The 144,179-nt window shown below is 40.3% G+C and overlaps 3 protein-coding genes, 5 long non-coding RNA genes and 1 pseudogene across 16 annotated transcripts in view; 2 read left to right on the forward strand and 7 right to left on the reverse strand.

The window, feature by feature from the left end:
- Positions 1-16,295: 16,295 nt before the first annotated feature.
- Positions 16,296-22,141, reverse strand: LOC134296051 (uncharacterized). The gene is made up of 4 exons (XR_010002619.1): positions 22,021-22,141; positions 21,236-21,313; positions 18,237-18,373; positions 16,296-16,797 (listed from the first exon to the last, which is right to left on the reverse strand). It is a non-coding gene; the product is annotated as an uncharacterized LOC134296051 (long non-coding RNA).
- A 12,503-nt stretch (positions 22,142-34,644) lies between these two features.
- Positions 34,645-41,132, reverse strand: LOC134296046 (uncharacterized). 2 transcript variants are annotated; one of them, XR_010002612.1, is made up of 3 exons: positions 41,028-41,132; positions 35,774-35,924; positions 34,645-34,833 (listed from the first exon to the last, which is right to left on the reverse strand). It is a non-coding gene; the product is annotated as an uncharacterized LOC134296046 (long non-coding RNA). The 2 variants fall into 2 exon arrangements; XR_010002613.1 differs by lacking the exon at positions 41,028-41,132 and adding an exon at positions 37,990-38,808.
- Positions 41,133-45,379: 4,247 nt separating this feature from the next.
- On the reverse strand, positions 45,380-51,802 carry LOC134296047 (gallinacin-8-like). Of its 3 annotated transcripts, none has more exons than XR_010002616.1 (4): positions 51,632-51,802; positions 50,496-50,574; positions 48,972-49,095; positions 45,380-45,783 (listed from the first exon to the last, which is right to left on the reverse strand). XR_010002616.1 is itself a non-coding variant. In XM_062969908.1 (4 exons), exons 1-4 carry the CDS (start codon positions 51,328-51,330, stop codon positions 45,768-45,770), a joined length of 237 nt encoding a protein of 78 aa, XP_062825978.1. In that variant the 5' UTR covers positions 51,331-51,411; the 3' UTR covers positions 45,380-45,767. The 3 variants fall into 3 exon arrangements, 2 of the variants coding, with proteins under 2 accessions (XP_062825978.1, XP_062825968.1); XM_062969908.1 differs by lacking the exon at positions 51,632-51,802 and adding an exon at positions 51,313-51,411; XM_062969898.1 differs by lacking the exon at positions 51,632-51,802 and adding an exon at positions 51,124-51,279.
- Positions 51,803-58,512: 6,710 nt separating this feature from the next.
- LOC134296050 (uncharacterized) lies at positions 58,513-61,617 on the forward strand. Its single transcript, XR_010002618.1, has 3 exons — positions 58,513-58,662; positions 59,569-59,668; positions 61,458-61,617. It is a non-coding gene; the product is annotated as an uncharacterized LOC134296050 (long non-coding RNA).
- Positions 61,618-65,305: 3,688 nt separating this feature from the next.
- On the forward strand, positions 65,306-69,301 carry LOC134296052 (uncharacterized). Its single transcript, XR_010002621.1, has 3 exons — positions 65,306-65,445; positions 66,807-66,933; positions 69,099-69,301. It is a non-coding gene; the product is annotated as an uncharacterized LOC134296052 (long non-coding RNA).
- A 5,211-nt stretch (positions 69,302-74,512) lies between these two features.
- On the reverse strand, positions 74,513-77,672 carry LOC134296054 (uncharacterized). Of its 3 annotated transcripts, none has more exons than XR_010002624.1 (3): positions 77,227-77,672; positions 75,697-75,844; positions 74,513-74,722 (listed from the first exon to the last, which is right to left on the reverse strand). It is a non-coding gene; the product is annotated as an uncharacterized LOC134296054 (long non-coding RNA). The 3 variants fall into 3 exon arrangements; XR_010002625.1 differs by having other exon boundaries at positions 75,697-75,933; XR_010002623.1 differs by having other exon boundaries at positions 75,697-77,672.
- A 20,032-nt stretch (positions 77,673-97,704) lies between these two features.
- Positions 97,705-99,105, reverse strand: LOC134295656 (beta-1,4 N-acetylgalactosaminyltransferase 2-like; annotated as a pseudogene).
- Positions 99,106-115,946: 16,841 nt separating this feature from the next.
- Positions 115,947-125,247, reverse strand: LOC134296056 (helofensin-1-like). 3 transcript variants are annotated; one of them, XM_062969956.1, is made up of 6 exons: positions 125,085-125,247; positions 122,521-122,609; positions 120,829-120,849; positions 119,233-119,359; positions 117,652-117,762; positions 115,947-116,590 (listed from the first exon to the last, which is right to left on the reverse strand). In XM_062969956.1, the coding sequence occupies exons 2-6, from the start codon at positions 122,576-122,578 to the stop codon at positions 116,404-116,406; spliced, it is 504 nt and encodes a 167-aa protein (XP_062826026.1). In that variant the 5' UTR covers positions 122,579-122,609; positions 125,085-125,247; the 3' UTR covers positions 115,947-116,403. The 3 variants fall into 3 exon arrangements, with proteins under 3 accessions (XP_062826026.1, XP_062826011.1, XP_062826019.1); XM_062969941.1 differs by having other exon boundaries at positions 120,829-120,888; positions 125,085-125,243; XM_062969949.1 differs by lacking the exon at positions 125,085-125,247 and adding an exon at positions 123,952-124,669 and having other exon boundaries at positions 120,829-120,888.
- Positions 125,248-143,044: 17,797 nt separating this feature from the next.
- Positions 143,045-144,179, reverse strand: part of LOC100562699 (helofensin-3) — a 10,409-nt gene continuing 9,274 nt past the window's right edge. For both annotated transcript variants that reach the window (XM_003225558.3, XM_008117927.3), the window contains exon 5: positions 143,045-143,528. In XM_003225558.3, the coding sequence (XP_003225606.2) occupies positions 143,467-143,528 (62 nt within the window). In that variant the 3' untranslated portion in view covers positions 143,045-143,466. The remainder of the gene's footprint in view (positions 143,529-144,179) is intronic.

Genomic DNA, 144,179 nt, shown 5'->3' on the forward strand with positions numbered 1-144,179 from the left:
CATATTCCATTGTCAGGATGTGTTCTTCCTAATGTTTAGGTGGCGTTTTATTTTATTTTTGAATTCATTGCTCCAAGTCACTCCACCCACAGCCGAAGGGCAAATCCATGAGGTATCACCCAGCCAATATCTGTGCATTTCATTTTGTTTCTGCCTTACATTTCACCCTGTTAAAATTCAGTTTGTTAGTTTCTGCCCATTGCTCTTATCTGTTAAGGAATCTGATCCTGTAACACCTGGGGTATTACTCCCAGTTTGGTGTAAATTTGAGAAGCAGGCCTTTTATTCCATTATCCAAGTCATTGATAAAGATTTTGAACAACACCAGGCCCAAGACACGCCCCATTGGTCACTTCTCTTTAGGATGAGGAGTAGCCATTGACAAGCACCAATTCTCAGTTCACCTACAGTAGCATTGTCATACCCAGATTTCATTGGCTTCTTTGTGAGCATGTCATGAGGAACTTCCAGAAGTCAAGAAATGTGTCATCCACAGCAATCCCTTCATCTATTAAGCGTTTAATGCTAACAAAAAGGGAAATTAGGTTCATCTGACATTACTTGTTTTTGAGAAAGTCACGTTGGCTTTTTTGTGAGTATGGCATTCCTTTCTAAATGCTTTCAGATTTTCTCTTTAATGGTCTTCTCCAGAATCTTTCCTGGTATTGGTGTCATGCCAACTGGGCAGTCATTGTTTGGGTCCTCTTTTTTAGCACTTGTCAATGATGGGAACATTTGCCTTCTTCCAGTTTGCTGGAACTTCTCCTGTTCTTTGTGAATTCTCAAAGATGATGTTGCACTCCAGCACTGGAACACCCTTTCACCCAAAACCACACCAGAGTCCAGTACTCCATTAAAAGAATGTTTATTAAAGAAAGTATATAAAGAGAAAAAAGGCAAAATACAAAAGAGTAAGTAAAATATATAAAATGCACTTTCAAAAAAAAAAGCCAGAGTTCAGTAACAGTAATCCAAAAATGCCTGGTTAGAACACAAAACCAAGAAATCCAAAAGCATAACATTAATCCAAAGGTATACCCAGGAACATGAAGACAAGAACTTCTTTAAGGTAATTTCTCCAAAGATACATAGGAATAAACAGGAACATGAAACAGGAACATGAAACAGGAGCCTTGACAATACATGAACCAAGGACTTGGAATCATTAACAGGAGACTGATCTCCTTAGCAACATTGTCTCCTCTGAAAGGTTTCAAGCAAACCACTTAATTTAAGCCCTCCAAGACACCCATGGCATCATGACTAACACATCTAGACTTAAAGGTCTTATCTCCAATCCTCTTAGAATATATAGTTTGCCGGCTTTTCACAGCCTGCATTCTCAGGTCTAATCTATTTTCCCTTGAAAACGTCTCATCTTCCCAAGGCCTTTTTTCAAGGGAACTGGTACTTTAATGTTCCCCTGTTGCCTGGGAATGAACTGAAGAATCCATAATGTTAGCCTCGTCTGCCTGCATTTCCCTCAAAACACTCAAAGACTCCTCATTTTTGAACCCCTCATCACCCTCATCCTGTGGATATTCAGAAAAATCCTCTGAAGCTACAACAGATTATTATAATGAGGCCAGAATGATAGTGAGTTTTGCACTGGGAACCAAACCTTGGCACTTGCAGAGTGCAGGGCTCTGAGGTTTAAGCCATAGTCTCCCTCATGACTTCTTTTCTAGCCTTTGATCCACCCTTTCACCCTTTCCTTATGAGTGTCATGCCTTCTTTATATTACAAGCTTAGGGATAGGGAACCTTGTTTGTGATGTGTGGGCTGCAAATACAACAAATCCATTGATATTGATGAATGAATGAATTTTATTGTGACAGTCACAGACCAGGAGTATAACGCATTAAAACATTAAAATCAGAGGGGTTAAAAAAAAAAAGAAATACATTAACATTAAGAACAATAATTCAAAACATTAAAAGCAAACAGTCCCCAACATTAACATTAAGATAAATGATTCAAAACATTAAAAGCAGAAAGTCTTCAACATGGAGTCGTCTGGATGAGCTCTTATAAAATCTGCTGGTATAGACACTAAAATGGATAGGTTAAAACATTATCCTTTAAAATCATCCACAAGCTGCCTCTGTATTTTTATAGGAGCAGCACAAAACTTAATCACCCTTAGCCATTAATAAGGATATTCTTCCCAATTTTCAAATATTGTATTTTTCAATAAATACCTCTAAACAATACTTGGTAGTCTCAGTTCCTTTGTGATTGATGCTTTAAATTCAGCTGGGGTGGGTAAGGCATTCAGAGCCATTATTGATATGCAAAGACCAATTATAATGCAAATACAATTATAATGTATCCAAGAATAAGTACTAAATGCACTGCAAGATTGAAAATGCCAAGAATTCTTGAGCTGACCTGATCAATTTATTCAAAGTATAAATGAATAATAAAATATGTTCGATAACAACATCCTTTGATTTATTTATTAGGCATGTGCGATCCATCAAAAAAATGGTTCAATGCTTCAAAAGTAGGGGCGCTGGCGCTTCGTTTCTAAAGTCATTTCCAAATTTTGAAGCAAAAAATTCAAAGCTTTCCGAAACTTCCAAATCTTCATATCTACCTCCTTAATGGCGGAGGCACATGCACATGAAGGAAAATATTATCGTCAATGGGGAAAATTAAAGGCCCTCTCTCTCACTCATTTTTGAGGTATCCTAATGAAATTTGCTACAGTGGTAGAACACTAAATCCACTGTTAGCTCACCAAATCTAAGAATGTTTGATTTATCCTCAGATTTTTGGTGAATTTTAAATTTTTTATAAAAAATATTTTTAATAATAACAAAAATCTGTTCCTGGTTTGAAAGTGTTATTTCCTGTTTCATTGGGTTGTCTTTACTTTGAAAGTCATTGTTCTAATTCTGAAACTTTGTTTTTGTGGCTGAAACTCTATGAAATTGGTGGACAGTGTCCCAGAAAACCATAATGTGCTAACATAGCACCATGTTCCTTGTGCAAAGACAAAGTTTTGCCAGCGTAAAGTTTTGCCATGTTTCTATGACAGAACCAATTAGGAAATGACATTTATCAACCAGGAACAGAAATCATAGTATACTATCAAAACACTCCTGACAGATGGTCATCAGCCTATGAATAAGGAAATCTGTTCCTGGTTTGAAAGTGTTATTTTCTGTTTCATTGGGTTTTCTGGGGCTGAGAGTTTGTGACTTGCCCAAGATCACCCAGTGGGTTTCCATAGCTGAGTGGGGAATCAAGCCACAATCATAGTCAAAATCTCAAACCACTGCACTACAACATGCTGTCCCAAAAAGGGGCCCATGGTTTATTCCTATGAGGCTTAGCCCTCTTCTACTCATGAGTGGCTTTCTTCCTATGAGGCTTAGCTCACTTCCGATGTTACACTATGTCTTATGAAAAAAAACCTCAGTCTTTTATTTTTATGAATGCTCCCATGAGAAAATGTATAAGGATGTGGGTGAACTACAATTCCCAAAAGTCTTGGGTCAACCTTCCCATAATTCATAGCTGCCCATGTTAGGTCTGTCTGCCAAGCCTGGTCCAGATCTGTCACTTTTCTTCTTATCCCAGATTATATGGCAGTGGGGACTCATATAATCCAGTTTAAATCAGATAGTCTGGGATAAGATCCTGGGATATAGGGCAGTGTAGTTCCAGCCTAAGGCCCTTTCCACACTGTCCCTATATCCCAGGATCTTATCCCAGATTATACGGCAATTTATTATTTATTTATTTACAGCATTTATATTCCGCCCTTCTCACCCCGAAGGGGACTCAGGGTGGATCACATTGCACACATAAAGGCAAACATTCAATGCCATGACATAGAACACAGACAGAGACAAGACGAGGCCTCGAACTCATGACCTCTTGGTCAGAGTGATTTGTTGATTTGTTGCAGCTGGCTTGCTTTCCAGCCTGCGCCACAGCCCAGTCCTGCAATGGGGATATATATTATCCTCCTCCTCCTCCTCCTCCTCCTCCTCCTCCTCCTCCTCTCCCCCTTCTTCTCCTGGAGGAGAAGGTTTGCAAAGCTTTGGAGAACTTTGTGAAAAAGAGGGAGAGAGAAAAGGAAGCCAAGGGAAACTTCATCTCCTTTTCCCCCTACTTCTTCCTTCCTTCCTTCCTTCCTTCCTTCCTTCATTCCTTCATTCCTTCATTTCTTCCTTCCCTCTTTCCTTCCTTCCCTCCTCGATCAGAGGCAGTGTGCTACAAGATCTGGAGCAAGCCGATGCTGCTGAAGCCTGGGCAGAGAGGCTGCAAAGGGAGCTGGACATTGGAGAGAGCCCTCTGAGAGCAGGTAGTTAGCCCGGTTAGTTGGAGCAGCAGCTAGCAGGGCACCCTTTCCTCCCCCTTTTCCTTCCACTCATTCCTCACTCCTCGCTCCAGCTCCCTCCATGTTTTGCACACAGGGAAGCACATTCTTGCAAAATGCGCCCCTTCTCTTCTACAGACGGCTTTCCCTGCTTCTCTTTGCCCCTTTTGCCTTCTTTCCCTCCTTCTCCTCCAGGAGTAAAAATGCTCCAGTGTCAGAACCCTGCTACTAGAGCCTGGATGTGGCTCTGAGTTTCAGGGTCACTGACATTGATAAGACACCTGCGACTCAGGACTCGGAGAAGAAACGGCTGCTGGACTTGGCGGGGAATTTGCGCGGGGTTTTGCTGAGCGGGAAGAGACTTTTCAAATGAGGGGGAGGGTATATAAAGGATGGTTGGCCGGAGCCTCCCATTCTTGGCTTTTTTGATGTTCATGTTTCCTACAGTAAAAGTTTCTGGTGATATCACAGAGAGTCTCGTGTGTTCATTCAGGAGCGGCTGTGGTGAGCTGACACTAAGCCAAGAATACGGACACCATCTCGCTGTAGCGGTGAGGTGTAACATGCAAGTGGAGGATGAAGGGCTCTTGGGCGCAGGAGGAGGAAGGTCGGAAAGGGCCACTCCCGAGCCGGACGCTGAGTTCCACCAGCTGGCGGCCCTGGCGTCATCCACCGCTTATGCCCAGCCAAATGAGGTAACCCAGAGGCGTGGAGTGGTGCGGGGAGACAGCACCGGAGGAGAGGAAGGTTCACCTTCCCCAGGCCCACAAAGGATGGTGTTTCTGGAGGAGAGGATGTCGGCGATGGAGACCACCCTGGCAGTGATGTCGAGGGCGATGGAGCGCCTGGCGTTTTTGGCGGAGCCAGAGAGAGGAAGGGAACTTCGGGCTGGCTCAATGTGGGACGTGAGCGCGGGAAGCAGCCAGGGCTTTGCAGACCTCCCAGCACCGAAGGGAAGGGAAATGCGAAAGGAGCCCGGCGCCCGGCCCAAGACCCAAACAAGCCTGACGCGGGTGGAGGAGAGTGACGACGAAGGGGAAAAACCTCCGAGAATCCCAGCTACGCTCCCAGCTGAGACCCTGGTGCCCCTGGCGAATGCCGGGCGTGGCACAGGGCCAAGAGAAGCAGCAGCGGGGCACACTGGTCCGCAAGGGGGCTTGCGACGGGCGGAGAATTGGGGATTGCCACCACAGGGACCCCTACCGAGACGAGAGGAACTAAGGATCGAGTTTGGGGGAGAGTCCTCTGAACTGGATTTTTTCCTGACCACGGTGAGGGGCTATATGGAGGACAATGCTCACACTTTTAGGACGGAATCCAGCCGGATACGGGCCATTGGTGCAGTGTTGAAGAGGGGAGCGGCCAGCTGGTACGTTCAGCTGCACGCGCGGCGCGACCCATGTCTGGGGTCACTCCGACGCTTTATGGGGGCCCTGGAGACCCGTTTCCGAGATCCACTGGAGCAGATCCGGGCGAGGGAGAAGTTGAAGACCGTCTCCCAGGGGCAGAGGTCGGTATCTGAGTATGCGGAGGAGTTCCAATGCCTCGCCGAAAAGGTGCCGGAATGGTCTGCAGTAACAAAGATAGAACTCTTCAAAGAGGGTCTCAGGCGGGAGATCCTCTCCTGGGCGGTGCATCGTGATGAGCCTGACACACTGCGCGGATGGATTCAGCTGGCGGGGCGCGTCGAGACATCGCTGGCCCAGGCGAGGAGGCACCGAGGAGGGCTACAGCAGCGGCCGCAGATGAAAGAGGGGAGCCGGAAGGAGGGATCAACCCCAGCCGGGAGGAGAACGGAGCCGACAGGGAACGTGAGCGCCAGCAGGAGTGGCTGCTTCGTGTGCGGCCGGTTGGGCCACAGGGCTGCCGAGTGCTGGCAGAGAAAAGGGGAAGGCGGAGGCCAGCCCAAACCAAGAGCCGTGGCAGGAAAACGCGCCGAGGAAGAACCACCGATGAGGCACCACTCGGGGGGGTTGGTAAGTCAGGACAAAGCTATGATAGTGGTCCCCATTCAGCTTGAAAATGGCAGCAAACAAGCAACCTGCAAAGCATTTGTGGATTGTGGATGTTCCAGGAACATCATCTCCCCTGAATTAGCCGAGGGATTGGGATGCGAAAGAACGAACCTAGAATCCCCAATAGCTTTTTCGCAGTTGGACGGATCCACAGCATCGGGATCGTTAGCTAAGTACAGTGCCGAAGATGTAAAGTGTAAGATAGGGAGTTGGGAAGGAAAGGTGTCATTTGTGATATCACAAATAGCCAGCTATAATGTTATACTAGGCATGCCGTGGCTGGGGCAGGCCAACCCGCAAATCAACTGGGAGGATAAGAGCATGATCTTCAGGATGAATTTGGAAGAAGGGAGCCAGGAAGTTGAGAGGGAGCCAGGGAAAAGGGGGGAGGAAGACTCTATCAGAATAGCAGAACTGGCAGATAAATTACCCCCAGAGTATCGGGATTTTGTGGACGTGTTTGATGAGAAGGAAGCAGACAATTTCCCACCGAAGCGGAGAGTTGAAGTGAAAATAGAGCTAGTCCCAGGAGCAGAGCTTCCCAAGGCAAAAATATACCCGATGTCAGCTAGGGAAAAGGAGGAACTGAGAAAATACATTGATAAAAACCTAGCAAGGGGTTTCATAGAGCCTTCAAATTCCCCTCTAGGGGCGCCTGTGTTGTTCAGGCGGAAAAAGGACCAAACGCTGAGGCTCTGCATTGACTACAGGGGCCTAAATGCAATCAGTACTGTAAATAAATACCCCCTACCCTTAGTGAAGGACTTGATCGCCCAGTTATCGGAAGGACAGATATTCACTAAATTGGACTTAATTGAGGCCTACCATAAATTGCAGATCAAACCAGAGGACAGGTGGAAGACGGCCTTCTCCTGCGCATTCGGATTATTCAATTATCGTGTGCTCCCCTTCGGTTTGTGCGGGGGAGGGGCCGCGTTCATGCAATTAATCAACGAAGTATTGCATCCATTGTTGTACAAGGGAGTCTTTATTTTTTTAGATGACATATTGATAATATCTCGAACTAAGGAGCAACACGTAGAACTAGTCAGGGAAGTCCTACAAAAGTTGAGGGAAGCGAAACTGTATGCGAAGCTTGCCAAGTGCGAGTTCAATAAAGACCAGATAGACTTTCTGGGGTATAGGATTTCCTCCCAGGGAGTGGCGATGGACCCTGCGAAGGTGGAAGACGTGAGGGGGTGGGAAGCCCCCAAAACACGGAAGCAGCTGCAATCCTTCCTAGGGTTCGCAAACTTCTATAGAACATTTATCAAGGACTTTGCGCGCCTCACTTTGCCATTAACGGATTTGTTAAAAACTAAAGGCAGGGGAGAAACAGCCAAAGTGAAGGCCCCAGGGGCCAAACTGACATGGACAATAGAATGCCAGGAAGCTTTCGAAGCCCTTAAAAAGCGTTTTACTGAGGAACCTGTCCTACAGCACCCTGATATGTCTAAGGCCTTTGTACTACATTGCGATGCGTCAGACCGGGCATATGGGGCAGTTCTGCTGCAGAAAGACGAGGGGGGGAACCTGAAGCCATGTGGCTATCTGTCAAAAAAGTTTAGCGATACAGAAAAAAACTGGCCGATTTGGGAGAGAGAAGCCTTAGCGATTCTAAAAGCACTAGAGTGCTGGAGACACTTTCTGGAAGGAAGTGGAACACCGTTTGAGGTGTGGACTGATCATAGAAATTTACAGTATCTAAGATCCCCTCGTAAACTATCAGCGAAGCAAATTAGATGGGCCCAATATTTCAGCCGTTTTGATTTCAGACTCAGATTCTTCCAGGGGAAACATAACATACTCGCTGACGCTCTCTCTCGGATGCCTCAGCACGGGGGAGGAATTCAGGAATCTGAAGGGAGCCTGTTCCTAGATAAGCAGTGGGGCCTGGCAGTACTAACTCGAGCACAAGCGGCCAAAGAAAACAAACGTACTGCCATTTCCACGGGGGGAGGAGAAATATGGGAGGAAGAGTTGAAGCGAGCGTATGGAATGGACAAATGGTTACAAACTAACAAAGAAAAGGGAGAATTGTGTGGGGATTTGGTGTTTGTAAATAAGAAATTGTATATTCCTGAATGTTTAAGACGAGAAATGTTAAGGAAGTGTGATGAACCATGGGCCTTGTAGTCCTGCTCAGGACATTGTAATCCCTGATGAAGATGAAAACTTGGGTTTTTTACCTTCCCAGTCTGAACTGGATTCCTCTCAGCCAGATCTTTCCCAGGCAGATCTGGAAACCTTGCACCTGCAAGAAAGTTGTGCCCCAGAAGTATGTCAAACAACCCCAGAGCCTACTTCTCCCGTGTTCTTGCGCCGGGAGTTTTGTAAACAACAGAGAAGTTTGGATTCAGCTTCGCGCAGGAGTGCGAGGATAGCAGCTAAGAATGTTACCAATTAACATTGGTTCTCGTGAGAATCTTTAAGGAGTTTAACATCTGGTCTCAGAGTTTAGCTTTCGTTTCTGATTCCCAGAGAACCGCTTTGGTGAGAAAGTTGGACTCTATATAGGTGTTTTGCCCGCGTAGCAACTTCGCGGAGTCAATTCGTCAGCCTGCGGAGCGAGTTGTGTTTGGACAGCGCGCTCCGATTCAAGCCTCGCTTCAGCTCAAGCCTTGCCTTGCTATCCAGCCTTCGCCTTGCTTCCCAGCCTTGTTTACCTACGGACTTTGCCTTGTTTCCCAGGACTAATCCTTGCCTTGTTTCACGGATTTTACCAAGTTATTCCACGGACCTTGTTCTTGTTCTTAGTTACCTTGTTCCACGTTCAAGCCTTGTTTCAAGTATCAAGTTATTTCCTAGCCACGCTCAAGTTTTATGGACTAAAGGACCTTGTCATCTCCCCTCACTTTGCTTGGCAAAGTGAGTGTTTCGGTTATTGGATTACAACTTTGGACCTTAATATTTCTTATTGGACATTGCTTTTTTGGACTAATTCTGACCTTTCCTGAAGGGTCTAATTCTGGACTATTTTCTACACTTGTTTTTATTAACTTTATATATTCCTTCAATAAAGATATTAGTTAGATTCTGGCCTCTGTGTATGGTTATTGGTGCCTCTGCCGCCTGGGTCGTGACAGTTTGACTCCGCCACCCATAAGCACCAACTAACCGAGGCCAGGATGTCTACCGGAGCCGCGCCGGCTGGACAGCCGCTCAGCTACACCATCAGCAAGGACGAAGTGGACCGCATCCGTGACAGACTCAACGCGCAGGATGGAGAAATAAAAGGGTTGAGGGAGCGCGGAGTTCGCCTCCCGGCCATGGCGTTGCCTACCAAGTTTTCTGGAGAAGCTGCTAAGGTTCATGTTTTCCGCCGCCAATGTCAAGCTTATCTAGAGGCCCGTGATGCCGAGTTTCCCCAAGAAGACATCAAGGTGGCGTGGGTCTACAGTCTTCTAGATGGACCAGCGGCTAGCTGGGCGACGGCCCTGTTTGATCAAGCCTCCCCCCACCTAAATTCAGCACAACGCTTCTTGGATCACCTTAAGGAGACCTGGGGAATCGAGGACAATTTGGAGGCAGCCGGTCACAAACTCCGGCGCCTCCTTCAAGGAGACAGACCCATGTCTCAGTACATAGCCGAGTTCCGCGTGCTGGCCCACAACACCGGCTGGAACGATGTAGCCCTCAGAGGACAATTTCGGGAGGGTCTCAACATTGAAATGCTGGAAGAAATCTCCAAGGTGGATCCTCCCCAGACCCTCGAGGCACTCATTGATCAATGTTTACGGGCTGAAGTCATGATTGCCAACAGGAAACAATGGGTTCGAGGCCAGGGCGGTAGAGCCGGGGCAAAACCCCCCGCTCCCGCCAGTGTTCAGCCACGTCCGGTGTGGAGACCCCCGCCGCCAACCCCATACCCCAGAGGAGGCGAGGAGGTGCCGATGCAGTTGGGCAATGTGCGTCCCAGACTAGATGCCGCCGAGAAGGCCCGTCGTCAACGCTTGAACCTCTGCTGGTACTGCGGGAACGGGGGCCACTTCGCCAGAGAGTGCCCAGCCAAAGGGAAGCCTGCCGCCCGTCTTGCGGCGGCGTCCTCCACGGAGTCGAAGGCGTCTGAGCCGACTGGCACACAGCCGGCGGGGGAAGCCAACGACCGGGTGTAGAGAGGCTCGCCAACCCGGTCAAAAAATCCATCCAAGAGCCGCCAACCGGGGTCCTGTTCCTTCTCGTGGTCACATTATGGTCAGCAAAAAGGGGACCCGTCATGATCCACGCCATGATAGACTCTGGAGCTACCAACAATTTCATCGATAGAGAGTATGCCGACTCTCTGGGATTACAATATCATGATTTCAAGAATGCCCGTGTGGTGCAAGCCATAGACGGCCGTCCCCTCAAGACGGGCCCCGTAAGCCAGTGGTCGGAACCCACCAGGATGTGGATAAGGGAACATATGGAAGAGATTTCCTTCTTTGTTACCGAGGTTCCCCATTTCCCTGTGATTTTGGGAATTCCATGGCTGACACTCCACGACCCTAACATTTCCTGGTCCAACAGAGAACTGCAGTTTGCTTCACCGTACTGCCAAAACCATTGCCTCGTAGCCAAGGTATGCCATGCCACAGACTCCGAGCCCATCATCACCTTGCCAAAGAAGTACTCCGAGTATTGGGATGTATTCAATGAGAAAGAAGCCGAAAAATTACCCCCACATAGACCTTATGACTGTGCCATTGACTTGGTGGAGGGGGCCCCGATCCCGCGAGGGCATCTCTACTCCCTGACTGAACCAGAGCAAGAAGCTCTCAGGGAATTCTTAGAGACAAACCTTCGCAAGGGGTTCATCAGACCCTCTCAATCCCCAGCCGCCTCCCCAGTGATGTTTGTGAAGAAGAAGTCAGGGGAATTACGCTTGGTGGTGGACTACAGAGCATTGAACAATATCACCAAGCGGAACAGCTATCCCCTGCCCTTAATCTCGGATCTACTGGACCGACTTCGAGGAGCCAAGGTCTACACCAAGCTGGATCTTCGGGGGGCTTACAATCTAGTTCGCATCAGAGAAGGGGACGAGTGGAAGACCGCCTTCCAGACTAAATTCGGATTATTCGAGTCCCGAGTTATGAATTTCGGTTTATGCGGAGCTCCCGCAACGTTCCAGCATTTTGTCAACGATATTTTTCAGGACTATCTAGACAGATTCTTGATAATCTACCTGGACGATTTTTTGGTGTTTTCCAGATCACAATCAGAACATGAGAACCACGTCAAAATGGTGTTGCAACGATTGCGGGATCATGGACTTTATGCCAAACTAGAAAAATGCGCTTTTGATCTACAAGAGGTAGATTTCCTTGGCTACCGCATCTCGCCTCTAGGGCTTTCCATGGATCCAGCCAAAGTTTCAGCAGTATTGGAATGGCGGGCGCCAACTAACAAGAAAGAGGTGCAGCGTTTCTTGGGGTTCGCGAACTACTACCGCAAGTTCATTCCAGATTTTGCCCGCTGGTCCGACCCCATCACTAGCTGCATCCGTGGAAAGCAGCCTTTCCGCTGGACTGATCAAGCAGAGAAAGGGTTCCAGCAACTGAAGAAACTATTCACCTCCCAGCCAATTCTACAGCACCCAAATCCTGGAACCCCTTTTGTGGTGCAAGCGGACGCCTCTGATGTGGCAATTGGGGCTGTACTCTTACAACCGGTGGGAGAACACCTCCATCCCTGTGCCTTTTATTCTCGTCAACTAACCACACCAGAGAGGAATTACACCATTTGGGAAAAAGAACTACTGGCCATAAAGGCAGCCTTTGAAACTTGGAGACATTGGCTAGAAGGGGCCAAATTCCCCATTGAAGTCCACACTGATCATCGTAATCTAGAACATCTAAGAACTGCCCGCAAACTAAATCAGAGGCAGCAACGTTGGGCTTTATTCTTTGAACGTTTCAACTTCCAGATCCATTATGTGACCCCAGCTCAAACCAAGCAAGCAGACGCCCTGTCACGTAAACCGGAATACGCTGCAGGACGCAAGGAGACCTTTGAATCCCAACTGCTACAACCTGAGAACTTTGCCACGCTCACAGTGGGGAACACCAAATCCAGTCCCATTGGTTCAACTTCCCCTACTCCAGGACCCATCTGTGCTCAAGAAATCAGGGCTAGTCAGCAAGCAGATGCCTGGGCGCAGGACCAACTTCGCCAAGGTCTGCATTTTCCCTTTTCGCTTAAAGATGGGCTGCTCTGCTATAGAAATCATGTTTATATCCCACCCGGACCGGGCAGGGAAAAAGCGCTTCGTCTGTGTCATGACTGCAAACCAGCAGGACACTTCGGACTATTTAAAACCATGCATTTGATCCTAAGAGATTTTTGGTGGCCCAAGATCCGCAAGGATGTGGAAAAATATGTCAACACCTGCCCAGTATGCCAGCGCTCCAAGATACGAAGGGAGAAGCCCTCAGGGCTTTTACACCCCCTTCCTACCCCATCTCGCCCATGGGAAATAATTTCCGCGGATTTCATCACTGACCTACCACCTTCCTGTGGATTCACCACGATCTTAGTGGTGGTGGACCTATTCACCAAGTTAGCCCATTTCATTCCCTGCGAAGGCCTCCCCACGGCTAAAGAAACTGCGGATCTATTTCTTCAGCATGTTTTCAGACTACATGGATTGCCCAAGAGTTTAGTCACAGACCGTGGATCTCAATTCACCTCTCGTTTTTGGAAGGCACTACAAAAACTACTGGGCATAGACTCTCGCTTATCTTCAGCTCATCATCCCCAAACAGATGGGCAAACGGAGCGCACCAATGCCACTTTGGAGCAGTATCTTCGCTGTTATGTAAACTACCAACAGGACAATTGGGCTTCTCTGTTACCACTGTCTGAGTTTGCCTACAATAATGGAGTTCAAGCTTCTACAAAAGAAACGCCGTTCTTTGCAAACTACGGTTTCCATCCACGTTTCTTTCCCCCTGTCATTGAAACTTCAGAAGTTCCCGCAGCAGAGGATTGGCTGCAGGAACTCACAGCGGTGCAACAACTTTTACTCCAGCAACTGGACCAAGCCAAGGAGGACTATAAACGCCACGCTGACAAACACCGCCAGCCGGGCCCCGAAATCAAGGTAGGAGATCGGGTTTTCCTGTCCACTCGCTTTCTGCCCTCCCACCGCCCATGCCGGAAGTTAGATGCCCGCTTCATTGGCCCCTATCCAGTGGTGGCGCAATTAAACCCCGTGACTTTCAAACTACAACTTCCGCGTTCAATGCGCATTCACCCAGTGTTTCACCGTTCCCTGCTCCTTCCGGCGGATGGTGTGCGTCCTGATACAGACCAACCGGCCCCCCCTCCTGTTTTGATGAATGGGGAGGAGGAGTTCGAGGTTGAGGACATTTTGGATTCTCGCTTTCATCGCCGCCGCCTACAATATCTCATTGACTGGGTGGGTTTTGGGCCTGAGGAACGCTCTTGGGAAGACGCCTCCACAGTCCATGCTCCTGATCTAACCCGTCGCTTCCATCTGACCTATCCCACCAAACCGCGACCTCGCGCCTCGGGGAGAGGACCCCAGTTTGGGAGGGGCCCTGAGGAGGGGGATAGTGTGATGAACCATGGGCCTTGTAGTCCTGCTCAGGACATTGTAATCCCTGATGAAGATGAAAACTTGGGTTTTTTACCTTCCCAGTCTGAACTGGATTCCTCTCAGCCAGATCTTTCCCAGGCAGATCTGGAAACCTTGCACCTGCAAGAAAGTTGTGCCCCAGAAGTATGTCAAACAACCCCAGAGCCTACTTCTCCCGTGTTCTTGCGCCGGGAGTTTTGTAAACAACAGAGAAGTTTGGATTCAGCTTCGCGCAGGAGTGCGAGGATAGCAGCTAAGAATGTTACCAATTAACATTGGTTCTCGTGAGAATCTTTAAGGAGTTTAACATCTGGTCTCAGAGTTTAGCTTTCGTTTCTGATTCCCAGAGAACCGCTTTGGTGAGAAAGTTGGACTCTATATAGGTGTTTTGCCCGCGTAGCAACTTCGCGGAGTCAATTCGTCAGCCTGCGGAGCGAGTTGTGTTTGGACAGCGCGCTCCGATTCAAGCCTCGCTTCAGCTCAAGCCTTGCCTTGCTATCCAGCCTTCGCCTTGCTTCCCAGCCTTGTTTACCTACGGACTTTGCCTTGTTTCCCAGGACTAATCCTTGCCTTGTTTCACGGATTTTACCAAGTTATTCCACGGACCTTGTTCTTGTTCTTAGTTACCTTGTTCCACGTTCAAGCCTTGTTTCAAGTATCAAGTTATTTCCTAGCCACGCTCAAGTTTTATGGACTAAAGGACCTTGTCATCTCCCCTCACTTTGCTTGGCAAAGTGAGTGTTTCGGTTATTGGATTACAACTTTGGACCTTAATATTTCTTATTGGACATTGCTTTTTTGGACTAATTCTGACCTTTCCTGAAGGGTCTAATTCTGGACTATTTTCTACACTTGTTTTTATTAACTTTATATATTCCTTCAATAAAGATATTAGTTAGATTCTGGCCTCTGTGTATGGTTATTGGTGCCTCTGCCGCCTGGGTCGTGACAAGGAAGTGCCACGATAACAAGGGTGCGGGTCATCTAGGCCCCACCAGGACTATTAAACTGTTGGCCAAACAATGCTGGTGGCCCGGAATGAGGAAAGACGCCAGGGGGTACGTCACGCAGTGTGAATTATGTGCAGAGGGAAAAACACCACCGGGGAAGCCCCAGGGGCTATTGCAGAAGGTGGTGGAGCCCATGAGGCCATGGGAATGCGTGGCCATGGATTTTGTAGGCGAACTACCCCCCAGCAGAGGCCACAGATACATTTGGACAATATTGGACCTATTCTCAAAACAGGCACACTTTGTGGCCCTGCCAAAACTCCCCTCAGCTGAAAAACTTGCTGATTTGTATGTGAAGCATGTATATCGCCTACATGGGTGTCCCGACAAAATAATTAGCGACCGGGGAGTCCAATTTACTGCAAAATTTTGGGGAAAATTCTTACAGATGTTAGGAGCAGAAAGGAACCTGAGCTCGGCTTTTCATCCCGCAACCAACGGGGGAGTCGAACGCACCCAACAAACACTGTGCCAATTCTTGAGGATGTACACCAATTATAGACAGGATGATTGGGCGGACCTTCTACCGTTTGCTGAGATGGCTTTTAACGGGGCCGTACATTCGGCCACAGGTCGTGCCCCATTCGAAATAGTATACGGACAGGAGGTGGCACCTTTCCCCAGGCTACCCGAGTGGAAGGAAGGAGAGGGCCAGACCGACAAGGAATGGCCGGCCAAAATTAAGCAAGGGTGGCAGACCGTGGTGGAGGCATTGCGGGAAACACAAAGGAAGTACAAGCTCTTTGCAGATCGTAGGCGCCGAGAGGGGGACAAATTGGGCGAAGGGGATCTGGTTTGGCTGAGCACAAAAAACCTGAAATTGGGGTTCCCATCTAAAAAATTGGCTCCACGCTATATAGGGCCGTTCAGGGTAGCAAAAAGAATAAACGAAGTGACCTATGAGCTGAGGCTACCCAAGGACCTAGGAAAGGTACACCCGGTATTCCATTGCAGCCTGTTAAAAAAGTATAAAGGAACTCTGGACAGCGGAGAACAATAGTTGTGTGTAATCTTTTCCTTCCAGGACGAAGGGGAGGAGGACGCCATGTCAGAACCCTGCTACTAGAGCCTGGATGTGGCTCTGAGTTTCAGGGTCACTGACATTGATAAGACACCTGCGACTCAGGACTCGGAGAAGAAACGGCTGCTGGACTTGGCGGGGAATTTGCGCGGGGTTTTGCTGAGCGGGAAGAGACTTTTCAAATGAGGGGGAGGGTATATAAAGGATGGTTGGCCGGAGCCTCCCATTCTTGGCTTTTTTGATGTTCATGTTTCCTACAGTAAAAGTTTCTGGTGATATCACAGAGAGTCTCGTGTGTTCATTCAGGAGCGGCTGTGGTGAGCTGACACTCCAGGCTTGCTTTCTATGGGGCTCTTAAGCCCGATGCAGGAGATTAGTTGAAAATGCTTTCTCATATATCCGAAGGTATTCTGAAAGGTATTCCAAGGATGGGCTCCAGTGCTTTGAATTGGTAGGTTAATTCCGAAGGGCCAAACCACTTCTGAACCCTGTTCAATTGTATTACAATTATCAATTTTATTACAATTAATGAGGTTTCTGATATTTTTGCTCAACCCTATTATTTATTTATTTCAAAAATGGAAGTGCTACCAAAAACATAACAATAATCATTGTTCCAGTGGGAGGGGGTAGCAAATAATTCTATGAACAATTATTTTATCTACTTCTATAGATATGAAAAAATAAGAAATCTTATTAGAAACAACATAATAAACCCCTTTCACAATTTCCCTGTGAGGGAAAAGATGAAGGGCACTCTGCTCCATGAACACATTCGCCTTTTTGTCTTCTACATTCGGTTTGTGTTGTTGGACGATCAAACATACAGGCATATCCTAGAGAGAGAGAAAGTGTTGGACTGTGGTATTTTGACATTCTGACACACTCAGCACTACAAATACTGGTTTTTCATTCTTTCATATCCCAGGCAATGATAACTGGAATGCTGCTGGCAGTCCCATGCTGTACTCACTTGCATCAATGATTCATTTACTAGGTCTAGTTTGGACAACTACCAGGATTCAAGTCATAATTTGGGAACAGAGGCCTTTTTTTGTAGTTGATAACCTATGAATTAGGTGCCCCGGTGGCGAAGTGTGTTAAAGCACTGAGCTAGAGACCGAAAGGTCCCAGGTTCAAACCCCGGGAGCGGCGGGAGCGGGCGCTGTTAACTCCAGCTTCTGCCAACCTAGCAGTTCGAAAACATGCCAATGTGAGTAGATCAATAGGTATCGCTCCGGCTGGAAGGTAACGATGGAGCATGCCTATGGCCACATGACCTTGGAGGTGTCTATGGACAACGCCGGCCCTTCGGCTTAGAAATGGAGATGAGCACCAACCCCCAGAGTCAGACATGACTGGACTTAATGTCAGGGGAAAACCTTTACCTTTACCTTTTATCCTATGAATTACAAAAAAAGGTATCTGTTCCAAATTATGACTTGAATCCTGGTAGCTGTCCAAACTAAAGTAGACCTACTAAATCAACCTTTTGTAGTTGATATCTTATGAATGAAGAGCCCCCAGAGGTGTAGAGGGTTAAACCACTGAGTTGCTGAACTTGCTGACCGAAAGGTTGGAAGTTCGAATCCTGTTTTTTTTTTTTAAAGGGTTTGGATGTTGCCTGCTTGGCAATTTCACACTTTGCAATGACTGTAAAATCACCTCTTAAATCACCTCATTCTTTATAAGATTTAGAGCTGGAAGGGGTGGGATCAGTGATATCATTCATCTAGGAGATAGACTATAAATTTACATTTACAGAGTTACGTGATTATTGTGTGTTAGAACACTACTTCTTAAACACCCCAAATTGAGTCATGAGAAATTTGGCAACAGTAAAATGTTTCTGAAGGCCACTTATTTACAGAAATCTGTTAATGACAACATGTAGTGTTTCCAATGGACTCTGCAGAAAAAGTTTCAGCTGACCTTCACTAAAGGAAAACCAATCTGCCTTTTTAAGCCTTGCAAAAACTGGTTTATTATAGTATGTGACAACATTTGGAAAAAATATGTCCCTGGTTTGAAAGTTTTTAATTGTGTGGTCTTTACTTTGAAAATAGTTATTATACTCCAGAAACTTCATTTTTGTGGCTGCCACAAACTGTTTCGAATTGGTTGAGACTCTAGCAAAATATGCTTCAGGATGTCCCACAAAAACAAAGGTTTTGCAGTTTAATACACTTTTTCCACGTTTTTATTATAGAACCCATTAGGAAATGACATTTAAAACCCAGGGAATATGTAAGATCTATAGATTATGATTTTTTACCTGGAGATGCCAAGAGGGTCCAGCAAAGGATAACAATGGAAAGGCTGGCAATTTTCATGACTGTATGGGATAAGATCAGAAGTATCAGCTCTACTCAATTTCCCAGGTGAGACACGAAACTCAAATGTGCCCTGAAACTGAAAGGCAAACAGACAACAAGAAATCACTTTGGCCAAAGTATCTACCAAGCCCTAGCACTGCTTTCAGTCCAACCAAAGTTTTTTTCAACTACAGTACCAGTATTTTATATAACTTCAGAGTTATATAGACAATAACAAATTTCTCATGAGAATATCTTTATCTAATATACACATGGCATCATCATCATCATCATCATCATCATCATCATCATCATCATCATACCCCACTTTTTTCTGGATTGAGAACAGAAGTAATCTGAGGTCTATGTGACCAGCACAGCATGTAACCAGAGCATGCTTTCTGTTTAAGAGGATGTTCACAGGGTCTTCCACTATATGTAGCAATAATAATAATAATAATAATAATAATAATAATAATAATAATAATAATTTTATTTCTTACCCACCTCTTCTTGTTTGAAACCCATGTGAGGCAGATTGCAACATAGCTAAAACAATGTGTTGTCGAAGGCTTTCATGGCCAGGATCACAGGGTTGTTGTATGTTTTCTAGGCTGTATGGCCATGTTCCAGAAGTATTCTCTCATGACGTTTCGCCCACATCTATGGCAAGCATCCTCAGAGGTTGTGAGGTATTTCCACAGATATATATATATAAAGCTTCCTTGCTTAGTTTCTCCATACCTCACAACCTCTGAGGGTGCCTGCCATAGATGTGAGCGAAACATCAGGAGAGAATACTTCTGGAACACGGCCATACAGCCCGGAAAACATACAACAACCTATAGCTAAAATAGATTCTCATTATAAACATATAAAAATACACATATTAAAATGTATTTCTATGAATACATGTATTAAAATACATAGAACAAAGCTTAAAATATAGTGAACACAAGAAGCAAGTTCAAAATTCATAATTAAAACTGACTGAGTGGGCCTTCCAGAAGAGATAGATCTTCAGAAATGTTTTAATTTCCAACAGCTCTTTAAGCTGTCAGATCTCTTCTGGCAGGTCATTACACAGTGGTGGGGCGGTTGATGAAGAGATCCTCTTGGTGATGGTTGCAAGTCGGTTCTGACACGCTGGAGTAGCAGCCCCCCAGATGACCAAAGTGTTTAGGATGGATTGTATAGGAGAAAGTGATCCTGTAGGTAACCTGGACCTAAACTATGTAGGACTTTAAAGGTCAAAACCAAACTTTGTACTTTGCCTAGAAACTAACAGGCAGCCAGTGGAGTGAATTTAGTATGGGTGTAATATGCTTATTACTAGATATTCCTGTAACTAATCTGGCTGCTGTATTTTGAACCAATTGGAGTTTATGAACTTGGTACAAAAGTAACCCACTGTAAAGTGCATTGCAGAAGTCCAACCTTGAGGTTACCAGTACATGCACACCATATTTGGATCCTCCAAATCTAGGAAGGGCTGCAGCTAGCAGATCAGCCAAAATTGGTAATAAGCACTCTTGACTGTCACATCTACCTGGACTGACATTTGGAGAGACAGATCCAGGAGCACTCTCAACCCAGTCTTTCAGGGGCCGGGCTGTGGCGCAGCTGGCTAGTAACCAGCTGCTATAAATCACTACTGACCGAGAGGTCATGAGTTCGAAGTCCGGGTCGGGTTAAGCCCCCAACCATTAATAGCCCCGGCTTGCTGTTGACCTATGCAGCCCCGAAAGACAGTTGCACCTGTCAATTAGGGAAATTTCGGGACGCTTTATGCGGGAGGCTAATTTACAACACCATAAAACTGCCAGCAAAACACGAGGAAAGGAATGCGGAAGTACAACCACTACTGGACGGTGAAGCAACAGCTCCCCCTGTGGCTGGAATCGTGAAGCTGGAAAAATGTTAAAAATGCCTCTGAGTCTGTCTAATGTATGTTGTTTGTCTGTTGGCATTGAATGTTTGCCGTATATGTGTTCATTGTAATCCGCCCTGAGTCCCCTTCGGGGTGAGAAGGGCGGAATATAAATACTGTAAATAAATAAATAAATAAATAAATAGGGGAGTGTTACCCTATCCAGAACTAGTTGACACACCTCTAGTCCCATATTAGGACCCTTGAAGACAAGCACCTCTGTTTTGTCTGGATTCAATTACAATTTGTTTTTCCTCATCCAGCACATTACCTCCTCTAGGCATTCATTCAGAGGAGACACACTATCCATGGCTGTAGCTGTTTTTGAAGACATGGAAAAATACATTTGGGTGTCATCATCATACTGATAACACCTTGCCCCATGGCTCCAGATGATTTCTCCTAGTGGTTTCATGTAAATATTAATAAGCATTGGGGACAGAATGGCACCTTGTGGGATGCGATTTAACAGTTCCTTTTTGAGGAGCAATTTTCCCCAAGCACCATCATCTGGAACCTGCCTGCAAGGTATGACTAGAACCACTGCAACACAGTGCCTCCAATTTCCAAATCTATCAGGTGTTCCAGAAGGATACCATGGTCAATGATATCAAATGTACCTGAGAGGTCTAGAAGCACCAACAGCGGCACACATCCTACTAAGGGGACCATAGCAGTCTCAACTCCCTATCCTGCTCTGAAGCCAGTTTGAAATGGGTCAAGGAAGTATGTGATCCAAGACCTCCTGGAGTTCCCAATTACCTTGCCCCCCCCAAAAAAAGAGAAGACTAGCCAGTAATTAGTAAAATCCAACAGATCCAGAGAGGCCTTTTTCAACAGTGGTCTAACTACTGCTTCTTTTAAACAGGATGGAAAATTCCCCTCTTTGAGAGATGTATGAATAATTTGCTGTGTTTGAAATCAAATTGCACCTCCTCCCTGGATAACCAACCAAGAAGGGCATGGATCAGGAAAGCAGGTTGTCCTCCTTACTTGCCCCAGCAGCTTGTCCACATCAACAGTACTCACCAACTGGCACTGATCAGTGTAATCCCACTTCCAGAGTTGCTGGACACCTTGTTTTTGGCTTCTGCTCCTTAGTCAGCTCTTATGCAAGAGAATTTGTGAAATTGTTGTTAAAGGTGTAATAGTGAGCTCGTGAAGGTCTTAATAATGGGGTCCAAGGGGATGGTACCTGAGTTAAACCTCTTACTATTCTGAACAGCTCAGTTGGACTTGAGTCCACAGAAACAATGTGTGCAGAAAGAAAGCAGGGGTAGTTTGTAGTCTTCATCCCTGCAAGGGTAGACTGTAGCTGTGATACTAGCCCTGACCAGAAAATCATTTGCCCATGACAACTCAGAGATATTGATAACTTCTGCTCAGAAATCCATATTTTCCGAGCTGAAAATCCCATCAAGGGTATGACTTGCTGAGTAGGTCGGTCCAGAAACCAGTTGGGATAGGCCCATGTTTGTCATGGATACCACGAACTCCTGAGCTGCACCTGACAATCTGGCCTTCAGTGGTATGCTGAAGTCACCACTGATTGTTGGCCCTGGACACATAATGCTGCAGAATTCTTGGGATAGCCCAAATGATTGATCCCAACAAACAAAACAGGCCATGGGTAGATGTCAGATACTGTCATGATAGAGTTGATCAGATTTACTAAAACAAATCACCATGCAGCTGAAACTTTAATTCTTACTTTATGTTAACAATTGAAACTTGACAGAAATCTCAAGTCAAATAGCAAGGAAGAGAAAAAGGCTGCTATCAAATTTCTTGAATGTGATAGAAGGCTCACTTACATATAACTCTCCAGGTAGAAGTTATTGGCATGAATGTTCCTGAGAGAATGGTGGAAAAACTACACTTGTTGCTCCCACAAAGTCATAATGGGAGCACTGAAGAGCAGTGAGTTAGTCTGAAGATGCTCCGTGTCTTCTGCACATACCTTTTTAACTTATTTTTACATCATGTGATTAGACTAGCAAATCATTTCTTAAAATGAAGTGGGTGTACAAAGGATCCCAGTGTGCTTTTCAACACCTGCAGGAAAGTGGCTGTGTGGGCCTTTGTATCCTGTAAAGGGGTTTTTATGTTATCAAGCAACAATAACCAAGTTATGTTTCCTTTGCACATGGGATGGGTAGGATGCATTGGAATCAAGAGGAATCACAAGAAAGTTGATAGTATAAGGAATGTTAATGCATTCCTTAAGAATTCCTTCCTCAACCTCAAGAAGGTTGAGTTGTGCAGCTCTAATATCGTTTCCATTTTCTCCTGTAAGAGACACTGTGAAGTATAACAGCAACTAGTACACATGAAACATGGGAACAGCCAGTCCAGACGTTTTACATCCTAGGCCTGTAGTACTTAAAGTAGTATTTTAAGTGGTGGTTCATTGGCTGGCACAAGTCCACTGAAATTTTCCAGGAGATAAAGAAACATTTATGGTCAATAGGTGCAAACATGGTATTGGTCCCTAGAATATTGAGCCAGCAAGGTATAGTGGTTTGAGTATCAGACTAGGATTCTGGGATGTCATGGTTTAAATCTCTACTCAGCCATAGCACCCATTTCGTGATATTGGGCAATTCACAGTCTCTCAATCTCCAAAAAAAACCGTGATAATATCCTCTGTACATATAGAGAAAACCTTAGGATGAGTTCAGTTGAATGCAGTGCTTGGGTCATTGGATCCATCATCATCATAAGTGATTCCTCATGGCCTAGTATGATTGTCTTCTAAAAGTGGGCTCTTACTGTGACTGTAGAGCCCTATTCCAGACCTGCATGGTCTTTCACGTGATGACATACATTTTCAGTTGGAAGGCGGTCCTGACAAGGGATTGCTTGATGCACCTTTCTCTTGGTACCTTTCTTCCTTTCACTCTCTATTTGTGCCTTCCCAAACTCTGCAGCACTGTTTGTAACAGGTGACCTCCAGTTAGAACACTCAAGCTCCAGGGCTTCCCATTTTATTCCACATTTTCAAGATTAGTTTTAAGCCCATCAATAAATCTCTTTTGCTGTTCAGCTGTGAATTGTATAAGAAAGAGAGAGACCAATACCTCGGGCCATACATTATTCACAAAACACACTGGGACCCACATATTAAAACTACATCTTTGTTGGCCGGGCAGAATTCTAAAATAACACACAAAACAGCCCTTTTCCTATTCAAAGCAACACAGCTGAGAACTGCATATTTGGAATCAATTGGGGTAAACTGTAAAGGTGATGCAGATATTTGACCTGGATGGGATCTTAAAATAAACAGCTTGTTTATTTTAACAGTTATCTTAACTGTATGTTGTATGTATGCCTATGTGTTAAATGTTTTGATATGGCCAATAGGCTAATCAATAAAACATACTAAACTCTTTTGCTGTCCACCAACATCCCATTGTCCATTCTTTTTCACTCTCTCTCTATTTTTTTTTTTTTTTGCATGAGCCTGTCGTTAATGTCTTTTTAATCCATGTGGGAGCAGGAATATAATAATAATAATAATTTTTGAAATACAATTATTTCAAAGAGAGATATAGAGAAAGGTTAACTTGCTTTCTATACCAAAAGTGATGCTTAATGCTTACCCGACTCACTGATTTAGATGCACCAAGCTACACGTAGTGTTCTTATTGTTAAGTATGTCAGTGTACTTCCAGGGTCACAACAGAAGTTTAATATACAGTTTTGGAAAACAGTACTGTGGCAATAATTATCAATGAATAACCATCCAAAGAACTTGAATGATGGGACCCACAGGACAGTGTATTCATTTATTCAGCACCCCACGCCCACCTGTATCAACTGGCACACAAGATGTTAATATTTAGCATCCTTGGCATTTTCAACAAAGATTTAGAACATCTCTCTGGAAAGTATATCTCTATTGATATGCAGATAAGCCTGTGTATTCAGGACATGTTATCAAGGTTAATTAGAAAAATTATCTCATTGAAACAAGACCAAAAAATCAGGTATGTCAAATCTCTCTTCCTCAAACAATAAATAATAATAATAAATAAATACTTATAATTAATAATAAATAAATAAAACTAATCAAACACACTAATCCCATTGTCCATTCTTGAGTTAAGAGTAGAGTTTGTAGACAGTCCATGTTTTGCAGGCATACAACAAAGTTGGAGGGACAATAGCTTTATAAACAAGCATCTTGATATCCCTGTGAATGTTCCAACCCTCATACAGTGTCAACTTCATTTGAGAAATTGCTGCACTTGCAGAGCTCAAGTAGTTCTGTATTTTGGCATAAATTTTGGCTTATATGGAGAGGTGGCTTCCTAGGTAACAGAAATGGTCTAGCTTTACACAATTAAGCTTTATTTCTGAGATTGCAGAGGGATCGGTTGGTGCCTACTGGTAGAGCACTTTGGCTTTCTCAGTGTTCAGTGCATATGTATATTCTGTGATCCGTCCTGAGTTCACTTCAGGGTGAGAAGGGTGGAATATAAAATATAAAAGTAAAGGTAAAGATTTTCTCCTTACATTAAGCCTAGTCGTGTCCAGCTTTCGGGATTGGTGCTCATCTCCATTTCTAAACTGAAGAGCCAGCATTGTCCACAGAAACCTCCTAGATCACGTGGCCAGCATGACTGCATGGAGTGCCATTACCTTTCTGCCAGAGCAGTACCTATTGATCTACTCTCATTTGCACGTTTTCGAACTACTAGATTGGCAGAAGCTGGGGCTAACAGTGAAAGCTCACCCCATTCCCTGGATTCGAACCACTGATCTTTCGGTTAGCAAGTTCAACAGCTAAGCAGTTCAACCCACTGCACCATTGGGGGCTCCATAAATACTGTAAATAAATGAATAAATAAACTTTGGGGGTTAGTAGTTTAAGCAATTGATGTTAGGATAACAGAGGTTAAAAACTGAATGTAATACCATAAAATGTTATATATTTTTTCCTTGTCCTCCATATCAATCCTCTCTCTTGATTATTTATAAGATTTTTGTTAAGATTTATTAATTTACTAACACTAATCTTAACACTCCTACCCCTCCCTGTATCTCTACCATACCCTTTGGAAAAAAATATAATATTCCACAAAACCAAATCACTGGGACATAATTACAAAATGGTGGCAGCCCCACACTTGAACCCATATCCAGTTGTTAATCCCAAACACAACAGAACTATTGAATTAATACTGTCCTGGTAAGTTAACAAACTTTGAGTAAAACCAATGTGAATTCTAATTGGGACTTGGAACTGGATTTCAACATTGGTATCCATACAGAAAACAATAATAGAATGCATATTTTTCAAGGGGAGAAAGAGCACCCATGGTAGGATAACTACATTTCACTGAAAAACATAACCACAAATGTTTTAAAACATTTATCTTGTGTTTATTTGAAACATTGCACATTTTAAAAGCAAGATGTTTTATTCGTATTAGAGGGATTTCTACTTTCCTTCAAATCTGCAGAAAGACAAAAGATTTAATATTAATGAGTTTTCTGTAGAAGTATGGCACAAAACATGAAAATAAAATATATTCAGAACATGTATAACATTGTTGTATGATAGTGTATGAATAGAGAGTGATACCAAGAGGTTCCACTGAAAGATAATTTTTGGAATTCTGGATGTGCTATGTGTGGATACTTCCAACCCTATTCCCATCAGTGAGTAAGGTAGCAGCAAGCAAACATTGTATCCCTGTCACACTTTCTTATCACAGCCATGGCATCACACACACACACACACACACACACACACACACACAAAACAGGAAGGCAGCCACCCCACAGTTCTGGTATTTGGTAGGCTTGTGCATTTATATAGAATCACTATCTGTTTCTATTTGTTTCATTCATAAGCCCCCCTTTTTCGTTTTCACAAGCCTCCTGAAAACGGGCGCCTTTCCAAATGGAGTTGTTGTATGTTTTCTGGGCTATATGGCCATGTTCCAGAAGTATTCTCTCCTGACGTTTCACCCACATCTATGGCAGGCATCCTCAGAGGTGTGAGGTATGGAGAAACTAAGCAAGGAAGGTTAATATATATCTGTGGAAAGGCCAGGGTGTGAGAAGAACTTTGTCAGTTGGAAAGCCAGGAGGGATAAGGAGGGATTAAGGAAAAGCCTATTACACATCAAATTAGGTTATGATTTTACAAATTAAGCACCAAAACATCATGTTTAACAACAAATTTGACAGAAAAAGGTAGTTCAATATGCAGTAATGCTATGTAGTAATTACTGTATTTACGAATTTAGAACCAAAATATCATGATGTATTGAGAACGTTGACTACAAAAATGCATTGGATAATCCAGAATGTTGGATAAGCGAGTGTTGGATAAGTGAGACTCTACTGTATCTGATTGAGATAGTGCCTGGAGGGACTCTTAATGTTTTGCGTCTCATAGACTTAGGATGGAGATTTGGTTAGCCAGTTAAAATTCATGAGTAAACCAGGTTTTTTTATAACCTGAAAATTTGGGGGGGGGGGTTTAAACCCCTAAACCCCCCCCCCCTCACTACAGGCCTGGTTTTGGCATATGAATCATGACCTTGTATAGGGGGTCATGAAGCCACTGCTTTGCAGAAGTAATTTTTATTGTTTCAAAAACTTTGCTTGCATATTAAGGCAATAGAGCAAAAACATCCTAAGAATTCTTCGTTTGTTAAAGTTTGCCAAGGCTTCATCTACACTGACACTGCCAATGTACGAGGGCTATCCAGAAAGTATAGTACATTTTGGAATTAAAAATGAACAAAGTATAGGAGAAAACATTTACCATATGCAGTTGAAAGCCATACCCAAACAACATTTCTCAACATAGTCGCCATTCAAATCTAGGCACTTATCATAGAGATTAATGAGCATGGAAACTTCTCCCCCGCAAAACTTTCCCGCTTGCATCCTCATGTTGAGAAGTGGTATTTGGGTGTGGCTTTCAACTGCATATGGTAAATGTTTTCTCCTCTTCCATGCCTCACAGCCTCTGAGGATGACTGCCATAAATGTGGGCAAAACGTCAGGAGAAAATGCTTCTGGAACATGGCCACACAACCCGAAAGACATACAATAACCCTGTTTTTTTTCCTATACTTTGATCATTTCTAATTCCAAAATGTAATCTACTTTCTGGATAGCCCTCGTATACTGCAGATACAAAGGAGACAAAGCATATGTTTAGAAGTCACAGGAAAATCTGAAACAAGCCATAAAACGTGCTGCCGCAAATTCGAATATATCCCAGATTCAGGGTGAAATTGGCTTTGCAAAATGCAGAGTACATTGTAGTCTCTGCTAAAGAGCATTATAGAATCCATAATGAGAGCAGCCCCAAGGCATAGCTGAGCAGCAGAGGACTTATTGTCCCCAAGGGGGGGGGGGGATACCTCCATTATTAATTGTCACTTTTTCTTCTTTTTTCACTCATATGTCTTTAGTATTCTGATGTGCATCTCTACCTAGGGAAGGGACTTGCTGACGGTTTTAGGCCATATTCAATATAATCACTGCCTTGCCTTTAATCAGTTCCAGGCATGGCAACATAATTGCAGCAAAACCTTTTTCTGCCAAACCAGTTCTACACTGCATTATAGTGTCAGTTATTGATATGCCCCGAAAAGTAAATATACGTGTTCTTGCCTTCCAATCACTGTATGTCAATGTATGGTGACCCTATTAATTTCATTGGTGTTTGTTAGATAGACAATACACCGAGTTGGCTTTGTCATTTCCTTTTTCTGAAATGTAGACTATTTATTTATTTATTTATTTATTTACAGTATTTATATTCCGCCCTTCTCATCCTGAAGGGGACTCAGGGCGGATTACAATGAGCACATATATGGCAAACATTCAATGCCAACAGACAAACAACATACATTAGACAGACTCAGAGCCATTTTTAACATTTTTCCAGCTTCACGATTCCGGCCACAGGGGGAGCTGTTGCTTCACCGTCCAGTAGTGGCTGTACTTCCTCATTCCTTTCCTCGTGTTTTGCTGGCAGTTTTATGGTGTTGTAAATTAGCCTCCCGCATAAAGCGTCCCTAAATTTCCCTAATTGACAGATGCAACTGTCTTTCGGGGCTGCATAGGTCAACAGCAAGCCGGGGCTATTAATGGTCGGAGGCTTAACCCGACCCAGCCTTTGAACTCATGACCTCTCGGTCAGTAGTGATTTATAGCAGCTGGTTACTAGCCAGCTGCGCCACAGCCCGGCCCCGACTATGGTGCCTTGTATTCATAAGTGATCTCCCATCTAAATACTAATTAGAAGTGACTGTGCTTAGTTTCCAAGACCAGACAGGAACAGCTGCCTTTAGAGTATTTAGGTCCCTGGCACAACATGGTGAATTCCTGTTTGTCATGGTTTACCCACATCCTCTTTCTTCCTGCATCACTATAAGCAGCAGTTATTTTCCTTCCTCAATCTCCTCTAGTAGAAGTCACTTTCAAAGCTGTGATCCAATCTATTTTAAAAAAGCAAAAACACTTACGGCAAACAGCACATGGTGCCTGGACCACATGTTCCCTGGGAGGGCAAGAGTGAATTGCATTTATTTCCAACCACACAAACACCAAGAATCTCAGCACAGTCTTCTGGGGTATTTATAGAAGTGGATACACAGGCATATCCTACAGAAAAAAAGATGTTTAATAAAAACGTTGAGACATAGATGGCACTCCATAAGTCTTAAAAGATCTTTCCTCCCAGCACTCCATGATCTGAATTGAAAAGTTCTCACCTCTAACAACAATAATGTCATTCACAAGGTCTGTATGATATGTATGATATGGTATGTGTAATATTTGCCTAACACTACAACCTATAATGCCCCCTCCAGGCTACTCTAATCTCTAAATTTCAGAAGTGATCTGATGCAAAATGAGAAAGAAAAAGAGAGGGAGGGAGGGAGGGAGAGAGAGAGAGCTATGTAACATCTAATCATATGCATACCAGGGTTGTTGTCACATTTTGAACTTACTCATATTTGCTTGCACTGAAGGGGGTCTGTGGAGAAAGCACTCACTAGTTTGGAAACATTTATCTAAACCTGACAGATTTATTATGCAACTCTAGGACTTTCTTGTAAAAGAAAAGAATGAAGTTGAATTGGATGGCCCACTGGATGGCCCAACAATGGCATGTGATGGCTAAAAAAAAGCCAATGGCATTTTGGCCTGCATAAATAGGAGTCTGGTGTCTAGATCCAGGGAAGTCATACTACCCTCTATTCTGCCTTGGTCAGACCACACCTGGAATCACACTGTGTCCAGTTCTGGGCACCGCAATTAAAGGGAGATGTTGACTAGCTGGAACGTGTCCAAAGGAGGGTGGCTAAAATGACCTGGAGAACAAGCTCCATGAGGAGCGGTTTAGGGAGCTGAGCATGTTTAGCCTGCAGAAGAGAAAGCTGAGAGGAGACATGATGAGGGCCATGGATCAAGATCTGAAGAGACGTTATAGGGAGGAGGATCAAGCTTGTTTTCTGCTGCTCTGGAGACTAAGACACAGAACAACGGCTTCAAACTACAGGAAAGGAGATTCCACCTGAACATTAGGAAGAACTTCCCAATTGTGAGAATCATAGAATCATAGAATCATAGAATAGTAGAGTTGGAAGAGACCACATGGGACATCTAGTCCAACCCCCTGCTAAGAAGCAGGAAATCGCATTCAAAGCACCCCCGACAGATGGCCATCCAGCCTCTGCTTAAAAGCCTCCAAGGAAGGAGCCTCCACCACAGCCCCGGGGAGAGAGTTCCACTGTCGAACAGCTCTCACAGTGAGGAAGTTCTTCCTGATGTTCAGGTGGAATCTCCTTTCCTGTAGTTTGAAGCCATTGTTCCGTGTCCTAGTCTGCAGGGCAGCAGAAAACAAGCTTGCTCCCTCTTCCCTATGACTTCCCTTCACGTATTTGTACATGGCTATCATGTCTCCTCTCAGCCTTCTCTTCTGCAGGCTAAACATGCCCAGCTCTTTAAGCCACTCCTCATAGGGCTTGTTCTCCAGACCCTTAATCATTTTAGTCGCCCTCCTCTGGACGCTTTCCAGCTTGTCAACATCTCCCTTCAACTGTGGTGCCCAAAATTGGACACAGTATTCCAGGTGTGGTCTGACCAAGGCAGAATAGAGGGGGAGCATAACTTCCCTGGATCTAGGGAGAGCTGTTCAGCAGTGGAACTCTCTGCCCCGGAGTCTGGTGGAAGCTCCTTCTTGGGGGCTTTTAAAGAAATGCTATATGTCGGGGGTGCTTTGAATGTGTTTTTCCTATTTCTTGGCAGGGGGTTGGACTGGATGACCCACGAGATCTCTTCCAACTCTATTACTCTATGAAATGGGGGCATGTTAGAAAACGTTTTGGTTTAAGAGCGAATGGAGTACAAGCCCACATAAAAGGGACTGATGTTTTAAATTGGCAAATAGAACTGCAAAATATGTGAACTGTTTTACTTAAAAGGGTAAGGTAAAGGTAAAGGTTTCCCCTGACATTAAGTCCAGTCATATCCAACTCTGGGGGTTGGTGCTCATCTCCATTTCTAAGCCGAAGAGCCAGAGTTCTCCATAGACACCTCCAAGTTCATGTGGCTGCATGACTGCATGGAGCACTATTACCTTCCCACCGGGGCAGCACCTATTGACCTACTCACATTTGCATGTTTTTGAACTGCTAGGTTGGCAAAAGCTGGAGCTAACAGCGGGCGCTCATTCCGCTCCCCGGATTTGAACCTGCGACCTTTGGTCTTAAAAGGGTATTGTGCAGTTATTTATTTGTCAAACCTGACAATGTCTGTGGTATGGTGAGCAAATCTTCAATAACAGTGTTATGCTTTGAGCACCTTTTTTTCTGAACTGAGCCTGTATTTCACAAAAGGTTTTCAATTTAAATCTGGAGTGTACCTTTTCATCAAGGTAGGTGGGGAGTGTTCACAAGCTGATCTATCTTGTTCATAAGCTGATCAGCCATTACTAAAAACCACTAATAATTGTGCAAATGTGTCATGTTCTAAAGTTGGGGTTCTTCCCTGTTCCCAACTTCTCACAAATACTTATATAGACTCAAAACATATTTTCTTCCTAAATATCTGCCATCGATTTGCACATGACATATCCATGCCTTTCTGGTTCACGCCAACTCTAGAAATTTCTACTTGAATGCCCCACTAACAGAGATAGGAAATTTATAGAAAATAATTGATTGATTTATAATAGAGGCAATCAATCAAGATCTGAGCTAACCAACTGGAATAGGACAAGATGGATAATTTCATATGTAGACAAGATAATCCTGAACTTGTGGCATCAACTACTGTTACCGAACAGTAACGATGGGGTAGCAACCTTAAGCCTTGAGGACCTCAATTATCTTTTCAGTCCCGCATCTCTCTCTAAATTTTATGTTGTGCCTGAACCTTACAATAGCAATGTACATTCACTGGGTTAGGACACAAGAACCCCCTGAAAGTTAAAAACCGATGAATAAAAATGCTGTCTTTAGCTAGGAGGAAATCTCGCTAAGCATTATTGGGACTTCCAGCATGAATCTGTGGTCAGCTTCCACTGGAGAACGCCTTTCTAGAACTCTCTAATTCCCCCAACATGACTGGCGGTAATTGAACATAGAATCACACTAGAGAAACTAGAGCATCCTAGAGAGAACATTTTCAGGCAAATCCATGAATAATCAAATCCTCAAAAGTCAAAACCCAAATGTGGAGTGATGACTATACACCTCACATTTGTGATGACTATACACCTTACTTACCTAAAGAAGATAAGGCCCATGAAAGAATAATCTTGGAGAGGCATCCCACTTGCATGACTGAAATTATTGGTGTCTCAAGCCAGAAATAGGAATGGAAACAGACAATGCACTGTCAAATTCATTTTATATGCAAATAATAGAAAGCTGAACTATTAAATTTCTATGTTATAGTTGTGTATAACCCTTATGCACAAATGTTCCTGAGATGCTGCATGTAATTCATAGTCAATTGATCCCCAAGAAATCATAATGTACCATAAAAAAGCATAATGTGCAGTAGATTAATTTGAAGATATTCAGGCCTTACTTAATCAGAATTATGATTTTTATTATTGTTTTCTAGTCTCAGTTTCTGTAATACACAGATTAATGAAATAATTGTAGTGGGACTGGATGTGTGCAGCTGCTGTAGGAATTTGGTTGTACAGGACTTTTTTCCACAGAAAGATTTTGTCAGAACCTGGAAGTTCTTGGAACAAAAACATGCTCACAAAGGTCAATCCTTGCATACAGCTTTATCCTGTCTTGCCGCAGTCAAAAGATACACAGTTCTGAAGAGATCCTGCCAACCCCCTGTGTATATCACTCACTCATCCCATCCCCCTCTACTGACTACTTTCCATTCCCACAGTCACTATCCTACAGTTTCATTCTCCTTTAAGACTAGGTGGGCTTATCTGTGATGTGCTCTCACCCATCATATCACCTCACCCCCCCCCCCCTTCACATCATGTCACAGGGGACGGAGCAGCTAGTTCTAAGCCGGTACGGGCATCCTGACATATTTTTATATTATCATTTAAAGTTCTGTTTGAAGCATGAGAAAGAACAGGAAATTTGTCAGTTTTCTTCACTGAGGAAATGTAAAAATGAAAGTGACTGATAGAGAGGAGATAGAAAGGTCTGACTTCTACAGGGAAAATGCCCAAAGCAGAATAGGCAGTGAGAAAAGAAATGCGTATTAGAAATGAATATCTTCAAGACCAAATGACTTGCATGAAGGGGTACTAAAAGAACTTACCTGATAATTTCTCAGAACCCGTATCTATACTTTTTAGAAGTTATTGGTGAACAAATTGTCACACCTCAGAATAGTTCACCTTGCTGTAGACACCAGGCTGCACACAGTAGATAGTCTTTTGTAATTTTATTGAGCAAAAGCTGAATATATATAGTATCAAAGCAGGAAGAAATATAGTTCCAAAAAAAATAGAGTCAATAAATCCAATAATCCATAGACAAGAAGCAATAGTCCATTCCCAAAGATACAATAGTCCACAGGTTACAAGGATTCATGAACAGAATTTCCAAAGCAGAAGTAGCATGAAGTAGCATCCACCCTGATGAAGCGTGGATTTGCTTTGACAGAGATTTGCCTCCCAACACACTGTTTTTAAAAGCAACCCAAAAATGCATTTCTTTTCCCTTCAGTGGCCTCCCGTTTCCCAGCTAATCTAAGGCTTCGCCATGGCATTCCTTTCCATTGCAAATGATCAGTCCGAGAGAGCAACGGGGTTTCAGACTCGGCCTGACCGTCAAGGCCAAACAGCTCATTATCATTATCTTGCACCTGAACGTGAGCCTGAGACAGATCAAGCTCATTATTTCCCATGGGAATGTTTCCTTGGTTCCCATCTGTGACAAGCTGCATCAGGAGTTCATCCACAGGCTGCACTTCTGAACCAGCCTGTGTCTGAATTCTATAATTCCCCATGGCATCTTGAACTTCATCTTGCATCCCATCATCTGAGACCTGCATCTGTAAACCAAAATCCCATTCCTCATCTTCACTCTGGCACTGCTGCTGAGTCACAACACAAATGTATTGCCACGACACTGGAGATAAGCAAATGTACTTCATATCTTTACAAAGTGGATAACTATGGACGTTTTGGCAATGCCATTTGAAACAATTTTAGAAAAGATCCTGTTGGATACCCTGCAATTGACTGAGACTGAATTAATTGCTTTCCAGCTCTTCTATTCTAATTTATATTCTTACTTCTGGAATACTTGCTGATTGGACCATTGGATTACATGAAATTTTGTGCTCGCTATAATGGCCCTGTTAGGGCGATGCTTCCCATGTGATGGGGGAAGCAACGTTGCACCAAAGCGGTGCATGAAGTGAGAGAGTTGCACTGTTAGCATGCCATTTTGCCCCACTTGCTGGCCAAATGGTACGAGGGTTGTGTGATAAGCTCTATAGTCTTTAAGGGGTCTCAAAGAACTGTTTCAGGTAGTGACAGCTGAGAACTGAACATATTTGGAGATGATGTTAGGCCTTATCAACCTCTGTACTGAAAAGGACATGATTTTCTTAAGAAAATAATGTCTTCATTATCTCAGCTGCAAGGGGGGAAATGTATGCTCCATTGTATTGTCGAAGGCTTTCATGGCCGGGATCACAAGGTTGTTGTATGTTTTCTGGGCTGTATGGCCATGTTCTAGAAGTATTCTCTCCTGACGTTTCGCCCACATCTATGGCAGGCATCCTCAGAGGTTGTGAGGTATGGAGAAACTCAGCAAGGAAGGTTTTATATATATCTGTGGAAAGTCCAGGGTATCCTCCATTATTTCACAGGCAAAAACTGTGGCCAAGCAACATCAGAGTAATGTTCATTCACTGCGAAGTGACACATTCCTTCCCCAATACACACAGAATTGAGAAATTTATTGTTTATTCAAAATTCCATGCAATAACATAAAACAAAAACAGGATGGATTATTTGATGCTCTCCACTCCTTCATAATGTTATCCTCAGGCCAATCCAATTTGTACTTGAAATAAGAATGATTCCTGAAGGGCATTGGTGAAATGTTTCTCCAATCCTTCAATCGGACTTTTCATTTCTGCAGAAAAAGAAGATGCCTTTAACACCACAATAAAAAAAATAGATGTTGGGGAAGACTGAAGTGATGCTCAAAACACAAGTGACTGCTTAGAATGCGTTAGTAGACCAACAAAGTAGATAAAACCCCCATCTGATCCTTAACCTTTTTTGCTTCACCATACACAGATGGTGACAGTCCTTAAGTTTATCTCTGGATCTAGAAAAACTTGGTTACCTATTATAATAACAATTTCACTCATTAAATATTTACAGTGCTATCAAAGTGAGAAGAGTGTGGGTTTTTTTCTCTACTAACTCAGAAAGCATTACTTTAGGGTGCACAGAAAATTGTATCTCTATGTAGAAATAGCATTCCTTGTAAAGACAATTCTGGAATGAAGGGTTAGTTTGGCACAAAATACCAGAAGTATCATTTCCTGAACTAGAAATAAGACTTCTGTGTACTACTACTACTACTACTACTACTACTTTCTGTGCAGAAAATTCTGTTTTCCGCACAGAAAATGTTTCTTTCTGTACAAAACAACCATGTGCCCATTTTGCACAGAACACCTCCCAATTTATGCAAAAATTATGTGGTTTTTGAAGACTCTTGTAGTAGGATAAAAATAGTTACAATTACTTTTTGCTTCCTTTGAGAAGAAACTTAATAAAAAAATCACTTATCTTCTTAGGATGATGAGATTTTTTCCTCCCTTTGCCTATCAATATGCTATCACTATTCACAGCAACAAAGAATATTTAAGGATTGGGAATTTTCTGAACACTGATAACTTCTTGAATGTATGCTATGTACTAGCAAACAAATTCATTCCCTTGCTTGGTGTGTAGTCAGTTTTAAGATACATTTTCACAATATAACCCTAGCAATCAAAAGGTAGACCTGAGATCTGAATGCACATTTTTATATGGAGAAGAAAAATAGATCAATCTTTTACCACTTTGCACAGCAGTTTTTTCCTCCTTCACAGTATCCTATCAATGAATTTCCAGCATTGTTCATCTCACATTCACTTTCAGAGCAAAATGCCCATATATCTTGAGTGATGCATTCCCTTTCTGTAAAGGTAGGCAGGGCACCATCATAACCTAAAGAGAAAATGTGGGTTATTTAAGTAAATCTGTCCCTATCTTCTTAATCAATTCTTATGTTTTGTTTAAATGTTTTATTCATGGGCACCATATTTTCTCATGTAAGGACTGTCTGATATATAATTGTGTCCAATTGTCTCTTCTTTTTATACAAAGGGGTTTGTAGAGAATAGAGCCCCTGACATCAGGCATATGGTTTCTAGATATTTTTTCAGTATTGCAGTGTTAAAAGCTATCCAGGGACATTTGTGTCCAATGTTTAAAGCTTTAAAAATGCAGATGATGTAATGATATGTTTAGAAGATCCCTTCTATATAGGCAGAGATTTGAATGATGTTCTGAAAGAATTTGGAAAGATGTCAGAATTTAAAATCAATAAGTTAAAAAAACCAACTATTTTGACTAAAACAGAACAAAAAACTGTAAGTGAGAAACTGGAAGTTAACATCCCTACCAAAATTCCAATTTATTTAATGATAATAATAATAATAATAATAATAATAATAATAATAATAATAATAATAATAATAATAAAATATGAAAATAGACTTTAAAAGATCTGCATAGATTTACAACTGTCGCTTTCAGTTATAAAGATAAATGAATTATCTAAGATTTCATTTTATTTCACACTTTACCAACTATAATGAATGACATTTCATTTAAACAATGACAAAAAGACTTGTCAATATTCAATTACCAAGGAAAGAGACCTGTGTTAAATATAAACTAATACAAAATGACAAAAAAGAGGAAGAATGGGTTTCCTTAATTTGAAAATATGTTATCATGCTTGATGTTTGACATGGCTGAAAGATTGGTTAACTTTGAAGAAAAAAAGATTACTACAATTAGAAGGAGATGGTCTAAAATCTAGAATACATGCTTATCTTTGGTATGATAAAATTGAAGAAGATCAAAACTTAAACAATTATTTCATAAGGAGATCACTATTGTGATTATGGAATAAATATAAGAATAGATTATTTCCAAATATGTCACTATGATGCTATCCACAGGAAACTTTGTTTAGAATATAAATCTCTTTGGAGAAATGGCTGACTTATGTGGATTTGTAAATATTGCATAATTAACAATATAATTTAAAGACAAAAGGGGAGTTAATGACAGAAGTTTTTATATTAATTATAAAAGCTTATATTAATACTTAGGGGTTGCGGTGGTGCAATGGGTTAAACCATTGTACTGTTGAAATGCTGACCTGAAAGTTAGCAGTTCAAATCCACAAGATGGGGTGAGCTCCCGTCTGTCAGCCCTAGTTCTTGTCAACTGAACAGTTCAAAAACATGCAAATGTGAGTAGATAAATAGGTACCACTTTAGTGGGAAAAGGCAAAGAGAGGTTCCAAGCAATCTTGTAAGCCACACAACCAGGAGGTGACAATACAGGCTTCTCAGCTTGAAAATTGAGAAAAGCATCTCTCAGAGCCAGACATGAGCACCGCCTCCATATGCTGGAAATGAAAGGAGAAGCCTTGCCTTTGTTTGTGTTTGTGGGTCTCATGTGATTGTAAAGGCATTGAATGTTTGCCTATTTTTGTAAAATGCTGTAATCTCCTCTGAGTCCCCTAGGGGAGAAGGGCAGAATATAAATAAAGTGTATTATTATTATTATTATTATTATTATTATTATTATTACTACTGCTACTACTACTACTACTATACAATGGTGCTCATAGACAAATTACAGAGCAATTTAAAATGGATAAACTGGATTTGGATTTGTAACTGTTAAACCAGAATTTAAAATGTTATTATATCCTAGGGATAACCATTGGAATGCAAAAATGTATAAATTGTTGTTAAAATATGAAATGGAGACAGAACAAGCAAAAGATTGAATGGGCACAAAGTACATAAATTCAGCTGAAACAACAGGAAAAGGATTGGACAGAATGTGAAATTTACTCTGAGTAATGATTAGAAAGAAAACATTTACAAGTTGATGAATAGATAGTTCCTCATACCCAAGAGGCTTTCTAAGATGTGTAATGATAGTTCTAGTAATAATCATAATCGTAATCATCATCATAATTTCTTACCCACTGCTCCTCTTGGCTCGCGGTGGATTACAACATTGCTAAAAATATTTGTATATTTGTATATTTTAAATTGTATTGAAATGTTTTTAGTTGTGAGCTGCTTTGAGTCTCTGTATGGAGAGTTAAAGCAGGTTATAAATAAACATAATAAACAAATAAAATAAAAACAAATAATCATCAAAACATTGTACAAAATACACATATTAACATGTATTTCCACAAAATAAATTTTAAAATACACAGAAAAAACATAAGACACAAGTTTAAAATTTGTAATTAAAACTTGCTGGGTAGGCCTGCTGAAAGAGAGATCTTCAAATGTGTTTTAAATTTTGACAGCTCATTGGCTGTCAGATCTAATCTAACAGGTCATTCCACAGTCTAGGAACGGCCAATGAAAAAGTCCTCTGAGTGACAGCCTCCATTCGGGTTCCTGTGGGCTGGAGTAGTCACCCCGAGAGGACCTACATGTTCAGGACAGATTGTACGAGATCCTGTACAATCCAAACTTGGTACATGTTTCCAAACTTGGTACAAGAGAAGCCCAATGTAAAGCACATTGCAGAATTCTAACCTTGAGGTTACCAGTGCGTATACTACCATCTTTTGGTCCTCTAGATGTAGGAAAGGGCACAGTATTTTATAAATTTGAATTCCTTTGTCTTGCCTGGTGTGTCTGTTGTGTGGTTCTTAAACCCCCTGTCTCATTTTCACTGCAGCTAAAATAAAGATATTTTGGATCTCCTGCTCAGTGGTCTTGGCTGACCAAGAAATGAAAGCTGTGATGGCATGTGCCTGGCTTTACTCGGGGAGCTGTCTGTATACCTTCTATTAAGATCAAGACCTTTAACATACAGAGTGTCAAGACCCAGGCTGCAGAGCACCAATAACCATGCGCAGAGACCAGAATCTATCTAATATCTTTATTAAAGGAATATATAAAGTCAATAAAAACAGGTGAAGAATAAAGTTCAGAAGTAGACCTTTCAAGAAAGGTCAAATATAGTCCAGGAAATTAATGTCCAATATGAGATATTAGAGCCCAAAGTTATAATCCAATAACCGAAACACACACTTTGCCGAGCAAAGTGTGGGGAAATGACAGGGTCCTTTAGTCCAATGGAGCTTGACTACAAGGCTGGAGAGCAAAATAGATTCTTGGCAAACAAGGCTTGATTCGAGGCAACAAGAAGCAAGAGACGAGAACAGGGTCCGTGGCGAGGTCCGTGGCAAGGTCCGTGGAACAAGGCAGGGTTGGAACAAGAACAAGGTCCTGGAAACAAGGAACAGGAGTAGCGTAGTCCACACACGATCTCACTCCCGAAGCTGACAAATTGACTCCGCAAGGATTCCCTTGCGGTTAAACACCTATATAGGATCTTGTTTTCCCGCCAAGGAACACTTTCCCTGGGGAACAAGAAATGAAACCCATACTGTGTCCAGATGCATGACTCCTTAAGATTTCCCAAGGGAAACAGGCTTAATCAGCTAATTGTCTGGCAGCAATTCTGGCGCTTCTGCGATTCGCCTCCCTAGCGCCTCTATCTCGATTATAATTATCCCGGCGAGAAAACGGGGGAGATTTCTGCTCAAGGCTTGTTTGGCTGACTTCTTGTGGGCAAACATCTTGCAGGTGCAAGGGCTCCAATTCTGGCTGAAACGGTGGGAAACCCAAGTTGTCCTCTTCATCTGCCACAATAGTACTAGGAACGGGACTACATGGCCCATGAGTCATCACACAGAGGCACTTTAGGCAAGGTGAAAAGATAACCAAAACAAGTATACTGAAATCAAGATGAATAAAGGGTTAACTCCACCCGAGGCTATTGAAAAATAGCTTAAAACAATACATTACAAAGGGAGATTTTGCTGATTGCAGTCATCTCTCTGGAGTCTTTGAAAGTCCTCTGTCTCTGGTACAAAGCAATGGCTCACAAGCTGGAGACCAAAGGCTGACTTAATCTTTCTTTGTGAAGCCTAAGCTGGTCAAAAGGCTTGTGTTGTCTCTGGGACTCATGGTATAAGAATAATGCTAAATGCAGTTTTAATAGTGCTAAGGATGCCTGTTTTGGATTGCTGGACCTAAATTTTCCAGACAAAAGCCAGGCCTGTAGTCTCTATGGCGCTACTGTTTAAAAAAAAAAAAGGAGGAGTCTAGCAAAGAAGCTCAATACAGGCAAAAGAAATAGGCCAGCCTCTAGGGGAATTTTATGCTCCACCCAAAAACTAATACAAATTGAGGAATCTACACTATTGGGAAAACCAGAGGGAACTAAAGCAAAGGAGAGGAAAAGGCAGAGTCAAAACTTCACAGAAGTCCAGTTTAAAGATGTCAGATTCACTTTAGACTAGCAGTTCAAAGAAAAAAGAGATATCTGGAAACAGACCAGGAGAGTAAATAATATCCCTGTTAGCAATATTATTATAATGTTCTCATAGCTCTTAGGATATGAGATGGGCCTTCCTTAGATTCTGTCCTGTATTATCCCCGGATCTTTCTCCCCATTGCCTCATCTAGTGTTGGAGAGTCTTCACCTCATCCTAGGGACCCATTATCTTAGAGTATTGGAATAGTACTGCCAAGATATATTTAAAATACATTTTAAGGTGCTGATTTTACACTTGCTTGGAGGGAATGGTGGAATGCAAAGCATGTGGTGCTTTCTCCTCCTGCACCCATGTTCCACCAATTGATGTATGCCAAACTTCAGTGCCAGGCATTTGGAACTTTTGCATTCCCTAACGTCTACAGAACATGGACAAGTTGGTATAGGAAAATGGGTGCAAATTCAACCAAGAAGAGACCCAACTTCTTGCTCAGCTTCATTTGCTTCTTACTAGATGGGGAGGTTTGAATTCAGCCTGTGCCTTAATGTCATGACTTGCCTAAAATATATAAGGTAAAACATGGTGGATGATCTGACATGCACGCTACAAATTGATGATCCAGATAAACTCCAGCTCTTTTTTTTAAAAGCTATCATTCACTTTCTCTAGAACTGCTGCCTGAACACTGCTGGTATTGTTATATACCTTACCTGGTAAAATTAAGAGAATCCATGAAATGACAATCATGAAAAGGATCACTGTTTGCATATCTGAAGAACAAATGGCAGAGTGTCATCCAGCAGGCTAAATACCGCTCTATTTGTAGAGCAGTTAATCTATAAACACAGAAGCCCTGATAATTAATATTCAAGAAAGGTGTAAATAAAATGTATTATTTATTACTATTAATGAAAGGGATGAGATGGCAAATATTCTTGACGCATGTCATGACTTCTTAAGAAGACACAGTGTGCTGGAAGAGGAGGCATCACTACATTGATCAAAGAATGCATTCAGTACTCACTAGGTTGAAAATATTTTTATTGATTTTGAGGAGGTAGTGTACCTATCTTAATTTTGTTTCTATTTTCCCAATAAGATCTAACACTAAATATGCAATGAACCTGACTGAGGAATGCATTCAAAGCAATGTGATGAGCACATCTCAGTCACTTAAAAATTAGATTTAAGTGCATTTTTTCTATTTTAGTAAGCTTTTGATGTTACAAGATTTTCATAGTGAAATGTTAACTAACCAACTTAACGTGCAGAATTTATGCCAAACTTACTTGGTTTAAGTTGATATCGTCGAAGGTAACTCTGCCTTGGAGGCTGGAGGAACTGTACAACTCTTTAGGAGTTCCTATGACATGGATGACACTATAAGGGGCTCATTTACAACTGTTGTAAATATGCTCAGGATCATCTCTGGATTTGACATGTTCTTGTTGAATGGGTGTCGTAGGCCTGCACAGTGTCTCTAAATATAAACAGCCACTCACAACTCTCATTGTCAGCTGGTCCAGGGTCCAGGCCAATGCAAATTAATACAGCAAACTATGCAGGGGTATTTCAGAAGTTGTAGTCAATAGTTCATTCCAAAGATTCTCACCAAATCAAAGTCTAGGTATAATCCACAGTTCCAAAGCCAAGGTCCAAAACACAAAGATACACATGAGGTCACCAAACAGAGCTCCAAGCTGTAGCAGGTTCCAAACATTACTCCCAGCCAGGGCCGGCCGGAGATAACTTAAAATATTAAGCGGAGGTGGGGAAAAGCACCCCCCCCCCGCTGGCGCTGTGGGAGGCGTGGCCATGTGCCACGGGAGGCACATGGCCACGCCTCCTGCAGCGCCGGCGGGCCTTGCCTCCCATGCCCTGGCACCGCCTCCCGTGCTGCTCGCGATCGCGGCCTGGAGGGACCTCCGCTGCAATCTGGCCAGCTGAAAAAGGCCAGACTGGTGAGGGTGAGTAGCGCGGGAGGCGGGGCCAACCCTGGCCCCACCTCCCGTGCTACTCGCCCTGACCCCACCTCCCACGCTGCGTGAGAGGTGGGGTCAGGGCACGCTGGGCGGGAGGCGGGGCACCACCCTGACGGTGTCCCGCCTCCCACCCAGTGCGCCTGGGCCTGGCTGGCCTTGCCCAGTCGGCAGCGGCCATGTGGAGCTCGCTCGTCGCCGAACAGGCCTTCCTGTTCACTGGCAAGCAAGCCCATGGTCTCCACTGGGGCAGGGGAAGCCTGACGGCACCGCCCCGGGGACCTGCGCCCGAGGTGGCCGCCTCACGTGGCCTCCATGGTGGGGCCGGCCCTGCTCCCAGCAAAAGAGCAAATCCCCATAGCACAAGTGCTCTCACCTGTTGGCCCTTGTCTGTGCCAGCCAGGTGGATCTATGCAGATGAATAGCATCAGTCCTCAGTTGCAGTCTTTCTGGGACACTTAACTCTGCCTCATTGCTCTCCTGATTCTGAGTTAACTCAGGACTCCCACTTGCCTGAGGCACTTGGTCCTGCACTGCAGGGGTAACTCCCTCAGTGTCAGACTGCAGCTGTTGTTGTTCCCTGCTTTCTACTAACTCAGATGCTGGGCCTGCCAGCCCTTCATCTTCATCTGTATTACAGACCCTGACACTGGGGTCCATTTTTCAGATAACTGGGGAATGCATTCACTCTACTGGCACAGTGCACATCTCACCTTCTACATATTACATCCACTGTCAGTCTTAACTATCCATAGAGTTCTCTGTGATCTGGCCATTGTGGGCACTCCTGCTGATAGCAGACCTAGGCCCCAATAACCAGCATAAAGTTTGGGGGCGCCTCTCCTTTTTCCTTGGTCATGCAGGTGTCCTATTCTAACACTACCAGAATGTCATGTGACAACTAGGAACTAAGGAAGAATACCTTGACTGACTAGGAATGATGGCAGTGACAACATAACCATGAACCATCTTGTTTATCTGTACTTACTGACCTGATGCTACCGGATACTACAGAGTTTTCAGAAAACTCTGCAGTATCCTCTGATTTTGACTAAGGTTGTTAAAATCACTAAGTCTAGTTGTGTCCAACTCTGGGGGTTGGTACTCATCTCCATTTCTATGCCAAAGAGCCAGCATTGTCTGTAGACACCAGTATGACTACATGGAGTGCTGTTACCTTCCCGCCGGAGTGGTACCTACTGATCTACTCACATTTCCATGTTTTCGAACTGCTAGGTTGACAGAAGCTGGGACTTTAGCAGGATCTCACCCTGCTCCTTGTATTCAAACCACCTACCTTTTGGCTAGCAAGTTCAGCAGCTCAGCGGTTTAATCCACTGTGCCACCAGGGGCTCTGAACTTTCACTAAAGTAGAGAAAAATGGTTTAGAGCAAAAAAGAAAATCCTGGGATGATCAGATGTGCATCATGAAAGCAGCTAGCCTTCTGTTTGGGGTGAGTCTAGGTTTTATGGCTAGCCCTATGATGCCTTGCTGGATTCAGCTGTAGTGCCAGCTCCCTCTCTCACTGACCTGAATCAGGTTTATTTCATGGAAGAATCGTATGCCAAAAACCGAGCAGTGGAAATCATGGATTATAGGGAGAATAACATAAGATGATCATAAGATCCTGTCTGATCATGGAAGCTAAGCCGAATCAGCACATAGATGGGAGACTGCTAATGAATACTAGGTGCTGTGGTTTTTGTTTCAAAGAGAGAAACTGGAAAAATACCAGTGAGTATTCCTTTCTCTAAAAAGGCCCCATAAAATGCATGAGGTGAACCTTAAGCTGAGTTGGTATTGTATGGGTCTTATTCTAGAAGAAAGAAGGACTAGATTAGGCCAAAGTGAAATGTAAACCAATAGAAAAAATGTGTACTTTTGAATTTGTCATTCTCATTGTTTCATTCTCCTGAAGTTCAGGGTAAATTTTCATGTGTGTTCATGGCAGGCTATCATTGTTTTCATACATTACTTCTAGAAACAACATCATAGCTGAAATTATCTGGGTATCATGCACATCTAACAGCAAGAGCCTTTATATATGCTGCTGTACTTTTTTGTTATTTGGTGATGGTCATGTTCAGTTCATGGTTGTATAAGCAGAGGTCCACAAGACTAACCATTTCACATGAGTTTAGATCCTATTGTTGATCTTAGAGTATAGCCATTGAATCCATTGGATTTATTTATATGTTGATTCATCACTCAACAATTGATTCAATGGGTCTACTCTAGCTGGGATTAATAAAGAATATCCAAGGCATGCCATTGCACATATTTAAATATATAGCATCATAGAGTTGGAAGAGCCATCGGGACCAACCTTGCTCCATGCAGGAATACAGAATCCAAGCCCTCCCAACAGATCACCATCTAGCCCAGTGGTTCTCAACCTGGGGTCCCCAGATGTTTTGACCTTCAGCTCCCAGATATCCTAAGAGTTGGTAAACTGGCTGGGATTTCTGGGAGTTGTAAGCCAAAAACACTTGGGGACCACAGGTTGAGAATCACTGATCTAGCCCCTGTTTAAAAACTTCCAGATAAGGAGACTCCATTACAGTCTGAGGCAGTTGTGCATTCCACTGTTCAACACCTCTTACCTCAGAAGTTCTTCTTAATATTGTATTTAGATGGAATCTCTTTTCCTGCATGTTATGTTTCTGCCACCTCATAGAATCACCCTGGAAAATTCCTAGGTATCATTTCTAAGAATTTACATGGTCATCCAGGGCAATTGTTTTGAAACTTCTGGCAGAAAAATAATCTCAGCAGCCTTAGACAATTCCTAGAAAAATATATCTTGCTGGATACAGATAGGAGAAATTGCAGGTAACGGTTCCATAGGTTCTGGAGCAGTACTGTATATATTGAATTTTTTTTAAAAAAAATGTGTCAAATTGATTTTTTAGTGAACGTTGGCAGAAAAATACCCCATAATTGCCTGGAGTATTAAGAATATGTCTATAGATGAGACATTTTGTTGGATGTGGGTAGATGAAACCATGAGTACTGGTCCCACAAATCCTGGAGTCATACTGTATTTATTTAACATGTTTTCAATTTTCTTTCAAATGAAGAATGCAATTCAATTTATTTATTTGATAGATCACCAGCCAACCTTGCACAGGGATACACATAAATGCTTCAACACACATAATTTATATGGGAAATGTAGAATAGTATCCTTTATAGCAAATTGGAGGCAGATGGGCAGACTCTGAAAGAGAGCACTAAATGTAGTAAGAGAAAAATCATATTATTCATAACAGCATCCATGGCAGCACATACAAATAGTTTAGCAAACCATTATGACTTTATTCAGACATAATGGGCATTTTTTCCCAGAGGAAGAGCTAATCTTCTGAAGATGATGCAAGATGTTGATGTTCTTTAGAGACCAATCAAGGTGTTCCCTTTTGCAGGATGGTTCCACACATAACTGGGGAATTCTCCCAGCTGTTGAAATTTCACAAAGAAATGTTGCTGCACAAAGAAAAAGAAATCAGTATTTTTCCAGACAGAAACTTACTCATTAATTTGTTGCTTGATTCCTGAATAACAGATGGGCATGTGGTCTACTTTTTGCCTTATCACTAAAAGGTAGATAGTGTCAACATAGGCCAAAATCATGTTGAGTCGACCTGGTGAGAATAGACTGATCAAATCAATTCTCAGTCAACACATAGGTAAATCCATTCAATTCTATTGTGAATCTATTGTAATTGAGAGTTACAATTAGATTTAGGCTATAGTGAAATAGTAACTATAGGTGATAGGGACTCATGCCGTGCTGTAATAATAGTTTACAGGAGATAAATGTGTTACTCTGTTGCATCTTCAAAATGTACATGATTTGTTTGGCAAATATTTTCATGGGTTATAATAATCAGATGCATGAACTAATGTGTTTAAGCCGAATCAGTTTCATTTAAAATGCCATAAAGCTATTTATTATTTAACTAGCTGTGCCCGGCCACGCGTTGCTGTGGTGAAGTATGAGGCCCCTTCTACACAGCTGTATAAAAGGCACACTGAAGTGGATTACAGTAGAGTCTCACTTATCCAACGTTCTGGATTATCCAACGCATTTTTGTAGTCAATGTTTTCAATATATCGTGATATTTTGGTGCTAAATTCGTAAACACAGTAATTACTACATAGCATTACCGTGCATTGAACTATTTTTTGTCAAATTTGTTGTATAACATGATGTTTTGATGCTTAATTTGTAAAATCATAACCTAATTTGATGTTTAATAGGCTTTTCCTTAATGCCTCCTTATTATCCAACATATTTGCTTATCCAACATTCTGCTGGCCCGTTTATGTTGGATAAGTGAGACTCTACTGTATATGGCAGTGTGGAGTCAAGATAATCCAGTGCCAAGCAGATAATATAAGATTCTAAATGGGTTATATAGCTGTGTGGAAGGGCCTTGAGTCTACACTGCCATATAATCCAGTTCAAATCAGATAATCTGTATTTTATAGGCAGTGTGGAAGAGGCCTAAGTGAGGCCTAACTCTGCCTGTCCCCTGGGCTGAGTGGGTTGCTAGGAGACCAAGTGGGCGGAGCTTAGCCTTCTAACTGGCAGCAATTGGATAAAAACAATTATTCCTCTCCCTCTAATTAGGACTTTATTTTTCTTTTCTTTTTGTTGTATCAACCTAGAGGCATGGATGAGATGTTGTGCTGTCAATTTTTGAGGTTGTGTGGTGTTTAGTTTTGTTGTTTTGTCGGTCGCCAGGATTCCATCACTCTTTTCATAGAATCATAGAATCATAGAATAGTAGAGTTGGAAGAGACCTCATGGGCCATCCAGTCCAACCCCCTGCCAAGAAGCAGGAAATCGCATTCAAAGCACCCCCGACAGATGGCCATCCAGCCTCTGCTTAAAAGCCTCCAAAGAAGGAGCCTCCACCATGACCCGGGGGAGAGAGTTCCACTGTCGAACAGCTCTCACAGTGAGGAAGTTCTTCCTGATGTTCAGGAAGTGGTGGTGCTATTGGTTAAAAGTTGTTGTGGAATTTTTATTTGACGTTATTTGTATTTTTAAAATTAATTTTATTGTAACTTATCTTTTTTATTTATTATATTTTATTATTTTGTTGTATTATTTTTAGTTATTTTGTTATATTATTTTATTGTATTAATTTTTTAGTGTTTTTAATTATTTTTATTGTATTATTTGTATTTATTTTATTTTTTATTCTTTTATTAACACTGGGCTGAGTGGGTTGCTAGGAGACCAAGTGGGCAGAGCTTAGAGCCTTCTAAGTGGCAGCAATTGGATAAAACAATTATTTCTCTCCCTCTAATTAGGACTTTATTTTTCTTTGCTTTTTGTTGTATCAACCTAGAGGCGTGGATGATGGGTTGTGTTGTCAAATTTCGAGGTTGGGGGGCTTGTAGTTTAGTTGTTTTGTGGGTTGCCGTGATGCCATCACTCTTTTATATATATAGATTACAGGCAATATTTAAGATACCAAATAAGGGTCCATGGAGGCTTATGAAATTGCAGATATGGTGAAGGATTTTTGTTTGTTTTGCATCTGAAGAACTTTCCAAATTTCATCTTTCTGAATTAATATGGTAACCTCCTTTTGAAAAAAACAGTTATGCCTTCTTCTGCTCAAAGATCGCAAGCAAATGCACTTCTACTATTATTAGGGACAAAATGTGTATATTTATGTGGCTGGCAACCAAAAGAGAATTATATTACTTTAAAAAAAAACTACAAAGGTTCTGTTTTAGCCAAAAAAGTACAAATTTTTGAAGAAAATTGATAAATGAACATGCATATCTTTGTGTATGCATATATTTACATGTCTATGCTGACTTTTAAAAAATGCTTGCACATTGATGTAAGTAGAACAAATAAAAAATAGGAAAATTAAGGCAATCTTATACTAGGGACTTTATCACATTGAGGTTGAAATTGTGGGTGAAAGTGAGGGATTCTGCATGCATTGTGGCAAATCCAGTCGGCAGTGGGACAACCCACCCAACCCACCCTGTTCTTCTCAATGAGAACTCAGGAAGACTTCCATGTTCTCCCTGCTCCTCCTTATGACAGTTTCACCCCAATTCAGTGATGGAGCCCAGGCAGAAATAGATCAGTGTCGTCTGATGGGATCTGGCAGGCTCCATCCCTGAACTGGAAGTGCAATTTTGCCATGTCATGAGGTGGTATGTCTACACTACAAAGTTAATTCAGTTTGAGATCACTTTAACTGCATGGATCTATCTTATGAAATCCTTGGATTTTCAGACGGTTGAGGTGTAGGGTATTGCCAGCAAACAGGTACCAGTAGAGACGTTCCTCACCAGTTGAAAATGTCAGGAGTATGTAGGATGGTGTCATGGAAGTTGAAGTGGAATTAAACGGATATATGTTTGTAGTGCATCCAAAGCAAACCGTAACTGATGAAAGCTTTCCTCTTAAACTTCACAGCAAATCTGAAGCAAGTGACGGGTTCATGAACCAGCACTGGGTGCAGTAGCCACCTTACATTATACAAATGTCATCCTCATTTTTCGAAATGCAAAATTCCTACTTCAACATAGGCCTGAAAGAATGCTATACAAAAAATGCCAGTGGGCCTTCCATGTGCTTATTTCACTTATTTTGGAGGGCTACAAAGAGTAAGCTTGTGGAAATTGCACCTCACCTTTTGCAGCAAACTGTTTTTCCACATTTGCCAATTTTCGTGGAACCAGTTATACAGTAGAATTCTCGGCAAAACCCATTTGCTTCCTTACATTCAGCTTCACTGTTCACATCTGCAGCAAGCCCTGTGAGAAAGAAAACATATTCAGTTTAAATTGATATGAACTGGAATTCTTGTTTTATTTTTGCACAACCGCTAAGACATTTAGAAATAATCAAAAGGTTAATTAATCCATTTTTTAAAGGCTGAATCTGATCTATGCAGTTATGGATGTGAAACCTTTTTCATATGCCAAGGCTGAATCCCGTGGAATTCTGCATATATAATTTCATAAAATTCCTCAAATACTCTACTGTTCCCTGAAATAAATCATGAGAACTGTTTAGTAGCAAATTTAAAGTAAAATTGCAACTCCCAGGATTCCAGAGGATTGGCTTGTAGTGGTTGTAGTAATATCAAAGTGGTCCAAGTTTGTAGCGTAGATACTAGGCATGTGCGATCAATTAAAAAAAGTTTCAAAAGTCATTAGCAAATTAGGGAGCACTGGCATTGTTTCTAATGTGTTTCTAAACTATTGTTAATAAAACTTCTCTTACTATAACTAGAGTAACAAAATTTCTTTACTATTTTGTTATACTAATTGCGCAAGTGGGGAAACTTCAGGGGCTCTTTTCTCCCTCATTTTACAGCCATTGGGGTAAAACTTGCTATAGTGATAGAACACATTCATCACTGTTAGCCCATCAAGCTTCAGAATGTTTCACTTAACCACGGATTTTGGGGGAATTTTCAAAATTTCATAAACAACATTTTTTAAAAACTACAAAAGCTATCTCCTTGAATGTTCTTTGCAATGACACAAGATAACAGGGGATCATTTCACACAACCTTTGGAAGCATTCATACATCTACTGATTTTAGTGATTTTTAAAAACTTTTGACAAAACCTTTTTTTAAAAAGCCACAACAGATATGTCATTGTATGTCTCCCATATTTAACCAATAGAACTCCGATATTTAGGGATTTCTTCCCAGTCCAGCAGAGAGATTTACTTACTAGAAGCATCAGTCTTTACAGATTCAACAATTTATTGGAACCCCTGATTGGGGCTTTGAATTCTCTGCCATAGGGTTCCTCACCTTCCAAAACTACATTTCCCAGAATTCTGTGCTTTCTCAGTCTCTTTCCCAGTGAACTCTGTTTTCTCCTGCTACTTCCTCTACTCATGGCGAAAGGTCATTAATTTAAAGTGGAAAGACAGCCTTTTGGACTTTGCTTTACTTCCTTGCACTTAAAAAGGAATCTGACTTTGGGAGACTTCCATGATTTACAAAATGTAAACGAAAACATTTTTGGTATGAGCCATGCCCATATGTCAGATATCACATCATAAATACGAATTTAACAAATTTTATATGACTTACAATGACTAATAAAAATTGCACACCCCTAGTAGATACTCATGGCACTGATAGTGGTTTAAGCTCATGGTTGATTATGGATCATTTTCAGATCCACCTTACCTGGAGTGGCCAAGAGCCAGGATCCAACAACAGCAAAAACAAAGTAAGGGATCTTCATAACTGAATGTTGACTGGAAAGCTAGATACAGGAGTAATGAAAGTTCATCACAATGTGGCAATTGAAGGATTTACTGCCAGACAGTAATGTACATGACTCTTTGACATATTTCCACAAACATCTTGTAGGCAGAAAGTCTTAAGGTAAGATCTCATGGCAAAATGAAGAGGAGGAGAAAGCGGCCATTCACTTAGGAACACTCAGTTCTTTGGCAGGAATAAGGAATGCTGCCCCCTCAGAACAGGGCTCTAAATACAGGAAAGTGCCCACTTCATTATTTTTTTCTGCTCCACCACCATCACAGGTGTGTTTAGCAAGGACAAAGGAGAGAGTGTTCAATGTGTTTGTACCCAACTTCCCTCCCACAGAAGGTTCAGCTGCCCCTCTGTTTATTCTTTTTCTACCCACAGGAAAAGAGCTTATTACTTAAGCATTTAAGCGTCAGTACTAGAAGTATACTTTAATTTTGTATATTATGTTTTACAGTGTTTTTTAATTGCTGTAATTCATGTTTTTAATAGAAGTATAGTATGATGTCCATGTCTGCAGGGAATACATTATAGAACTTACTGTTAAAACAGGAAACCTATTTCTTAATCCCGATAGGGCCCCGGTTGAAGTCCAGATACCTCTCCCCAACATCCACGCTTTCCAGGGGAGGGGGTGTCCAGATGTACTGCCAGGCCTTTCAGCAGGGCACCTGAACCACCCAGAAAACAAAATCACCCAGAAAAACCTTTAAAAAAGAAAATAATGTACCCGGCTGCCTTTCCCCATTGTCCCGAGCTTTCCTGGCACATAAAAATCACGCACCAGAAGAAGGGGAGACCAGGATCAATTTTCCTCCTTTCCCTTCTCCTGGCACACCATTTCTACCCACCAGGAGAGCTCCAGAAAAGGGGGAATGGCAGTTGGGTAAGTTATTTTCTTTTTTAAAGGCTTTTCTGGGGGGGTTTGGGAGAGGACAGGGGCTGTCTTGGGTTTGTTGGGCTCTAACAGCTCAAGAAACCTGAGACAGCTGTGTGGATGGACACCAGAAATAACATGACGCAATCCCCAGGCCCAATTCACACAGTACCTGCAGCTGCAAATACCCGGGTCTTTCCAGATGTCAGATTACTTTGGGACAAAGGAGGGGTTTCCTGTTTTGTCCTGAATGAATTCGTTTTTGTCCAAGGTGTTGTTTGGACACCTCAGGGGAACACATGGGAGGGCGTGCATTTTGGGTGCTAGATGGATATGCCCAGAGTCATACTGGAGGACCTAGACAATTTCTAATAATACTATGCATCATCATCTTCATCATCATCACTATTTGCAAGGGGTTGGACCGGATGGCCCGTGAGGTCTCTTCCAACTCTATGATTCTATGATTCTATTTTTACTCTAATAATGAATATCTTGACTTTTTAGTACCAGTGTTGATTTCCTCCTTCCCTTCCTCTATATCCCCCTGTGTGCATCTGCTAATAAATATTTTGTAAATTTAGTACAACTATTGCTTTCTTTCCTTCCTTCCTTTCTCCCTCTCTCCCTTCCATCCCTCTGCATTTGTATTTTTGTGGATATTCTTAATGACTATACCAATTATGCATCTTATGTAGTTCATGGTTGTTTGGCACTGCTGTGGAAACATTCTTCTCTAGCAATTGTTCTTATATCGGAATCAGTCAGTAATACTATTTTTCTTGTGTTGAACAAGAAACGTTGCCTCAACATATGAATACATTCAATGAGAAAATAACTAACTGCTGCAAAAGAATTCAGTGATGTGTATAGATAACTGGTGAGAGAGAGTTAACAGGCAAATCCTTTTAGACAAATCATTGTACCATATTAGTTGGCTGGAGAAACAAACAGGGATTGTTCCTATGTGCCTGTGTGGTTGATCTTTATCAATGATATGAAACACAAGGAAACAAATCAGAGAATTATACACACATTAATTTATGTACTGAATCAATGCATACTATTCTATAAAGAGGTTAATATCCAGATATATTTTCTCCTTGAGTCCTCTTGGGGTACAAAAAAGTGGGATATAAATAAAGTAGATAAATTTAAAATTGTATTGAATAACAAATGTTATTTTCATAAAACATAATTAAATATTTCAGAATTAATGGATAATTTTGTTTAAATATGGTCGTTGGGAAAACAATTTTTAGTCTGTGTATATACTCGAGTATAAGCCTAGATTTCAGCCCTTTTTAGAGCTGAAAAAGCTCCCCTCGGCTTATACTCGAGTTGGACAGTCTTATCTTATTAAAGTCTTATTATCTTAAATTACAGTTTTATATAAATATTCAAAAACATTTAACCTACTGATGCCTCAAATAATGCAATTTTATTAATATCTATTTTTATTTTTGAAATTTACCCGTAGCTGCTGCATTTCCCACCTTTGTCTTATACTCGAGTTTTCCCAGTTTGTGTGGTAAAATTAGGTGCCTCGGCTTATATTCGGGTCGGCTTATACTCGAGTATATACAGGTATTTCTTTTTCAGCAATATAAGTGTTGTTATAAACTTGGGCAAAGACAGTAATTTGCCCATATATAATTTGTATCACACTACATATACCCATTAAAACCAACTCCCCCCACCCTTCCCTGTAGTGAAGCAAATTTTGTGCAAATTACAATTTTATAGAGAAGAAAACCTAGTGGAATGACACAAATTATTTTTTCACAAATGAAATCCTAAAATAGGAATAATCAGGGCCCTTCCAGACAGGCCCTGTTTCCCAGAATTGATCCCAGGTTTTCTGTTTATCCCAGATTACCTGGAAGTGTGGACTCATATAATCCATTTTATAGCACAAAACCTGGGATCAGATCCTGGGATATAGGAAAAGTTAAAAATGTGAGAAAACAAAGTGATATTTTTACAGCTAGGAGAAAACTTTTAATAAGCTTCATTCTTATACATAATAATAACAATAAATCATTAAACAAGAGATAACGCATAATTAAAGCGCATCAATCAATCATGACCATAAATGTCAATCCTCAACAATTACGAGATCTTAAGGATAGCTTTTGATCTTGTAACTGCTGAACAGGAAGGCAGCCTCTTTATTGCCTCTGCTTTAAACTGCCCAGTTAATCTTTCCCTGTTTCTGTGCAAGGACAAAGAGGCAGCCATGAGTGATTGTTCTCTACCCACACCTCTCTAATCTTTAATTGTAAACATTAAAGAAGCTTCACTGTGGAACACAGACAAGTTGTTCTGGTTTGAAGGCAAAAAGAGGCACACAACATTGCTTCAGGGTCCTTACCCATAAATAACATTACTACCTTCTCGAAACAGCTTCAGGGGCACCGCTTTGTACGAGAGGTTAGGCATGGGCAAATTAATTTGAATTGTTGTTAATCGTAATAAATTTGTTAATCCAAATGGGGTTCTGAGGTGGTTTGGCACTTCAAATTTAACCTTCCAATTCGAAGCATTGGTGCCCATTCCTCGGAATACCTTCGAATAACCTTCAGATATATGAGAAAGTGTTTTAATTCAACCAGTCTCCTGGCTACCATTGGGGTTTAAGAGCCACATAGAAACCAAGCCTGGAGAAATCCTCCTTCCCTTCCTGGTTGGTTTCTATTGGGCTCTTAAACCCATTGCTAACCAGGAAAGAAACCCCCCTCCTTCCCTTCCTGGTTGCAGAAGCAGAAGGAGCCTGGTTTGCAAAGGGCATTGGTGGCTGCTGCTTCACCTCTGCAGGATCTCCCTCACAAACCACTTCCTCTTCCCCTTCGCAGCCTTCCCCTCCTGCCTTTGTGAGAAGCTTTATGTGAGGAAAGGGGGAAAAGAAGGGGGATCAATCCCAATCCACGATCCAGATCACTTCACTCCGGTTCTGTGCTGTCAAAACCCCAAACTAGACCTCTAACTAAACCTCCACTCTGGTTGGTGTGTGACTTTCCACTTAAGGGGGGAGAAGAAAATTGGAAATGGGCAGGGAAAGCAAACTATCACCCTGCTAAAGATTTTCCACAACTCCCCCCATTTATTTTAAATTACCCTGATGATGATGATGATGATGATGATGACGATTATTATTATTATCAACACAACGACATTGTATGGCACAGCAAACAAGATAGATATGCTGGATTTCGTTTCGCAAAACCACAAGTCGAACACTTCCCAAGTGTCTAGGACTGTGTGATGTATTTTCTGATGATGTGTGCAGATCCCAGTAGGGTGGCCTTTTGCAGTTGGCAGATGGTGATTTTGTCAATGTCTATTGTTTCCAAATGCCGGCTGAGATCTTTTGGCACGGCACCCAGTGTGCCCATCACCACCGGGACCACCTGCACTGGTTTCTGCCAGAGTCTTTGAAGTTCAATCTTGAGGTCCTGATAGCGGCTGAGTTTTTCCTGTTGTTTTTCATCTATGCGACTGTCACCTGGGATGGTGACCAAACCTTGTTCTTTTCCACAACTGTGATGTTCAGCTGATTTTTCAATCTTGGCCTTAATTGCATTTGTCCTGATGTCTTGCTCCTGGGCTGCAAGGATCAGGCCTTCTGTCTCCTTCTTCAGGGTCCCATTCGTGAGCCATAGCCAGGTCTTCTCCTTATCAGCTTTTCCTTCAATTTTGTCAAGGAATTTTCCATGCAATGTTTTGTTGTGCCAGCTGTCAGCTCTAGTTTGTAGTGTGGTTTTCTTGTACTGATTTTTTGTCTGCTGTGCTTTGAGGAGTTTCTGATTTTTGATTTCAATCAAAGCAGGTTCTTCATTTTGCTTTACATATTCTGCCAGGGCATGTTCTTCTTCTTTGACTGCTTGTTTTACTTGTAAGAGTCCTCTGCCCCCTGATCTTCTAGGCATATATAGCGGGTCAACATCACTGCGAGGGTGCAGGGAATGATGAATGGTCATGAGTTTTCTTGTTTTTCTGTCCAAATTGTCCAGTTCCACCTGTGTCCAATTTATAATTGATCATATTCTCAGCTGCTGTAAGAAAATCGCACAGACAGACTACAAAAAGAGGCACAACTATGTGGCCCAAATGATCCATTGGAACTTATGCCTCAAGTACCACCTCCCAGCAGCAAAGAACTGGTGGGATCAGAAACCTGCAAAAGTATTGGAAAATGAGCACGCAAAGATACTGTGGGACTTCCGAATCCAGACTGACAAAGTTCTGGAACACAACACACCAGACATCACAGTTGTGGAAAAGAACAACTATTATTATTATTATTATTATTATTATTATTATTATTATTATTATTATTATTATTATTATTATTATTTTATTATGACACAGCAAACAAGATAGATATGCTGGATTTCATATCACAAAATCACAAGTCGAACACTTCCCAAGTGTCTAGGACTGTGTGATGTATTTTCGGATGATGTGCGCAGATCCCAGCAGGGTGGCTTTTTGCAGCTGGCAAATCGTCTATTGTTTCCAAATGCCAGCTGAGATCTTTTGGCACGGCATCCAATGTGTCCATCACCACTGGGACCACCTGCACTGGTTTCTGCCAGAGTCTTTGAAGTTCAATCTTGATGATGATGATGATGATGATGATGATGATGATGATGATGATGATTATTATTATTATTATTGGCACCCCACTTTTCTCTCTAGATTTGACACGTAAAGGGACTCATATTAAAATATATATAATAGTATCATTCTGGGAAGGGAAAAGGTTACATTTTAAATCTGTGTTTTAGTAGTATTCCTTTTAAAATTTGCTCTATATTATTTGTGTGTATGTGTAAGCCCTATCGGAAGAAACCCAGTCTTAGATTATCTTCTTATCTCAGATTATCTGGCAGTGTGGAATCATATAATCCAGTTCAAAGCATATAATCTGGGATCAGATCCTGGGATATAGGAGCAGTGTGGAAGAGGAATCAGACTGAATCTAGACTGCCCTATATCCCAGGATCTGATCCCAGATTATCTTCTTATCACAGATTATCTGGCAGTGTAGAGAATCAAATCCTGGGATAAAGGGGCAGTATGGAAGGGGCCTCATGATGAATCTACACTGCCTTATACCCCAGATCTGATTCCAATTCTATCTAATTTAAACTGGATTACATAAATCCCCACTGCCATATAATCTGGGATAAGAAGAAAAGTGATGGATCTGGACCAAGTTTGGCACACAGACCCAACATGGCCAACTGTGAATACTGGCAGGCATTGTGGGTGATTGACCTTTGCATCAGAGAGTTATAGTTCACCTGTATTTGAGAACACTGAATCCAGCAAGTGATAGATCTGGACCAAGCTTGGCACACAGACCCAACATGGCCAGCTGTGAATCCTGGGGGAGTTTTGGGAGGGTTGACCCAAGACTTTTTGGAATTGCAGTTCACCCACGTACTTATACATTTTCTCATGGGAGCATTCATAAAAAACAAAAGAGGTTTTTTCCTAAGATATAGTGTAACATCGGAAGAGACCCACTCCTGACCGCTTTCAGTCCTGGTTAGAAGTGGCCTAAGCTCCATAGGAAGAAACCCACTCATGAGCGTTTTCCCTCCTCGCAAGCAGAGGGCCCGTTTTGAGACAGCATGGTGTAGTGTAGTGGTTTGAGAGTTGGACTACGATTGTGGCTTGAATCCCCACTCAGCCATGGATACCCACTGGGTTATCTTGGGCAAGTCACACACTCTCAGCCCCAGAAAACCCAATGAAACAGGAAATAATACTTTCAAACCAGGAACAGATTTCCTTATTCAGAGGCTGATGGCCATCTGTCAGGAGTGATTTGATGGTGTATTATGATTTCTGTTCCTGTGTGATAAATGTCATTTCCTAATTGGTCCTGTCATAGGAACATGGCAAAATTTTACACTGCCAAAACTTTGTCTTTGCACAAGGGACATGGTGCTAGGGACACTGTCCACCAATTTCACAGAGTTTCAGCCACAAAAACAAAGTTTCTGAAGTAGAACAAGGACTTTCAAAGTAAAGACAACCCAATGAAACAGGAAATAAGACTTTCAAACAAGGAACAGATTTCTGCAATTATTAAAAAATGGTTTATTATAAAAGCTATGAAAATTCACCAAAAGTCAGAGGATAAGGGAAACGTTCTGAAATTTGGTGATCTAGCAGTGGTAAATGTGTTCTACCACTGTACCAAGTTTGTTCAGGATAACTTAAAAAATGAGGGCAGGAAAGTCCTCTAATTTCCCCCCATCCTGTTTTTCACCATTGCGCATGCCATTATCGAGGTAATTAAGAATATTCTGAATTTTTGTAAAGTTTTGAATTTTTTTTTTCAAAATTCAGAAATGACTTTAGAAATGAAGCGCCAGCACCCCCTACTTTCAAAGCGAGTTTTGAACAATTTTTTTCATGAATCGCACATACCTAGTAACCATAACGTCTGGTTATTGACCCTAAGCACATAATAGTGCAGTCACAAGACTCCCAACATAATATAAATGGCAGTGCTCAACAAATAATACAGGCCAAGGGAAAGATGTCAACTATTGTCATAATGTAGTTGAGAAGGGGTCACTAAAGCATAACAACACACACCTGAATTTTCATTGTTATTTTATGCCATCCCTTTGGATATGCAAGGATTTACATGTGAAAATAATTAACCTGCGGTATGTTATTCGACACCTAACTTTGACCTGTAATGCTAAAATTACAAAGAGGATTAATAAGATAAATGCCACGAGCCTTTCTCTGTGGCATATGGACCTCTCTTTTTGCTGTGGATGATCAGATCTGATGTCCTGGAAAAAGATGGCATCAAATTCCTCCTTTCCTGCCTGCTATACCTCCAGTACAAATTTTTGACTTTCTGTTAACACAAACACAAGGGGAAGGCAATTCCCAGCCCTGAAGCATTCCTAATAATAAACATCCCATTAAGTTTTAAAAAAAAGATAAAGGCAAGAGATTAAAGTGCAGCTCTGTTCCTTTACTGCTGATATGAGGAAAAATGAATACTGCAGTTGTGGGAGGCCCTTCACCTTGTTATAAATAGTCCAAAGAGAGCCACTTTGCCATCATATAATTTGAAGACTTCATGTTATTTGTAGACTGAAGGAAAACATTAGAAGAAAATTTAATTGGAAGCGGGAGGGGGGATTCCTGGTTTCCTTTTGACAAGTAAATATACAGAGAGAACTATTTTAATGTGAAACCCCTTTGTCTCCCTTTCTTATGGGGATGCACATTGTTGCCTATCGCACACTTGTGTGAGAGAACAAGAAATCACTTTGCCTTTTCTTCTCACCTTCAAGTTAGTAAGGAATTTTCTATCATTTTAGAAGGATATGGAAGTGTGGGCCATGGGCCACAAATGATAGCCAAGCTGTTTCCCATGGGGCAGTTTTGGTTAAGTATGGTGAGAATCCTGCTCTGTTTAACAACATATCTTCATGTCACTACTTTCACGGCTTGACCCTTGAGTATTTCCCCTTTCCTCCGGAGCAAAAGTATGCATGTTGAAAAAATAATTTATTTTTCATAAGAATTCAGATTTACAAAAATGTCCCTTTGCTCAGATTCTCTCAATGTACTACTTGTTTGAATTATTTGTTTTTCCACTTGTGGAAACATTTTAGTTTTAGAGTTTGTACGATTTATAAGTGGTTTTGTGATATAAGTCAAAAGTTGTTTAAATTACAATTAATGATTTAAAATATGATTAATTTCAGAGAGTGGACATAAAGTAGTTGTTTGTTCCTTTGGCTGAGCCAATGGATCATGGAATTGCTTAATAATGACTAGATTATGTTGAATGAGTCTCCTCCATACATTATGTCTCATATTTTTAAAGGAAACAAATAATATGAATTTTCCACATTCTTGTAATTTCTAGCATTACACCAAATTTGGAACTTTTAGAAAACAAATACTGAACTGATGATAAAAAGTATTTCATTCAAGTTTCATGTGATTGAAATAATATTTTAAATATGAGGGGGAGAGAAGAAATAACTAGGTCGTTTGACTCCCTTTCATTCTCAGTCTCTTTTAATGAGAAAACTTCTGATTTACTTTTTATTCTAGGAGCTTTTGTGGATTCAGTAAATACTGAGGATACCATTTTGAGACATGAAAACATGCCATTTCTTTTTCATCTTCTTCATTCTGTTGCTGGATCATCCAGGTAAGTCATAGATATGGTCTTTGCAAACGGTACTCCATGTCATTTACAAGCAAGTTAAGTTAAAAAAAGGAAAAAAAATTGAAAACAACAAAAAATCAATTTAAAGATTGGGAGAAGAAACTTTAATCCTCACTAGATTCATCATAGTAAAAACAAAAGAAAACAGAGACTTGGAGTCCTGTTCAAGAGAGGGAGTCATGTATTTATTAGATCAGGGGTTTTGAGCCTTTGGACCAGAAGATATTTTGAACAGCACCTCCCAGAATTTCATAGTATTGATACTGCTGAATTAATCCTATGTATGGATGGAAAATATTCAAAAATATTTCTCCAAAATGGTTTTTAAAACCCATTGAGAACCTCTGCCTAGAACAATCTTGGAGTCGTGAGAATCTTCATCATTTAAGGCTTATTCTCAACGTAATTCGCAGGTGATGTTTTTAATATAGGTGTGATGTGCTCACTTCTTGATGTACCCGTGACCAATCTGAAGCCATATTTGAATTAAATGGAGTTTCTGAACTTAGTTGAGAGGCAGCCCTATGTACACTGCATTGCAGAAGTTCAACATTGATGTTACGAACATGTGCATTGCCATCTTTAGGGGTACATCTGGCAGAACAACTGAAGCTGGTAATAGGCACTCCTGACCTTCACATTTCTTTGAGATGACATTTGGAGAGATGGATCCAAGAGTACTCACAAGCTGTGACCAGAGTCTTTCAGAGAGAAAAAGCAGCAATGTGGTGGCAACATATGATGATTGGGTGTGTGTGTGAGAGAGAGAAGTGTCGTTATATGAGATAATGCAAGAAAACAAAGCTATAGGCACAAGGAAATATAGATATGGGCATAAAGTTGGACTTAGATGCAATTAGGTAATTTTGACAGACTTCTACCCATGAGCTGGGTAGTTTTGATGTGCATTATTGCATCCCATTGTAAGTCTTCCTTTCTGCTCGAACACTTTGTGCCTGCTATGTCTGGAAACCTGTTGATGATTCTTGGCAGCTAGTCTGGTGCAATTGTCCACTTCCTTAAATAGTCTGGATATGCTTATCAAATGCCACTGAAATGTGTGTTTGCAAGTCTTTATGACTGATGCCTGCAACCAGTTGGATAAATATTGATAGTGATTCCCTTAATCAACATCCTGAAGTTGTGGAAACCCATTTCCTGGTGGGAAAATGTATTCCATACAGTCAAGATCGCAATGAGGAGAAAGGATGGTTTAAAAAAGATATTTAAAAGAGCACAAAATCTCAGGAACAGCATAGAGCTCCTGGGCTCACCGTTTTTCCACTTCTGCATAACGACTGTAAATACCAATACCCCTTCTGGCTATGAAAAGAATAATTTTGAATGCTCAGTAAACTACTTTTCAAATGTCTAAATAATTTGCATAAAATTAGGGTGTCTAGAATACAGTAACTTTTTTCCTGGTCCATCTATTTGTCTGTTGTTTGGCCCTTCATTGTGAATGAATGTACTTTGACAGTCATGGCTCAATGATACAGAATCCTAGGATTTGTAGTTTGGTGAGATACTAGCACTCTTTAGCAGAGAAGACCAAATATCTCATAACGCTATTATTGCCATGATTCCATAACATTAATCTATGACAATCAAAGTGATGTCGAACTACATTAATTCTGCAGTTGGACCATATTGCAATAAGGCAGGAAGTTTAGCTCAATTTCAGTTTCAATTCAGTAAAACACACCTGTTCGAATTAATAGTTCAATTTCACTTACTGTACCACCAATTTTTCTTCTTTCCCTTTTTACAGGAGTCATTGCAAGAATTACCAATTGGTCAGATTGTCATTTGCTTGATGCAGTATGTGTTGGAAAACGGCGCTGTCCTTGGCCCTTTACAAGAGAACTTGGTTACTGTAATAAATACAAAAAGTGTTGCCAATATTGAAATTAAATTTTTCAAGGCACAAATTCTTGGATGCAGAGTTTGTTAGAGTCAATAAAATCTTTTTATGTATGAGAAAATGTTCAAAAACCACCTCAGTACTTTAAATGACACTGTGGGCACAAAAGCATAAAAGGACACCACCTTAGCAGCCATGACTCAATGTTATGGAAACCTAGTATTTGTAGTTTGGTGTGGTAGCACTACTCTTTGGCAGAGATACAGTTGTAAAACTACAGCTCCCATGAATTCTCCAGAGCAAGCATTTTCATGTAAGCATCTAAAAGCCCAGTGCATTGAAATCTGACGCTTTCTCTTTGGGTAAAATACAATGGGGACAATTTTTGTACACAAAATGCACAAGGACTAGAAAGTGTTGTTTTGTTGCATTGAAATATTACAATCATAGAATCATAGAATCATAGAATCATAGAGCTGGAAGAGACCTCATGGGCCATCCAGTCCAACCCCCAGCCAAGAAGCAGGAAAATCGCATCCAAAGCACTCGTATTCTGTGCAAAATGTGCATGTGGCTGCAAACAGTGTGTTTTTGCCTGGGAAATAGAATCTTCTGTGAAGAAACATCTCTTTATGTTGTTTTCCGTGCAGAAAATAGGAAGTGCTGTTTTCTGCAAAGAAAAGGCTGCAACCGGGTACTTATTGCACACAAAAATATGCATGTGGTGGGTTTGTACAGAAAGCAGTATTTTGTGAGTAGGAAACATCAATTTATTTTCTGCTTTCTCCTGAACAGATAAAACATGCACACCCCTAGTATCTATACAGAAAATTATTGTAGTTGACACTTCTTTAGCTGCCATGGCTCAGATATGGAATCAAGGGAAATGTATTTTTTCCAGGTATTCAAACTTCTCTGCCAAAGTGTGTTGGTGCCTCACCAAACTACAATTCTCATGATTCCATAGTATTAATCCCAGCCAATTCAAAGGGTGTCAAACTGCATTAATTCTACAGTTTAGATGAAGCCTCAATCAGGATGTAAGATAAAACTCAGCAACTCCTCGTTCTTCTCTCCACTAACCTCATAAAGTGTATCATGTGACATTAAAGGGTCTGAGACTCTCACTTCCCACTCCATTTGTGTGAAGCAGAAGCATAAAACATGAAGTGTGACGACATTACATTTCAGCCTCAGTGCACAGTTGTTGCTAGAAACTCTAGAGTATCCCTCAGCTTGGGGCAAGCTGGACAGAGAAGAACTCCACCAAGTTCCAAGGCAGTACATTCCCCTGCCAAATAGCTCTTACTGTCAACTCATTAGTAAAACCTCTGGTTCAATGGACCTAAACTTTATTTAGGAGTAATGATATTTATTTATTTACTCGATTTATACTCCGTGGGGACTTAAGGCTTCATGAATGAATAATTATACACTTTGATAACAATTAAAAACAAACATTAAAAAGCAATTAAATAATACAGTGTGCATTTACAGTTGAAATATAATAAATATATTTAAAATAGCACTTAAAACACACAATCACCCCAAGAATCTAACCCACACCTCCCCAGGAGAGTGCTCCTTATCCTTCCTGTTAGTTGTGTCCTAACAGTGCAATTGTGTACATATATACTCAGATAAAGTTCCACTGGGTTAAATGGGAATTGGTCCCAAGTATGTACCTTTAGGATTACATTCTGAATATGGTTTAAGTGGCCTTCATCTTTCATGCCTCCAATGAGGAGCAAAGCTGAAATAAGGTCATGTTCTGGGGACAATTTAAAAAATAGGCTGAGAAACATGAATGTGTTCAGAAGAGACAGATCAAAATGATATAATTGTTGCAAATCATGAATCCCTATACTTAGGAAACTGAATATGTTAAGCCTGGAAAAGAGAAGGTAAAGAAGATACGTGATAACATGTTTAAATATTTGAAAGGATGCCATATGAGGTTGAAAACTTATTTTCTGCTGCTCCAGAAACTATGACAAAAAGCAATTGGATTCAAACTTCAACAAAAGAGATTCCATCTAAATATTAGGAAGAACATCCTGATTCTGAGAGATATTCAAAAATGGAATATGTTGCTTTGGATTGTGGTGGAGCATTCTTCTCTGGAAGCTTTTAAACAGAGGCTGGATGGCCATCAGTTGGGAAGGCTTGGGTTGTGTGTTCTTGCATGGCAGAAGGTTGTACTAAATACTCTTTGTGGTCTCTAACTACAGTAGAGTCTCACTTATCCAACATAAACGGGCCGGCGGAATGTTGGATAAGCAGAAATATTGGATAATAAGGAGGGATCAAAGAAAAGCCTATTCAACGTCAAATTACATTATGATTTTACAAATTAAGCACCAAAACATGTTTCACAACAGATCGACAGAAGAAGCAATTCAATACACACAATGTTATGTAGTAATTACTGTATTTACGAATTTAGCACCAAAATATCTCAATGTATTGAAAACATTGACAAGAAAAACATCAACTATTAAAAGGCAGACCGCGTTGGATAATACAGAACGTTGGATAAGCAGAGGTTGGATAAGCGAGACTCTACCGCAGGGGTCCCCAAACTAAGGCCTGGGGGCCAGATGCAGCCCATCGAAGCTATTTATCCGGCCCCCACGGCACAAGGGCAGAAGGGGGTTGGGCTAAATGACCCAAGGGGTCTCTTCTTCTCTTACAACCTTTATTATTATTATTATTATCATTGAGGCTGGGTGGCCATATGTCAGGGATGCTTTGCTTGTGCTTTTGGTACACAAAAGCAGAAGGAGTTGGACTAAATGGCCCAAGGGGTCTCTTCCAACCCTCCTCCTCCTCCTCATTATTATTATTATTATTATTATTATTATTATTATTATTAACATTGAGGCTGGGTGGCCATCTGTCAGGGATGCTTTGCTTGTGCTTTTGGTGCACAAAGGCAGAAGGGGGTTGCACTAAATGGCCCAAGGGGTCTCTTCCAACCCTCCTCCTCCTCCTCCTCCTCCTCATTATTATTATTATTATTATTATTATTATTATTATTATTATTATTATTATTAACATTGAGGCTGGGTGGCCATCTGTCAGGGATGCTTTGCTTGTGCTTTTGGTGCACAAAGGCAGAAGGGGGTTGCACTAAATGGCCCAAGGGGTCTCTTCCAACCCTCATTATTATTATTATTATTATTATTATTATTATTATTATTATTATTATTATTATTAACATTGAGGCTGGGTGGCCATCTGTCAGGGGTGCTTTGCTTGTGCTTTTGGTGCACAAAGGCAGAAGGGGGTTGGACTCAATGGCCCAAAGGGTCTCTTTCAACCCATTTTTTCATTGTTGTTGTTTTTGTTGTTATTATTATTATTAATTATTATTGCTCGGTGGCCAACTATAGTCTGGCTCTCCAAGGGTCCGAAGGATCGTGAACTGGCCCCCTGTTTAAAAAGTTTGGGGACCCCTGCTCTACCGTATATGATTCTATGAAGAATTCAAGCTATTATGCAGCATTCCTTGGGGAATGTTATTTTTGTGATGATACAAAGCATCCTTTGTACAGTCGCTATGGAGTGATCCTTGAGTAGGTGGCTCAGGTATGTTAGTCACCTCTCCATCCAGCTTTTTATGAGGATCACAATGGACTGACTTGAATCACTTGGTTGCTTCCCCAGGAACAAATACTTCCCAACTAATAACTTCAGATCAAGAACCTCCACCCCCATATATCACCAAGAATATAAAAGTACATATTTTATCAGAGGTTCAAGAAACAGGCAAAGCCTTCTGATAACATTCTGGTTCCGGATTCTGTCTGTCAACATTTTCACCAAACTTTAGTTATGAAGACTTCTTACTCCATTTTTGCTGTTACGTTATGGATGCTCTTGATGGTTCCAGGTATAGTCTATTTGTAAATGAAGGGAAACAGAGATTAGGGATGTTATCTTACACTGCCTCCCCCTTCTTAACACTTTTGAAATAGTTCCCTAAGGAAGCATCATGGAACCCATCAAATAACACAGACAGACTTCCACTTTTTTTGTTCATTATGCTTTGTCAAGGAACCATTTTAGAAGTGTTAAGAAATGGGGTTGTGGTGGTAGGGTGGGAACACCCTAGGGTAGGGCGTTGAGAAATTGTCGCCTGTGCTCATGATTCGAGTGGAAAAGGGAGAAAGTGGGGGTGGGGTGGGGTGGTGAACACATACAGGATGGGATCTGTCACATTTCCTCATGTTGAATCGCTTTAGTAAACATGGAATAATAGAGGTTCCTGTGGGTGGTCTCCTACCAAGTACTGACATTTCTCTCCCAGAATGAGCTTGACATGGTCATTTTAAAAATTAATTTAAATATTAGAAATACCAACATTTCAAATACCAAAAATTTGTTTTTCCTGTCATTCCTCCATAGTAATCTTGGCTTTCAAAATTGTACCTATTGCTAGCTTTTTAGTAATTTTAAACTTCCGTGATTGAGAGTAATGAGATTGGAAGGAGAGGAGAAGAGCCCAGAGAATTGGGGGTCTGTCTTAAGAACAGTGCCTCAGGTCTTCTCTAGAGTAATGAGATTAGAGGGAAAAGTCAAGTCTTTATTGATTTGCTCAACAAAATTTCACATGGTTAATCTTTCATCTAGGCAAATAGTTGAGGTGGAACAACCATTTTTCAAGAGGCCATTAAGCAACATTGGTTGTTAACTTTAAACGCCATTGCTGACTAGATGGTTGGAAACAACTAGATCAGAGCTTTCCTTTGCTACATGCAAAGGTCAGTCTATACTGTAGAATCAATACTGTTTGAAACCACTTTAATGGCCATTACTCAATTAAGCCTTCTAGACATCTTGGAATTCAATGCCTAGAACAAAGCTTTCCAAACATTTCATGTTGATGACACACATGCACCACGTCGCAACACAGAAATTCACTTTTACTACCAAACTGGAACTTGAACCAACCCCTTATAAGAGATATTGACATATACATAAATTGTAATAATGACATGTATGGAGACACAACAGGCCTTTTAAAGACCTTTCATTTATATATTTTTTAAAATATGATGTATTATTTATTTTATGTAGACTCAGAAATTTTCCATTACACATGTGCAACAAACATACATACTGCAGTTGGCATATTAATGTGTCAAATTCTAAACTGGATTGTAGGAACAACGCACAGAAAAAATGTCAACATGTTCATATTTTTGACCATTCTTGCAATATAGCACATTCTATTTCTTCATCTTTCAATAGGCTCTACTGGCTATGTAACCGATTATTCTCAATGTAAAAGTGCTAACGGCTTCTGTAGCTCACATCCATGTGAATTGGATTATCGCATTCTTGGAGAATGTTCTCCTGACAATCCTTGCTGTTCCAGGTAAAGATGAGCTTCTTCTACTTAAGAAGTGGGGAATTGTATGGCCTGTATATATAGCAGTGTACTGTAGCATCAGTACAGTTTAGTGTCACCTTAACTGTTATGGCTCAATACTTTGGAACCATAGGTGTTAAAACTAAAAACAGCAGAGTCTCACTTATCCAAGACTCACTTATCCAAGTTTCTGGATTATTCAAGCCATTTTTGTAGTTAATGTTTTCAATATATCGTGATATTTTGGTGCTAAATTCGTAAATACAGTAATTACAACATACCATTACTGCGTATTGAACTACTTTTTCTGTCAAATTTGTTGTATAACATGTTATGATGTTTAATTTGTAAAATCATAACCTAATTTGATGTTTAATAGGCTTTTCCTTAATCCCTCCTTATTATCCAAGATATTCGCTTATCCAAGTTTCTGCCAGTCCATTTAGCTTGGATAAGTGAGACTCTATTGTAGTTAAAACTAAAAAAAAAAAATACACCCAACCTAAGAAAAGTAGCAGACAACATAAAACAGAAATATACAGCCCATAAAATGCTTTGGCAAATTAAAGAGTACTCAGTCGAGAAAGATTTTCTTTGCTAGTTCTAGTCACATCTCTATGGGTATCCCGTAGTTAGGATGTCACAACCAAAAGTATTGTGAGGAGAAGAGTCTCCTTTGCTAATTTGCTAGCGTAAGTGGAGCTTGTTTTCTTGCTGGAACAATGACTTGAAACTACAGAAAAGGAGATTCCACCTGAACATTAGGAAGAACTTCCTAACTGTGAGAGCTGTTCTGCAGTAGAACTTGTCAGGGTGTGGTTAAAAAATCATCAGCTCCACACCATCCTGATTTATTGGTGATCCAGGCCTCTCACCAATCCATTCTCAGTCAGACTGCTTGCCTGTCTGGATAAGCAGCACCGACAAACGACACCACAGTAGTTAATCAGCTGTACGCAGCGGTTCTTAGACCTTATTCTATATATACAAATTATTTACAAGTTACAGAGTCCATTGCTCATAGGAGACATGCTCTCTCCTTGCCGATCAGCAAGGCTCACACACTGCTGATAACAGCACATTCCTCAGCAGAAATTATGAATGTCCTCCCAGACCAGAAGTCATGACCTATTGGCTCTTGCAGGCTATCACTCAAAACTGGCCTGCTGTTAACACTTAAGTTGCTGGAACACATGTCCAGTACACACAGTTGCAAACCTCTAACAGTAAAAATACTTGATTCATCATTTCACCCTTACACCAAAAATACACCAGCAGAACTCTCTGCCCCTGGTAGAGGCTCCTTCTTTGGAGGCTTTTAAACAGAGGCTGGATGGCCATCTATCAGGGGTGCTTTGAATGCAATTTTCCTGCTTCTTGGTAGCGGGTTGGACTGGATGGCCCACAAGGTCACTTCCAACTACGATCCTATGATTCTATGAAAAAGTCATTGCTGGTATTTAAAGGCAGGAATCACACCTTGAACCGGACAGCTTCCTCTCTCCAATTGCATCAAAATCTATATTGCATTATACTTCTTAAGCAGGAATGAGCCATTCTGGCAGCCTAGGCTCATGTATTCTTTATAGAACTGCAGATATGCATACACGTACGGCTTCACGCTTGCTTGTGCTACATCACAATTGGCTAATTAGATGGCGCCTTGGTCATAACTTGTTTAGGTCTAACCAAATCAAGCTCTTAAATAATTTGAATATAGCTGATCTCTATTTCTTAGCTACTGTGGAGCACATGTTCCTTGTGTGCTGCAAATATCGGAGAAAATGTAACAAATTTAAAAATGTGTTTTTTGTCAAAAGAAATATAAGACAATGAGACATGAGGAGTGGAAATAAATTTGCATGCATATTTTCTTGTTTTTACATTATTCAGATTTTAGAATGCCTTCTTTAGTAGAAATACTGTATGAAATGCATACATTGGGTCAAACAATGTACAAAAAACCACTTCTATGTAAAAATGCATATCAGAAAAATGCATTCAAATTTTCATGTAGATTTCTTCTTTAAAGTAGAACAGATGTGGGAGTGAGCTTTAATGAACTGGTTTTGGTAAATATGTTCTAAAAAGTAGAATATCACTGGAATGGATGGCAAACTCACTTTAACTTGGAAAACAATGTATTTCTATATTGTTTTGTTTTCTTTCAGCAAATATTTACGTGTCTAAGAATGGAGTCTTGGAAGGAACCACTGTTCAGTTTGCCAATTCTACATTACTTGTGGATGACTGCTAATTCTTGTATTTGGCTTCCAAATAGAAGAAAGAAGAGAGACCTTGTAGCACCAGATGAAGGATTTTCCCATTGTGAAATTATTATACTGTCAATAAACAAGTAATAGTGTTGTGTAAATTATGATGCATGTTTGTTGAATTAACTTCTGTTCAGTCAACTTTGACTTATGGCAGCTCCATAAATAAAATACTTCCTAATTGTCCTTTTCTCAAAAGTCCCAGTATGGTCTTACAGACTCAGGGCAGTCATGTATATATGGCCTGGAGGAGCCATGGATATACATAACTGCCCTGTAGTTCCATGACTCTAGGTAGGGTCCAAACAGGTCAGAACCACATCAGTCTGCACCCTCTTTTTTGCTGGTTTTGTGAGGATCCCATTTTGACATCACCAGATAAAACTACAATTGCCCAGACACTTGGACGGAGCGTCTTGGTCAGTGAGAAACGAATAATGGGAGCTCACCCCATCCCGCAGATTCAAACCACCGACTTTCCAGTCAGCAAGTTCTGCAGCTTAACAGTTTAACCCGCTGCGCCATCGCGATCCTATGGTTATTTATATTTATGTGTGTGCATGGAATTACATTAAAAATGTACCTATTTTAACTTAGATACACATTCAACTTAAGAACAAATTGTCGCACCGCAGCACTGGTTCACCTTGCTCCAACACACAAACTCCACTACAGCAAGCTTGAGTCTTTTCAGTTTATTGAAGAAAGATAGCAATTATCTAAATATTTAATATTTTTGTAGACAGCAAAGTAATTTCAGAGGCTGCCTCATTTCTTAAAACCCATTAACCTTTAGTAGTCTTCTTTAAATCTCTATTAAAGCACCTTCAAAGAAGATTTTTCTCATTTTGTTAAAAACAGCTGTATTCTTGTGTAATTGCTTTACATTATTGTTGTATAGAGGAGATACGTTACTCACAAGCATAAGTGGAAAAATAAGGTAAAATCATTAGGGGTGTGAAATTCAGGAAAATCCATCCCATTTTTGGCTGGGCTCCTATTCTTTATTTTATTTTATTTTATTTTGAGAAGCTCCCAAAATTGAGAGGGGGGAAATGCAATTTCTCAAATCTGGCAGCCAGAAGCTCAATTTTCGCTTTAGGGAGATCTGGCCCATTGATGTCAATGGGGGAAATGGTGAGGCTCCTCTTTCTGTCAATTATGGCTATCGGGATGAAAATGGACACATGCGGAGGACACATTTACCACTGCAAGACCCCTAAGTTTCAGAACTTTTGGGTCATCCACCGATTTTTTGGAAATTTTTAAAGTTTAATGTTTTTTTTAAAGCCCCGTAACTGTTATTATAATTATAAATATTATATATTGTGTATGTATATTTCTTACATTATATGTGTGTTATTATGTATATTTTTTATATTTGGTACGTGTAACAGTCTGTGTGTGTGTGAACTGCAGTACGTTTGCAATAACACACAAACCAGAAAAATAGGGGAAAGAGGAAAAAAGAGGGTTATTTTGGTATTTTATTTTAAAAATATTTTTGAGGAAAAATAGACTTAGGTTTCTGGCTTTGTACAGCACAAATAAAAGAAGAACCAAAAGTTATTTAACTAAGACAATTTAATGCAGAATAAAAAGGAATTCTCAAAAAGCGATCAATTCCCTAAGCACTAAGCAGCATCACGAGAACACACGGAATTAGCACATCTCCCCCTCTCAAATGCAAGCCTTGCAAAATGACATGTGATCCGCTTTCTTTTTCTGACTGGCTCTGGCAAGGCTCTGGCAAGGATTACTGTAATGCACTCTATGTGGGGCTATGGACTGGTTGGATTTTCTTGTGCTCCAAGGCACTCTCAGGATTTTCCTCCAGCACCAAAGTTCAAAAGCGTCTCTCTTCCTTTGCTCAGCCTTCCTTATGGTCCAGCTCTCACATCCATAGGTTACTATGGGGAATACCATTGCTTTAACTATGTGGACCTTTGTTGCCAGTGTGATGTCTTTGCTCTTTACTATTTTATGGAGGTTGGTCATTGCTCTCTTCCCAAGAATTAAACATCTTCTGATTTCCTGGCTGCAGTCTGCATCTGCAGTAATCTTTGTGCCTAGAAATACAAAGTCTTTCACTGCCTCCACATTTTCTCCCTCAATTTGCCAGTTATCAATCAGTCTGGTTGCCATAATCTTGGTTTTCTTGATGTTTAACTGCAAACCAGCTTTTGCACGTTCTTCTTTCACCTTGGTGAGAAGGCTCCTCAGCTCCTCCTCGCTTTCAGCCATGAAATAATTATAATTATAACTGTTGTTGTTTTATTCTATTTTATGATATTGTTTTATGTATCAATTCCCATAAATCTTTTTTCCTATACACTGATTTGTCTATTAATCTAGCATTATAAGCACATCTTACCTGAAGCAAGTAGCAGCAGTACCATAAAGAGAAGAACTAAGAGTCTGTAGAGGTTCCTCATGTCACTGAAAGTCATGAAAGCATGGAATTGATTTAGCTCCTGTGCCATTGTTGGGTCACTTGAATGTACCTGTCTTGTTGAACTCACCTGTAGTAGTGAAAAATTGTGATCTAGTTGAATCCTTAAGGAAGCTTCAAAGAAAACCAAACATGGACTCTCATGTTGTACTTGCTTAGCTGAGATTCGAATCATAGAATCATAGAGTTGGAGGAGACCACATGGGCCGTCTAGTCCGACCTCTGACATGCAGGGAAAGCACAAAGTATCCCCAATAAATGGCCATCCAGACTCTGCTTTAAAGAGTAAATGCCACTGAAATTAAATACATTTGCATCTAAGCAAACAGAACTTTAGCTGTCAAGTGTTTTAAAGCACATCTATGGGTGGATCTACATTGTAGAATTAATGCAGTTTGTCATCAGTTTAACTCTGATGGCTCAGTGCTATAGACTCATTGCAATTGTAGTCTTACATCGCTATCTAAAGTGTACTAAACTACAGATCCTAGGATTCTATAGCATTGAACCACGGCAGTCAAAGCACTGTCAAACTGCATTAATTCTATGCCCCATGTCATGTCATCATCACTACTGCTGAACAACTGCAAAGCCTAGGTTTGTGCGATTTATTCGTATTTTCATAAAATCTGGATCTAATTTGGATCTAAAGCACTTTTGAAGCGAGTTCCGACCCACCTGCTCACTTCCTTCCTAATATTAAGAATTTGAATCAAAAGGTGCCTTTGATTCTTATGTCTCTGATGTCTTTGGATGTAGCTGTAACCAAGCCCTGCTGAGAGGTGAAACCAAATATGTTGGTATGCCTCTCAGCCAATCAGGGCTGATGGAGCAGGGAGGCAAAGGCGGAGGCATTGTTCTTGTAGTCTTTTTTTTAAATGTTTTAAAAAACTTTGAAAAATCCCAAAAATCAGTGGATGGGTGAACCATTATAAAACTTGATAGGTAAAGAATGATAAATATGTTCTACCATTGTAGCAAGTTTCACCCCAATAGCTTTAAAATATGATGGAGAAAGGAGCCTCTGAATTTTCCCAATTTATAGTAATTTAATGAGAAATGAGAAGCCACATGCCTGCACTAAACTGCATTTTCCAGAATGCATTGGGCTGGAGCAGCTATCTGTGGCATTGAGAGACAGTCTAATTATTATAATATATACAGTCATGGAATCTGCAAAGAGGAGTTAAGGAAACAATAGTATATAAACCTGTGCAAAGTTATGTGGTTGTGTGTCAATACTAGGGAAGCCAAACTAAACCTGTGCCTCTCAGCCAATTAAGGCTGACAGAGGAGGGAGGGGGAGGCAGAGAGGATCTTTTTAAAAAGTTGTTTTAAAAAGCATTAATAATTCCCTAAATTTCCATGGATAAGTGCTATTTGTTATGCTCATGCTTACGGATTTAACTTTGAAAATTCTTTTACAGTCTGTTTTTTTATTGTACCTTAGTGATTGCTTATTGTCTACTCATTTTTGAAACTGCCTTTTCAATTATATACTATTTTCTTAATAAACTTATTACTTATTGATGAACTGTGTGGTGTTTGGGTGAAAAGGAGTCACGCAGGTAGCTGGAGTGCAACAAACTGTTATAATTATAACTATTATATATTTATATTTATTAGATATATTCCTATATTTATTTATTGTGTGTGTGTGCATGCACTGCACTTCTTTTGCAAGCGTACACAAACCAGAAAAATAGGGGAAAGAGTAACAAAGGATTTTATTGGTATTTTATTTAAAAATATTTTTTGAGGAAAAATAGGCCTGGACTTCCGGCTCGGGTGGCACAAGGGGTTAAACCTTTGTGCCGGCAGGACTGCTGATCGACAGCTAAGTGATTCAAATCCAGGGAGCTGGTGAGCTCCCATCTGTCAGCTCCAGCTTACCATGTGAGGGAGAGAAGCCTTCCAGAGGATAGTAAAACATTTGGGCATCCCCTGGGCAATGTCCTTGCAGACAGCCAATTCTCTCACACCAGAAGCAACTTGCAGTTTCTCAAGTCACTTCTGACATACAAAAAAGCAGAAGTAAAAGAACTGAAAGATATGTAACCAAGAAAATTTAGTGCAGAAGAAAAGAGAATTTTCAGAAAGTTATCAATTCCCTAAGCACTACGCAGCAGCAATGAGACATGAATCTAGCACATCTCTCCCTTTCAAATGCCACCTTTGCAAAAAGACATTTGACCCATTTTCTTTTTCTGATTGGCTACGGCAAGGCTAAAGTGGGGGGAAGCTTCTCTCACCGAAGCCAAATGCAGCTGATATAGCCAAAGACTGACCTCCACTCGCCCCATTATTGTCAGTCTCTGACTTTTGCCTCCCACCCACCCCATCTCTCAGGATTCTGCTGCCAAATCAGTCAAATCTTCCAGATCCAGAACAGCAATCCGATATTGTGCACACCCCTAGTAATCATCTTCAGGTATTATTTTCCTTTAAAACAACAAAAATGCAGCTCCTTTGAAGTTGGGACAACTTTTCTAGCCAATACTGCGCCATGCTCCCAGCTAATAACTACCTATCAGAGAATTTGAGACAGAAAATTGTGGGGTTTTTTTGTTTTTGTTTGTGTGCGAGTGTGTTTGTGTGTGTGATATGCCTCTGATACTTCCATGCCAGGGAGGATCCCCACCTGTTCAGATATTATTAGACCAATAGGGACTGTGAAGGAGAACTTCCTTCTGAATAGTTCTCAGGAGAAAGCTGGTTACACTGCCATATTTGCTGATGTGGATAAAACTGATCTGGATCAAGGAATATTACAAATATCGCAGGTGCCAGCTATTGTCAGAGAATGAGTGCTTATAGCTTGTTTCTGTGCATGATAGGTTTTGCAAATAAACACAGGAGACATAGTTTCAACATTTATATTATTCTTGGTTCTCTGATCACTTTTGGATTTCATTTGAAGTGCTTAATTTTCAAAATTTGCAACACAACATTGAACGTTTCTTACATATTCCAATCCTTATACCATAGGGCCACCTACAGTTCCGTCCTTTCATACATATTCCATGAGCTCTATAACACTCAGCCATATTCCAAATGTGTATAGACAATCCTGTAGGAAAAAAAGGTATTCAGACCCAAGAAAAATCACACGGAAATACATACATTATTCAAACAAAATTGAAATTGTTACTCAAATGGAAAATAGAAGGATATCCCTAGGTTGGCCATTCAGAACTTCTGAGACTCTTATAAACGTGAAATGAGGCCAACTAATGATAACTCAATGACAGACCCAGTTTTTAGACTCAAAATGTGCCAATTGTATATCTACATGTATATTTTTATGAATGTTTAATGTATATGATTTTGATTGATTGAATGAACTGTATTATTTTTATATACAGTAGAGTCTCACTTATCCAACACTCGCTTATCCAACATTCTGGATTATCCAATGCATTTTTGTAGTCAATGTTTTCAATACATCGTGATATTTTGGTGCTAAATTCGTAAATACAGTAATTCCTACATAGCATTACTGCGTATTGAACTACTTTTTCTTTCAAATTTGTTGTATAACATGATGTTTTGGTGCTTAATTTGTAAAATCATAACCTAATTTGATGTTTAATAGGCTTTTCCTTAATCTCTCCTTATTATCCAACATATTTGCTTATCCAACGTTCTGCTGGCCCGTTTATGTTGGATAAATGAGACTCTACTGTATGTGTTTTATTGTAAGCCGCCCTGAGTCCCCACTGGGTGACAAGGGCGGGATACAAGTATTGTAATAAATAAATAAATAAATAAATAACAATCCTACCACATTTCTCCATGAAACTTGCTATAATGTAACTGAATATGATTTTTAATCAATGTATTCTGTGTGTGTCTGAGCAGCTCTACAGATAATGATTTTCACTCATGCTTTATCTTTTTATTTAAATAAATATATCTTAAATATTCCAGAAACGTTTCCTCAACTACTTTTCATAAACTTTCACCAATTCCCATAAATGTTTTTTTTCCTATACACTGATCTGTAAATATGTCTATTAATCCACCATTACAAGCACATCTTACCTGAAGCAACTAGGAGCAGTACCATAAAGAGAAGAAGTAAGAGACTGTAGAGGTTCCTCATGTCACTGAAAGTCCTGAAAGCATGGAATGGCTTTAGCTCCTGTGCCAATGTTGGGTCACTTGAATGTACCTTTCTTGTTGAACTCACCTGTAGTAGTGAGAAACTGTGATCCAACCCAAACCTTAAGGAAGCTTCAAAGAAAACCAAACATGGAGCCTCCTCTTGTACATGCTTAGCTGAGAATAAATGACACTAAAATTAAATATATTTATTTCTAAGCAAACAGAACTTTTGCTGTCAAGTGTTTTAAAGCACATCTATGGGAGCATCTACACTGTAGAATTTATTTATTTATTTATTTATTTATTTATTTACAACATTTATATTCCGCCCTTATCACCCCGAAGGGGACTCAGGGCGGATCACATTACACATATAGGCAAACATTCAATGCCTTTTAACATAGGACAAAGACAAACAACATAACTCCGAGCGGGCCTCGAACTTATGACTTCCTGGTCAGTGATTCATTGCAGTTAATTGCAACTGGTTTGCTCTCCCGTCTGCGCCACAGCCCCGGGCTGTTTGTCATCACCGGAGCATCCGGTGGCCTAGGGGATAAAAGCCTTGTGACTTGAAGGTTGGGTTGCTGACCTGAAGGCTGCGAGGTTCGAATCCCACCCGGGGAGAGCGAGGATGAGCTCCCTCTATCAGCTCCAGCTCCATGCGGGGACATGAGAGAAGCCTCCCACAAGGATGGTAAAAACATCAAAAAAAAACATCCGGGCATCCCCTGGGCAACGTCCTTGCAGACGGCCAATTCTCTCACTCCAGAAGCAACTCAGGTTGCTCCTGACACGAAAAAAATCACTTTAACTGTGATGGCTCAGTGCTATAGAATCATTGCAGTTGTAGTTTTACATTTCTATCTAAAGTTTGCTGGGGTCTTACTAAACTACAGATCCCAGGATTCCATAGCAGTCAAAGCACTGTCAAACTGCATTAATGTCATCATCACTACTGCTGGACAACTGCAAAGCCTTTTGGAGAATTGCTGCCAGAATGATGCCAACAGAAGCTTCCACATAATCGTAACCCTGGTCATACAGGTGCCAATGCTGATGTCAACATAAGAAACCTGTGATGGCCAGAAGATCTCCTGAAATTAAGTTGCTCTACAGCTGCAGCAACATAAAAATGGGACTCATCCATCCACCTTTTCCCTGTATTGATTAGCAGAGGAAAAACGGGATGGAGGCACCATCTCCTGTGTACAACAGACCAGCTCTTATTAGAGCTAGTTGTGCTGTCCAAACTCTATCTGTATATGGGTATGCTCCAGAGTTTCACCTGACTGGAGACAAAAGAGAAGTTTGCAATATGATCCTTTGCATCATTCATTCTTCCACCATGATTTAATTCAACATTTCCTTTTGAACTAGAACCATAACCTCCACAAACTCTGATGGGAATTAGACCATAACTGACTTCAGATTATTTTAAGAAGATAGCAATCTGCATGTACTCACTAAAGAACTGAGAAGCCTCTAGCTTTCTGTTCCTTCCTTCCTTTAAATTGCACTCTTAGTGTTCCTCTTGATCTTAACTATTTATAATCATCTGAGAAAACATCCACCTTCGCAATCTATCTGGATGGTTACTTCACCTCAGTCCAGGGAACACATTGCCTACCTGAGTCATCTCATATTTCTAACCAAGAAATGCCTGCCTTATTTCCTTTTAACAATAAAGTACATAAAGATCCAGACCCAGGCATTGTATCCTTCACTGTTTGGTTTTCACTACATTTTTTTCCCTTTATACCATACTTTTTTCCCAATTCCTTCGAATCTAAGTGCTCATATACATGGTAGGGGTGTGAAAAGCTTTGGAGCTGCGTTTTGTAATTCGGAGGTTTGCATGGTTTGGAATACAAATCTCTGAAATATTAATCAGAAAGTACCCCTCTTAAGCATTTATGGATCAAATCACAAGCCTCCAAAACTTTTGTACAAATGTGTAAAAGATGTGTTGTTCTGGAGCTCCCCCCCCCCCCGCCCCAATTGAACAAACTCTGTTTACCATAATTGTCTGGAGTGGAAGGGGCAGGGGAGGAGACTGACTGTTGGCCTACCTTGCATCCCAGAGTCAGGTGTGGAAGGATCTGGTGACTATTGCCCAGGAACACCTCAGCTGTCCATCGACCAGCATGCCAAGTGAGGGGGTGTTCAGCATGGCTGAAGGTGTTGTCACTCCTTACCGGACTGTGTTGGACCCTGTCTTAGTGGAACAGCTGGTGTTCCTCAAGGGCATCCTCTCCCACCTAGGCTTCCCTGAGCTGAAGTGAGCATGGCAAACTGCTGGAAAATCATCTCCCACTCAGCCAATGTGAATTGGGGTTTTGTTGGACCATTTCATTTTCTATCTTATCTATTTACCATACATTCTCAACATTGCATTCTGTGTCAAGGCAGCCTTTATTTTTGTTATATCCCAGCCGCCTTTGGGTGCTGAACCTGGTTCAGAAATGAACTTTGGCCAGGATGAAGCTTACTCTGACATTTCACCCAGTTCTCCGAGTTCCTTCCAATTACAGACCCCAGCTGTGGATAGCTCTGAGGCTTCCTTAATTGGGAGAGATACTGATAACACTACTCCCATGGAAGAACCAGATGTTTCAAGCTCCCCAGGGAATGCATCGTTTAACAGGAGACAGTCTTTCCAGCAACAAAGGTCCCAGACACAGCAGCTTCGCAGGAGTCAACGATTGGCTGCTAAAGCAGATACTGGATAGCAGATTGCTTTGGGAACATTTGGGGAGTTTGGTTCCCTTCGCTGTTATTAGATATAACTTCTAGAAAAGTGTCTTGCACTGTGAACTTCTTGTGGTGTCAACGTAGCGACTTCATCGTTTCCAGTTCCTTGATTTCTCCAAGCCGAGTTTGCTGTTTCCTGGCGGCCAAGCTGAGCCGCGACTCCCGTTGTTAATCCAGAGTGAATTCACGTCCTTGCCTTGTTCCTGAATCCAGTTTGCTTTTAGCCTCATCTTTTGCCTGCCTTGTAACCCAAGACTTTTCAGTGACTTTGGACCTTGTTATTCACTCCTGCTTCCTTGTTGCTTTCCCCGTGCAAGAACTTTTCAGCAGTTTTGAGCGTGTTTCGGTTTCTGGACTTTGGACAATAATATTGGACATATCTCTTCAACGCTTTGGACTATTTCATACCATTCCTTATAGGACTATTGCTCACCCATCCCTTCCACTTATTCTTTCCTGAATTTATTATTGTTTTAATAAAGATATTATATGATTATTGGTCTCTGGTTTCCAGTGTTCGAGCTGCCTTGGGGTGTTACAATTTTGACACTATTTATAGTTCCTTTCATTGGCAAATGATTTAATCAGAGGGGGGTTGCCTTTGCCTACCTCTGAGGCTTCTCCAATGAGGCTGGACGCCCTCTTATTTTTTAAAAAAAATCCACTGCCCTTTCCCTAAACAAAAATATCTCTCAACTCTGACAAGTACCAAAACTCCTCCTCAAATCTGACATGCCAGTGAGCCCTCTGCCCCCACACCCAGGAAGTCAGACCTGCAAGATCTGCTTACCTGCCTGCATCTACTGACAGTATTAGCCTTTCTCTTTACAACTATGCTGATTTTTTTCATGTCAGGAGCAATTTGAGAAACTGTAAGTCACTTCTGGTGTGAGAGAATTGGCCGTTTGCAAGGATGTTACCCAGGGAATGTTTTATCATCCACTGAGAGGCTTCTCTCATGTCCCTGTATATGGAGCTGGAGCTGACAGAGGGAGCTCACCCTCTCTCCCTGGATTCGAACTGCTGACCTGTCAGTACATGGGTTTAACCCATTGCAGCACCGGGGGTGCCACGCTGACTGCTTCTAAGTTTCATTGATAGGAAAACTGTTTAGATTACTCATAATCTCATATGTTTAAATTGGATGATTTCTTTAAAATCAGTGGATAACCAAAACATTCTGAAACTTGGCAGGCTTAAAGTTATAAATGCTACCTACATGTGTGCCAAGCTTCATTCTGATAGCCATAAAAATGACAGAGAAACAAGCCTTGAATTTTTCCCCTTTGCCACTACTGGAACAAATCTTAAAGAAGCAATTACAAAGCTTTGGAGATTCAGATTACGAATCAGAACGGGACCCCTCTGAATCTTTACGAATCAAAGTAGGGACATCCGAATCTCTGAAATGAATTACTAAACAGATTTTAGCCATTTTGCACAGCTCTAATACATGGACTGACTATACTGCAGTGAATAGAAGTTATGCCTGACTGTCTCCGCATGATAAGGGCTTCTAGTCTTAATTGGCAAGTAAACTGGATTAAAATGGTTTATATCTGCATGAAGGAAGGTCAGGAGATGCTCTGGAGTCTCCATCTCACTTGCTTAATGGCTACCAACTCCTTGGAAAACCAAGGGGCTAGTTTCAGTGTGCTCCATGAGAAGGGACGTTCAGGAGCAACTGTGTCCACCGCCCTGGCCATTTCACCATTCCAGATGTTGGCCAGAGCTTTGACAGAGTTGAGAACATACCCAAGATCAAATTCCCAATGATGGTGTTGACAGTGGATGGTAGGACAAGCAGAGAAGAGTCTATAAAGCAGTGGTTCTCAACCTCTGGGTCCCCAGGTGTTTTGGTCTACAACTCCCCGAAATCCCAGGCAGTTTACCAGCTGATTTCTGGGAGTTGAAGGCCAAAACATCTGGGGACCCACAGGTTGGGAATGACTGCTATAAAGCAAAGAGCAAGTTCCACAACCAATTCCTCCACCAGCAGAAGGAAATGTGGACTTCTTTGAAGGGCTTATTGCTAACTGGATTAGCAGGGCAAATTTTAAATGAATGTACCAGATCCTTGTCTGCCTAAATACCCTAAAGACACAAGGTCTTGGACGCTAAAGAGAGTAAGAGCCAGTTAGTACCACCAAGAAACACCAGGTGCTATAGGCTGTATTTCAGAGGAAGAAACTGAGAAAAAACCCCTCTGAAGAGTCCTTGTTCAAGGTCTTAGAGTAAATCAGGAGAATTCTTTTCAATTGTCTCATTAAGCAACTAATTAATCGAGGGACAGAATAATAGCAATAAAGACAGATATAGTGCTTCCTATGTTTATTTATTTCCAAGATTCTTGCAAGACAAAACTGTGGATTTCATTGCTGCTTTTCTTCTTCCACATTTAAATGGCAGGAGTGGGCACAGCAGTAAAAGTCTTTGGTCTGTAATGAGAAATGTGAAAACTGAAATGCATGAGCCCAGCCAACAGTGATGAGGAAAATATGCTCTTGAAGCCTTTGAGGAAGAAAGTCCCCAGAGAATCAAGGAGAACTGAAATAATACTCTTGAGTGTAATTTAATGATTTGAGAATGGACTTCTGAGTTGTGCCTTTGTGCAAGCTGTTGTACAAAGGAGGCACACAACTTCTTGCCTAAAGCAGTGGTGTGTTGGCTATGTTGGCTGTGTATCTGGATAGACAACTAGTTGCACAATGGATTTGCAGTCCTTTGTACACAAACAGTTTGCAAATATGACCTGTGTTATAAAAACTATATTGGGTTCAACCTTTGTACTCATTTGGAATGGGAGGCATTCTGGTGCCCCAATCCAATATAATTGGACATGAACCATTGTTCTGCAGCTCAGTTACTCATTTGGCCAAACTCACATCCTGTTTTCAAGGTCTATAATAGAGCATCTTCTTGGAGACAGGAATCATAACACTTCCTAACAAAAAACGTATTGTTGTCATTTTCACCATATGGCAACCCTAGCATGATTGTATCATGGGATTTTCTTTGCAATATTTGTTGAAAGGAGATTTGCTGTCTTCTGAGGCTGAGAGAGTGTGATTTGCCTAAGGCCATTTAACGGATTTCCAAAGCAGAGCAGGGATTCAAACTCTGGTCTCCAAGGTCACAGTCCAACACTCATGCCACGATAACACTCTGGCTCTGATCTAATCCCTAAATTCCCAGTCAGATATTTGTTTGTTTAATTTTTTTTTCATGCCAGGAGCAACCTGAGAAATGATACAATTTAAAAATGATGCCATTTCAATCTTTTACTGCTAATCTAATTTCGAATATGCAAAAAGAAAGAGAGAGAAATGCAAAAAAACTATTTTGTCCCATTCCCATTTAGGGGAACAATGTCGGTCCCACCAAACTTCCATATTATTCACTTTCAAACTGAATGAAATGCTGAGTGTATTGCACTGAACTGCATTGACCATAGTTTCAAATATAATACATTATATTCAGTGTAGATGAGGCTGCAGTACAGAATCAGCAATCTGTACTCAAAAAAAAGGTGCATATGCTAGATTTGAAAATAAAACTTTAAATTGTTAACTACTGCAGTGGAAAAGAATCATAGAATCATAGAGCGGGAAGAAACCACATGGACACCTAGTCCAACCCCCTGCCATGCAGGAAAAGCACAAATTATCCCAAAGAAGAAGAATAAAACGTGTGTTAATGGGCTACAATAAAAATAGAAATCTAATGACTTTATAAAGTGGCATAAATAATGTATTTAAAGTATATCATATGGATTTGTACAGGTCAAAAATATCAAAAATCCAGTTTATCCCAAAAAAATCTCTCAATTGAGTCCCTGGTGGTGCAGGGGGTAAAACTGCTGAGCTGCTGAACTTCCTGACCGAAAGGTCAGCGATTCAAATATGGGGTGTGGGATGAGCTCCCGCCGTTAGCACAAGCTGCTGCCAATCTAGCAGAACCTAGCAAATCTACTCACATGCAAATGTGAGTAGATCAATAGGTACTGCTCCAGCAGGAAAGTAACGGTGCTCCATGCAGACATGCCAGCCAAATGACCTTGGAGGTGTCTACAGACAATGCTAGCTCTTCGGCTTAGACATTTAGATGAGGACCAATCCCCAGAGTCGGACACAACTAGACCTAATATCGGGGGGGAAGCCTTTACTTTTACCTTTAATCTGACAACAAATAAATTTATTATAAAACATCACAGGAATGTCCTTAATTTACCAATTACAATTTGCAGAGATGAAACATTTTTAAAGAAAAAAAAATCAATCATTAAACTCTTTAAATTAAAATAATTAAACTCTTAATATAAATTTGCTGTGAATTCACCAGGAATTATTAAGAGTTTAATGAGACATAAACCTCCAAATCATTAACTATGGTGGCAGTTCAAGACACTTCATACAAGCCTTTAGCGGACGTTACAATATTTCCATCCATATATTTATGTTAGCTTCTAATTCAAACATTTACAAATCTTCCAAGTGATTGAACCTTTTAAGGGAATACAGGAGGAGGAGTGCTGCTGTTTCATCAGTATGTTATTTATAAAGAGCTCCATGCTCCTAGCTACTGATGAAAAAGATAAATCTATCTGTATTTTTCTATAGATTTTTAAAAATAACTTATAGGCTCATAGATGAGTATATAGGATAGTTTTGGCCTGATTTGGGAACAAAAAGCACCCTTCTATTCCCATTTTACATATTTCTGTACTAATGTGTTCAGATCCCTGGACAAAATGTGACCCATGATTCCACTGAGGTGATTATTCCCAGTAGAAGCCTAGTTTTCTTACCACATGATGGCATGTCCCAAAATAATGGAATAATCGTGTTCTCTATTCTAACTTTAATGAGACATTATGCCATTAGAAATTCTCTTACATCTACACTAAGCCACAGGCTCCCAATACACAATTTCAACCATCCATGGATTATCAAGCATCATAGTGTTAAATAATGGTGATATGAACAAGTACACTTCAGGATATTCATAATTACATCACCACCAATACTATGGGATGGAAGCCGTTCTGGGATTCTGGAAGGGTGTCTTCTGAGACAGGAAGAAGGCGGTTTGCAAGAATTCTTGCGAGAATTTTCCCAGCGGAGGTTAGAAGGGAGATCCTGCGATAGTTCCTGTAGTCTGTTCTATCCCCTTTCTTGAAAATGGTGATGATGGTGGCATCCTTGAAGTCTGCTGGGATTTTCTCAGTCACCCACACTTTTTCAATGAGCTGGTGAAGTTGTTGTATCAGCTTAGGTCCACCCTCTTTGAAGATTTCAGCAGGGATCCCATCAGGTCCGCTGGCTTTGTTGTTTTTTTGTTGGCTGATGGCATTGCTGACTTCTTCCAAACTAGGCAGTGCTGCAAGCTCATCCCTCCAGAGGAACAGTGGACATGATCTTCACTACACAACAGCTCCAAGAAAAATGCAGGGAACAAAACCAACCTCTGTACATGGCATTCATTGACCTTGCAAAGGCAGTCGACACAGTGAATCGCAGCGCTCTCTGGACCATCCTCCTGACAAATTTGTGAACATCCTGCGGCTCCTCCATGATGACATGATAGCAACAGTCTTGGACAGTAACGGCTCTCAAAGTGACCAATTTAAGGTGGAATCAGGTGTCAAGCAGGGGTGTGTTATTGCCCCTACCTTATTATCCATCTTCATTGCTATGATACTTCACCTTGTTGATGGGAAGCTTCCCACCGGTAGTTTGTGCACACTCAGAAGAAGACCTACAAGCTACTCTAAACACCTTCGCAGAAGCATACAAGAAGCTCGGACTCTCATTGAACATCGAAAAAACCAAAGTGCTCTTCCAACAGGCACCAGCTAATCCCTCTGCAATGCCAGGAATACAACTTAATGGTGTAACATTAAAAAACGTTGACCATTTCCGCTACCTTGGCAGCCACCTTTCCACAAAAGTCAAGATCGACACTGAAATACAACACCGCCTGAGCTCTGTGAGTGCAGCATTTTTCAGAATGAAGCAGAGAGTGTTTGACGATCAGGACATCCGTAGAGATACCAAAGTGCTTGTTTATAAAGCCATTGTCCTCCCAACACTGCTCTATGCCTGCGAAACATGGACGGTCTACAGACGTCACACTCAACTCCTGGAGCATTTCCATAAGTGTTGCCTCAGAAAAATCCTGCAAATCTCTTGGGAAGACAGGCGGACAAATGTCAGCGTGCTTGAGGAAGCAAAGACCACCAGCATTGAAGCGATGCTCCTACACCATCAACTCCGCTGGACTGGCCACGTTGTCCACATGCCCGATCACCGTCTCCCAAAGCAGCTACTCTACTCCCAACTCAAGAACAGGAAATGTAATGTTGGTGGGCAGGAAAAGAGATTGAAATATGGGCTTAAAGCCAACCTTAAAAACTGTGGCATAGACACTGAGAACTGGGAAGCCCTGGCCCTTGAGCGCTCTAATTGGAGGTCAGCTGTGACCAGCAGAGGCACGAATAGAGGGCTTAAGGGAGAAACGTGCCAAGAGGAAGGAGCGTCAAGCCAACCCTGACCAGGACCGCCTTCCACCTGGAAACTGATGTCCTCACTATGGGAGAACATGCAGATCAAGAATATTTATTTATTTATTTATTACAATATTTGTAGTCACCCAACAGGGGACTCAGGGCGGCTTACAATAAAACAGACATATAAAAACAGTACAATACACTATAAATCAGTTAAAAAATTAACTCACATAAACATTCATAAAATGCATTTATAAAATATAGATAGGCGTGTACAAGTTTAAAAGACTGGGTCTGTCAGTTGAGTTCCAGCATACATAATAGTAATTAATGCTGCTGATTCTTATTCGAAAGCCTAGCCCCACAACCAAGTTTTTACCTTCCTACGGAAGGATAGGAGGGAGGGAGCCTGCCTGATTTCAATGGGGAGGGCGTTCCATAGGCGGGGAGCCACTACTGAAAAGGCCCTGTCTCTCGTCCCCGCCAGCCGCACCTGTGAGGCTGACGGGACCGCGAGCGGGGCCTCATCCGACGATCTTAAGCTTCGAGGTGGGTCATAGCGGGAGACACGTTCGGACAGATAAGCTGGGCCGGAACCATTTAGAGCTTTATAGGCTAAAGCCAGCACCTTGAATTGTGCTCGGTAGCTAATCGGCAGCCAGTGGAGCTGACGTAACAGAGGAGTGGTACGCTCCCTGTACGCCGCTCCAGTTATTAACCTGGCAGCCTCCCGTTGGACTAACTGAAGCTTCCGAACAGTCTTCAAAGGCAGCCCCACGTAGAGTGCGTTGCAGTAGTCTAAACGGGATGTAACAAGGGCGTGGACCACCGTGGCCAAGTCTGGCTTCCCAAGGTACGGTCGCAGCTGGTGCACAAGTTTTAATTGTGCGAAGGCTCCCCTAGCCACCGCTGAGACCTGGGGCTCCAGGCTCAACGATGAGTCCAGGATCACCCCCAGACTGCGCACCTGCGCTTTCAGGAGGAGTGTGACCCCATCCAGCACAGGCTGTAACCCTATACCCTGTTCGGCCTTCCGACTGACCAGGAGGACCTCTGTCTTGTCTGGATTCAATTTCAATTTGTTGGCCCTCATCCAGTCCGACACAGCGGCCAAGCACCGGTTCAGGACCTGAACAGCCTCCTTAGTGACAGGTGGGAAGGAGTGACAGAGCTGGACATCATCTGCGTACAGATGACACCGGACCCCGAAACTCCTGATGATCTCTCCCAGCGGCTTCATGTAGATGTTAAACAACATGGGAGACAATACAGAGCCCTGCGGGTCTCTTCAGCCATCTACGGACACACCCCCAAGATGGAAGACATCATCCTCGAACTACAAGGGATCACCTAAATAAGTAAGTAAGTAAGTAAGTAATATTATGGGATAGTCTATCCATAGGTGCCCAAAACCAACTTCCCATAGATACAGTGGGGCCTCTGTATTATTATCTTCCTATAACTATGCATTTTATGCACATCTTTTCCTACTGAGGATTTATCATTTACACTATACCCTCTTAAGATGGGGATACAGTTTCCTAATATTATTATTTCATCATATTGACTTGCAAGCTCACCTTCTGCAGCATATCAAAGTTTTAGCACAAAATCCAAGGAAAATGTCATCACGTCTCTCGCATGTGGATCGGGAACAGTAGCCTCCTCGATCTAGGCAATATACAAATGGATCTCTGCAAAAACAGAAAATGCAGAAGTGTAACCCTGACTGGCAATCCAAACTGTTAAAGAAGATAGGCATTTCAGGCTTGAATAGACATTAGGGGTATGAAATGCGAAACCTGGTGCCTATTCTAATTCCTCAATTTCCATGTCAGTGGTGTGGTGAGTCCATTCTGGGTATCAGACATACCTTCCGGTTCCCTCTTAATTACCAGGTGGATGTGGGAATAAAGAATCTTAGACAAGACATAAAAGAAAAATGTCAGGAAATCACCATACAACCTAAATGAGGTGTAGTGCCATTGAAGGAAATACTAGGCTTAGGCATTTTTTAAAAAAGAGAGTGGTTAAGTTTTCAGGGATTTCCCTTTAATTTAATTCTTTTCTTTTTTTTGGATAATTTTTATTCAAATTTTAAACACTTTACATAAAAGATATATATAGGGGGGGGGAAGAAAATGGGGAAACAAGTAGAGAAAGAAAAGAACAAAGCATAATAGTAAGTAAAGATATAAAAAATTATAGGGAAAAGAAAGAGAGTGAAAAGGAAGAAGAAAAGAGAAATAAAGAAAAAAAGAAGGAGGGGAAAGGGGTCAATGTTTTTGTCTTCTGTTTTCTGCTCTTCATGGATATATTCGGTTATTATATTGTATTTTCTTGTTTGTTGGTCTCCATTTTATTTGGATTCCCAGGATCCTCCTTTTCAATCCTTCTGATCCATTGCTTGTTTTCTGTATTTATCGTATTTATTCCAGTCTGTATTTTTTATTGGTTTGCCTCTGTTTTCTTTCAATAAATATGTTAATCTGTCCATATCAAAAATTTCGTCAAGCTTCTCTAACCAGAGGCCTTTCGCTGGTATTTCTTGTGATTTTCATTGCCTAGCAAAGGTTATTCTTGCAGCCGATGATATATAAGTAAATAAAATGTCATCATTTTTGGTAAAAGTTGATATGCTATCTGTTAATCCAAGAAGATAAAATTCCGGCTTCATCAGAAATACTTTTTCTAGATTTTTTTGTGTTTTTTCATGCACATCTTTCCAATATTTAGCTGTTTCTGAGCAGGTCCACCATGTATGGAAGTAAGTTCCCTCATGTAATTTTACATTTCCAGCATTTATTTTGAGTATTTTTTGTACATTAATCCCAATTTTTTTGGTGAGATATACCACCTGTGAAACATCTTAAACCAGTTTTCCTGAAGATCAGAGGCGTAATTTAATTCAAGATGAACAAACATAAAACATTCTGAACCATGTTTGAAAACATCTTGACATATTTTACTGATGTGATAAAGGCCAGAAGGCTGGAATAAAAATTAAAAGGGAATATGTCATATATATTTTGGTAATAGCACTACTGTGTTTGGATCTACAATTTAGCTTTCTGTTGCTCAGTTACTCCTGACAAACTTTTAATGCTTTGTTGTACTATTTTGTTGAATTTAGATAGTTTAGTATTGACTTCACAGTTATTTAACTGTGACTTTAATATTCATCATTTATTTTACTCATGTACAGTTTTTAATCTGTATCATTTTTATATAGACCCCCTAGTTGCACAGTGGGTTAAACCCTTGTGCTGGCAGGACTGGTGGCCGACAGGTTCAAATCTGGGGAGAGCAGGTGAGCTCCCTCTGTCAGCTCCAGTTCCATGTTGGGGACATGAGAGAAGCCTCCCACAAGGATGGTAAACCATCAAACATCCGGGCATATCCTGGGCAACATCCTTGCAGATGGCTAATTCTCTCACACCAGAAGTGACTTGCCATTTCTCAAGTTGCTCCTGACACTAAAAAAAATTATACCCCCTTGAATCACTTTATTGGAAAAAAGCAGGACATAAATAAATAGACTAAATAAATAAGAGGAATGTCAACTGTAAACAAACATGGAACATTAAGCTCTGCTTTACCGCTTTGGATTTTTCCAAAGATAGTTTATGTGGGATGACTATCAATGCGAACACACAACTGAAGTTTTAACAATATCCAAGTAAGAAATTGGATAAGCTTGTGGCATTCTGCTCTTCTTTTATCCCACCAACAATGGGTACAAATTCATGGGCCTTAGACAACACCTCTCTAGGCATCTATAGACCCTCCAATGAAACTCGATGGTCGGCTTCCATCAGACATTGACTATAGAGTCATGCTGGATCATCTAGAGATTCCTAGAGAGAACACATAAATCAAATCCACAATCAAATCTGTAAAAATCAAATCTGCAAATGTCGAGGGTGACTATAGCTGTATTGCACAGTATTTATTTACCTTTTACAACAGGTTGTCCCACCACGACACCAACCATAGGTAATAAAATCTTCACCACATCTGATGTGCACCTCGCACCAAACTTTCCATAATCCCTTGGAGACATATCTTTTCTGTTAATACCAGGAACTGGGAAAAAATATGCAAGTCATATCGGAGAACTAGACACTCTGCGTGGCATTTGCTTTGAATCTGGTCAAATTGTCTCTAAATTTCATTAGAAGTCAAACATGTGATAGAAATTCATGTTCTCCAGTTAGGTAGAAACCAAAGAATTTTGATAACACCAGTTTGTTCTCAGTAGTTGCTAAAACTAGGCCCTTAAGACTGTTGCTAGCCCTGACCAGCATAGATTCATTAAATTAATTGGATTCCTGTTGTGTCATCTTATGATTCAACACATGATCTGATGAGTTTACACTATTGTTGTTAACTTTGATTTATGATAACCCTATGAATGAAAGATTTCAAATTCTTGCTGTCATCAACACCCCTACATAGGTCATGTCAACTCAGGGCTATCAGTTACTTGACTTAATATATTATGCTCTAATTGAGTCTTCTGCACCTTCTGCCTTGCTAAATGTTCTTAACTTTTCTAGTAAATCATATGTTCTCATGGTATGGTCAAGTTAGGTTGACTTCACTTGGAATTAATCAACAAGATTACAGCTTGGGATGTTTCTGTGGTGGCTTCAAAACAAAATAAGAATATAAGATTATAGACAGTGTGTGGATGAAGTTTAGTGTGCCTTCCCAAAACCTAGAAGACATCATAGCAGTCTCCCATGGCCATTCACCGACTGGGAGGAAAGAAGACCCAAAGGACACTGCCACAGGGTGACCTAATTTCCTTGGAAAAGAAACCTGGAATCCCCTGATTTGCATCTTTTTTTAAGATGAGAAAGCCTTAGAAAAATCTAGCAGCCACTTATTTCTTAGCAACTCCAAGAAATACAATAATTCTATTCCAGATAATCACTAGATGGAGTTAGTGTTTAAGAATTATTTGGCTGCTACTAAGGGACATTCTACACAGGCCCTAAAATGCAGAAGAAATCAGGTTAAAATGGTGGTGGTGGGGGGAGATAAATGTTGTTTCACAAAAATGCACACTGATTCACATTAACAGGTTAAAAACACATTTTAAAATGCTGTGCTTAAAACCAGATTTGTCCTTTTTTTATTATTTCGTGTCAAAAGCATTGTACAACAAATACATTTCAAATAATGGGGAAAAAAAGAAAAAAGAAAAAAAAGAAATCACAAGCAACTAAATAGTTTTGGACCAAAAGCGGGCAACAGCAACCGCATTGTCTGTAGCTTTAAACAACTCCTCCTCCGTACATGAGGCAGGGCATTGTGGGCAAGCATACATGTGCTAAGTTGTTTGTTCAGCTCCACAGTCACACAAGGTGGAGGATTCCTCCCGGTAGTGCCACCTTGCCAAGTTGTCTTTTGATCTGCCCACTCCACTTCTGAGTCTGTTCAGGGACTTCCAGGTTGCCCATTCTTGGCTTGCCCCTGGAAGAAGACCCTCTTGGGGGGCCATCCAGTTAGAATTGCCAGGTTTAGCTGCCCAGAGAGATACCCTTGCTGCTGCTGGAGGAACATCAAGAGGAGTGGTGGTCCTCATGAAGCCCTTCCTTGATTTGAGTCTGGTGGGAGGAGGGTGATAGCCATGCAGTGGGTGGCTTTCACAATGTTCGACCTTTTCTCTCTCACCGTTAGCAGCAACTTCCCGTCGCACGTCAGGAGGGGCAATGCCAGCTAACTTGTAGAGTTTATCAACAGGTGTAGGTTTAAGGCATCCCGTGATGATTCTGCATGTTTCATTCAGTGCTATGTCCTAAAATGAGCATATTTGCATGACTGTATATTTCTGCAGTCAAGGAAAACATGTGACTTCATTCCTATGCACTAGTGTGGGCTGCTTCAGCACATGTCCGTACTTTAAACTCCTAAAACATCTTATCAGAACTGTAAATAAATGGAGCAATGGACATAAAGGTGGCTAAATGAAAGCACAATTGGAAAGCAGATACAATGAGAACTCTCTTCAACCATTTCTCTTTTTTGATGTTTATCAAATTAAACAGAGCTTGAACTTACAGTAGGGTAAGGAGAGATAATAAGAAATCTACTGGTGTGTACATTTAGATATCCACATCAGCGCATATGAAATCCAGCACATCTTGGAGAATCAATTTTTAAAAATAAATTTCCACTGGATGTCCCCCATCCATCTTGCAGATTTCTAAAATCTGCTACAAACAAAGTATCAGGCCAGGATGGGAGCATTTACTGGGACTGACAGCTCTGTGTTTGGACTTACAGTCAGGTCCCACAATTTTTCCTCTACTTCTTCAACCTGGATTGTGATGCTACCTGGACCCTAAATGAACAATTCCAGTCAGACAGTATTTACTCCGAAAATATTTCTTTCCTCTTTCTCAGATGTAAGTCCAATGGCAGCTCTTTTTAAAAAAAATAATTTTATTGATTTCCGAACTGAAAAGGGTTAAAAAAGAAATGGCTAAAAGCATGGGGAAAAGACTGGTGGGGTGTAGAAAAGTGGTGTGGGTATGGGGGTGGCGGCGTAGGGAGGGGATAAAGGATGTTTTCAGAAATCTTCCTTCCTCTTCCTCGTGGGTTTGGTTTGAAAGTTGTCTAAATTACAATTACAATTTGTTGTTATTTTCATCAACTCCAAGGGAGTCTTTCTAGTTTCTTTATTCTTGTTTATATTAATATTTTCATCTTTTCTTGTTACATGTAATTTATCAGATGTGACAAGTCTGTTTCTTTTCTGATTTTGTTCTGACTATATGACAGTTCTTGTGTTAATTTATCCATTTCCATGATCTCTACCATTTTTGTCAGCCGCTCTTTACTTGTCAGGATTTCTTCTGATCTCCAATACCTTGCAAATACAATCCTCACAGCCATTTTTAAATAGCTAAGGGGGATGTATTTGTTTTTCTCCAATTTCATATCTATAATTCCTATCAAAAGGTAGTCTGGTTTAACATTTATTCAATCTTGTAAGATTTTCTGGATAGCATCGTGGACTTTTTTGCAGCATTTTCTTGCTGTGGGAAAATTCCACCACATATGGAGGAAGGTGCCTTTTTCAGTTTTGCATTTCCAGCATATTGTATCTAGAATTTTATAGCATTTCACCAATTTTTCTGGAGTTATGTACCACTGATATTGCACTTTATACCAATTCTCCTGAAGTTCATATGAGTAAGTATATTTTAGTTTAGAATTCCAGATTTTTTCCCCTCTCACTCTATTCTATAGTATGTTCTACATTTAGAGCCCATTTCACCATAAATTCTTGAACTGTTTCTTTTTCCTTTGACCACTCTAATAATTTTTTATAGATTTTGGAAATAATTATATTTGGTGTTTGCATTAATTTATCCCATAATTTCTTTTTTCCATAAATCTTCTTTTCTTGTCCATATTATAATGTTCTCTAATTTGTCTATATTGAAACCAGGACATGTATTAATATAATTCTTTTAGTTCTTCTTGTATTTTTATTGTGTGGTTCCTGTTCTGTTTTCTGATGATTTCCTTGTAAGAGGGCCATTCTTCCCCTCTGGACTCTCTTATTTGACATGCTTCGTATGACAATTCAAATACAAAAACATCTACAAGATTTTTCCCTCCTCCATTTGCTTCAACAATTCCTCTCAACTCTCTTCCAGCTAGCCTTGGCATTTTCCCTTACCCAGGGGTTTTCCCCAGTCCCGTCCTCTCTTTACACATTTGTCCATGTTTTTCAGCTGTTCTTCATCAAATCTTTCCTGTCCCTCTTCACTCTTCCATACTCCACCAGCTCTTATTTAGTTCAGGAGCTTCTGGCTTTCTTTGTCATTGGGAAGTTCCTTTCCTCAACTTAGCCCTGTTGCAGTCTCCCTCTACTTGTCTGCAGTGTGACATGTAAGCACAGACAGAAAGCAATTTGGCTGAATGGTTTTATAGAGGTTTAGCCTGCAAACATTTCTCAAGGGCAGCCCCATGTAAAGGATGTCCTATTAAGCCATATCCTTTTAGTCTTCCTTCACTGGTTTAACAAGCAAAGTTTTTCTACGAAGGAGTTTTGGAAATGGTTGGGGAAACTGCAAAGCAGAAAAGAAGACTGTGTGATGTGAATCAAAACGCTCAATTAGAGTCAAGACGGAGGAATTGAAAGATTAAGGAATTGAATTAAGAAATTGAAAGATTAAATTTACATGGGAGAACTCATTGGATTTATGTCATGTTCTCAATAGAAACATAATGAAGACATAGAAGCAAATCAAATCCCATTTATACCACCACTTGCTGTAGGTCATACCTGCATCGATCATGAGACCCAAGGGGAGAAGTATGGCAAGAAAAATAATGGTCTTCATGGAGGATTTTGTCCGATATCTCAGTGTGACTGAAAAGGAAGGGAAAATATTGAGACATGAATCTCCTTACTGATGAACTGCACTATTTCTTGATACCTTCATTGTGGACGGTGGGACAGTCAGAGTGGAAGAGCAAAATATTCTTCCATTGTCATGGTCTGACCATCATCTGATCTGTTTGAGTTTCGCCGTGTCTTCTAACCTCCGCAGGGGTGGTGGACCCATTAAGATGGTCCGCCCCAGGAGGCTGATGGATCCGGATGGACTCCTGAGGTCTCTTGGGGATCTTCCTGTTCTGGAGACTGGCGATCCTGTCGATGTCCTGGCTGATCGCTATAATAGTGAGCTGACAAGGGCACTTGACACGATCGCTCCCGAACGTCCTCTTTCGCTGCGTAGAGTCATGTCGACTCCTTGGTTCACTGAGGAGCTGGCTGTGATGAAGCGTGCGAGGAGGGGACTAGAGTGCATCTGGAGGAAATCTCGGGATGTGTCTGACCAAACACGGGCTAAAGCCGCTATTAAGGCTTACTCCGTGGCTCTGCGAGCAGCCAGGAAAGCTTTCACGACTGCCCGCATAGCGTCTGCGGCCAACAGGCCATCGGAGTTGTTCCGAGTTGTTGGGGAGCTCCTGCGGCCTCCTGAGACCCAGGGGCTTCCTGATGACTTGGCAACTAGGTGCAGCGATTTTGCGCACCACTTTGCAGGCAAAGTTGCTCAGATACGCCATGAGTTGGACTCCAGCTTAATTGTAGTTCCAGCGGAGGTAACCGAGGCACCTGTCTGTCCGATTTTGTGGGATTCTTTCCGGCTTGTTCTTCCGGATGACGTGGAGGGGATTCTTGGGTCTGTGAGGGCGACCACTTGTGCTCTGGATCCTTGTCCCTCTTGGCTGGTTAAGCAGGCCAAAGAGGGGTTGTTGGATTGGTTTGTGGCTATAATAAATGCCTCCCTGGGTCAGGGGTCATTTCCATCTTGTTTTAAGCAAGCGGTGGTAAAACCGTTACTAAAAAAGACCTCGCTAGACCCATCTGTATGTAACAACTACAGACCAATTTCCAACCTCCCGTTTTTGGGCAAGGTTCTGGAGCGGGTGGTGGCCACGCAGCTCCAGGAGTTCCTCGATGACACTGATTTTCTGGACCGCTCGCAGTCTGGCTTCAGGCCTGGGTACAGCACTGAGACGGCTTTGGTCGCCTTGGTGGATGACCTCCGCAGGGAACTGGACAGGGGGAGTGTGACCCTGCTGGTTCTCCTGGACATCTCTGCGGCTTTCGATACCATCGACCATGGTATCCTTCTGGGGAGGCTCTCCGGGATGGGACTCGGTGGCACTGTTTTGCAGTGGCTCCAGTCCTTCCTGGAGGGCCGTTCCCAGATGGTGAAGCTGGGGGATACCTGCTCGGACCCCTGGCCTTTGACCTGTGGGGTCCCGCAAGGGTCTATTTTATCCCCCATGCTTTTTAACATCTACATGAAACCGCTGGGAGAGGTCATCCGGAGTTTTGGAGGGTGTTGCCATCTCTACGCAGATGACACACAAATCCACTACTCGTTCCCACCTGACTCCAAGGAAGCTCCTTGGGTGCTGAACCAGTGCCTGGCCGCTGTGGCGGACTGGATGAGGAGGAACAAGCTGAGGATCAATCCTGACAAGACAGAGGCCCTCCTGGTCAGTCGCTCGTCGGATCGGGGTATTGGGTGGCAACCTGTGCTGGACGGGGTTGCACTCCCCCTGAAATCACAGGTCCGCAGTTTGGGGGTCCTCCTGGATTCAGCGCTGACGCTTGAAGCGCAGGTGTCGGCGGTGGCCGGGAGGGCTTTTGCACAACTCAAACTTGTGCGCCAACTGCGACCATACCTCGTGAAGTCTGACTTGACCACGGTGGTGCATGCATTAGTTACCTCTAGACTGGACTACTGTAATGCGCTCTACGTGGGGCTTCCCTTGAAGACGGCCCGGAAGTTACAGCTGGTCCAACGTTCGGCCGCCAGACTAATAACGGGGGCGAGTTACAGGGAGAGATCTACTCCCCTGTTTAAGGAGCTCCACTGGCTGCCGTTCATCTTCCGGTCCCAATTCAAGGTGCAGACCATCATTTATAAAGCCCTAAACGGTTTGGGACCCGCCTACCTTCGTGACCGTATCTCCTATCATAAACCTGCCCGACCTCTCCGATCATCGGGGGAGGCCCTCCTGTCGCCACTACCTATATCTCAGGCTCGCCTTGTAGGAACAAGGGAGAGGGCCTTCTCTGCGGTGGCCCCTCGCTTGTGGAACTCGCTGCCCATTGAAATCAGGCAAGCCCCCACCCTTTTAGCCTTCAGGAAAGATTTAAAAACATGGCTCTTCCGGTGTGCTTTCGGAGAGTAAATGTTCTATGCTACTCCCCCCCGATATTTATCCTCTAGACTGGTTCACTATCTGATGTCCCGTCCCTCGAGGTTTTATTCTGATCCCTTTCTCACCCAGAGTTTTAATTTTTAATCTAGTTTTTAAATGTAGTATTCATGCGGCCCGCTCGTGTTATATTGCTGTTTTGATCTTATGTTGTACTGTTTTATTTTATGTAATGTATTATTTAATTGTATTATGTTATGGTCTATTGTATTGTCTTGGGCATGGCCCCATGTAAGCCGCCCCGAGTCCCCGTTGGGGAGATGGTGGCGGGGTATAAATAAAGTTTTATTATTATTATTATTATTATTACCTGCAGTACTATCATTCCATCTAATTATCCCACCAGGAGACTTGTGAGTTACAAATCAATTAATAATAATGTAATAAATAAATTAAACCTATTTTTGTAATTATTTCTTAGTGATGTCTTCTTCAGTACTTCAACTGCCCTTTTGTTCTTTTTATTTTTCTCTTTCATTGATGCCATGTTCTTTGGAAGTTTGTTTAGATTAGTTTAATGCCTTTCAGGCTTCAACCACATGGAATGTTGTTGTTGTTGTTGTTGTTGTTGTTGTTGTTATTATTATTATATTTATTTATATCTCGCTTTATCTCCCCCAAAGAGGACTCAAAGTGGCTTAACATAAAAGCATCAGCATAGCCATTTAAAATATACAAATATACAAACATTAAACCATTACTAAATATAAACAGTATTTTTTAAATCCCAGTTAAAATCAATGAATAGGAGTTAATTTTTGAATAATAAGAATTATATGTTATTGGGGTGGAGGGACACAGGACTGATGGAACAAGGCCAAAAAAGTTTGAAAACTACTGTCCTAAAGGCATTAAATTCTCTCTTATCTTCAAAACTAAGCAGAGTCAGCCCTAGTTGAGTGGAAGACCACCAATTAATATCAGGTGATGTTGGGTGTATTTCAGAGTAAAAACAGACAAGATCAAGGGGCTTGTTGATTTTAAATTCATGAACATCTGTCCAATAGATGATTTTCACATTGGTGGGAAGTTTCCCATTAACAAGGTGCAGAATTATAGCTATGAAGATGGAAAATAAGGTTGGAACGCTAACACATCCCTATTTGACTCCTGATTCCACCTTAATAAACAAGGTCAATCTCTATTAGTACTTGCTTGAGAGATTGTCCTCCTTAAATGGGTCACTTTGTTGCCATCATGTTTTTGCAAAGTCATGCCATGTACAGAGGCTGACTTTCCCTTTATTTTTCCTGGAGCTGTCGTGCAGCAACCTGAGCCTTATCTGCACCAAGGTGAAGCAATCATTGTTTGCTGTATACTGCAGAGGCAAAGAGTTTCTTCTCTGCAAGTGGCTCTTCTCAAAATGGGATGAAAACACCAGTGGTCATTGGAGCACAGAGTCAAGAACTTAGTGCAATGGTAGTATCTCTGCTGGGACCCTAGGTCTGTCAGCAGGCAATAGACACGATGATGATGATGATGATGATGATGATGATGATGATGATGATGATGATGATGATGATGATGATGCTTTATTTATCACCTGTCCTATCTCCCCAAGGGGACTCAGGGCAGTTTCCAATGAATAACAAAAGTGGCAAACAATTAATGTCAGAAACAAACAACAAATCAAATCAAAAGAATAGGTAAAACAATCTCAATATAACTTGTAAAATTAGCCAAAAATAGCCAAAAATTGAACATAAATAAACATAATATAACACATGGATTCAGATAAATTAAGCTATATGCAGTGAAAGCATTAGATAGTTTACAACATACCAAGGTTTACAAAACCTATTAATTTGGAGGAAGACCCAAGTGGAAATCCTTCCCCTAAGCATTCTCAGTAGAACTTTAAAAGTGAGAGATAAACAGAGCTTCCTTTTTAATTCAGTGGTTTTATAATTCCATGGTCAACCTGTGGCTGTAAAGCCAAACCATAGCCTCTTGAGTTCAGTCCAAGGCCATAAAGATACTTTTCATCTGAGCTGACAAAATACAGGGAGCAACCTTGATAGAGAGCAGTCATCCCTGTGAGAAGCATTTCATCCTGTTCTTAAGGAACTGTAAAGTCAGTTTAAACTGGACCTGTGTCTTTGTGTTGGCCTGGAATTTACTATATGTGTGTTCAGCATTACGCTCCTCCAAATCCTTTGCAGTATAATGAGGCTGGTGACCCATACTCACATGATTGCAGGACCGACCCATAAAAGCCTCAGTCCAAGTACAAAATATTCTGACTGTGGCACCCTCAGCAGCTTTGGATCAAACCCAACACATCTGCTATCCTCTGTACGAGCAAGGAAGAAGTTGACCATGCCACTGGCGACCACGCAATGAGGAAAGCCTTCTAAGCTGTGATAAGAGCCAAATCTGAGGTGTACACAGCTGTTGGCTTCTTCTTCCTCATAAATGACCCGGAACTTGTAATCATTTCCTTGTTGGTGTTCTCCAACACAGCCACAAATTCCTCAGTCTTGGTTTTCTCAGTGAACAAGAAGTCATCATCCACTCATGGTTGTGACCTGAGAGATGGCAAGATTTCTTCCTGCAAGCCAACCCTTTGCAAATGGCATGGTGAAATATTCGACATTAGGTTCTTCATTCTTCTTAGGATGTTCACTGTCATCTGCCACAATTATAATTATATCTGGATAAAAATTCCTGATGCTCTTGATCAGGATCCACAGCTTGTGGTAATGAAATAAAGTCTTAGTTGTGGTGGTCACTAAATTATGGATATTATTATGGATCTGGCCCTCGATCAAACAGCTTCGGCACATATGGCTGCCGAATAGTCACAGGAACCTCTTGTGGTGATCCCCTGTTGTAAAGTTCACAAGGTCCAGTGCATCCAGTAAGTAATCTAGTGTATGTGACATGCTACAAGATGTGGTTTAGCAGGTCCATATGAACAGTAGAGAGGATCCATTTTTTCTTCCCTCGCCCATTCACTATGTCTTGGGGAACATCAGCAAGTGTGTCTAAAGTACCAAAGGATGCCTCCAGGATCACCTTCTGTTTCTCAGTATTTTCTCCATGGAAACTAAGCCCTGGGATTACAATGGTGTGCAAAGGCATCACTTCAGCTCCTTGAATGGGGTTGCTTAAAGGGACATTTGGCTAAGCAACAAGGACATCTTTTTCTGATAAGAATATCTTCTCTGATAATCCTTGAATTCTTTCTCATGCCTTTTTGTAACCAAAGCAAGTTTGTCCTTGTCAATATAATTATCAAAGACTTTCAGTAAGTTCTTTTTACCACATTCACAGTAATTCTTTGGACATAGCCAAATGCCATTATACAGCGACATGGATTTGTATTTCTGTTATGGGAAAAGCTTAAAGGGAGGTGAGGTGTCAGGAAATTCCCATCCTGGCTTGGTTTGCCTGGCTCCCTCCTTGTAGATGAAAAGGTAAGTCAGAATAGATAGACACACTGACTTCCGGTGGAGCTTCGATGGCGGCAGGACGGACTTGCTGAGGGCTCTCAGCAAGCCTTCGCTATCTAGTGATCGGGTAGAGCCTTGGGCTCCCCTCTTCTCGCAGATAGAAGCAAGAAGGGACGCAAAGCCTGGAAAGCACCATGTGATCCGATCCTCGGACAAGACTGAGGAGAATGGGTCCGGTAGCCGAGGGAGCGCGGATCGCGATAGCGGCAGTGGGCTTAAAGCCTGCACTAACTGCCAGCCCAGCTCCAATCTTTTAACCACCTTGAGGAACCTCCTCGAGGAATAGGAACAAGAAGGCAAAAGAATGGACGGGAACTGTGAGTAATCAAGTGAACTAAGTAAAACAAAGTAAAGTAAAGTAAAGCAAATAGCCTCTCGGAACCTAAAGAGGACTATAGAAACCAATTATATTAAACTAACTGAGGCGATCCCGGGTGAGCTCCGTAGATCCGACCCTCAGGGAGGAAAGTGAGGGGAACGGGTCCGGTAGCCGTGGTAGCCCAGAAAAGAGAACAAGGAAAAGAATGGAGGACTTCAGAAATGAGTGAATGAAAGGACGTAAGAAGATAAGCAACTTAAAATCTATAATCCAAAAATATTTGAAAAAGTAATGAAAAATCTGGGATGGACATTCTAGGTTAAATTATATTGAAAGGACTTTCAAGATAACTGAAAATAACTGAAAAATCATTTTCTGTTTAATGGGCACAGATTAATGTGAAGAGTCATTTTACAATATTATAATTTGGAAACTGTACTAAATCAGATAGGCGAACGGGCTAATTCTTACTAACCTTGGACGGGGATTGTTATGGCTACGGTGTTCTTCATGTAAACATCTCACAGTCTGGAAAGCTACGGAAAGAGACTAGGCTCAGAGTTTCTGAGGAGGACAAAGTAAGGGCAGAAAAAGCAACGCCCGAAGAGGTGTTTCAGATAATAGAGCCCGTAGTGGAACAAAAACCCGGTGGAACAAATAAGTTGTAGAGGAGGGGAGCCTGTTAGCTACACCCCAGAGGGCTGGAACTACGGAAGAAACAGTGCTCTAAGTAGATTCCCCCGCCCAAGTGAAAGAGGCAGTAGGGGAATCTTTCTGGCCTCAGCGGGAACATAAGATTAGGTGGAGAAATTTGAAAACGGAGGAGAGTGCATCAGCGGGAACGTGGTGACACAGACTAAAGAAAGGAACTACGACGGGACGATGGGACAAAAGGAGGAGATCAGACGAGAGAGCCCTGGTGGGAAGCGCCGTGAGTCAACGTGGAGTGGATCTGAAAAAGGAACTTGTGCTTAGAGGCTTGTTGTATTAAATATCTAGACTTGGTAATTGGGAATCAATTAATAGATTTGATAGCTAACTTAGATTACTATAAGATAGGAACTTAATCAAGTAGGGTGACAAACATAATGGTGTAAATCAAACTAAATATCTAAATATAAATATAAATACTAAACTGTTCATAGATTAAAGAAAGGGAAGGGAGTGAATTAATTATCCATTTCATTAACTTGAGTGACCAATTTATTGGGGAGTTCAATTAATTTATAAAGAATTGATTAATTAATTGATTAATTGATTAATACAAATAACAATTTGGGAAATAAGAAAGGTAGGAAGAACCTGTGTAGATCTAAAAATGGCGGGAGGTAAGCAGAAAGCTGACAAAGATATCAGAGATTTTAGAGGAGCAGGACTAGCAAGAAGACCCTCACAAGCGGAGGAGATAAATCTTAGAGACATATTACGGGAAATTCAGAAACTGGCCGAACAACAGGCTGACTTTCAAAAAGAATCCCAACTGAAACTAGATAAACAATCCTTACAACAAAGAGAAATATGTCAGGAGCTGTTAGAAATGAAGAAAGAAATTAAAGAGGAAATTGGACTTTTGAAAAAGGAAATGGCAAAAACATACAAAGATATATCCGATCTGCAAACTGATAACTAGAAACTTTCCAAATCACATTATATACTACAAAAAAAAAGTAGATGGTTTAGAGCAGGGGTCCCCAAACTAAGGCCCGGGGGCCGGAGGCGGCCCTCCAAGGTCATTTACCTGGCCCCCGGCCTCCGTTTTATAATATAATATTTTTATATCAGTTTTAATAATATATTATATATAATTATATAATATTGATAAAAATATTAAGTTATACAATATAATACTAATAATAATACCATATAATAATATTAAATTATATGTTATATATTACATATAATATTACAGTACAGTGGTATAGTTCAATACATAGTAATATATAATGCTAATATTGTGCTATGCTAATAATATAATATATTGTATGTACATACAGCTGCTCTGAGTCCCCTTTGGGGTGAGAAGGGTAGGATATAAATGTAGTAAATAAATTACGATTTTATTACGATTTTACCATTTATGTGTTTTAAATGCAATTTTTTATCCTGCATTTTTTGTTTTAATTGATATATTGTATTACTGTTTTATCTTTATATAGTGTGATTTGTATTATGTTGCCTATGTTTTGTTCTATGTTGTTTGGGCCTCTGCCCCATGTAAGCCGCCCCGAGTCCCCATGGGGAGATGGTGGCAGGGTATAAATAAAGTTTTTATTATTATTATTATTATTATTATTATTATTATTATTATTATTATTAAATGTAGTAAATGAATAAATGAACAATTTTAGACTCAGGCTCGCCCAAAGTCTGAAATGACTTCAAGGCACACAACAACAACAACAACAACAACAACAACAACAACAACAACAACAACAACAATCCTAATTAACTTGACTATCTCATTGGCCAGAAGCAGGTCCACACTTTCCATTGAAATCCTGATAGATTTATGTTGGTTAAAATTGTTCTTATATTCAAATATTGTATTGTTCTTTCGTCGTTGTTTTTTGCACTACAAATAAGACATGTGCAGTGTGCATAGAAATTTGTTCATTTTTTTTTTATGATAATTCGGCCCCTCAACAGTCTGAAGGATTGTGGACCGGCCCACTGCTTTAAAAGTTTGAGGACCCCTGGTTTAGAGGATAAAAATATCAAGATGGAAAAATTACAGGAAAAGTTAGAATTAAATGAAAAAGAATTTCAACTAAGATTCCAAAATATACAAGAAGAACCAGGAGAAAATATAAGGAAGATTGTAATTAAATTGATTGCCAATATTGTTCAAAAGGAGGAAGACTACATAGACAACGAAGTGGATAAAGTGTACAGAATACAAACAAACTTCTCCAGGAGAAATCGAGCAACTAGAGACACTATTATTCACTTTGTGAAGAAAAAATTCCAAGATGAGGTTTTGATAAATAACAATAGAAATCCAATCCATTTCAAAGACAAAAAAATATTGTGTTAAAAGAATTTCCCCAAACAACTTTAGACAGTAGAAGAAAATACTTCTTTTTAACGGATGAATTGAAAAGACAAAAAATAAAATTCAGATGGGAGAGAAATGAAGGGGTAATGGCGACATGGTACAGAGAAAAATATTGGCTCATGTCGGAGGACAAAGCTAAAGATTTCTATCAGAAACTAATGAAAGAGAAGAAATTGAATCCCCCTGAGTCAACGCCACCCTCATCTGCCAAAAGGAAGAAACCAAAAAGAGCTAGACACTACTCCCCAAAAGATGTAAAAGGAAATAAAGAGAAAGTCCCCATAACTACGTCAGAGCCATCTGATGTTGTTGACGATGATGAAGAAGAGTGCAGGAGAAGAAGCAGAGCTGATTACGGAAGATGAAGGAAAACTGGAAAAAGGAGAAGAACATCGGGAAGACAAAGGAATGGACGAAACTACATATGGATAGAGGTAACTTAAGTAGACAACTAAAGTTTTATTCTAACAATGTAAATGTACTAAATTCACCAAGTAAGAGGAAAGAAATAATGTTACAACTTAAAAAGGGAAAATTTGATGTAATTGCATTACAAGAAACCCATATTTCTCAAAAACATGGCTCACATCTGACTAATAAAGCATTAGGCAAAGAATTTTACTCATCAGACATAAATAAGAAAAGAGGAGTGGCAACATATATAACTAATAATATTTCGGCGTCATTGCAATTCAAAGACCAGGAAGGTAGATTTATAGCAGTCAAAATTATACTTAACCAACAAAAGATTTTATTTTGTAATATATATGCCCCTAATGGGCCACAAACAAAATTTATAAAGGAACTTAGAAAACAGATTTCAGAAGTAGAATTTGATCATCTAATAATCTTAGGAGATTTTAACGGAATTATGGAGATGAAACTGGATACCAGTAAGACAACCAAGACAGGAAAGAATGAGAAATCCAGGTTAATCTCACAGAATTTCAGAAAATTAAAAGAAGAATTTGATTTAAATGACATTTGGCGTATTAAAAATCCGGAGATAAAAGACTATACCTTTTACTCACATAGACATAAAACATGGTCGAGGTTAGATATGATATGGCTATCAAATACATTATGCACCAAAGTAGAGGAAATCAATATTCTACCGAGAGATAAATCTGATCACAACCCATTAATAATGAGAATTAATCATAAAGAAACCAGCTGGAAATGGAGATTTGATATGAACTTGCTTAAGAAAGAAGACGTCATAAAAAAAATAAAAAACTGACAAAAGAATATTTTGACTTAAATACCTCGCCTGAAATTAAAGATCAAATACTTTGGGATGCTTATAAGGTGGTAATCAGAGGCTATCTAATCCAACAGAAAGCAGAGAAAAACAAATTGAAATTTCAAAAACTAAAAGAGGTTAATGATGACATAAATAACTGCGAGAAGGAATTGAAAGAAGATCCGCAAAATACCTTTTTAGTAAAACATTTGAGGACTTTGCAAAACAATAAGAGAAATCTGGAACTAGAACAGACTGCAAAACAATTGAAATACATAAAACAGTATAATTTCGAAAACGCCAATAAACCAGGAGTATGGCTTGCGAGAAAGATAAGAAAGAAAAAACAAAACAACCAATTATAAAATTAAAAAAAGGAGATAGGTTCCTTGAGAATGATAAAGAGATATTACAAGCATTTGAAGAATTCTATACCAAACTCTATAAAGAAGAAAACATTAGTTTAGAAAAAATTCAAGAATACCTGGGCCTACAAAAATTTCAGAAAATTACAGAAAAGCAGAGAGAACAATTAAACAAGGAGATAACAGAAGAGGAAATTAGGAAAACTATGAAAACAATGAAAAGCAATAAAGCGTCAGGACCAGATGGATTTCCCATATATTTTTATAGAGTATTAGAGGATGAACTGTTGCCATGGTTAAAGAGAGTAATGAATGCAGTTTTGAAAGAGAAAAGAATACCTGACTCCTGGACCCAGGCGGATATAATAACGATACCCAAAGAAAAAGGAGATGAAACGGAAGTCGGCAATTATAGACCTATCTCCCTCCTAAACACAGATTATAAAAATTTTACGGCTGTAATGGCAAATAGATTTAAAGTGTTTTTAAATGAGTGGATTGGAAAAGAACAAAAAGGCTTTCTACCAGAAAGAAGTATAAAGGAGAATGTCAGATGTGTGGTAGATGCTATTGAATTCTATGAATTACACCACCAAAAAGAAGTAGTCATGCTTGCCCTAGATGCCGAAAAGGCCTTTGATAAATTAAATTGGATTTTTTTTAAATTATTGAGTAAAGAATTAGATCTAGGTTATTATTTTCTAAACGTGTTAGAATCAATTTATGATAAACAATATGCTAATATAATGATAAATGGCCAGCAATCAAAAGAAATTAGAATTGGTAAAGGTACGAGACAAGGGTGTCCTCTTTCACCCTTAATTTTTATTTTTGCTATAGAAATATTAATTAGAAACATTAGGCAAGATGACCAACTGAAAGGACTAAGAATAAGAAACCATAACTTTAAAATCCGTGCCTTCGCGGATGATATAATTTGCATAATTGAGCAACCAAGAACCCAAATAAGTAAATGGATTCAGTAAATTGAAGAATTTGGACAATTAGCGGGATTTTATATAAACAAAGATAAAACAAAAATGCTTGCGAAAAACTTAAGTAAGGAGAATCAGGAGAAATTACAAGACTTAACAGGAATAAAAGTGGTACCAAAACTGAAATATTTAGGAATTTGGATTGCAACGAAAAATGCTAAACTGCTGGAGAACAACTACTTAACGAAATGGAAGGAGATAAAGAAAGATCTACAACAGTGGCAATTTTTAAATATTTCTTTACTAGGTCGAATTGCAGTTATAAAAATGAATGTACTCCCTAAACTGCTTTATTTGTTTCAAAACCTACCAATAATTAGAAGTAACAATATTTTTAAAGAATGGGATAAAGAAATACAAACATTTATTTGGAAAAGTAAAAAAACAAGGATTAAACAGGTTATTATGACTGATTCAACTAAAAGAGGAGGTTTCGGACTACCAGATTTGCAACTCTATTTTGAGGCCTGTGCATTACTTTGGATTAAGGACTGGGCAACCTTGGAAAATGAAGATATACTAGCACTTACGTCGTGGGTGGCATGCTTATATGGGTTATGATAAAAGAAAAATAGAGAAGAACTTTGGGAATCATTTTATAAGATCGGCTTTGATAAAAATATGGGAAAAATATAAGCCCCGCCTTTATGGTAACAAGATGCCACTCTGGATTTCATCTTTGGAAGCTGAACAAAGAAATATATTAGGTTGGACCAAATGGCCAAAATATAAGGATATTATGATAATTAAGAGAGATGGATATACATTAAAATCGCAAGAAGAAATAAAAAAGAAATTTCCTGGGACTTCATGGTTTCAATATGCACAAATAAAAGAACAGTTTAATAAGGATAATAAAACTGGTTTTGGTAGCGTTGATAACATATGGGATAAAATAATAATAAGCAAAAAGAAAGTGATTTCAAATATCTACAACAAGTTACTAGAGTGGGCAACAGAAACAGAAGCAATTAAAAGCTGTATGATAAAATGGGCTATAAATATAGGTCATCCTATTAAACTAGCAGCATGGGAAGAGATTTGGAATAAAAAGTTGAAATACACTTACGCTTCTGATTTAAAAGAAAATTGGTTAAAATTATTTCATAGATGGTACATGACACCAAAAAAATTAAGTTTAATGTACAAAAATTATGATAAAAGATGTTGGAAATGCAAAACCCAGGAGGGTTCTTTCTACCATATTTGGTGGTCATGTAAAAAACCAAAAAAATACTGGAAAATGATTAATCATGAAACACAATTAATTCTACAGATGAAGTTCCCTCTAAAACCAGAATATTATCTATTAGGAATTTTAGATAATGAAGTTAAATTTGATAAAAATGATGATGTTTTATTTACATATTGTGCCACAGCCGCCAGGATGTCCTATGCAAAACTTTGGAAAATGAAGGATATTCCGAATAAAGAACTATGGATACACAAGTTAGAAGAGATAAAAAACATGGACAAACTTGCGTTCCTTTTGAAGGAAACAAACGGAAGATATATAAGAAGGACAAATTGGAGTAAACTAGAAGAATATTGCAAGAAATTAACTGAACCCAATATGAAGTGATATAATTATAAGTATACAAGGATTTGAATATAGTGCTAAAAGGACCAGAAAGAAAGAAAAAATGGAAGAGTACTTCCCTTGTTAGTTATGTTCCCTGAAGTATGTTATTTTCCCTTGACGTAACCCCCCTTACTCTTCCTCTCTCCCTCTCTCTTTTTTTTTTCCTTTTCTTTTCTTTCTCTCTTTCTTTCCTTTTGGTCATGTTTTGATTTGTTTCTGTTTTTGTTTTGTATATTTGGTATGTGGTTCCTTTTTGTTTTTTTATTCTCTTGGGTTTCTGGCTTTCTTCTTGGTCTATTGACCCTGCTTACACTTACCCACGTTTTTAAAAGTATGCACTGTATTTGAAAATTATATATATATAAAAAAAGAATAGATAGACACACTATTGGTCCATAAAAATACTTGTCTTTCCATAATGTCTGAAGGATCCTAGTGTGCCCGTTCTCCATCCTTGAAAAGCTTCCCTCTGGGCAGAGCAAATACCAATCCAGTCCAACCACACAAGTGTATCTAGACCAGTTGTTTTCAACCTGGGGTTCCCAGGTGTTTTTGGCCTACAACTCCCAGAAATCCCAGCCAGTTTACCAGCAGTTAATATTTCTGGCACTGAAGGCCAAAAACATCTGGAGACCTCAGGTTGATAACCACTGATCTAGACTCTAGACCACATTCTCACATTAGTGATGGAATGGCACTCACAATGCTTTGTCTCTCAGGAATCCATAGCTTTGAGCGTTGTCAGTTAAAGTGGCATCAAGATGTATTCATTCTAACTGTAGATGCACCTTGGAAAGAGTTCAGAAGTGAATCTGCTGAAATTCACCCAAATGGGCATTCAGTAACTACAAATTAAGCAGCAGTTAATGAAAATACTTCATAATATCCATAGCAGTCAAAGGAGTTAACCAGCCACCCATTGCGGTAAAATCTTAGTGTTTTCGATTAGTTTCTTCAAGAAATCTGTGTAACAGTGTGATGTGTGTGGAGAGGGGTTATTGCACAGATAGGTAGAAGTGTAAATCCTGTCATCTTTCATTTTTGCATGTTTGAAAAACAAAAATCAACATTTTCTCCCTAGTGAAAGCTTTTCTCACCAGGTTTCAAATACTATTGCTCAGGCCTTCAAAGGGTAGAAGCGAAGTCACAATCAACCCATCCTAATCTTCTCCCCCAATTCCATTCCTTCTCTTTATGTTTTGTGTCTTATTTAAATTGTAAACCTGAGGCATAGGGCTGTTAAATAATACAAGAAAGAAAAAGAGAGAGGAGAGAGGAGAGAGGAGAGAGAGAGAGAGAGAGAGAACCGGGAATTCCAATAAGCCATTTTGAAACTGGGCTATTTATTTATTTATTTATTTATTTACAGCATTTATATTCCGCCCTTCTCACCCCGAAGGGGACTCAGGGTGGATCACATTACACATATAGGCAAACATTCAATGCCTTTTAACATAGAACAAAGACAAGACAAACATAGGCTCCGAGCGGGCCTCGAACTCATGACCTCCTGGTCAGAGTGATTCATTGCAGTGATTCACTGCAGCTGCTCTCCAGCCTGCGCCACAGCCCGGCTACATAAAGAATAGTCTCTATCTCTCTCAATTTAGTGTAGATTTATGTAGACATAAATTTTTGTGTAAATCTGAAGAAGTTTGATTTCAGATTGATGTGTATAGGATTATCTCCTTGAAAGTCTTTTCCAAACCAAAACCAGTTTTATCACCCAAAGCTTTGATATTTTGATAACACCTTTATCAAAATTACAGGTACTTGGCAAAACTAGCTTTTTTTGCATAATTTTCATATAGTTATATAGTTCCATAGGTCAGAATAAGTTCCATAAGGACAAGTGTACATTTGTTTGTGCTATCAAATTATAACATCCCATATCTTTGATGAGATGCATATTGATCCAGGTGCAATTACACCCAGTTACTCTCTAAACTGTCACAAAGTTCTTTGATCTTTACGCAGGCATAATAAAGTTTTGGATTTACTTTTTCAGAAAAAAGACCAAGAAATAGAAATAGAAAAAGAAAAAAAGAGTAAATTCAGCTGAAAGAAAGGCCAACATGAAATAAATGTTAACTGAAAAAAATCTTGTAGACATTAGTTTACTTACATGCTTGACAAAAAGCAGGTAGAACAAATCCCTTGGTTTGGATTTTCATCTTATAAAGAGGTCCAAGTGCTGTGTTCTTCAGATCATTGCATTATTCAGCTAGTTACCCACAGAAAAAACCATTAATAAAACGTTCCAGAATATCTCATCTGTTTTAAATCTTTTAAAGAGACTAAAATGCACCTTCAACTGTGCTCTCTTACAAAAGCACTGGATGTACACCCAGGGGTTCTTCTCACCAATGTTCATAACAGCAAGCAAGGACAACTTGATATTATGTAACCAAGCAGAAATAAAAACACAATGAAGTGGATATGTGGAAAAAGAGCTGAAAGGACAATTGATTCATTTGAAGAAGAGCCGTATAAAGATGATCCTCCAGTTTTAGAAACTGAAGTGGAAGTTGTACTCAGAACACTTGGGAGAAATAAATCTCCAAGAGCTGATGGCACACAAATAGTATTGCTTCAAGCTACAGAGACAGAATCTATCACACAAATTGGTACGCTAAAGCTGATTCTGGGACCCCAGACTCGTGCCCTATGGCTTCCTTATACCTAGGTGTTGTCTAGTTACAGCACCCCCCCCCCCCAAAAAGATTTATAGTACATTAAGAAACTTCAAGAAAATAATATATTTTCTTTTTTATTAAAAAGATTTCTATAGACCTGGGGTTGTGAATTTTCTCCATGCTTTCCTTCAGTCTTCAAATTACATGAAATCTTCAAATTATGATTGCGAAGTGCCTCTCATGGAACTAGTTATAACAATGTGAAGAATTTCCCGCAATTGCAGTACTTCTGAGTGGTTTTCTTTTTTCCCATATTATCAATAAGGGAACAATTCCATTATGACAATAGTTGATATCTCTATCATTTCTTGAGCTCTATAATTGTATGTTATGCTGGAAGTGTTTTAACTGCAATATTATGTGCCCAGAGCCAACAACCAGAAGTTATGGTTACATATAGCGCTTTACCACAAACTTTCTTTTAAACAACAAACAGATCTGTGGTTACATTCTGTTCTGGCTCAGATAAGGATTACGACATACACATTAGATATTGCTCGGGCATAGTTTGTCATTATCTGTTAACTGGCTGATCTATCTCAGCCAGTTCAGTGAGCTGGTTGGACAGAAAACAGTATTGGATTTAGTAGATCCTTTAGCCAACATTATTTTGCCATCATTTGCCTTCCTGCTCATCTTTCAGGCTTAGTTTAGTATTATGCCCCAACTGGGAAGATACAACAGGACTGATATTTCAGTCTTACACAACAAATCCTCCAGTGACCCCATTGGCATTACACCCATTGTGGGAAGATCACTATAACTGGCCACCAGGCAAACTCATCTTGCATTTGGGGATGGGCCAAATTTCCAATCCTGTTTCTTTTCTTCCCATATGGCTGTGGTTTTGGTTTCAGCCAGATGACATTGGGGTTTTCTGTCATGGCAAAAGAAACATATTTTCTCTTAAACAGAGAACTAGTGCTAATATACTGATATGCAAGCATCTATTCCACACATATTAATCATTTTCAAAAAAACATTTTTAAAATTTTGTCTATTTTTGTTTATTAATTAATTTTAAACATTTTAAACATAATAGAAATGTCTTGTCACATCATCTATTACCAGATCTATACTCCCCCACCTCTTCCATAATTCACATACTGTTATAAAAATGCATTTCTTGCAGTTTATTTATTCTATTTATTGTTATTTCATCCATTACATATAATTATTATAATATGTTTTCTAATTATTCTAATCTTTCTTGGCCATTGATGGTTTAAGTTTGTCATCACATTTACATCATGTTTTTTGTAAGATTGTTGACAAAGAGATCATGGCAACAATGAAAAGCAGAGGGGACAATTATTCTCCCTGGAAAATTCCTCTTCTGATGTTGACAAGTCCATAGCTTTCATTTCCAACAAACAGTTCAGTTTTCCAGTGCTCCATCATGTTTTCAATAAAGGTGCCAACATTTTTACTAATCCCGATGGCGTCCAGGCACTTGATGATCCAGCTGTGTGGGAGTGAGTCAAAGGCCTTTTTGTAGTCAATCCATGTCATGTGAAGATTAGCTTTTCGGCTTTTACAGTTCTCCAGAATCATTTTGTCAATCAATAACTGGTCTTTTGTGCCCCTGCTTTTCCATTTGTTGCCTTTCTGTTCATCTGGTAAGATGTTTTTTTCTTCAAGATAGTCTTGAATTCTGTCAACTATGATGCCAGTCAGTAGTTTAAACATAGTGGGCAGACACGTTATTGGCCTGTAGTTTCCTGGTGCTGCTCCTTTTGCTGGATCCTTTTGTATCAGGTATGTTCTTCCAGTTGTTAGCCATTCACTGATACTTCCTTTCTGCAGCATTTCATTGAATTGTTGGGCCATTTTTCTATGTAAACTAATCAGATGTTTGAACCAAAATCCATGAAGTTGATCACTACCAGGCAATGTCCAGTTTTTGACTTTTAGCACTCGTTTGCTGATCATTTCAGTTGTTATTTCCATCTGTTAGATTTTGTTCTGTGAGAATTTTCGTTCAAACTCCTTTATCCACCCAGCGTTTTTGTTCTAGTACTTATTATTTTCCCAAAGCTCTTTCCAGAACTTCATTGTTGCAGTTTTCTCTGGCTTTATAGTTACTGTGTCTATTGTTTGGTTCAGACTCTGGTAGAACCATCTTTGGTTTGATTGAAACAGTTGATTTTATCTGTACTGGATGATTCTGGCTTCATGTCTTTCAGTTTTTCTGGCTGTTGCTGTAATTTGTTATTTCACGATTTCCAAAGCTTCTTCAATTTTTCTGGTGTTCAGCCAGTACTTTCTGATCAGGTATTGCTTGATTTTGTCATTCTTCAGTTTCTTCTCTTTCATATTTTTCAGGTTACTTGCATCTGATCTAAGTTTCTTAATTTTCAATTCTAGCTTGACCTTCCACTTTGGTTTTCCAGTCGATTTTCTTTGGGGCTGCCTTGGTTGTAGGAGCCCAAGCTCTTCTGTTACTATCGCTGCTGCACTGTAGGCATACTGGTTTGTTTGTTCAATTGATGTTATTTGGACAGTGGAGAGTACTGTATTCACATCTTTCATGAGAGGCGCCAGGTGTCTCTTGGGCACTGTTTTTAGAGCTTTCTTATTGCATTTGCTGCAGCATGAGCCATGATCTTATCCTTGAGCTCTTGTTGTCTTGCTGTCAAGGTTCCTGGTGGTTCAACAAGTGTTTCAAGTGCTGGTTCTTCACATTCTTGCAAAAGCTCCATACTTTCTTCTGGTTCAATCTTTTCCACCATTCCAAATGTTGTTGGAGTCTCTGCTGCTGTCTGTGCTGTGGTGTGATGGTAATTTGCTTTGCAGATTTTCTGGATTCCTTTGAGTTCAACTTCACTGAACACTTTGTTTCTAATTATGAATCTTCATTGGTCAGCCAGTCGAGGTTCTGTTATCTGTGAGTCAGGGTACTCTTGTTTCCACAGCTGATGCATCCATTTTTGGTAGCCACACTTTTGAGGTTCTGATTTGTAATAGCATTTCATAACTGCAGTTCCCACAAGTAATAAGAACATCAGCCCTGGCCTTGTCTTTCTCAACTGCAGAGTACGCCTGTCCTGTTTGGCACAAGTCTGCCCATGCAAAGCAGGTGGACATAGCACTAAACGAAACATGCAGAATAATCACAGGATGCAAACCAAGAATGGGCAACTTGGAAGTCCCTAAATAGACTGAGAAGCGGAGTGGGCAGATCAAAAGACAACCTGGCAAGATGGCACTACCTGGAGGAATCTTCCACCTTGTGTGACTGTGGAGCTGAACAAACAACTCCTCATATGTATGCTGATCCACAATGCCCTGCCTCATGCATGGAGGAGAAGTTGTTTAAAGCTACGGACAATGCGATTGCTGTTGCCCGATTTTGGTCCAAAACTATTTAGCTGTTTGTGATTCCTTTCTTTTATCACTTTTAAACTTATTTAATATGCAATGCTTTTGACACGAAATAAATAAACTGCAGTTCCTGGTTTTGATGTCAATCTGACTGGATGGTAATTGTTTGGGTTCTCTTTTTCTCCTTCTTGAAGATAGGGACAGCATGTGCTGGGATTTGTCTTGTTCTTCTGCTAGTTCATGCAATATTCTTGAATGTAGCTCATCTGGCCCTGCATGAAGGCAACTGAGGAAAAGGAGCAGCCATGCTGGGTTAAATCAGTCTTCCTCAGGTCCACCCCCAGGAGCCAATCGGAGCCATGAGATTTGTCTTGATCGGTTGTATGCTAGATGAGAGCAAAGCCTTAGTGCTCCCTGGAAGAAGGAACACTCCAAAATGGTGGGTGGCAGGGAGTGCCTGCTGCTGTAACTACCCTGCCTGGTAGGTCGGGTAGAGGATTTCATCTAGCCTTGAAGAATCGCATTCATTTGGAGTAGCCAGGAACACCTTAACTACTTCTTTACCTATTTGGGGTTGAATTTCTCCCTTATTACCTCGTCGTCACCATATTGCTCAGGTAGAACACTGATATCCTTTAGGGAGAAGACTGAGGCAAATAAGGTATTGAGGACTTCTGCTTTTCCCCTATCCACTGTTAGCATTTCACCACATTTTCCATACAGAGGCCCTACACTTTCTTGTTCTTCCTTTTTCTACTGACCTAACCCCAACCCCCCTTATTGTTTTTAATCTCTCTGGCAAACTTGAGCTCATTTTGTGCTTTAGCTTTTCAGACCCTTTCTCTACATATGCTGTCTGTTCTGGGTCTCCTTACTAGGCCACCTTGCTAGGATAGGATTTAGAGGTATTGTCTTACTGGCTCAACTCCTTCCTGGAGGGATGAACCTAGAAGGAGGTGCTGGGGGACTCCTGCTCAAACCTCTGGCCATTGGCCTGTAGGGTCTCTCAGGGCCCTAACTTGTCCCCTATGCTGTTTAGCATATACATGAAAGCATTGAGAGAGATAATCCAGAATTTTGGAGTGCAGTGCCATCTGTATACAGATCACACCCAACTCTTCTACTGCTTTCCAGCTCAAGTCAAGAAAGCTATCCTGGGCTCAAACTAGTGTCCATCATCAGTAATGGACTGAATGACAGCAAACATATTTAAACTTAGGCCCCATCTACCCTGTCATAGAATTCAATTGGAGAGTTATATGGTCAATGTAGACTCATATAATGTGGATCAACAGTCTAGGCTGGACCTTAGGCTGGGTGAGGAGTCAAACTCTGCTTAGTGCAGCCACCCCCGTGCAAGCCATTATGTCCTGCTGGGAAATTCATCGCAAAATCACCCCAGGCAGAATTAGGGTAAATGCCTGGGAGGGAAAAGCATGGGAATTGGAACCCTATTGTCCATTGGAACAGAGAAGGAGAGGGAGAAAGGAGGAAAAGGACTTTCATAAATAGCCACCTGCCTCCCACCTCCTACAGTGCTGCCAATTCAACAGTCCATCTTCATCTCCATACTAAACCTACAACCACATCAAACCGGGCAGAATGGATCCACACAAATCATGGCCAGGGATCCAGCAGTTTCCCTGGTCCAGCCTTGAAAAGATCAGAAAGAGGACCAGAGGAGGCCAGCCAGGATTTACGTTTATCTGTCCCCACCCTCTTCCTGCAAACTGCCTCAGCAGATGCATACCACAGGCAGTTAAACCCTGGTCTCTATCCAGGGAGGCTATTCAAAGTTGTCCTTCACCTGTGATGTGTGATTTGAATGAAACAGTATGGTTGGAGTATGACTGGGGCTTATATAAGGCTGAAAACACCATTTAGAGAATGAAGCCTTGAAAAGTGCAAAAGAAGGTGAAGAATTCATGAACTGCTGAACTATGATTAAAAGTTGCTGGTGATAACTGCTGACCTGTTGATCTGTGGTTAAAACAGTCATGTTTACATAGTCAATGGCAATGACTCTTTAAGTTAGGGAAGTCAACTCAATGGTTCCTTATGTTAAGAAGGAAAACCAACACCAATTAATGAAGAAAAGCCAACATCTGTCTGGAACTGATGGGAAAACAAGCTGTCAGTCATTTACAACTTCTGAAACAACAAAAGCAAAAAAAAATATAAGAGACTTTCTTATTTTCCTAAAATGTGGCAGACAGCATTTGTCTTGATCGGTTGTATGCTTGATCGGTTGTATGCTGTACACCTGCCTCTTTCTCCAAGGGACAGAGGAAAATGGTGTATTGGCAGAATGACAGGTTTGTGGGGAATGAGATCTGCCCCATGTTTGGTGCCAAGATTGATTCAATTTCATCGTTGGTGGATTTTAGAATGCTCTTTGATTGTAGGTGAATTATAAATCCCAGAAACTACAACCCCCAAATGGCAAAATCAACTCCTTCCAACACTACCAGTATTCAAAATTGGGTGTACTCGGTATTTGTGCCAAATTTGGTTCAGTGAATGACAATATATCCTGTAATCAGATATTTAAATTATGAATCATAACAGTAGCAAAATGAGTTATAAAGTAGCAACAAAAATAATGTTATGGTTAGAGGTCACCACAACATGAGGAACTGTATTAAGGGGTTGCGGCATTAAGAAGGTTAAGAACCACTGCCCTAGTGGAATGACCTGCTAGAAGAGATTCAACAGCTGTCTGAATTTTCAATAGCAATAAAGACTTGTCTCTCTAGCAAGCCTATCCAGATAATGTCTAAATTATGTACTGCTTTTATATGTAATGAGTGTATATGTTCTTTTAAATTGATGTCCTTCCAACTCTGTACATAAAAATCTTACAAATCTCTTGGGAAGACAAGCGGACAAACATCAGCATTCTGGAAGAAGCAAAGACCACTAGAACTGAAGGAATAATTCTCCACTATCAACTTTCCTGAATGGTCTATCCAATACCATTCAGCCACAAGTGATAAGTTATGATAAAATGTTGTATTTTTATATGTTCTCTCAACCCACAGAAAAAGGCAAGTAAGAAGTTATTTCAGATTAGTACCAGTATTATATATTTCCCAATGACTTTCCTTTGATAACAAATGTCAGGTAATTTTCTTCTATTAGAATATATGATTTATTGGCATAATATACAGAAACTGAGCAAGAAATCAGAGCAGGTATTGCATTCCTTGAAAATAACTGATGATCAGAGGAATAAGATCAACAGAAAATCTCTATTGAACTTATTCTGCAACCCTGACAAGAAAGGATGCTTGAGAATTCCCATAAAATGAAAGATCAATGCAGAAATAATAGAGCAATAGTCAAAAAGGCAAATTTAGCAATAGCTGTGGTTGGAATTCAAGCAGAGTAGACTCATCAAATCATTTGTTGAATGATGAATGAACACATTGGTAAATCCAACTGATTCAATGGCAGTATTCTAATCATGACTGATTCTCAGAATTTGTCTTCTCCATTTGTGAATCAAAGCTACTGAAGATCCTGGGCAATCAACCACAGTAGAAATCTTTGATACCACCGTTGCTGCTCTCCCTTCTTTGTTATGGATACTGAGAGACCTCAAGATCTGGGCAGTCACGGTTAGTTGTTGCAACTGCACCTCCTCTATTAGGACCTGTCTTGTTTCCGCCTCCATTGTTTGTGCCTCGTGCAGGACCTGCTTTCTTATCTGGTGCAGGAGTTTGTGGTTTTTTTGTGACCGGCGCAGCAGTTGTTGTTTTCTCAATACTGAAATAAGATAATATGGACACTGTAATAAATGAACTGAACCAATAATCAGGAACTTATGGACTAAACTAAATTGCCAATCCCAGACCTATTGAGTTAATGGAAATTTGTTGTCCCATTCATTGTACCTAAGTAAACCAATTTGATTTAGCCCAAAGAAAGGAAATCTTGGCCCTATCTGTTGTGCATCCCAACAGGAATAAATCAATTGAACAGATTGGATCTACTTGCTTTTCAATAACAATTCAATTTAATTACTAATCCTCAACAAGAGTCAGGCATTACATTACATTTTTGAAACAACATTAAATTATTATGTTGGGATTAGAACTAGTAAAGGGTGGCTAGCAAATGCTTCAATTATTATTGTCCCTGACCAATGAGATGTTTATACTTCTTGTCCCTTGGCTTCCAGGTCCCAGTTTTCTTTTTTTTTCCCCAATGATCTTTATTAATACATTTCTTACAGTTTATATAAAAGAAAGAAGAGAGTTAGGAAGAAAAAAGAAAAAAAGAAGAAAAGAAAAAAGAGAGAGAGGGAGTGACAAATAGGGGAAAGGAGGGAGAGTGAGAAGAAAAGGAAAGAAGAGTTATACAAAAGAGCATCAGCAAGATAGCAAGTATTTAAAATGTTTTTTAAAAAGTAAAAAAAGAGAGAGAGAGGAAGAGAGAGAGAGAGAGAGAGAGAGAGAGAGAGAGGGTTGTCTTCCAGTCCATTCCACTGGCGATTTATATTTTCTTCTTCGTTCTTTTATCTTGGTTTCATCTTGCCCCTCACCTTGGTATATTCCCTATTATATTTGTCTTTCCTTAATTCTTAGTGATCAGTACCATCACGTCATTAATCTAATTCAACTAATCTATACTAATCTGTTTTCTGCTTGATGGAAGGGAAAAATAAGTTTTCAGAGAAATAAATCACATAGACCAATGAGACTGTCCTGTAAAGCATGTTTACATTCTGCACTATGACTTTCCATTGACAACATACTATCTTCAGAGTTTGGGCTTAAGATGTACACTTATGTGCATATTTTAACCCCATCAGTCCTTGGACTCACCTTTTGCAGCATGAACTTTTCCCAAAACACTTTCCAAGGGAAATAGCATCTTTGCCACATTCCGCTACAGCACATTGGCCTCCCTTTTTTTTACAAAGTTCTACAGGATCTCTGCAGGCAAAGAAAATCTGGGAAGTGAAATATAGAACTATAGACCAGAGAGGATAACTGTGAATTAGTGGTTGGTATAGACAGAATATGCTTTCTGGACATCAAATCCTAGGTTTCAAAAGATCGTATCAAGGAAGTCTAACGGTGGTTTACATGGACGCAATACCCTGGGGCCGATCCAAATTATTGAGCTCTAAATCAGCCCCCTGATGGTTCTTACTGCCAGCCCACAGGCCACTGCAGAAGCGAGACAGTCCAAATCACGCAGTGTCACTGAGCCAGGTTCAGCACCACAGGACAGTTGCTCACTGTCCTGCTATTGCAACCCCAGCCTTTATTCCTCTCAGTCCAATGCCTTAGCTGACATCATGTCCTGCTTTGTCTTTCAAGAACAGCCTTAAGACACTGTGGTAAGTAAATGAAAACTGCTTTACTTCAGCAAACATAAAGTACAGTACACTCAATGAAATAATGCAAAAGAAAGCCAGGAAGTCTTACTTCAGACAGAGAAACAGGCATAAATCCAGATGTAGACTTGGAGCAGGCACACAGAGAGTGAAGGCATTAGAGTCAGTTTGTTACCAGCAAGAGCTGGCTGCACTTGCTTTTGCTTTATAGCCCTGAGTCCCCTCCCACCTGCTAGGGCAGTTCCTAATTACTCAGCTGCATTTCTGGCAGCTAATCTAGCTGAACGACGTCCCTGCTCTGTTTCCTTACGCCTCTCCTGGAATGAGGATACTAGCAAAGTCTCCTCCTCAGACTCCAACTCACCCTCAGATTCATGAATACTTTCCTGCTCCCCTTCCTCTTCTGAAGAGGAATCCCTGACACATCACACCTGTTGCCAAGGAAATACAATAAGCTATTTTAAGGCTGAGGGTGTCAGCGGAAGGTATATAACATCTTATGTACCTAGGCCACCCAAACCTGATAACACAGTAAGGCCATGTATTTGATCCTGTTACATTTCGGAACCAGCACAAACCTTTACATATGCCTGTGTTGGGTCTTGCTCAGGATTCTCAGAGATACTCTGACACATCCTGTGACTTTGTTAATATAGTTCAAAATCACATTAACCAATATCAACTATATGCACCATGTAACCACCACAAGGGCAATCCCATACACACCTTTCTGGGGTTAAGCGTCTATGTAGATGTGTCCTTGGTCTTGATCTATCTCGTTGTTGTTCTTCCAGTCATTTAGTATGAATGTTGGAAACTGGGTAGCTTTTTCAATGGAATAAGTGTGTACACACATACACACACACTTATATGGAATATTTATGGAATATAAATTATATGGAATACTTATGGAATAAGTGTGTGTGTGTGTGTGTAATTTTGCAAAAGTATAGGAATTTGCTTTGCCTTTTCATTGGTTTTTAGGCTTATTATGAGCCCCATTTCAGTTTTAAAGGTAGATCATACATGCTAAATGAATGAATAAATAAAAATTTAGATTTACTTATCACAGCACTCTGGATTGAGATGGCACAAACCATGGAAAATCATGTTTCGAACACACTCCGTTTCTATGCATTGTTCAACCCACTCCTTACACGCTTCTTCTGATATATGTTTCATTGTTAAACCTACAAAAGAATAAGAATTTTTTTTTTTTAATTCAGACAACAGAATGCCAGTCCCACCTGAGTCCCTGTCAATCGCTCATCAACTTTTAGGTAGCAACTTTTGGTGAAAAGAACACCTTCCTAAGATCTGATAAATACGTTTATCTACTAAGACAAACTTATTTCCCTTGAGAGAATTTAGAATTTAGATACAGTAAAATCTCAGTAATCTGAGCCCCAGTGAACCGAGGCTCTGGATTATCCAAGGGGCCACCGCCCCCTCCCCCTCTCCTGCCCCTCCCCTCCCCCTCCCAAAGGAGCCTTCACCCCTTGGAAGGAGCCCACGAGCGCCAATGCCTAGCAACTCGTCCCAGGGAAGTAGACCACAAGCTCTGCTGCAGCAGCAGCAATCGCGGGCCACTTCCTCTGGCCTCTCCCTCTCCTCTCACAAGAAGGAGCACCTTCGCGCAAGAGGAGGAAGAGGCAGGGCACTTCCCTCTCCCTCTCCTCTCATGAGAAGGAGCTCCTTCTCATGAGAAGAGAGGTAGAGGCAGAAGGAAGCCGCCCGCAATCGCTGCAGCAGCCATCGTGACCTGCTTCCCTGGGCCCAAACACCGAGCGGAGGGAGTTTTGGGCATTTAGAGTAGTGCAAGGTGTGTCACTGCTTAACACCTTGTGCTTCCCTGGGTCCAAGAGCTGAGCAGAGGGAGTTTTCTCCCTCCACGCTGTGCTTGGGCGTTTAGAGAAGCGCGAGGCATGTCGCTGCTTAGCGGCACGCCTCACACTTCCCTGGGTCCAAGCAGCAGGCAAAGGAAGAAAACTTCTCCCTTCGGTCAGGGCCTGGGCCTTTAGAGAAGCGCAAGGCATGTCGCTAACAGCGGAATGCCTCGTGCTTCCCTGGGTCCAAGCATCGAGTGGAGGGAGAAGTTTCCTCCCTCCGCTAGGCGCCTGGGCCTACAATCTGGGTTATCTGATTAATCCGGGTAACCCAAGTTTGGGTCCGCCTGTTTATATCGGATAACCAGAATTCTACTGTACCATCAGCACTGTAAAATTCTTGCAATGTTACACTCCTTTAACTGCCATGGCTCCATCCTATGGGATTCTGGGATTTGCTGTATTTCAAAAATTTGCATATTTTTAAAAGACTTAACCATCTCAAAGGCAACAGAGACACAGTATTATCTCTAGTTAGTACTTAGATGGAAAGACTGAGAATTACTACCAAGTGGTATAGGTTACATTTCAGAGGAAAGGGCTGACAAAGCTACTTCTATCTAGTTCTTGCCTAAGGATTCCCTATGAAATTGATGAGGTCACTCTATACTGACAGGCAACTTGAAGGCACATGCATTTTATGAGTGTGGCTTGGGCCTCTCCCACATTGCCCCTATATCCCAGGATCTGATCCCAGATTATCTGGCAGTGGAGACTCATATGATCCATTTTAAAGGAGCCTTCACTTGCTTGTGGGAAATAAAATTAATTACCTCCTTTTCTTCCTTTGCTCTCTGTGGAAGATACCGAAAGTGCAGATTTCACTACTATTGCTGCAATTTAAGAAAGAGTTAAATCACTAGAATTAAACTGGACTTTAAGTAACATTGAAGCAAATTGATCAAAGGTGAAATCTGACTCCAAGGGGAAACAACAACAACAACAACAATAACAACAACAACAACAACAAGGGGGGAAAGAATCACTCAAACAATTGGTCAGCCTCACATCGATCCCGGGCAAAATTCCAGAAAAGATCATTAAGGAAGTGGTCTGCAAAATCTTAGAAACAAATGCGGTCATCGATAATAGTCGACATGGATTTATCAAAAACAAGTCATGTCAGACTAATCTGATCTCTTTTTTCCATAGAGTTACAAGCTGGATAGATGTGGGGAATTTATTTATTTATTTATTTATTTACAGTATTTATATTCCGCCCTTCTCACCCCGAAGGGGACTCAGGGTGGATTACAATGAACACATATATGGCAAACATTCAATGCCAACAGACAAACAACATTCAGTTTAGACAGACACAGAGGCATTTTAACATCTTTCCAGCTTCACGATTCCGGCCACAGGGGGAGCTGTTGCTTCACCGTCCACTGGTGGCTGTTCTTCCTCATTCTTTTCCTCGTGTTTTGCTGGCAGTTTTATGGTGTTGTAAATTAGTTAAATTAGCCTCCCGCATAAAGCGTACCTAAATTTTCCCTACTTGACAGATGTAACTGTCTTTCGGGGCTGCATAGGTCAACAGCAAGCCGGGGCTATTTTAATGGTCGGAGGCTTAACCCGATCCGGGCTTCAAACTCATGACCTCTCGGTCAGTAGTGATTTATTGCAGCTGGTTACTAGCCAGCTGCGCCACAGCCCGGCCCCATGGGAATGCCGTGGATATAGCATATCTGGATTCGATAAGACCATCGACAAGGTTCCCCCATGACCTTCTGGCAAATAAACTGGTCAAATGTGGGCTAGGCAAAATGACAGTTAGGTGGATCTGTAATTGGCTAAATGATTCTCCCCAATGTTTCCTCTTCATCCTGGAAGGAAGTGACAAGTGGAGTGCCATAAGCAAGGTTCCGTCCTGGGCATGGTTCTTTTTAACATCTTTATTAATGACTTAGATTAAGGGTTAGAAGGCAGGATCATCGAGTTTTTAGACATTAAATTGGGAGGAATAGCCAATACTCCAGAAGACAGGATCAGAAGTCAAAACTATCTTAACAGATTGGAGAGATGAGCCAAAACTAACAAAATAAAGTTCATCAGGGACAAATGAAAGATACTTCATTCAGGCAGGAAAACTGAAATGCAAAGATACAGAATGGGGGATGTCTGGCTTGACAGCAGTACGTGTGAAAAGGACCTTGGAGTCCTCATGGGGAGGAAGGTGAACCTGAGCCAACAAAGTGATGCGGAGGCTAAAAAAGCCAATGGGATTTTGGCCTGCATAAATAGGAGTATAATGTCTAGATCCAGGGAAGTCATGCTCCCCCTCTATTCTGCCTTGGTCAGTCCACACTTTGAAAACTGTGTCCAGTTCTTGGCATCGCAATTGAAGAGAGATGCTGACTCTAAACTGGAATGTGTCCGGGGAGGACGAGGTTGTAACACATAACACTGAATTTTGTTTAATGAGACACATGACTTTTTTTCCCTTTCATATAGATAATTCTTACCTGCATCAGCAAAGAGGCCTGAAGAGAGGAGTAATGAAAGAATAGAAAATAACTTCATGATTAGGAAGGATGCTGGTATCACAATAACACTAAATGAGAGAAATGATAGAATTAATTCAAAAAACCGAAGGTCCACATTCATTGGATTTGTCTTGTTTACTAGTTCCTTTAAAAGAAGAACTGGTCTTGGACCTAAATTGCTAACACAAGTCCCTTCCTTTCTTTAGTGTTAGGCTCCCATTTTGTGTGCTTCAGAATAAATATGGATTTCAGTAGAATTGCAAAACACAAAAAGGGGGAGGTGAACATGGAAAACTCTAGTGTAAGGGTTCTGTTGTCATTTTTTACTTATGGTAAAGTTATCATTGGATTTTTTTTGGCAACATTTCTTCAGGGGAGGGGGATGTTAAAAAAAACTGTGGTTATCCCAAGAACATTCAGTGGGTTTCCATGAGTGAGCAGGAATTTGAATCATGGTCTCCAGAGTCCTGGTTCAATATTCAGATGATTACACCATGCTGGCAAGAATAAAGATTTGGGCAATTGATATTTCTTCTAAGAGTAAATTGACCAATAAGGGTTCTTTACTGAACTGAACTGGAACAATTGAGCAATTGTTTTGTGAAATAAAAATAGATAACTACATGCTTATACTTTGTGTATTAACACATTTTGTGCATAAAGTTGCTACATTGGAATTCAGGCTAAAAGAAATATTGTTATATTCCTTCTTCAATTCAGAAGTGTCCCACATACTACTCACAGATCCTTTGAGACATTGCTTAAGACATATACAGGATTATATTACAAGATGCCCATTGCAGAAAGAAACAAAATTATATTGCAATATAATGTCAAGCTCCAGAGTTTGGCTAGTTTCTATTGAGTTAATGTGAGAATGTCAGAGAATCAACATGGTGTTGTGTGGACTAGAATTGTGGACAATGAGAGTTTAAATCCCAGTTCAGTCACGGAAAATCACTGGGTAACCCTATCAAGTCAAATTCTCAATTATGGCAAATTTTCTTCACACAAATCTTGCCAAAAAAGTACAATAATAGGTTCACAATTTGAAGCAGTAAAGAAATGTGATGGTGCATTATAATTTAAGGGTACAATCCTATATCTACTTATCGGAGAGGATGCTTTATCAAACTCCTTAGTTCTGGAACTTCTGAATTGAAGCAAATGAAGTTTGCAAATGATTTCAGCTTTTTCATTAGATAATCTGACCTCACCCCAGAAACATACATATTTATAAAAACATCACTGTGAAATACAACGTTGAAATGAGTACAGATATAATCAAATGAAGATTCTTTTTGTACTGCATGCATTGAATGCATCAGCACTCCACTTTTTCTGGGATGGAGGCACAGGAGCACCATGAACATGAAAACCTGTAACTAAAAAAATTGCTATTGTTTTTACCTGAAGAAGAACTTTTCTAGGAATGTCTTCTACCACAACTCCTCTGTCAACTTCTATTAGAGGCTGCCCATGGAATCACATTGGAGGATCTAGAGCAGTGGTTGTTAACCTGTGGGCTGCAGCCCTACTGGATGGCATTTGTTCTGTATCAGAAACTAGAGATGATGTGGTCTATCCAATGCTATTTTCTGAATCAGCACCCCAAATAACCAAACCAAATCTAAAGTTGACCAAAAACTTATTTGTAACCCTTTTGGAGAGTGGTCCCTGATCAAAGTGGACCCTAATCAAAGTGATCCCTCTTCAAGTAGTCCTTGATCAAAGTTGGCCCTGGTCAAAGCGGGCCCTGGTCAAGTAGGCCCTGATCAAGTGAACCCTGGTCAAAAAAGGTTGGGAACCAATGATTTAGAGACTTCTAAATTTGTGTTCTCTATAGAAATCTGTAGGTTCTCCGGCATTTTTGGAGGAAGTTGTCAATTGAGTCTCACTGGAGGATTTAGAGATTCCTAGAGAGAACATTTATAAACAAATTTGTAAACCATCAAATCCACAAAAGTCAAACTCACAAATATGGAGGGAATGACTGTATACAGATGCCATCCTATTGATTTTCTACATAGTGGAGAAAGACAGGCACAATATATCTCTCTATGTTTTGCAAGAAGTTTAATCAACTGCACACAAAAATGCATGCCTTAAACAAATTGGGAAATAATCTTGAAATAAATTTATTTAAGACTATGTTCTGTTTTAATTTTTTACAGTACACTTTGCAGAATCATAAAATGTAACAATGAATTGGAAAACTATGGAAAACTGTGCATGTTAAATAACAGCTACAACAATCTAAAATGTAATAACATGGAAAATTCCTTGCATACCAATTGATGCAGAAACAAATGTAAGTGTATCTGAATATATGCAACCCATAAAGAATTTGCCATAGAAAAGTTTTGAAATTATTTCAGTTTTGGCACACATTTTCTTAACATTTCATTGGTTAAAAGTGTCGGGCACAATCAGGTGAAAATTTGAAAGCAATAGCACAGATAGTTAAAAACTAAAAAAAAGCATTCCACCTACTTGCCAAGAGACAGAATCCAATCTGATCTATTCTCTACATAGCTACATACCTCTTTATATTGAATATCACAACTTTCCATAGATCCCTTGAGATGCGCTCTCGATTTTACAACTTTCAGAAAATGACCATGTATTATACAAATGGGTACAAATCAGAACTGTTACTGTTCATTCATCTGAGCAAACTGGCATATGGTGTTCTCTTTCTCTTTACTGCATTCATAGCATGCTCAATAGAAACCCTAAACTTCCTGCTAACTACACCAATATTATAAAATCCAAGGCAAGGAAGGAGGAAACTTTTATTTGAATGTCAGGGATTATATCGGATCATTGACACTATAATAGGTTTGATTGTTATCACATAAATACATATGGAAAGATCAAATTTAGGCCTAATGAATTTCTTTATGTTGTTACCACCTTGTACTTTGAAGAAAGCAGAGTGTGTCAGCAAACTGCAAGAGAACAGACTCCAGCTGAACATTATGAAAAACCTCTTCCCTGTGAGAACCGTGGGGCACATAGAGTGGACTGCTTTAGGCAGTGGTGAATTCTCCTTTGTGGTCTTTAAACTGAGATTCAATTGACATCTTTCACACACTACACACACTAGATCACTCTATGATCAGATCAAATAGGCCACTGAAGAATAGAATCATAGAGCTGGAAGGGATGCAAGGCTGACCCCTTGCTATGCAGGAACAAACCAATAGCTCCTGACAGATGGCCATCCAGGCTCTCTTTAAAAACTCAAGAGAAGGAGATTCCAACGCCATTCCACTATTGAACAGCCAGGAAGTTCCCACTAATGTTTAGGTTGATTTTTCTTTCTACATTTGAATCCATTGCCCCATGCCCTAGTCTTTAGAGCAGTAAAAACAAGCTTGCCTTCTTCACAATATGCCATCCTCTCAAATTTTTAAACATGGCTATAATATTCTTTGTCAACTTTATTTTTTCAAAGCTAAAGATATCCAGCTCCTTAAGCTCATAGATATTCCAGACCTTTCATGTTGAAGTTTTACTGCTCGGTTTAATGTTTTATCTGACTTGTGCTGTCGTGTCTGGGCATGGCCCCATGTAAGCCGCCCCGAGTCCCTCCGGGGAGATGGGGCGGGATATAAGAATAAAATTATTATATTATTATTATATTATATTATTATTATATTATTAAAATTATATTATTATTATTATTATTCATCATTTTGGTTATCCTTCTTATTTTTATCCTTATTTATCTACAAAATACTTTCATGGCTGGAATCACTGATCTTCAGAGAGATCAGTGAATGCCAGCCATAGATGCCAGGAGAAAATGCTACTTGGACACGGCCATACAACCCGGAAACTACACAGCATCCCAGTATCTACAAAATACTTTAGTTAACTATGCCACTGATTTTTTTAAAAAAATTCAATAGTACAGGCAGTAGGCTTGGGCCTGGATCAGTTTGACTGAAAGTTATTTGTAATATTCAGTGGTCTGTTTTGTGTAATATGCTGAAAATGGAGGGGGAAGGGTGGAATTGAAAAACTGGGCAAAACGGATCAAGGGAGTAGGATTTATCAGCTACTGGAGATGATGGAGTTAAGTCTGCATTATACCTGAGGAAGGGGTCTGCTGCAGGCTCCTGGAGAAGATCCTGCAGCATCTTGTTTCCCTCCCTGGCAGCGGAAAAGTTCCCAAGGCTCCTCCAGAGAAGGCCCAGTTGGGAACTCACTTTCTTAGCAGCACTTGCATGAGTCGGTCATTGAAAAACCTCTGAATTCCTCTCTGAGCATGATGGGAGTTGAAGTTTTTCTCTCTTTCTCTCTTTCTCAGCCAATAAAAGGCCTGGTTGTGTCCATGCTCTGACTGGCTGAGAATGAACACAACCGGCAACTACAATTCCCAGAACCTTCTCTTGCGGTTTGTCTTATTTTTAAAAATGTTATTGAATTTTTTAAAAAATAATTCTAAAAAATCAGTAGATTGGTGAATTTTTCTGAAACTTTGTCTAAAACTGGAGTAGGTTTCATGCCGATAGCCCTTAAAATGACTAAGGATTAAGCCTTTAAAGTTTCCCATTGTAGCTATGGGCCAAATCTTTACTGAATGAAAATGACAACATTCCTCCCAATACAAGTAACTTCCCAGTAAACAGAATGAGGGGTTAGCCAAAAATTGACCCCGAAACAACATGCCTTTTGGTCAAATTGCACAAGCCTAATAGACAGTTCTCATTCAGTAAAACAAAAAAGCCTGTTATCTATGGGAGAATGGAGAATTAGCTCAGAATGGTGCCCTTAAACAGGTTTCACTGGCAGGTTTGGAGAGAGAAAACAAAAGATCAGTGTCCCCTTGGCACCATTTGAATTAAATGTTGGGTTCTGGAATTCTTTCTTTGTGTTCTGGAATCTAAGAGTTGAAAAAAAGTTGTCCTTGGCTGTAGATTTTTGAGTCACCATGTCCAAGTTATATTTATTTGGTCTTAGTGGAAAGCAGTGGAAAGCCTTGGAATAAATCTTGCCAAGATAACCCTTAAAAACTCAGAGTTGAGATAAAAATATGTTTTAGTATATTGGGAAAAATTATCAATTTCTCTAAGTGAACACAAACACAGAGAGACAGAGTGAGCAAGATATTTTAAATTTCAGGTTTGGTCACCTATTTTTTAAAAAATCAAGTTTGGGTGAAGTCTTCAAAAGCCAATTGAAACACAATTGAGCTCATTTTACACTAGCAAAATTCAATTGATCTGTTTTGCATCTCAGCCTCTCTTTGGGGTCCTAGGTGGTGTCACACTCAAGGCAGCAGAGCACCAAGAACCATACATGGAGGCCAATAAACTATCTAATATCTTTATTAAGGAAATATATAAAAATGATAAAAGCAAGTAAAGAATATAGTCCAGAAGCAGACCTTTCAAATAAGGTCAAATATAGTCCAGAAATAGTTTGTCCAATAAATGATATTAGAGTCCAAAGATAAAATCCAAATAACCGAAACACACACTATTGCCAAACAATAGTGTGGGGAATTGTCCAGGGTCTTCCAAGGTCCAAGGTAAAATCCACAACAAGGCTGGAACAAAAATTTGATTCTAGGAACAAGGTCCGTGACTAAGAACAAGGCAAGGCAATTCTTGAAATACTTGAATAAGCAAGGCAAGGAAACTGGATTTGCGGACTTTGCGAAGTCCACACAAGGCTGGAACACGATTTCACTCCTGAAGCTGCTCTGTTGTCTCCGCACGGAATCAACCGTGCCAGGCACCTTTAACTGGGTCTCGTTCTCCCGCCAAACAGGTGTCCAGCGTTCTCTTTCCCTAGAGAACAAGAAACGAAACCCAACTGTCCAGATGTGAGACTCCCTGGATTTTCCCAGGGGAAACATGGCTAATCAGTGTCTTGTTTGGCTGCAATTCTTAAGCTCCTGCGAACCCGCTCTTTCACTCCCCTGTCTGCAGCAAAGGACTGTCTCCTAGTGAAGGGAGGTGAAGCTGCTCAAGGTCTGTGTTAATTGGTTTTTGGGCAAGAACATCAACATCAGGCATCTGGAAGGATTCCAGCTGTTGTTGATCCGGAGAAAACCCCATGTTTTCATCCTCATCTGCCACAGGGACACTAGGAGCGGGACTACAAGACCCATGAGGCATCACAGGTGGAGGAGTGGAACACTGTTATTCACAGATGTCAAACCTGCAAATGTGTAAGGAGAACTCTATATCGGAAGCCTTAATGTTCTAATTCACTTTCTATAGGGTTGTTTACACTCCATCTTAAATGCACACCAGCCATTGCTCCTTACTAGATTAATTTATATTGCCATGTGAACATATTGATAAGATGGGAAAGTTTAGGATCTGAATGGTGTCTCTGAATCAATGTAATTGAGCTACATGTTGACTTTTCCTTTCGACAAGTGCTTCCAAGGGTCTATTTGGGATGAAAGAGAAGGACTTTAGCTTAAAACCATTTCCTCTTTTTATCAAACTTCATATCTCTGGCACCACTGCTTTGTTTGGTGAAATCAGTCAATTGAAAAACCCCAAGAATGGGAGGAAGAGGGTGGGATAGAGGAGAAGGCAACTTTTACCAGAACCTGACTTCCTCCCACTTGAGAAAACAGCCACTATTATATAGCACATAGTTAAATCAGGCAGGGTTATAGATGTGGGGATGTAGATGAGAATAAGATCACATATTCCATATATATATATATATAGATAGATAGATAGATAGATAGATAGATAGATAGATAGATATACACTCCAATTTTCTTTCAGTCTCCAAATGTCTACAATTATAATATCTCAAAATATATGTCAAATATTTAGCAATACCATTTGGCTTTCTTAAAAAAAGAAACAAGCAAACCGACCAAAGCATGTCAACACAGCAAATAGAAGAGTTATATGTATGGATGATTTTCGGCATCTCATTCTCTGCAAGGCTAAAAATGGAGGGTCAAAGAAAAAAATCATGGATGGTGGGTGGAATAGGACAGAATTCAGCTTTGGGGAATAAGATCTCATTATCATTATTATTTGATACACAAGATTAGTACACAGCAAACAAGATCACTATGCTGGCTGTTGTGTTTGTAGTCAGTCTTTTTATTATTATTATTATTATTATTATTATTATTATTATTATTATTATTATGCTCCTCCATTGATACATCTCTAAACAAGACCTGAAGAATTTGAAGTATCACTCCCTAAAAAGGTTTTGAATTCAAAACAACTACTGGCCTTGTGTCAGCCAGCCCCCTGTAATTTTGGTGAGCTGGGTTTATACCAGGAAATAGAAATTTTGTGGATGATATCTTGACATAGAACAGCGGGTGCTCACTCCGCTCCCGGGATTTGAACCTGGGACCTTTCGGTCTGCAAGTTCAGCAGCTCAGCGCTTTAACACACTGCTCCACCACCAGGGGTTGTGGTTGAAACATACATATAAATAAGCATACATAGGTACACACTGCCCCAGTGGCGCAGTGTGTTAAAGCGCTGAGCTGCTGAACTTGCGGACCAAAAGGTCACAGGTTTGAATCCGGGGAGCGGAGTGAGTGTCTGCTGTTAGCCCCAGCTTCTGCCAACCTAGCAGTTGTGATGCCCCATGGGCCTCGGAGTCTTGACCCCAGCGTCATCATGGATCATGGTGATGAAAACATGGGATTTTTGCCGTCTCAGCAAGAGACGGTGCCATTCCAGATGCCTGTTGTTGACAATTCTTGCCAAGAACTCATTAAAACGGACCTTGAACAAGTTCTTCCCAGCGCTTCTCCCCCCTTCGCGAGAAGGGAGTTCTTCAAGGCGAGCCGTTTTCAGAGAGCGCAAACAAGAAGCGCGAGATTAGCAGCCAGACAGGGCGCTAATTAGCTAGTTTCCCCTGGGAGCTTTCAGGGAGGAACGCATCTGGATGAAGATGTGTTTTGCTTCTTTTTCCCTTGGGAAAAGAAGCTCTGGACACCTGTTTGCAGGAAGATTCGAAGTTCCTTAAAAGCTTTTCGCACGGGCTAATCTGTGTGGAGTCAATGTGTCAGTTGAAGGATTAACTTCGGTTCTAGTTAAGTGTGGACTGCGTTTTGAGTCCGCTATCTCTAGTCTCTCCGTGCCTTGCCTTGCCGTGTTCTTGACCGGTCACCGTGTTCCTAGCCTTGCATCTTGTGCCAAGTACCCAGTCTTGTCTTCAGTTCCTGCCTTGGACTTACTTTGAACTCCAGTAAAACTTTTGGACGCTTTCCCCACTCTAACTGCTTGGAAGTTGAGTGTGTTTCGGTTTTGGGATTACAACTTTGAACTCTAATATTATATACTGGACAATATATTTCTGGACTATTTCTGACCTTCCCTGAAAGGTCTATTGCTGATCTACATTCTCTACTTGTTTTTATCCTACTATAATATTTCCTTAATAAAGATATTAGATTGTTATTGGCCTCCATGTGTTGGTTCTTAGTGCTCCGCTGCCAGGGCGTGACAGCAGTTCAAAAACATGCAAATGTGAGTAGATCAATAGGTACCGCCCCAGCTGGAAGGTAACGGCGCTCCATGCAGTCATGCCAGTTACATGACCTTGGAGGTGTCTACGGACAACGAGGCTCTTCGGCTTAGAAATGGAGATGAGCACCAACCCCCAGAGTCGAACACAACTGGACTTAACATCAGGAGGAACCTTTACCTTCACCTTAGGTACATTCTTTGACTAGATATCATCTGGCTTTGGATCTATGCACAATAGTTATCTAATGTTTACATATGTTGTTTTAATGTTGCTTAAATTGTTGTTTAATTGCTTTTAATTGTTGTTTGGGCATGGAATAATGCTACCCATGTAAACCACCCTGACTCCCCTTCAGGGTGAGAAGGGCAGGATATAAATGTCATAAATAAATAGATGGAAGGATGGATGGATAGATACTGAGCAAGAAATCAGAGAAGGTATTGCATTCATTGAAAGAGATGGATAATTAGCATAAGCATAAGATTGGGACACCAATTCTATTGCATTTATTCTCCAAGACTGACAAAAATCCAGGATGTTTGAGAATTTCTGTAAAATATGAGATTGATTAATGAAGCCATCATAGAAAGCAATAATTTAAAAAGGCAAATTTGGCACCCAATAGTCGTGGCTGGAATCCAAGTAGACCCATCAAATCATTTGTTGAATGATGAATAAACATATTGGTAAGTCCAATTGATTCAATGGCTCTATTCTTGTCCTGACTGACTCTCAAAATTGGTCTTTTTCATTTGTGAATCAAAGCCATTGGAGATCCTGGTCCATCATCCATGGTAGATATCTTTGGGACCACAGTTGTTGTTCTCCCTTCTCTGTTATGGATACTCAGAGACGTCAAGATCTGGGCAATCACGGTTAGTTGTTGAAACTGCTGGTTTAGGTTTTACAACTGGTACCGGAGGTGGTGGTTTTATTATTACCGGTGTCGCAGTTGGTGTCTTATTTTCATTTGATGTTCCAGAACTAAAAAAAAACGATAACATGGAATGGAAAAAGTAAGTCAACCCAATATTTAGGAAATAAAGAGATAAAGTGAATTGTTAAACCCAGCTAAATTAGATCCTTTCAGGTAATGGAAATGTATTGACCCATTGATTGTACCTAAGAGTAATAATTGGATTTAACCCAAAGAAGGGAAGCCATGGCCAATTCTATTTTTCATCCTGCATGCTGTAAATAAATAGAACTGTCTGGCTCTATCTGCTTGTTGACTCATCATTCAGTAATAAAATTAATTAATCATTCCCAACCAGATTTTGGCACTATATTTTTTTAAAACAAGAGTAAGACCACTTTAATAATAATAATAATAATAATAATAATAATAATAATAATAATAATAATAATAGTGTCCTACATGTAATCCAATACAGCAGCCAGCAGACTGTCTGCTGTGGACTCATCTTGTGGTGATAATAATAATAATAATAATAATAATAATAATAATAATAATAATAATAATAATAATAATAATAGAACTGCAAAGGTTCTGGCAATAACCAGTACAGGTGGTCCCGGTGGTACTCTCAGCTAACATTTGGAAACAATAAACATTGACAAAATTACGATCTGTCAACTGCAAAAGGCCACCCTACTGGGATCTGCACGCATCATCCGAAAATACATCACACAGTCCTAGACACTTGGGAAGTGTTCAACTTGTTATTTTGTGATACGAAATCCAGCATATAGATCTCGTTTGCTGTGTCATACTGTGTTTTTGTGTCACTAATAATAATAATAAAACTTTATTTATATCCCGCTCCATCTCCCGAAGGACTCGGGGCCACATGCCAGAAGCATCCTCTCCTGACGTTTTGCCCACATCTATGGCAGGCATCCTCAGAGGTTGTGAGGTCTGTTGAAAACTCAGCAAGTGGGATTTATATATTTGTGGAATAATGTCCAGGGTGGGAGAAAGAACTTGTGTCTGTTGGAGGCAAGTGTGAATGTTGCAATTGGCCAGCTTGATTAGCATCGAATAGCCTTGCAACTTCAAAGCCTGGCTGCTTCCTGCCTGGGGGAATCCTTTGTTGGGAGGTGTTAACTGGTCCTGATTTATGTCATAGTTGAAGCTGAGTGTCATGGAAGCTTCATATATATCTTCAAGGTATAGCTTCCCTTTCCCTCTGATATGCAATTTGGTTTTCAAAATGCTGCAAACATCTAATGCACTATAACCAAGTCTACACATGCTAATAAAATATTCAATTAAAATTAAACATTTTGAAAATATCAACACAAAGAGAGAATGGGGTGCTGTGAGTTTTCTGGGCTGTATGGCCATGTTCCAGAAGCATTCCTTCCTGACGTTTCACCCACATCTATGGCAAGCATCCTCAGAGGTTGTGAGGTCTGTTGGAAACTTGGCAAGTGGGGTTGATATATCTGTGGAATAATGTCCAGGGTGGGAGAAAGAACTCTTGTCTGTTGGAGGCAAGTGTGAATATTGCAATTGGCCAGCTTGATTAGCACTGAATAGCCATACAGCTGTTGTCTTTGTTGGGAGTTGTTAACTGGCCTTGATTGTTTCCTATCTGGAATTCCTCTGTTTCCTGAGTGTTATTCTTTATTTACTGTCCTGATTTTAGAGGACAGTAAATAAACGCAGCGTCCAAACTCAAATAAAGGAACATAAAAGGCACTGCAGACTGATTCAACTGGAGAAGTCAGCCATAGCAGAGCACTTGATGAACCAACCTGGACACAGATAATTATTTAAAAACACAGAAATGCTGGACCACTCTTAGCAACTATCATGTCAGTCTACACAGCCATTGAAATCCACAAGTGTGCGGACAATTTCAACAGAAAGGGAGAAACCATGAAAAGGAACAAAATCTGGCTACCAGTATTTTTTAAAAAAAACTCAAAAATGCCCACCCTAGACATTCAACAGATATATAAACCCCACTTGTCTTGTTTCCAACAAACCTCATAACCTCTGAGGATGCCTGCCATAGATATGGGTGAAATATCAGGAGAGAATGCTTCTGGAACATGGCTATACAGCCCGGAAAACTCACAACAACCCAGAGTATACATGATACATACATACATACATACATACATACATACATACATACATAAATTTTACCTTTTACAGCAAAAAGTTTTAAGGTTGCACTTTCCATGGAAAATCATGTCTTTAGCACATTCTGTTTCTATGCAGTTAGCACCCCAGTCCTCACATGCTTGCTTTGATATGAAATTAACAACAACAGCTACAAAAGATAAAGAATGATTAGCAGCTCATGGTATCCACACAATTCAGCACCACATTTCAAATTAATTTCTATTATTTGTATTAATATTATCTTTATTTATGTCCCACCTTTTCCCCATGGGGACTCAAGGCGGCTAAGATCTATCCACATTAGACAAGTTTTTTAAAAAGCAATACAAAAGTTAAAAACAATTAAATAGTAATACTGTGGTAAAAACAGAACTATAAATATAAACCTAACTATAAACATAACTGTAAATAGACTAAATGGCTTTTGAAATGCATATTTTCTTCCTGTCAGCTTGGTTCACTGACCACAAAGGGAGCTCTCAGTGGCGCAATGAGTTAAATCCTTGTGCCAGCAGGACTGCTGACCAATAGGTCAATGGTTCAAATTTGGGAAGAGAAGGTGAGCTCCCTCTATCAGCTCCAGCTCTCCAAGGGGGACATGAGAGAAGCCTCCCACAGAATGGTAAAAATATCAAACATCCGGACTTCCCCTGGGCAATGTCCTTGCAGATGGCCAATTCTCTCACACCAGATGAGACTTGCATTTTCTCAAGTCACTCCTGACACAGAAAAAAAATGACCACAAATAGAAACTGTGACCTGGACAGAAACTAAATCAACAATGTTATTATCCATATTCAGTTATCTTTTTGGGAAGATCTTGGTCTATCATAAGCATAGTAGTTTGTTGTTCAAACTCAAGAACTCATATAAGATGAGAAACAATCCACACATACTTCCTTAAAATCTTGAATTATTCAAAAACAGAATGTATTGGAGAACACTGGATTTTAGGACTGTACACTGATTTATTTTGAAAAAAGGGCTCTGGCATCATAGCAACAGACCACGTGACTGCCAAAAATTATTGTTTTCCATTTCTTTCACCATACGTGGAGCACAGAGAGGCAGCCACATGCCTTCATGGGTTTACCCGGTAAGCCCTGCCTGTTGAGTCAATCAGAACAGAAAAAAGCTATGACGTGTCTTTTAGTCAAGCTGGGCTTCCATTTTTCTGTTGAGAGCATGCTTCTGAAAGAGACAGATCAATGATCTAAATTCTCAGTGCCACTTACAGCTCTGCATGGCTTGGCTTGCTTTTTGACTCAAATAGAATAAATACACAGTTTACTTTCTACAGTTTACTTAAGAAACTGCCACCGATGGTTCCCTTCACATGAGGCAAGCTTCACATGTGGGGTAGAGGTATCTTACCATTTCTAAAGCCACCATAAAATAAGGAGGTAATTTGTATCTTTTTTAAAGAATGGCTAATGCTCCTTCAGTGGTGTGACTCCCATTGAATTAAGTGTTTAACTCAGCTTCATTGAAAGGGTGTTGAGGACAAACGATCCCAGAAAGGGTGGCTTTCTAAGCTTGATGCTTTTGATCCATGTCCTATTGAAGGATATAAGGAGAAAGGATCCCAGAAAGGGGTGGGGTTGGGGTCTTAAACCAGATGCTTTTTATTCAGGTCTTATTGAAGTACATAAGGAGAAACTATTCCAGAAAGGGGAGTTTCTTAAGACTGATGGCCTAAAAATGAGGAAAGGGGAGCCATTGCTGCCAATGGACTGGATCTTTGGTTGCCACACTGAAAAACAGACCCCCCCCACCAACCAAATTTAGGAGGTTCCCAAAAAACAGATCTGGAGATCTACCAAAATCCAGATACCGAAACAGTACAGGGTTTAACTGAATTGCAAACCCCTACTAGATTTTGCTTATAGGGAAATATGACCTTTTTCCTACACTTTATAGAAATCATTCTTACCTGATTCTGCCAGGAGACATGAGATGAAAACTATCGAAAGAACACTAAATAACTTCATGGTCAGAGAGGATTCTTGTGCCACAATGTCACTAAATGAGAGAAATCAGTCAAAATCCACATCAATTTGGACTTGTCTTGTTAACCAGATTTTTTTAAAGTGGACATTTTATCAAAATTTCTAGCATGGTGCCTTTTCTTCCTTCAGTGTTAGATTGATTTTTCCATTTTCCATGCTTAAAATTGGAAGATGGAAAAAATGAACATAGTACTGATTGCTCTGGTGAACTTGCTGCTGTGGTGTGCCTTTAATTCATTTTCAGCTTATGGTTTCCAGGGTATTTGGCCCTTTCCAAACAGCTGAATAAAATCCCACATTGTCTGCTTTGAACTGGAACATATGGCAGTGTGGACTCAGATAATCCCATTCAAAGCAGATATTGTGGGATTTTCTGGCTAGATATTCTGGGTTATATGGCTGTGTGGAAGGGCCCTTTGTCTAACACACAAACCTCTACAGCAGTAGTTCTCAACCTGAGGGTCCCCAGATGTTATGGCCTTCAATTCCCAGAAATCCTAACAGCTGGTAAACTGGCTGGGACTTCTGGGAGTTGTAGGCCAAAACACCTGGGGACCCACAGGTTGAGAACCACTGCTCTACACCATCTTGGCAATGACAGAGATTTATGCAGAGGGAATGGACCAATGAGGGTTCTTTACAGGACTGTCATGGAACTTTTGTGTAGCCATTTTATGAAATAAAAACAGATAAGTACTGGCACACCTTTTGCACATTAAGTGTGTAGATGGAGAAGTTGGTACATCAGCTTTCAATCATAAAATGTGGTTAACTCAGAAATGTCTCACAGATTAATCACACATCTATCAAATCTTTGTTTATGTCATATGCATATGTTGTCGAAGGCTTTCATGGCCGGAATCACTGGGTTGCTGTTGAGTTTTCAGGGCTGTAGGACATGTTCCAGAAGCATTTTCTCTGGACATTTTGCCCACATCTATGGCAAGCATCCTCAGAAGTTGTGAGGTCTGTTGGAAACTAGGCAAGTGGGGTTTGTTTATATATCTGTGGAAAGTCAAGGTTGGGAGAAATAATTCTTTTCTATTTGAGGCAAGTTGGCCAGCTTGATTAGCATTTAAACAGACAAAGTTCTTTCTCCCACCCTGGACTTTCCACAGATATATAAACCCCACTTGCCTAGTTTTCAACACATCTCACCACTTGTGATGATGCCTGCCATAGATGTGGGCAAAACGTCAGGAGGAAATGCTTCTGGAACATGGTCATATCCCAGAAAACTCACAGCAGCCCATATGCAGGATTACTTTACAAAATTCCCATCATAGAAAAAAATGAACAAACCTACATTGCAGTACAATTTCAAGCTCCAGAATTTGGTTGCTTTCTGTTGAATAAATGTGAAAATGCCAGAGAGACAATGTGGCATAGTGCTGGACTTGGATTTACGATTACAACTATATATCTATTTCTCCGAGAGTAGGTTTCATCAAACTATTCAAGACTTGAACTTACGAATTTTGAAGCAAATGTAGGCTTTTTCATTTTTATATCTACAGATAACCTGACCAGGCAAAACATGCATGTACAAATAAACCACTGCAAGGTACAACTTTGAAATCAGCACATGTGTAATCAAAAACATTTTGTATGCCATGCTATCCATTTGTCATAGGATGGAGAGATAGCACCCTCCTCCCTTCCCCCAAAAAATATCAATATCATGGAAAATTACCTCTCCTTGGGTTTTTTTTAAAGAGTTAATTTCACTACACACAAAAATATGTGACTTTTGATTGATATAGATGGGGAAATAGTCTTGATATAAATATATACAAAGCATGGCCTTGTTTAATTTTATCTATTTGCTTATTACAAATTTTTATGTTTGGATCAACAAAGATAAGAATGCATTTGGAAACTATGTGCATGTCCAGTACGAGTTATCATAAACTGAAGCATCACAAAGTGGAAAAGTTGAAGGTTCAGGGTTCCCTCCCAGAAGCATTTGATTATGGATAATAGCTATAAGTATGGATGCATTTACATCAGTGAATTAATGCAGTTTGATATCCACTTTGACTGTCCTGGTTCAATGCTATGGAATCCCAGGACATGTAATTTTGCAAGGTCTTTTGCCTTCTCTCCCAAAGAGTGGTAGTGCCTCACCAAACTACAAGTCCCAGGATTTCATAGCATTGATCCAGGTCAGTTAAAGTGGTGGTGAATGACATTGAATCTACATTATAGTAGATGCACCCTAATTTTCCTCTTGAAAGAAGCAACAAGCAATTTTTTCAATTAGCAGAACTATTTGCAAGAGAAGTGTTTGGGAATTATTCTAATTACAGCAAACATTATCTTACCGTTTCATGTGTTGAAGATGCTAAGTACAATCAAGTGAAAATTAGAAAGCAGTAACGCAGATGGTCAAGAGTAAAAAAGTTTTCTGTTTACTTACCAATAGATTAAATCCAATTTGATTGGCCCTCTTAATTTCTACCTCCACTTCCCTATATATATTGTTCAGTGTTTCATCATAAAGTGCAAGAGTTTCAAGTTTCCAGAGATCTTTTGTAACCATGTCACAAAATGCCCAATGTATTATATAAATGGGGACAAATTGAACTGTTCCAGTTCATTCATTTGAGTAAATTGGCATATAATATTCTATTCCTGTTTATACCATGCGTAGAATTGTCAGTAGAACCTCTAGATATCTTTCCAACGACAACAAATTATAAAATCTAGCGATTGCTGTTGCCCACTTTTGGTCTAAAACTATTTAGCTGTTTGTGATTCCTTTAAGTTATCGCTTTCAAACTTAATTATTATTATTTTTTTAATAGTCGTTTTTATTGAATTTAAAATTTTTCATACAATAATTGCTTTTGTCACATAGCAGATATTTAATTTATCATACAATACTTGCATCATTCTTTTATATCTACTGTTGATTAATATCTACTACATCATTAACCTTTGTCTATCTATATTTCTTCACCACTGTGTATTCCCCCCTCTCTCCCCGAGCGATTTCTTATGTATTGTCTAACCAAAATCTCATTTCTTCCTGAGGCGGTAGCCCTCCATCCCTTTTTTGGAGTCCTTTCTCAATAAATTTCCCCCATACATCCTCAAAATCATTTTTTTTCCATATCCCTCTTTTAACTTTTAATTTACATGTTAGCTTATCATTTATTGCCAATTTCCATACTTCCTTGTACCATTCTTCAATCTGTACATCTATTACTTTTCTCCAATTCCTTGCTATAAGCAGTCTTGCTACTGTCAATAAATTTGTTATTGCTTTTTTTCTTTTTTATCTATCTTATTATTATTATATATTGATAATAATGCAATACCAGGGTTTCTTTCCAATTTGATGTTCATTATATCCTCTATCTCTTTAAATATTTTGTACCAAAATTTCCTAACATATTTACAATGCCACCACATATGTATATATGTTCCCACTTCCTGACAGCCTCTCCAGCAATTTTTTGGATGGTTTTTATTAATATTTGACATTTTTAATGGCATTAAATACCATTTCCAAATTATCTTATAATAATTTTCTTTAACTCTTATTGATAAATTTTTCAAGTGCCTTTGTTTCCACAATTGCGACCATTCCATTTCATTTATTTTCATCTCTAACTCCTCCTCCCATAATTCCTTAAGAGTAATATTTTTTCTCTCTCCTACTTTTATTCCACCCAATATTCTATAGATTCTACCAGTTACACCTTTCATTTTTTTATAATCATCTATATCCCTTCCATTTTGTATTATTTGTTCAAATTGGTTAGGTTCCTTCCCCTCTTTATTATTTTTTACCCAATTATTATACCATTGCTCTAGCTGAACACCATGGAACCATGTCAATTTTATTTCCCCAAATTCTTCCTTTATCTTTTCCTTCTTCATTCCCCTCTTAATCCAGTCCCCTATTTTGTCTAGGTTTTTTTCCCTTAATACTTTATCCAATATATTTTTTAAATTCAAACTTAATTATTATGCAATGCTTTTGACACAAAATAAATAAATCTGGATGTCAAGGATTATCATCTCATAGATAGAGTTGCAGTCACATAGTTATGAAAATGTGATTATATTAAATCCAAATAAATATCTCTATATTGCCACCACATTGTTTTTGATGAAGGTAGAACATCTCAACAGATTTAAAAAACAAGAGATTCTACCTGAACATTAGAAATAACCTCTTTATTGTACAGATTGTTTCACATTGGAATAGACTGCTTCAAAGAGTGGTGGACTCTCTTTTGAAGTCTTTAAACAAAGATTGGATGCTTCAGGAGTGATACTTTTGTAATGGTAGAGGTTGTTAATTCCAACTCGAAGTTTTTGTGGCTCTGTGTCCATATCAAATAGGTCCAGATTAAGATTACTCTTTGATACTTATACCAATGAAAGCAACAAAATCATTGTGACAGCGGGTTTATCAAATAATGTTGCAGAATGTTTTATTGACCATGAATGAGCTCACCATATATTAAGGTTGATTTGAGAGCACATACCAACATGAATCCTGCTTGGACATCTGGCAACTCTCGCTCCATGTATTGCTGGAGTCTGTCTTGCAGGATCTTGAGCATTACCTTACTGGCATGGGAAATAAGTGCCACTGTACGAAAGTTTGAGCATTCTTTAGCATTTCCCTTTTATGGTATGGGGATATAAATTGATTTTTCTAATCTGATGGCTATTCTTGTGTTTTCCATATTTGCTGGCATATGGCATGCATCACCTTAACAGCATCATCTTCCAAGATTTTAAACAACTCAGCTAGGATCCCATTGTCTGCTGCTGCCTTGTTATTAGCAATGCTTCTTAAGGCCCATTCAACCTCACTCCTCAGGATGTCACTCACCACACCATCAAAGCTATCCTCTATATTATTATCCTTCCCATAAAGATCTTCTGTATATTCTCACCACCTATTCTTGATCTCTTCAGCTTCTGTTAGGTCCTTGCTATCTTTGTTTTTGATCATGCCCATTTTTGCCTGAAATTTACCTGCAATGTTTCTGATTTTCTGGAAGAGGCCTCTTGTCTTCCTATTCTTTTTTCTTCTTCCATTTCCATGCATTGCTTGTTTAATAGTTCCTTGTCTCTTCTGGCTAGCCTCTGGAATTGTGCATTTAATTGGGCATATCTCCCCCATCACTGTTTCCTTTTACCTTCCTTTTTCTTGGGTTACTTCCAGTGTCTCAGCAGACAACCATCTTGCCTTCTTGGTTTTCTTTTTCTTTGGGACGTACTTTCTTGCTGCCTCCTGAACAATGTTGTGAACTTCTGTCCATAGATCTTCTGGGACTCTATTTATCAAGTCTAGTCCCTGAAATCTATTCTTCACTTCCACTGCATATTCACTAGGAATATTTGTGAAATCATATATAATTGGTCTGTGTATTTTCCCCATTCTCTTTAGTCTGATTCTAAATTTTTAATAAGAAGTTCATGATCTGAACTACAGTCAGTTCCAGGTCTTGTTTTCACCAACTGGATGGATGTCCACCACCTTTGGCTGCAAAGGATGTAATAAATCTGATTTCGGTGTTGACCAGCTAGTGAAGTCCACGTGTAAAGCTGTTGTTGGAAGAGAGTGTTTGTTATGCACAGTGAGTTTTCCTGGCAAAATTCTATCAGCCTACGTCCTGCTTCATTTTGTTGTCCCAAACCATACTTGCCTGTGATCCCGGTTGTCATTTGACTTCCCACCTTAGCATTCCAATCTCCTGTAATGAGAATAATGTCTCTTTTTGGTGTGTTATCCACTAAGTGCTGCAGATCCTCATAGAACTGATCTACTTCTGCTTCTTCAGCAGCTGTGGTTGGGGCATATATTTGGATCACTGTGATGTTAAATGGCTTGCCTTGAACTCGAATTGAGATCATTCTATCATTTTTTCGGGTTGTATCCAATCACTGCTTTAGCAACTTTATTAATTATGAAGGCTACTCCATTTCTTCGGTGTTCCTCTTGTCTGCAGTAGTAGATCTGATGATCATCTGTTGTGAAGTGGCCCATTCCAGTCCATTTCAGTTCACTGACTCCCAGAAAGTCTCACTTTAATCTTGACATCTCACCAATAACCATGTCCAGTTTGCCCTGGCTCATAGATCTCACAATCCAGGTTCCTGTAGTATGTTGATCTTTAGAACATCAGATTTGCTATTCACCTCCAGCACCATTGGCCGTTAGCCTTCCTTTCGGCTTTGAGCTAACTGCGTCATCACATCTGGGGCTAGTTGAACTAGTCCTCTGTTCCTCCCCAATAGCATTTGGACCATCTTCCGACCTGGGAGTCCTATCTTCTGATGGTATACCAACATTTCTCTGGTTGTACTGATCCATGTAGTTTTCATGGCAAGAATACTGGGGTGGGTTGCCATTATCTTCCCCAGGGATCATGCTTGGTCTGACCTCTCTGCCATGATCTTCCTGTCTTGGGTGGCCCTGCATGGTATAGCTCATGGCATCATCGAGGTGTGCAAGCCCCAGCACCACAATAAGGTAACAATCCTTTGATTTCTTAGAATGATCATATTTGTTAACTACATTTTTCTTAAATGTACTGTTTCCATTTATTTCTTGATGTTTGCATGAATTAGAGGCAGAATCAAGCAGACAAGATTTTATTATCAGCTAGAGAGGAATTATTCTCAAAGTTCTTGTAAAAGTTTTTATTTCTCCAGGAGCAATAAAAGTGGTTAGCAAGGAAATTCCAAAAGAGAGAAAGAAAAGTGGACACAGATGTCCCTTCTGATATTATGAGTGTGTTGACTGGTGATGTTCGTCATGCTTTCGTTACACTGGAATCCTAATTTATAATTGAAATTATGCCTAATTTCAATAGCATAGTTTGGTTGACGTTTACAGTTTATGGGTACAATGTAAAGAAACACACAAACCAGTCAGAACTCTTTGAACAATGAAAGCTGAAGAGATTTTAATCTTATTTTATTGATGTTTTGTTCATTGTTTTAAAATTCCTCTTTTATGAGTCACATCAAGTAGAGAATGGTGAATATCAGGAGGACAGTAGATCCATTGTAAGTTTTAGTCAAAACTGCCTAATTGTCTGAAATGCTTCTGAGATTCTTTATTTCCCTTTTAGTTGTCACATTCACATTATGTTAGTTTTGATGATGGTGGTTATGACAATGATAGAAACAGAAAGAACATATTTATCTGTATGATAGCAAAGATGTCAATGAGCAGAACCATCATACCTACCAAAAACTTTGATATTCCCAGTCATCTATTTTATTTTTCCAGATTTTATCTCTCATCCCAAATATATTCAAATTTTCCCTTTTTTTTGCTATCTGTAGTCACATAAATTATTTAGTGATGGATTTCTGAGGTCCCAGATGTTTGATAGTCAGAATCTCAATGCCTTCCACTGAAAAAGAAAACACAAGAAATAGGACATGAAAAACCAGATGAAGAAATTTTCATTTTAACCTGGAAAACAAAAAATACTATATTCACTTCAATATGGGAGACATTAAATATATTCTGCCTCCATTCCCCCCATAAGTGTCCTGAGGCATTCCAAACAATTTTTCTGTACGCAAAAGTGCAAAAAGAACCCACTCTTATATTTTCTGTGTAGAAAAATACAGAAAACTGCAGGAAAACTCAATATTTAGAGACATTTAAATACAGGGGCATGCTATGCAAAGTTTTGCTGCTCAGTTATTTTTCCCAACTCTGTTCCTAACTATTGGAGACCCAATTTTTGGACTGTGAAATGGATACTATAAAATATTACTTCCATCCATAATGTAAAATCTCATTAATCTTACGTTGACTGATTAATTGACTTAAAACCCCACAAAAACCTGTGCAAGCAATCATTCTGCATCCTCACAAAATTTAGTAAGCATAAAGGATCCAGTTCAGAATTAAGGGAAATCCGTGCACAAATGTAGCATAGGACTCTCTTATAAGACAGACTTGCAAAAAGCATTGGTTCTATCCCTTGTCAAAATTATGGATGCAAGCACATATCTTAAATCAGTTTCCACATTGTGGCTTAACAGTTTTATCA

Source organism: Anolis carolinensis, chromosome 1, assembly GCF_035594765.1.
Source record: "Anolis carolinensis isolate JA03-04 chromosome 1, rAnoCar3.1.pri, whole genome shotgun sequence".
NCBI lineage: Eukaryota > Metazoa > Chordata > Lepidosauria > Squamata > Dactyloidae > Anolis > Anolis carolinensis.

Excerpts from the sequence above, each read along its gene's own strand:
- LOC134296047 (XM_062969898.1), bottom strand. The coding sequence starts at position 51,195 with ATGTTGGGGAGAGGTATCTGGACTTCAACCGGGGCCCTATCGGGATTA. Across the intron at positions 50,575-51,123 it reads ATAGGTTTCCTGTTTTAACA|CTTTCCAGTCAACATTCAGT; the intron begins GTAAGTTCTATA and ends TCCTGTATCTAG. Across the intron at positions 49,096-50,495 it reads CTGGCTCTTGGCCACTCCAG|GGCTTGCTGCAGATGTGAAC; the intron begins GTAAGGTGGATC and ends TCTTTCTCACAG.
- LOC134296056 (XM_062969941.1), bottom strand. The coding sequence starts at position 122,578 with ATGAAGTTATTTTCTATTCTTTCATTACTCCTCTCTTCAGGCCTCTTT. Across the intron at positions 119,360-120,828 it reads GAGCAAAGGAAGAAAAGGAG|GTTTAACAATGAAACATATA; the intron begins GTAATTAATTTT and ends ATTCTTTTGTAG. Across the intron at positions 116,591-117,651 it reads AAAAGTTCATGCTGCAAAAG|TATTGAGAAAACAACAACTG; the intron begins GTGAGTCCAAGG and ends ATCTTATTTCAG.